The sequence below is a fragment of the Eublepharis macularius genome, chromosome 4 (assembly GCF_028583425.1).
Source record: "Eublepharis macularius isolate TG4126 chromosome 4, MPM_Emac_v1.0, whole genome shotgun sequence".
Lineage (NCBI taxonomy): Eukaryota > Metazoa > Chordata > Lepidosauria > Squamata > Eublepharidae > Eublepharis > Eublepharis macularius.
In genome coordinates, this window is record NC_072793.1 from 154,797,901 (window position 1) to 154,922,211 (window position 124,311).

The 124,311-nt window shown below is 44.2% G+C and overlaps 8 protein-coding genes and 4 non-coding genes across 17 annotated transcripts in view; 7 read left to right on the forward strand and 5 right to left on the reverse strand.

Moving 5' to 3' along the window:
• Nucleotides 1–1,785: 1,785 nt before the first annotated feature.
• Nucleotides 1,786–6,817, reverse strand: LOC129328798 (zinc finger protein 239-like). The gene is made up of 2 exons (XM_054978079.1): nt 6,640–6,817; nt 1,786–3,465 (listed from the first exon to the last, which is right to left on the reverse strand). Exons 1-2 carry the CDS (start codon nt 6,650–6,652, stop codon nt 2,294–2,296), a joined length of 1,185 nt encoding a protein of 394 aa, XP_054834054.1. The 5' UTR covers nt 6,653–6,817; the 3' UTR covers nt 1,786–2,293.
• A 9,914-nt stretch (nt 6,818–16,731) lies between these two features.
• On the forward strand, nt 16,732–27,920 carry LOC129328796 (zinc finger protein 271-like). Of its 2 annotated transcripts, XM_054978072.1 has the most exons (6): nt 16,732–17,071; nt 18,934–20,162; nt 20,676–20,789; nt 21,384–22,006; nt 23,061–23,129; nt 25,623–27,920. In XM_054978072.1, the coding sequence occupies exons 2-5, from the start codon at nt 19,631–19,633 to the stop codon at nt 23,124–23,126; spliced, it is 1,335 nt and encodes a 444-aa protein (XP_054834047.1). In that variant the 5' UTR covers nt 16,732–17,071; nt 18,934–19,630; the 3' UTR covers nt 23,127–23,129; nt 25,623–27,920. The 2 variants fall into 2 exon arrangements, with proteins under 2 accessions (XP_054834047.1, XP_054834048.1); XM_054978073.1 differs by lacking the exon at nt 23,061–23,129 and having other exon boundaries at nt 25,627–27,920.
• A 16,850-nt stretch (nt 27,921–44,770) lies between these two features.
• On the forward strand, nt 44,771–48,231 carry LOC129328804 (zinc finger protein 239-like). Of its 3 annotated transcripts, none has more exons than XM_054978087.1 (2): nt 44,771–45,374; nt 46,927–48,231. In XM_054978087.1, the coding sequence occupies exon 2, from the start codon at nt 46,941–46,943 to the stop codon at nt 47,862–47,864; it is 924 nt and encodes a 307-aa protein (XP_054834062.1). In that variant the 5' UTR covers nt 44,771–45,374; nt 46,927–46,940; the 3' UTR covers nt 47,865–48,231. The 3 variants fall into 3 exon arrangements, with proteins under 3 accessions (XP_054834062.1, XP_054834064.1, XP_054834065.1); XM_054978089.1 differs by having other exon boundaries at nt 44,771–45,271; XM_054978090.1 differs by having other exon boundaries at nt 44,771–45,271; nt 46,931–48,231.
• Nucleotides 48,232–51,436: 3,205 nt separating this feature from the next.
• Nucleotides 51,437–56,102, forward strand: LOC129328803 (zinc finger protein 239-like). The gene is made up of 2 exons (XM_054978086.1): nt 51,437–51,609; nt 54,313–56,102. The coding sequence occupies exon 2, from the start codon at nt 54,321–54,323 to the stop codon at nt 55,338–55,340; it is 1,020 nt and encodes a 339-aa protein (XP_054834061.1). The 5' UTR covers nt 51,437–51,609; nt 54,313–54,320; the 3' UTR covers nt 55,341–56,102.
• Nucleotides 56,103–61,423: 5,321 nt separating this feature from the next.
• TRNAA-AGC (transfer RNA alanine (anticodon AGC)) lies at nt 61,424–61,496 on the forward strand. The gene has a single exon. It is a non-coding gene; the product is annotated as a tRNA-Ala (tRNA).
• A 1,328-nt stretch (nt 61,497–62,824) lies between these two features.
• LOC129328805 (zinc finger protein 22-like) lies at nt 62,825–65,241 on the forward strand. Of its 2 annotated transcripts, none has more exons than XM_054978091.1 (2): nt 62,825–63,022; nt 64,147–65,241. In XM_054978091.1, the coding sequence occupies exon 2, from the start codon at nt 64,158–64,160 to the stop codon at nt 65,040–65,042; it is 885 nt and encodes a 294-aa protein (XP_054834066.1). In that variant the 5' UTR covers nt 62,825–63,022; nt 64,147–64,157; the 3' UTR covers nt 65,043–65,241. The 2 variants fall into 2 exon arrangements, with proteins under 2 accessions (XP_054834066.1, XP_054834067.1); XM_054978092.1 differs by having other exon boundaries at nt 62,825–63,011.
• Nucleotides 65,242–70,536: 5,295 nt separating this feature from the next.
• On the reverse strand, nt 70,537–70,608 carry TRNAE-CUC (transfer RNA glutamic acid (anticodon CUC)). Its single transcript has one exon. It is a non-coding gene; the product is annotated as a tRNA-Glu (tRNA).
• A 1,940-nt stretch (nt 70,609–72,548) lies between these two features.
• Nucleotides 72,549–72,974, reverse strand: LOC129327675 (uncharacterized). The gene has a single exon (XM_054976429.1). It carries the CDS (start codon nt 72,972–72,974, stop codon nt 72,549–72,551), a length of 426 nt encoding a protein of 141 aa, XP_054832404.1.
• A 5,727-nt stretch (nt 72,975–78,701) lies between these two features.
• On the reverse strand, nt 78,702–78,773 carry TRNAE-CUC (transfer RNA glutamic acid (anticodon CUC)). Its single transcript has one exon. It is a non-coding gene; the product is annotated as a tRNA-Glu (tRNA).
• A 526-nt stretch (nt 78,774–79,299) lies between these two features.
• Nucleotides 79,300–79,408, reverse strand: TRNAL-CAA (transfer RNA leucine (anticodon CAA)). Its single transcript has 2 exons — nt 79,371–79,408; nt 79,300–79,345 (listed from the first exon to the last, which is right to left on the reverse strand). It is a non-coding gene; the product is annotated as a tRNA-Leu (tRNA).
• A 3,457-nt stretch (nt 79,409–82,865) lies between these two features.
• ZNF692 (zinc finger protein 692) lies at nt 82,866–105,656 on the forward strand. Its single transcript, XM_054976430.1, has 12 exons — nt 82,866–82,926; nt 87,051–87,256; nt 87,952–87,983; nt 90,402–90,914; nt 91,888–91,939; nt 95,403–95,558; nt 96,606–96,734; nt 98,166–98,228; nt 99,651–99,729; nt 101,275–101,389; nt 103,440–103,539; nt 105,338–105,656. The coding sequence occupies exons 2-12, from the start codon at nt 87,069–87,071 to the stop codon at nt 105,654–105,656; spliced, it is 1,746 nt and encodes a 581-aa protein (XP_054832405.1). The 5' UTR covers nt 82,866–82,926; nt 87,051–87,068.
• A 10,006-nt stretch (nt 105,657–115,662) lies between these two features.
• LOC129328788 (zinc finger protein 483-like) overlaps nt 115,663–124,311 on the forward strand; it is an 8,878-nt gene continuing 229 nt past the window's right edge. The window contains exons 1-3 of one of the 2 annotated variants that reach the window (XM_054978059.1): nt 115,663–117,048; nt 121,427–121,553; nt 122,630–124,311. The exon at nt 122,630–124,311 is cut by the window's right edge and continues 229 nt beyond it. In XM_054978059.1, coding sequence (XP_054834034.1) covers nt 116,173–117,048; nt 121,427–121,553; nt 122,630–124,311 — 2,685 coding nt within the window. In that variant the 5' untranslated portion in view covers nt 115,663–116,172. The remainder of the gene's footprint in view (nt 117,049–121,426; nt 121,554–122,629) is intronic. The other variant, XM_054978060.1, reaches the window with a different exon arrangement.

Genomic DNA, 124,311 nt, shown 5'->3' on the forward strand with positions numbered 1-124,311 from the left:
TGCTGGAGTAAATTTCAGCTAACTCTCTCTTCAGAAAGCCAGTGTGGTATAATGGTTTGAATGTCCAGTTAGGATCTGGGAGACCCAGGTTCAAAAAGGGTGGAAGAATGAGCTCCCATGATCTTCTATGTATTAGTGCTGGTGACAAGACTTACCTTGTAGTTGACAACAAGGAAGGAAAACGTCTTATGATTACTTTCCAAAATTTTCAGGTGTGTGAGATTTTGAGTGTGTAAACCTATTGGCTTTTACCTGCCTACAGTATGATTTTGTGCCAGCCTCCTCCACAAGGCCCACGAAGTGCCATACTAATTAAGCAGAGTCAGTCTCACCCTGGCCCTTGATCCTTGTATCATCAGACAGGCAAAGAGCATAGCCTGAAAGGATATTATTACCGCACCCTTGCTAAAGCTAAGTAAATCTGGATCTGGCTGGAAACTGCATGGGAGCCTTCTGTATGTGGCCTGGAAGGAAGAGTGGCATATAAATGAAATGAATGGCCAGCACCAGTGGAGCATCAATGGGTCTAATTCTGACAGGGCTGCCTGTGAATTGCTGTGTCTGTGCCATGATTCATAGGACTGGGTCTTGAAGAGATGCACACACATACACACCTCCAAAGTATCAAGTGAGAATCCATGTTAAGTATTTGCAAATGGTTTTGCTTTATGATGGTTGGAAGGAAGTCTCTGTTTAGGGGTGGGAGGTTTTGTCCAGTAAGGCTCTTAGTTCCCTATCAGCTGTGTGACAATTAGAAATTAATCAGATGAAGCTTTTCTCAGTTCTGAAACTGCATACCATGGAAAGCTTCCCCTGTGAATTTTCTGCTCACTGTACAGCTGATTGAGATGCATAAACTTCCAGTCCTTACCCATGAACAATTCCAATTAGACAAACAAAGACTTTGGAGCTACAGTGGTGAAGGTAGGATGTCTCCTACCTTCACCACTGTATGTTATGTCTCCTCTCCGGGGCTTGCTTTTTTGTCTCTGAATTATTCAAAGATAAAGCAATCACTAAGTATATCTAAAATGGTTAACAAGGGAAACTGTAAATATTATACACATACCCATGTTTCACAAGTGCCGAATCAGGTATTCAATGCTAGAATTGGTATTCTGAGAATACGCACCCTTTGAGAAGAAAACAAATGTGTAGCCTTCATAGCAGCAGGGGCAAAAACACCCTGAAACCTGTGCTGGTCATATCTAACAAAGGAACTGGTATGAAACTCTGGTTTGGTCAGGGGAGGGTCCTTTTTTCTTTTCCATGCATGCCTCTCTCCCCACAGACATATGGCTCAGGCTGGCTCTATCTTGTCAGATCACAAAAGCTAAGCAGGTCAGCCTCGGTTAGTACTTGGGTGGGAGGCCACCTAGGAAATCCAAGGTCTCTATGCAGAGGCAAGTAATGGCAAACCATTGTTTGTCTCTTGTGCTGAAAACCCCATGTACCATCTTGCTCTAGGAGAGGCAGGGACATAGCCTGGATAGGAATTGTTCTAGTCCCTTAAAGATGTCTTGCTCCAATTTAGCTGTCATGGGCTGTTCCCATTTGATTTTGCCCAACTGTTAACAAGCTTTTACTGGTGGACATTTATTGATATGTGGCTTGATTTTTTAAAAAATCTCTTACCACCAATCCCTGCTGTACCCTGGCACTCCATATCTTTCTCCAATCTTCTCCTTTCCACTCCTCTCTTATTTTTCTTTTTGCCACAACAGTATTTTTAAAACCTTAGATAATAGAAAAGACAATACAAAGGAAACACACACACGCGTATACTTAATTTGCGTAACTTGTTTTGAGAACAAAACGTGTTTTTTTTCCTTTGCACAGAATTTGAACTTATTTGTATTTACCTGAAAGGAAGGAGATCCTGAATGTAGGACCATCTCCCCCTCCGGGTATAGTTATGTGAAGTACTGTACAATTATGTGTAGTAATACAAAAGGTGTTACTTGTACATGAATTTAAGACCCCCCCCCCACTTTTTTGATGGCACATGTGGGAATAAAAACTCTAGTCTTCCTTTCAGGTAAACAGGGTAGTACAGATCCACCCTCCTCAAAAAACAAACACACACTTGCATTCATCAGAATTTCCCAAAGCTAAATCTTTCTCTATTCGACTTTGTAGACATTGTTTGTTGCTCTATGTTCACATCTGTTTCAGCCATCCTCTCATGAAAATAAATTTTATATTCTACCAAGGCTTCCAAGAATGTGGAGTCTATTTCCTGTTGGTGACCATCTTGTGACTAATTACGGATTACCATCAATAGCTGCAATTCTTATTCAGAACTTGTAAATGAAGCATCTCTTTCATGGATTTTTCGATGCTTAATAAGGTTTGAACTCACACTGAAACTTCTTCCACATTCATGGCACTCATAAGGCTTCTCCCCTGTGTGGACTCTCTGGTGTGTAATGAGGTGTGAATTGTTACGGAAGGTTTTCCCACACTCTGCACATGCATAAGGTTTTTCACCTGTGTGGACTCGCTGGTGGCCAACAAGCACTGAGCTGTAAGAGAAGCTTTTCCCACACTCAGGACACTTGTAAGGTTTTTCTCCTGTGTGGATTCTCTGATGCGTAACCAAGTGTGAGTTTGTATTGAATTTCTTCCCACATTCACTGCATTTATATGGTTTTTCTCCTGTATGAATTCTCTGGTGAATAATGAGATCTGCACTCCGACAGAAGTTTTTGCCACACTCTAGGCACAGATAGGGCTTCTCAGTCATGTGGATTCTCTGATGACTTAAAAGACCTGATTTTACACTAAAGCTTTCAGGGCAGTCAGGGCATTTATAAGGCTTCTCCCCTGTGTGAATCCTCTGATGCATAATAAGAGTGGAACGCCTGCCAAAACTTTTCCAGCAATCCTGGCATTTGTAGGGTTTCTCACCTGTGTGGGTTCTCTGGTGTGTAACGAGAGTTGAACTCCTGCTGAAACTATTTCCACAGTCCAAGCATTTATAAGGCCGTTCTCCTGTGTGTGTCCTTTGGTGCATTATAAGGTTGGAGCTGCGACTGAAAGTCTTCCCACAGTCACTACATTTGAAGGGTGGCTCCTTTGAGTGAGTTCTCTGGTGCCTACTGAAATTTAATATCTGGTTGAAGCTTCTCCCACAGTGAGGACAAATGTAGGGCTTCTCTTTTGTATGGCTTTTTTGATGTGCAATGAGGTGGGTGCTCTGAACAAAACTTTTCCCACACTTAGTACAGGTAAAGGGTCGGTCTCCTGTGTGGAGTTTCTGGTGCCGAACAAGGTCAGAACGGCGGCAAAATGTCTTCCCACAATCACAGCATGTATGTTTTCTCTTTAGTATGTGTTCCCCTGATACCCCAGTTTTGCTTACTTCCACAAAGCCCCTCAAGCGGGGCGTATACTTGGCCCTGCCTTCCTCCAAGAGGACTTGCTGCTTATCTTCTTTGTCCGTGGCCAACATTTCATCTACAGCTGGAAGGAAAGGAGAATACAGACATTGGATATTATTTTATGTCAGCACCCTGCAGAATGTGGGGAGGGGGTGCAAGTCTGGTAGATTTTCATGTGCAATCCATAAGTGGTGTCCCAGCATGCTGGAGAGGAATTAGCTCAAACAGTACAACGTTTGGGATTAGATTATAATATGGCTAGATGTATGAGCATGTGGCTGTGAAATCATGGTGATGTTCTTGGGAGTAGGAAGATGGGGCTGTAGTTTATGAGGAGCCATGGCTCAGTAGAAGCCATGTTTTGCATGCAGAAGGTTTCTGGTTCAATCCTTGCCATCTCCAGTTAAAAAGACTAGGTAGAAGGTGATGTGAAAGACCTCACCCTGAGTCCCTGGAGATGACAGACCAGTTATCTGATAAGGCAGGTTAATGTGTTCATCTTCTGTTTGCTAACACCATAAGTTTTCCATTCAAAACTGCAATGCAAATTCACCTATAAGGTTGTACAAAGAGGGTAGAAAAAAGAGTCACTCTTTAAACTATCCTGATTGTGTAAAGGTTTAAAAGGTGTTAAGGGGAAACTAATTAGAGGTAACTGATCTTGAGTAAATGCACTTATTTTTTAAAAAATAATATAAAATATAATATAAAATATAATAAACTGTTTTTATTGCAAGCTTTTGCTGCTTGATCTGCACATTTAGAAAAGCACACAGTAGAGCTCTTCTTCATTACATGAAGAAAGCCAGTATGCCAGGGGAAAAGGTTGCTAGGCTAGAACCTTTTATCTTGCTGAGCTGCTTTTTAGGTACCTAGATCCAAAGAAAGCAGGTGGAGCATAAGGAACCCAATCACTCAGTTTTGCCAAAGCAATGGAATATGGCCTTAAGTTTTACACTTGATACTTCTACATATCTTAAGATGCAACTTATTCAGCAAAACATCATGTTTAGGGTACATTGGAAACCACAGCACCTTTTTAGTAAAGGGTTAGGTACAGTTTCTAAAATTGCTGGTGTTATAACTTACAGGACACATCTCTTAAGCATATGCTTTGCATGTGTCCAGTTATTTGGTCTTTTTGGTAAGAAGTCATTAATCATATTAATTTTGTATTAGAATACTCATTAATTTTTTGAAGATGTTTATGTACTTCTAAACTATATGGCCGTTTTTTGGACCCTAACCATAAGTCAATGAAAATGGATCCCCTGTGACTATACCGTAGCTAAAACAGCATGGGAAAGACAAATGCCCACCTCCCACCATCCATACAACCTTGGCATACAGATGACAGCCGCATATGGATTTATTTTTAGATATTAGGGGACCTTTCATAGATTATATATAGGCTTGCTACCATTGTTATACTTTTGTGTTGTTTATTTCTTCAGTATATAATAATAAAAACTTTTAAAAAAAGATCCAAAGAAAGAAAAAACTAGATGCATCCACGCAGACTGATGTCTCAGATAGCAAGCCATCATCCTCCACGGCAAACCACTTTTGAAACAGACACATTTCAACTGGCTGTTCAAGTAAGGAAGTATTTTTTAAAAGCCATTGGAAATTAGGGCTGCCAGCCTCCTGCCCTGCAGAGGGGGAAAGGTGGTGAGGAGGCTGGCCAGAGCAAGTGGTGAAATGGCACGTGCGCTCTCTGTGGGGCATCTGGTGACAATACTTTCAGTTTAAATGAGATGTGAAAATGCTACATTTCAGGGCAATTCCTAAAGAATTGGCTCCACTGAGACCTGTTGTTTCTGGTTGAACCAAAACTGACATCACTGGAAGCCCCGTTGAGTGCGCACATGCAAAAGTGCACCCAGGGGAGAAGAACCAGCACCCCCTTGCCCCTGGCAGCCCCCCCCTCCACGCCCCGAATTTCAAGACGGGGACCTGGCAACCCTGCTGGAAATATGTGGTTCGTTGAATTAGCAAAGTACCATTTGGGATACCAACAAACGAATTTGCTGCATGAGGAATAATTCAAACACCCCGTCTTCAACTAGTGTTCTGAAATATTAGAGGCCCAGGAAAGCTGAACCACAGGCCTTTTGCAAATAAGTTTTTAGGACATTTGCACACAAAATGCTAAAAGCTGTTTGCAAATGCACGGCAATGCTATGCTAGCCTGTCAAGATTTTGCATCTGAATGCCAACTGCAGGAAGCACAGGGAGCCACAACACCGCCAAGTTATATCAATAAGAGAATCATTCAGGGTGGTTCTTCATTCTAGTTGGTCTTTAAGGTGCTATTGGACCCAAATCTTACTCTTTGACTGCAGACCAACATGACTACCCACCAGAAAACTATGGAGACAGAGCAAGATGAGCCGTGTTAGTCTGTCTATAGCAGTAGAAAAGAAGTGAGCTGCCCTACCACAAATGTTGTTAGTCTTATAGGTGATACTGGACTCTTGCTCTTTTCTACTGCACCAGAAATTCTATTCAGATTAAATGTTCTTCATATGGTGGCCTTGGGGACAGTCGCTATAGCTAAACTTCACCTACCTCCCAGGGCTGTTGTAAAGAGAAAAATGGAAAGACATCAGCATATGCCATCCTGAGATCCAGAAGGGGTGGGATAGGTAGAAATGAGATAGGCTGCCTTCATAGTTAGCTACCCATGTTTTTACGTACACAGTGAGTGTGTAAACCAGAGAGCTGCATCTATCGTTTTAAACAGCCTGCTAAGCAGGGTCGGCCTTGGTTAGTAATTGGATGGGAGACCTCCAACGAAGACCAGTACTTCAGAGATAGGCAATGACAAACCACCTGTTAGTTCCTTGCCTTGATAGTACTGTTGGAGGTCGCCATGTCCGCTATGACTTGACGGCACTCTCTACCACCACCCCTGCAGCAGACTGCATGTAGCATAGGAACATGTAGCAAAGATTTGCTAACACGATCCACCTCTAGTTTTAAGAGGTTTCAGGCACGAGGGGGCTTCCCCACCTCCCTAAACCTTTAACTAAAACACAAGCAAAGCTTGCCTGCTCCCCGGAGCCGTGGCCCCTCCCTCTGGGGACGTGGCTCCCCCCCCCCCCCGACTATCATCGACCCCCTCCTCTTCACTGCGCAGTCGCTTCCTCTCCCGTTCTGAACCCCTCACCTAAAATGTTTCTCCAAGCTGCTTCGAAGTTAATGGCTGCCGCGGCGCGGGGGAAGGGAGGAAACAGCCTGCACCAGTTCTCACCTCGGTCGGGCATCGTGTGCGCCGCAGGAAGCCGGCCGCCTTTGTTCCTGCTTCTCTTTCAGACGGGCAGGCAGCAGATCCAGCTACCGTTTAGTGACCATTCCAGACTTTTGAGTGGGGTTCCTAATCTCTACCCAAGCTCAGTACCCGAACAGGGGAGAGAGGAACTGATCGGCCTTCCTTCCTTGGGAAATAGACGGAGCCCTCTGCTGGCCACAGGCTCGCTGTACAATCTTGAGATGCAAAAGTCTGATTTTACAGGAGAGAGTTGCCGAGCAAGACAGGGGTGCATTGGAAAGCTACGTCGGACTTTCGGCAGGTTTAGCTTCTTTCCCGCGTAACATTATGGCCCAGGTCTGGTGTACAGGTGTAGTAGAACGAGATGGGGAAATCCTGAGCAACTTGAAGAACTGGTACAGCATCATTTTGCAGGTGGAGCTTTTTTAAAAATACTGTATCATGTTTAATACGCACACCCACATTCTGTACACGATTTTTTTAAAGAGCTACATAGTGCCTTTTATTAAGGATAACTAAAACATTACTAGTGTGCAAGTTCTGAATTCCCTGAAACACTTATTAAGGCTAAAAGATTTTAAAAAATAAAGCAAGATGGGTAGCCGTGTTTGTCTGTAGCAGTGGAAAAGAGCAGGAGTCCAGTAGCACCTATAAGACTAACAAAATTAGTAGTGGGGTATGAGCTTCTGATACAGCATCTGAAGAAGTGATCTGTAACTCACGAAAGCTCATACCCTTCCACTTATTTTGTCAATCTGATAGGTGCTACTGGATTCCTGCTCTTTTCCACTCTTAAAAATTGATGGGAGTGAGGAAAAAAGAAGGTTCAGGAGATTATCTTAATCCTAGTTTATATTCTATGAAAAATGCTAGGTAGATTTGAACATAAGAGTACACAGTGTTGCTGCTGTTGGGTTGCCCCTTCTGGAGATAAAAAGGCAGTGTAGTTTAGTATTTAGAGCCTCAGGCTATGATCTGGGAGACCCAGGTTCAAATCCCCTCTTTGTCATGGAAGCTTGCTAAGTGACCTTGGGCCAGTCACACACTCACTCACTCTTGTTGTGAGGATAAAATGGAGGAAGAATGATATTGTGAGCCACTATGGGTCCCCATCGGAAAGAAAAGCATGATATAAATATTTAAAACAAGAAAGAGAGAAAGTGGTCCCCTCCAATTGCATCAGTATTTAATGTGAACAAGTATAAATCTAGTGAGTCTAGAAGAAAATTTCCAACCCAGGCCTCTTCCTAAGGGAACAGTTTTAGGGGTTTGCTGGTTTTTAATTGCATGGATTTTTTGTTTAGGCATGGGAGCACTGAAAATGGCATTCTCCCACCTGTATGAAGTATAGAGCACAGCATTTTATCACTTCATTCTGCTGTCTGCATAGAAACCTACAGATAGTAAACATGTATACAGTCAGACTGCACAGAAGTTGCATTTGGGCTCTGTTCCAACTCTGTGATGCCCACAGCAATAAGATACCCCCCACAACCATTGTCCTATGTTGAAGCACCACATCCTGAATTTAGGATCCCTCAGATTGCCCATAATACCAAATGTCTGTATGGGTGCAGGAGACAGAAAAAAAGCACTCAGTAAGGATTCAGTTCCCTAGATGATTAGAACTCATTACCAGCTGATTTATTGTGACATAAGCTTTTGTGGGCTAGAGCCGATTAAGTTATTCCTCAATCAGAGTATAACGTATACCATAATACTATTTTTTTATTTATAGCATTTATTATGGCAATAACTACAGATATGTTCATACCTAAACAGTTTCATAGAAAGGTCGTCAAACCCCGCTCCCACCACTCTCTCCTCACAAAAGAATTGAAAAGCGCTGTTCTTGAAATGTACTACCAGTGAAGCAGTCAGAGCAACATCTAACGAATTACTACTTTCATTTACTTCATATATACTCAACCTTCTTCCCCAATGGGGAGACAAAGCAGTTTATATCATCTCCACTCCTCCTGGAGATTTGGAGGGTGGCGTCTGGGGAGGGGCCCTCAGCGGGCTATAATGCCACAGTGTCCATGCTCCAAATCTGCCATCTTCCCCAGGTGGGTGGATCTCGGTTATCTGAAGATCAGTTGTACTTCCAGTTGCTCTCCAGACTGCCCTTGGAGGGTGGCAACTCTCCTATGAGGCTCTACAAAGGCTGTTTTATGTGCTTTAGCTATTGATAGGGATTGACCTGGAGGTGTTTTCTGGGGATTTAATTAATTTTATTTAATTACGACAACAACAACTGTGCTTATATACTGCTCTTCTAGACAGATTAGTGCCTCACCTAGAGCGGTGAACAAGTTAGTGTTATTATTATAACCACAATACAGCTTGGGAGCTGGGGCTGAGGGGAGAGACTTATTTATCCAAGGCCACCTACTGAGCTCATGACAGTAGTGGGATTCGAACCAGTAGTGATCCACAGCCAAACCACTTAACCGCTTTAATCGTTAGCCACAAAGGGGAACGCTTGATATAAATGCCAGTAAATCCATGAATAAATAAAAATGCAAGATGATGTGTGAAAGGAGCCCCTAAGGTGTTTGATCGTGTGAACCGCTCGTTCAAACATGCAAACCAGCCTTCTGATTAATCACAATAACAACGATCATACTGCACCCGCGTTCACACATATGCCCAGCATATGTTCACACATCACCCAGCATCCGCAGTCATGAACTAAACCAGGGGCTCGGCAGAACGTGGTTTCCTTCCAGTCCGCCCTCCTTTCCAGTTCTACGCAATTGGCTGTGGACTGTGCGAATTTCAGCTTCCGGTTTGCAGAAGGATGAAAGGCTGGGGGCCCCGGAGAAATCCTTTGTGCTTCCGGAGGGAAGGGCTCGGAGCGATGAGCCTTTCTCTTTCGAGCCTTGAGGGCTCTTTGTGCACCTAACCGGTGGGAATTCTTGCAAGGCTGAACGATTCGCTTTCAGCAGCGAGAAAGAAAACATTGTCGGTCTCTAACTTCTGCCTGATGACTGACTCGAGAAAAGGAGGGATGCGATCCTTTTACACGCTGCGTAATCCCGAGGCGTGGAAAGTGTGGAGCAGCAGCCGTCCAAAGGAGGGTCAAGTGGGGACAGACCGCTTAGAAGCGATGCCCCCTCGATGGAGATATTTGGCTCAGTGAGATCCGGTTCCTCTTTGGAACTGGACGTTCAGTACACCGAGAGCAATGTGTTGGGCTCCATAGGAGTTGTAGAATGGGCTTGTCCTTTGCAGTAAGTTTATGAGCCTCCATCCCTTAGAAATAAAGCTGGAAGGAACTGCAGAATTCTCTCCAGGCGTAACTGCCCTGCCATAAAATGTCATGCCTGTTGGAGATGTTATTAAATTAAGAGGACTACTACAGAAAGCCTGCACATGGCAATAATTAGCATTTATAACAAGTGCTTTCAGTAGCAAATGTAATCTACACAACACCTCTGGAAGGGAAGCTATGATTATTGAAATTGGTTTATTTACATAACAATAACATTCTATTTATATACTGCCCTTCAGGACAACTTAATGCCCACTTAGAGCAGTTTACAAAGTATGTTGTTATTCCCACAACAATCACCCTGTGAGGTGGATGGAACTGAGAGACACCCAAATGTCTTCAAGCAGAGGAGTGAGGAATCAAACCAGGTTCTCCAGATTAGAGTCCTACTGCTCTTAACCACTACACCAAACTGAAGAGGAACAGAGCTCCTATAATAGTACACGGTTCCCCCCTAATTTCCCTCCTAAATCCTCAAAGGACTTCACTTCAACAATCTCATCACAACAGCCACATACAGTAGGCCTGTTTTATTGTCCTAGTATTGTAGGTTTGGGGGCAGGCTGGCTCTGAGAGATGCTTGATGTAGGGCTGCTCAGTAGCTCAGTTGAATCTTTGGATAGACTGCGCTCCCTGCATTCTTTACCCAGTGTTACAGGTGATGTGATTCCCAGAGAAAGCCACACCAGGTCCCCACAGCCAGCACACTTGCCATGTGCTGGGCTCTGATCTCCCTAGAGGATTAGCAACCCTACTAACCTGGAATAGAACTCTTCCTTTTAAGTGAGGGCATATGCATCTTCTTCAAATAAGGGAAATAAGAGAAGCTCAGCAAGGTGGCTGCAGTATTTGAGAAATAGAGGGAAGAAAAGCTACTGTTGTACGTTGATGGGGCTCCATCTTTGGGTTGCTGCTTACATCCAGCTGCTTTGAAGAAGAGAGCTCTGTGACTCTAGACTTGGCCTACCTTTGTGAATATAAGTGAGCAGCAGTCCAAGCAGAGAGAGGAGTTTTATCAATAGTGCAAAGAGGAACTTGGAGATGCTGAGGAAAGAGAGATGGCAGGATGTGGGACAATGGCCCAGATATGAAAGGAGAATGAGAAGGTCCAGGACTGTTTTTTGCAGGGTTGTGTACCTGGGAGAAAGGTGACAGATTCAAAGGTGGAGGGCCTCAGTCTGACCATGCAGGCAGGTTTGGAAACTGAGGCTATAAACAGATGAATATACCTTGAGCACTGAGCTTGCTATGGGTGTGTGCTGCTCACCCATTGTTTGGATAGGTGTACAAGCTGATTGACTAAACCAAGCCCTTGCCAGCTGTGCAGACTGCGGATTGCTTAGCTCTCCTCACCTTCCTAGGGCCCCCTCCTTTCTGCACCAATGCACTTTCCTTGTGACAGTCTCAGTGCTCAGAAAAGCCCTGGGTGTTTGAAAAATGGGGGCCAGTTGAAGCAAAGTATTGGGTAATAGTGGGGGAGCAGAGCTTGCTCACAGCAGAGAGACCCTTACCCCCACCTATAAAGGTATACTTGTGCACTTCTCTAGAATCTCTTTTGCAGAGAAATTGGCTGGCTTTTTTGTAGAGGACTACTTGTGTTTAAATTGTCTTTTGTCTTGGCAGGAGAATGTGCAGGAGAAGTGATGGATTGTCCCATTTTTCTATGGGGTTTTTGGGGGGTGACCTGCAAATCTCCTTGTAGATAGAAAGAAGATTATTTATTTGAACAGGATGAAAATAATTATGGAACCACCAAAGAGATGTTCTGCCTAGGAAGACTCAGTAGTTTGGACACCATTTTATTACCATTTGGAGAGGGGTAATTAACTTCTAAATATTTTGACCATGGTGAAACTCCTTTGATCTTATCAAGGAACTGGCAAGACAGACAGGGAATCTTCATATGTTTTCAGGACATGAAAGCAAGTCACATTGGCAAGTAAACTTCCAAAGAGAAATCATGTGGGAGAGAAAGTCTTTAAATGTCGCAACCTTGGGGAAAGCATTGTGGCTAGTTCCAATCAAGGCTACACCACAGAGAAGCTATATACATGTTTGGAGTGTGGGAAATGTTTCAGTCATAGTAAAAACTTCAGCACTCACCAAAGAATCCACACAGGAGAAAAACCTTCCAAATGTCCTGAATGTGGGAAAAGGTATGGAGCCAGTTCAATCCTGAGTAGGCACCATTAATCCACATGGAAGAAAAGCCTTATAAATGCCTGGACTGTGAGAAGAGCTTCAGTTATAAAGCTGATTTTATTAAACACCATCAAGTTCATACGGGAGAGAAACGCTAAGTGTGTGGTGAGTGTGGGAAAAGCTTTAGTCAGTGCTCAAACTTCGTTACACATCAGAGAAGCCACACAGGACAGAAACCTTATGAACGTCCCGACTGTGGGAAAAGTTTCACACGGAGTTCCAGCCTCATTGAACACCAGAGAGTCCGCACCACAGAGAAGCCCTTCTTGTGCACAGAATGTGAGAAGAGATTCAATCGGAGCTCCCACGTCCATGCGCATCAGAGGATGCACACTGGGGAGAGACCTTTCCAGTTTCCTGTCTGTGGCAAAGGCTTCAGTTTACCATCCATCCTTAATAAACACCAACGGATTCACGCAGGAGAAAAACCTTACAAATGTCCCAGATGTGAACGAAGATTTAGAGTGAGCTCAGTTCTCACACAACATATTAGAACCCACACAGGAGAGAAACCATACATGTGTCTTAAATGTGGGAGAAGCTTCAGTCAAAAATCACCCCTCATTGCTCACCAGAGGCTCCGTGTATGGAAGAATCACTGTAGGTGACTGGTGTGAACTTTTTTGGCATGGTGATTAATAAGAATCGAGGATTTGGCCATACTTTGGTATATGGGGGAGAAGGAAATGAACAAGAAAGAAGCTGCAGAGTCCAGTAGCACCTATAAGACTAACAAAATTAGTGGTAGGGTATGAGCTTTCATGAGCCACAGCTCTTTTCTTCAAATACAGCTAGATTGTGAATCCATCTGTCCTTATATCCTGCAGAGTGGAGTGATTACAGAAGCCAAATGATAATAGCTGGTGAATGACAATAGCAGACATGATTGAATAGGGTGGGGTATGCAGAGGGGTTGTGAGTGTTGAGAAATCAGCATTGGTAATGAGACAGGGAGCCTTTGTCTCCATTAGTCTTGAGCTTTGTTATCAATTGCAATTCAGCTGTCTCTCTTTCTAATCTCCCTTTGAAATTCCTCTGCAGGAGAACTGCTACTTTTGGGTCAGCAGCAACTGAATGTCCTGGAAGGTTAAAATGTCCCCCCACTGGGTTTTGAATGTTTTGGTTCCTGATGTCAGACTAACGTCCATTAATTCTTTGTTGAAGGGACTGGCCAGTCAGTCCAGTGTAGAGAGTGGAGGAGCATTGCTGACATATGATGGCATAAATCATATTGGAGGATGAGCAGGAATATGAACCCGAGATGGTATGGCTGATGCTGTTGGGTCCACTGATGATGTTGCTCAGATTGATACGAGAGCAAATTTGGCATCTTGGTTTGTTGCAGGCCTGAGAGAAGCTGATTAGACTTTGCGTTCTTTATATGTAGAAATGAAATAAAGTTTTTTAAAATTGTTTTGTTTTTCTTTAAACTTATTTAACATATGAGGCTTATTTGGGGTTAAAGTAGTGGCCTATCTAGTTGGCTGTGGTCTAATAGGTTGTTGTCCAAGATCTGAGCCCATGAAAGGTCTTCCAGAACACCTGCTTCTGTAAATACTAGGAAAGGAATCCGGTGCCTTCTCCATCTGGGGCACACACTCGGCCACAAATAATAGTAACATTCAATTTATATAACCCCTGTCCTCCTTTCTAAGGGGGCTGCGGAAAGCATATTTTAAATGCAGTTGTTGTTGCCAATACTTTGGATACTATAAATTACATCACGGCATGTTGTACTATAGGTTTATTGTGAAGAGATCAGGATTAGGATCCATCTAGTGCATTTTTATCCCACACTTTCCCAAAGGAGTCAGGCCTTCCTCCTTTTTTTAAAAAAAAAATCTTTACCACAACCCTGTGAAGTTGTTCAGGCCTTATGAAAAGGGGGAGCCTGTTTTGAATAATGAAGAATAGGTATCATTTTAATATGTTCATTTGTTAAGTTTCAAGTGCTGGCAGCCAAATCTTGTTAGAAGCATATCAAATGACACACTAACATACACATAACACATCACATTACCTTTGAGGATTGTTTACTGGCCATGATAATTTTACCTTGTAGATATTTGCCACAAGATAACTGTTAGGAAAAATTTACCTTAAGTTAGATGTAGATAGTAGGTAAAATGGCTAAGCTACTTTCGTTCTTTGCTAAGAATTCTAAGTGAACCTTAACTGGCTCCTCTGACCTATCTATCCTTACATGACTTTATTTGAATGTTAATCATCTCTGACAACATAGACAGGAGATGCTCCTTGTTTTGTACTTTATGGCCAGACGTGTTCTTTACTACTATGAAAAAATCTTCCCCATTATAATTCCTGTGCTTGGAATGTAGACTGTTATGAATAGTGTTACAATTGACACCTTAATAAAAACAAAGCATTGATTATGCATGGGAAGAGCATAATTCACAGTTCTAATGACATCAAACAACTAAGGCCTCTTTCTATCTCTGTATACAAGCAATTGTCATAAGTGGATAAAGGAAGAAATTCCCTAACAATAACTATCCCCCCAAATCACACAAAGCTGGCTCATACAGATCAGGCTTGACCTTCAAATCTACACCATGAGGAACAACGAGGTGCCCCAAGCTCAATTAAGTTCAGCCTGTTGGCTTCCAAACTCGTCCAGAAGCTCAGCAATATCTTTTAATGAAATCATGTAATGAATTACTTCCATACTAATTTTTTGGTTATACGAAGTGATGTACCCAAATTGGTTTGGGGTCAAGATACTTGAAGGAGTGCCTCCTCCCATGCTATCCAGCCTACCAGATGAAATACTTCCTACAAGCCATTTGTGCCCCTGCCTGCAGAGATGAGGTGCGTAGTGAATTAGGATTCATCAAGTGATCCAGTACTATCTCTTCCCAAGACCTAAACAAAGACTTGGGTTCTCTGTCTCACTATAGGTATTAATCATTCATCATGACTCGCTTGTTATAGAATGTTAATTTATCACCATGTTTCCATGATTAGAGTTAATATTTGTTCTTTTCTGCCCATCTTTCTCTTTAACCCCTTATAACTCTTAAGTATAAATAATGGCTATGGGTATACATTTTATACATCTGAGGAAGTGAACTCTGATTCATGAAAATGTATGCAGAAATAAATTTTATTTTTCTTTATAGTGCCTCTTATATTTGATTTATATATTATTATTTATTATTTATGTCATTTATAGTCCATCTTTCTCATAGACTCAAGGCAGATTACACAGTGTGAGATTAGCAGTCAGTATCAAGGACATTTCCATAAACAGTGCTGTAGGATAAATAAATGCAAGTTTACAAAGACATAACATTAACAAAAATCCAATAAGGTTGAAGAAATTAGAGCAGCGGGACTCTAATCTGGAGAACAGAGTTTGATTCCCCACTCCTCCACTTGAAGCCAGCTGGGTGACCTTGGATCAGTCACAGCTTCTAGGTGCTCAGCCCCACCCATCTCTCACAAGCTGATTGTTGTGGGGATAATAACAACATACTTTGTAAACTGCTCTGAGTGCGTGTTAAGTTGTCCTGAAGGGCAGTATATAAATTGAATGTTATTATTATTAAGTATAAGTTTACAAAGACATAGCATTAGCAAGAACCCAATACAGAATTGAAGAAATGCTGAAACTGAGCATATACAATTCTAGGACTAACATTAGATAACGTTTTGTGGCAACAGACTAACATGGCTGCTCCTCTGAATTACTCCTTCCATTTCTGAATCTATTTGACTTAAAAGTAAAGAGTCCAGTAGCGCCTTTAAGACTAACCAACTTTACTGTAGCATAACCTTTCGAGAACCACAGTTCTCTTCATTAAATGCATCTGACGAAGAGAACTGTAGTTCTCAAAAGCTTATGCTATAGTAAAGTTGGTTAGTCTTAAAGCTGCTACTGGACTCTACTATTTCGTTACTACAGATTAACACGGCTAACTCCTCTGGATATTTGACTTAAACAATGGTCCCTCCCCCCTCAACCTACTGCAAGAGTCAAGCCCTACGATGCAGACCTCAGAAGAGTAGGCAGATGAATGGCTGAAGCTTGATCACAACGCTTGTTGACTGCATCCCCTGCTCTTCTAGTGTTCAGTCTCTAAAAGGGGTGTGCGTAGTACCTAACGCATCTACACAATTTACGCCCTGCATTTTTGCGAATACGTTTGCTCACTTGGAGGCTTCGCGCCTTGACACACACACATTGTTTCGGATTGTGCTTTTCCGCAGTGGGCTTTGTGGCAGCTTTACAGCAGTTTTGCAGCAACGTGTGTCCGCGGTAGGCGGGCTGCTTTCACAGGTCTGTTGCTGTTCGAAAAGCCATTTCCTGGGAGAAAACCCCGCATCTGGTAGTGGTTACTTCCGAAGAGCGTGCCTGAGAGCGGGTCCATAACCTGCAAACCTCGTCACCCAGATGTAGAGACGCAGTTGTGCAGGAAGGGTCGCAACTTTACCTTATATTGTTGGTTAGGACGGCAAACGCAAGAAAGGCTGCGACAACGCTGCAGTCCAGGGCGCGATGCGTTCGTGGGGCACTAGCAGCAAGCCCCATTGAAATGAATGGGGGTTTCTTCCGAGTAAACGTGGCCACAGAATGGCAAAGGGAGCGGATGCGTTCGCGTCTCTCCGATCGTGCCTGATTTCCCGGGCTCCTTTTTACAGGCTCGAGCTGCGGCCACTAGAGGAGGCCGCATGACATGAACAGCCGGCGGAGGCAAAGGAGCCCCCCTCTCTTTTATTTCCCTCGACCGGTTAGCGGGGAAGGAGGCGGCGCTTCTCGCGGAGACAATGCCAGCTGATCGGCTGCCGCCTCTCCCACGTGGTCGGGCGCTGGAGAGAGACCTTGAGCCTCGCTTCCTGTATGCCCGACCGAAGTGGAGATCGCCTCTCCGCTCCCTCTTCCTCTTGCGGGACCGAGTTCGGCATGGCATAGAGGTACCAAGCGCTGTTCGTCCCCCCGAAGATTTTAGGGAACGGGCTGAGGTTGGCAAGGGCGCGGGGTGGACTGCCGCGAAGTCAGGAACTCGAAAGTGCTCAACCCTCGCCAGTATCTGGCTCCAGGGAAGAGCCCCTTCCGGGTGCTTGCTGTATTTCGCCATTATTAATAACCCGATGTTGTGGGTCTGTGAGGGAGTCGTGTTTTGCCCGGCATGAAGCTGCCTGGGGAAATGCGGATTAGCACCAACGCTGGACAAGAGCATGCCACCATCCATCACCCCTGTGGTTTCTGACATTGGCCAACTAATAAGCAACCCCTTGACTTGAGCGCTAAATATTTGGGCTACAGAGAGGCAGACAGCGGGCAAGAGATGGTTAACTGGTGATGCTGCGGGTTGAACCTGGCTCATTCCGCATTCCTAGCAAATGCTCTACCGTTTAGCCACCGTCCCTCCTTAGCTTGCTCCACAAAGACCTTGTGAGTTTTTCATCTTAGTCACACTAGTAGTTTCCCCTTACATTACAGAAGCTGGACTGTCAAATTGCTTCAGCTTTTCTCCTCAAACAACTAGAATGTTTATGAAAGCTGTGTGCCATCACACCAGCTCAAATCGCCGGAGCGGTGCCAGAGGCTCTAACCCCAAAAGCGCAACAGAATAGATTCCTGTATACCACTGTACAATAAGAGGGACTGCAATAAAACAACAACAAACAAATAGTAGAAGGCCAAGATACAATGTACTCCTATTGTATCACTACAGTGCCAAGTGTTTGTACAAGATTTGTCCTTAACAATAATCACAAATGCCCCCATTTTACAGAGGGGGAACTAAAGAGTTATGACACTCAAAGGCTGCCTAAACATCAGGAGGCAGTAAGCCTTTGAATAACAGTGCTAGGACACAATGCGGGGAAGGCCTTAGCCGGTATGTGGAATTAGTTGGCTCTTCAGGGCAGCTGGTTGCCTACTGTGTGAAACAGTATGCTGGACTAGATGGAGCGTTAGTCTGATCCGGCAGGGCACATCTTGTGTTCTTAACAGGTCAGTAGCAGAACGGGGATTTGAACTTGGACTACATGTTTTCCATCTTTTTAAGCATAATAACGACTAAAATCTGTGCTAAGGAAAGCTGATGTAAAGTGGGGACGGTCAAAGGCCTGCTCCAGAAATGGGGTTTAGCCCGATCTCAGATGAAACTGGTCAATTGTACTTGGCAACCAAGTATGAACTGAGAGGACAGGATGGAATTTATGGAACATGGCTTATTTATGATGATACTTTAGTTGTTAATTCTGTTGACAATAGAAAGCACTTGACAGTCTTGTATCTATCTACTTATTTCAAATTGTGTGGGCGATATCCCAGACTCTGTGTGATATCCTGTTGAGGCTCTTTGGTACTAGTGATTCCCATTTTTGTTTGTTTCAAATTTGGAAAACGAATCAGGGAGAAAGCAATTTGTTCAGGACCACAGAGAAAGCAAGAATCTGAATGCAGGTTCTGCCTCCCCTCCTTACAATATTTCAGGAAAAAAAGTTTTTATTACACTTGTTACAAATAATTCTAATTTTTAGTCTGGTGCTATTGCATTATATATTACATGTATTATACTTTTATTGCATTTAAGAATATTTTGTAATTCGCCTTGAGTCTCAGGACAAAAGGTGGACCACAAATGAAGTAAATAAATATAATTTCTGTTATCCAAGAATTTGCACCTGGAGAAAAAACTTAGAGATGATTGCCCCTGTTGTTATTAGCCTGACACATATTATGAATATTTTCCTGTTTGGCCTATTTTCCCTTTCTGTGCCTGTATGTAGTATAATAATTCATGGTTTGATGTTTTTTCCCTCAGCTTGTGTTGAGAGACTGAACAAGAATCCTCAGTGGTCATCCAAGGCAAATAACCCATGAAAACATGGTGGCAGACAGGAGATTGGTGTGTGTGTGTGTCAGGAGTCAGAATACTGAAAGGAAATGAATAGGCTGCAACACCTGCAGGTCTGTTTGAAACTTCTTGTTGCAAGCAAGGATTTAGTACGAAAACGTCTGTGCCTCTCTTCTCTGCCTGTCCTAGTTGCCTGAGCTCCTGACACAGCTTTTGTGAGTCGAGAAGTGCTGAAATACCTACATGTACCCAATGCAAGCAAAAGTCTTCTGGTATAGACACAAACTAATCTGGGATGGCCTAGGTTTGCATGGGCCAGAGCCTGCTTTGACTGATGTGTGCACCCTGTGACCTTTAGTGTTAACAAACGCAGGAACTGCAGCCTAGTAATTGCATCTGTGTATCAGGTTTTTCCCCCTGATAAAAAGCTATTTGAGCCCAATATAGACTCTCTACTGTGCACTGAACCTTCTGTGTTTTTCCACTCCAGTTGTTGCTTTGAAGTCCCTACATTTAATTTTAGGAGGTTTAATACAGAAGACTACTGATAGGAGTGAAATACATTTTTGATAACTGTTTTGGAACCAGATGCTTTTTTTGATTGGGAAGAACGCTGGATAGTTCCTGTAAGATAAATATTGCTTATTCTGGGGAGGAAAGTTTCATGGAAGCGCAGTCACAACCAACAGTTGTTGGGATAAGGAAGCTGTATTCTTGCTCTGACTGTGGAAGAAATTTCAAGCGGAATTCTCACCTTGTTCGACATAAGAGGCTACACACAGGAGAGAAGCCCTATAAATGTCCTGACTGTGGGAAAAGCTTCAGACAGAGCACTGATGTGAATACACATCGGAGAATCCACACAGGGGAAACACCCTATCAGTGCAACCAGTGTGGAAAAAGTTTTCGATACCGACCAAGCCTCTTGAAACATTTGAGATGCCATGATGAAGAGAAACTCTACAATTGCCTAGAGTGTGGGAAAAGCTTCAGTTTTAGTTTGGTGTCCAGTACCTGCCAAAGTAGTTGTGTGCAGCGGAAACCGTATATATGCCCTGACTGTGATGAAAATGTCCAAGAGATTTCAAATCTTGTTGTACATGTTCCCATGACAAGCGACTCATATGCATGCCCTGACTGTGGCAAAAGTTTTAGCTGCAACTTCCAACTTATTAAACATCGGAGTCTCCATACCAGTAAGAAATGTCTTTATTGTCTCCCCCTGTTGGTCTAAGTGGAGGGATTCAGATATAGGCTGGAGGGAAGTGGGGGCATGTTCTCCAGAACATCTCAAGGCTGATGAAAAATTAACAATATAAGACAGTGTTGTATGTAGACTGAAAAGGAGTTCTAGCAATGAGAAGCTATAAGATAGGACTGGGGGAATAGTTTCCAGAGTACAAGATTAAGATGCTTAAGAATTACAGAGATGAGTGGAGGTTGTGAGATGTTTAGTTAGGGTAAATGGTATTGCCTCTGGGAGCAGGTTAAACTGCTTGACCTGTGACTCCTTCCAGCAGGGCTTGGATTTGCTGTTATGATTACACAGGTGGGATCGTAGTTTGTATTATTCCTATATGGATGCTCCCAAAGCACTCTTGCTGTCTGAGAATCATTTTATGCTGAATTTCCAGTAAAAAGAGGATAATCCAGTTAAGTCTAGGATTTGCTCATCTCAACTTGATTGTTCTTCTTTCCCCTCGAATCAGGATTTTTGATTCCTAATCCTAATAGTCTTTGCAGTCTGGACCAAAGCCCAGAATCTTTACCTTCAGATCACCAGGATGCAGAGGAAACGGACAGCCCAGGAAGCATCTGTGAAGGTGAGGCAATGAGAGGGACCAGCACACCTTGAGGAGACATTGCAGAGGCTTCTGCAGGCTTGAGCGGAGCTTCCACTGAAGTTTCTCTGCCCTGAATGCGCCTCCTTTTCTTTCTCCCAGTCCAATTTTTGTCAACCTATTACTAGTCTTTCTGGAGACATTCCAACCTTGTGATTTAAATTTATACAAATTCATGCCCTTTACAGAGTTTATTCAGTTTTTTACTCTTGTCTTTTCCTGGGTCAAGGTGGCTCACCCTTGCCTGTGACGCCATCTTTGGTTGCAGATAGGCGTGGAATGTCCTCAAGATGGCAGTGCCCCTATGCTTGGCACACCTGAGTATGCTGCAGTAAATATGTGCTGATTGTGCTCATGTGCAACTCATTTCGCTGACGTTGTGGCACTGAGGCGTCATCAGACTGTTACCATATTCTTCCTCCTCCCCTAAGAAAATGAAGGAAATGCTTTGTCAAGTTGACCAAAATCATAGGTGAGGTTTACCTCAAACTAACCCTCCGTATGATCCCAGCGACTCCCCTAGTTGAAAACGTGTCTTCCTTTGCTCCTTACGTGTGGCTTATGTTTCTTTTCCAGCACGTGATGACCTTGTGGCAGAGGGTGGCAAAGAAGGGCATCTCCAGCAGAGGGCAGTTTTGCCTGCCAGATCTTATAGGACATTATTGGGAAGGCTTCATGGACTTGGAGGCCAAAGGTCCAAAGCCCATAAAGACAGGCCCAAGTGTAGGAGCTGGCAATGGAAGCATCCTGAGATAGATGAAGATGAATCCACTGTTAAAGACGGAGCCGACGTCCCTGAGTATGAAAGACTCCTCAGTTCAAAAAGAAACCACCTCTGCTTTGTGTGTGGGAAACAGTTCCGTTATGAGTCCCAGCTGGTTGCGCATGAACGGATTCACACAGGAGAGAAACCGTTTGAATGCAGCATCTGTAAGAAAAGCTTCCGGGACAAATCAGACCTCTGTAAACACCAGAAAATCCACTCTGAAGACAGGCCCTACAAATGTCTCGATTGCGGCAGAACCTTTCACCACCAGTTGACCTTTGTGAGACATCAGAGGCTTCATCCGAGAAAGCAAGCCTGTGAAGACGGCCATGTATATGTTGCAGTCCTGCCCTCGTACCGTGTGGGTGTGGAAGCGAGTGTTGTGGGTGGAATTCAGCCTCCCGAGGCTCTTAGCTTTCATTTTAAGGAAGAAGTAAGTTTCTAGCCCTTCCAATTGAGTAGCTAGTCCATGGGATCACCCCATCTAGGAACCCCTGAGCTCCTTGGAGGAAGAGTGGGATTTCAATATGAGGACTACCCAGGTAATCTCTGGTACTTAGGAGTAGGTGGAAGGGCTAAGCCAGGATATCTTTTGGACGAGGAGTGATGCTTTGGTGCCCTGCAGAATGCTTGCATCTACATCAAGAACACAACCAGAATTAATTAAGCCCCCCAAAACAAATGTCTTCACCCCACTTAATTCAGATTACATGATTAAACTTGTGTTTGGGTCCCCACTGGAAAGAAAAGTAGGATACAAAGTAAATGGCATAGTTTGAGAGGACCCTTCCCATCCCCTTCCCAACATGCCCAGCATGAGCGATTGCTGCATAATGATCTGATCTGTCCCTGGGCTTACTCGAGTAAGCCAGTCATTTGGTCATCCGAGTGTGGTTTAATAATTCAATGGCCCCATAGTACCATCAGTTTACTGCTCTACAGCGCCAACAGTTGATTAACCAGTTGATCAGAACAACCAAGATTTCTGCTGTGCAAAAAAAAAAATGAGATCACTATTAATTTAAGTAATATTATAAATATTAACATTCAGATGTTCTCCATTTCTCAGAGGTATACTGTCCCTGTACTGCATATCTTCTCCTATAACAGCTTTGAGTAAAATTGGAGAACCTTCCTAGAGCAGGACAGGAGGTCCTGGAAGGCCACCTTCAGATTTTGGAAAGCAATGAAACCTCTTGCTTCTCCCCAACATTCGATGCAAGCAAGAGGAGATTTCCTTGCCCTTATCTCAAGCCGTACTAACTGGGGCTGTATATTTGATTGATCAGTTTGATTAAGACTCCTCACTAATAAGAAGGAAATGGGTAAGGCAGGAAGAGGTTAGGAGCCAGGATCCTTTAAAAATTTTCATAATTTCTTATCCTCCGGTCTCGGTGAGAGTCAAGACAGATTACAGACATCCATAGCGTAGCATCCATATCCTGTTTCTGCTGCTGTGCCCTGCTAACCACCCTTTCACACCACAGGACCCCAGTTCTCTCTGGACTTTGGAGCTGGCAGAAGGAACCAACGTATATCTTGCTCCCACTTAACAGGTAAGATGCTGGGGAGAAGTGACATTGCTGGGCAAACTCATTTGAGGTCTAGAAGGAGGATGGATTTTGTTTTACACCCTGCCTCCTATTTTGATAACAACCAAAACTTTAGCTGGTTAGTTAGTGGGGTCTGACTTTTGTCCCTGAGAGCCCCGCTGGATCAGACCAAGGGTCCCTCTAGTTCAATGACCAACTAGATTCCCTCAGAGAGCCACCATGCAGGGCCTTCCTCTAATGCTGCTTCCTGGTACTGGTATTCTGAACGTGGAGGTTCCCTTTAGTCACCGTGGCTAGTAGTCGTTGATGGACCCTCTCCTCAGTTAATTGGTCCAAACCCTCTTTAAAGCTATCATGACATCCTCTGGCAGTAAATCCTACAATTGATTACTTGTTGAGTAAAGAAGTACTTCATTTTGTCTGTCGTGATTGTATTGCCCATCAACTTCATTGATTGCCCCTGAGTTCTACTATTACGGGCCAGGGAGAAAAAACTCCTGTTCCTCCCGTGACCAGAACTGTCCACAGTATTCCAAACTACACTGTAGCATAGATCTAAGTAAGGGCATTACAATACTGGCCATCTTATTTTCCATCCTTTCCCAATAATCCCCAATATGGAGTTTGCTTTTTTCACCACTGACACCCACTGTGTCAACTGGGTATGCTTTTATTTCTTGAGGCCACTTTGTTCCAGTGTAGTGTCAGCATTAAAATGTTAAAGGTAATGTTGCCGTCTAATACTGAGTGTACAGTGAGTATTTCATGGTAGGTTTTCACGCTTGCTTCAGGGTGGGTACATGTTTTGGCAATATGATTTAAATGTGTTCACGGTGAGTGCACAGAGAGGAGATTTGCAGATTCTGAGGGCATGTTTTGAGTGAGTATTTGAAACAAGATTCTAACCCTTAAGAGTTTCGTTTCCTTATTTTATTGAAATACAGTGCAGCATTTCTGAAGCATTTATCTTTTGTCAGTTTTGAATTGATGGATGCAGAAACCATTTTAGAATAGGCATTCCATCACGCGCAAGACAAGAAGGCCTGTTCTGTTGTGCTGTTATCTTCTTTAAGGAGATCAAGGTGGCATATAAGGTTCTCTCCTCTATTTTATCCTGACAACTATCCCGTGAGGTAGCTTAGATTAAGAAGTAAGCCTAGCCTCAGATCGTCCAAGCTGGCTTCATAGATGAGAGGGGATTTAAACTTGAATCTCACCAGTCATAGTTAGATCCTCTGACCACTTCACCACCCTGACTTCATTATTCTAAGATGAGAGAGCCAGCTTAGTGTAGCGGTTATAGTCTTAACAACCTCTCAGGGTAGTTGGGAGGGTAAAATGGAGGAGGGGAGATGGGTGTATGCCATCCTGAGCTCCTGGGTAGAAAAGCAGGATAAAAATGTTTTAAATAAATAATCAGTGTCCTTATTTGAAAATCAAAGTAGTGTAGTCATTAAAGTGTCAGATTGGGATCTTGGGAGACCAGGACTTGAACCCCCACTCGACCATGAAAGCTTGCTGGGTGAGATTGGGCTAGTTGCTCTCTTTTAGCCTAGTCTCACAGGATGGTTGTAAAATGGAGATGTGGAGAACAATGTTGGAAGCCCTTTTGGGTCTCTATTAGGTAGAAAAAAGTAATATCATTATATGTAATTCTCAATATGGCCCCTTCTGTGGATATTTAAATCTAGAGATTGGGGCCATGAACAGACAAGACCGATCTCTCTACAGTCATGAGAAAAGCCACAAGATTGCAGAAAAATCTGAAATCTAAATAGATATATAAATAAAATTAAAAATTGGAGGTTAAAACCTCCCAAAATGATAGAAGCAGCACATTTAGCTTTAAGAAACCAGTGCTCTCAGAGGCAGTTGCTAGGCAACCATGATAGTATTGTCAGCCTTCAAACTTTGGTTTCTATCAGTTAAAGGCAGGGAACATGGGCCCCTTTCAAGACTGTTTTGGCCTTTGAGGGAGGACTCATTGGGTTAGATCAGGCAGCAGCCTCCTGACAACTTGCTATCATGTGGCTTGCATGATTTACCCAAGTCTGACAGCTTGCTATGGTTCAACAATGGCCATTTCACAAACCCACTGGGGTTGTAGTGAGTAGGGTTTCAAACTAGGATCTGGGAGACCCAGGTTCAAATCCCCACTCTGTTTAGGGAAGGGAAAGAGGAAAGAGTGCGGGGCGAGGGAAATGATATGTCCCCCACAAGTCCTTGTGGGTCCACCTCTTATATATATTTATTGCTAAATAAATAAAACTGCCCTCTGCAGATGTCAATGTTTAAAACATAATCATTTTATCATTTAAAAATATGCTTCCTGATTCATTGGGGCATATTTTTATTCCATTTGATCTATTCAAAATAATTAACTAAATGTCACAACACTGTTGGGTACTGGTAGGTCCCTTCTCAGCCTCCAGTGATAACATTTTTTTCCTTCCTGTGGTGGCTTGATGATTCTCTTGTGGTTCTCTTTGTCCACAGGCAGGTGGCCAAGTGGTGGGTGCAAAGCAGGACAAAGACCTTCATAAGGAACATACTGAGTTTGCAGAATCAGCTTGAATTCTGTTGGGAAGTCTGCAAGAAATCGTGTCTCAAGATCTGAGTCCTGGAGAAGGAGATGCAAGAGAGATTGCGGAGGCCACAGAAATTTCTAGTGAAAGATCTTCCTGAGAAGAGGAGTAAATCTTTGGCACTTTCCAGAGAATTCATTGAAATTATGTGCCAGCTTTGAAGCCGTGCAGTCAAGGAATGACAAACATGTTCCACATTTTTGGAAAGGTCTTAAAGCAATGCTCACACTTTGTTATTGAAGACACCAGTTTCTGAAGAACCCTAGCCAAAGCATAGAATGTGGGGAAGTCATTACTGGGTTAAACTAATAACTTGCAAACTGCCAGAGTGATAAGCTTCTCTGTAGAAATGCCACAAAATAACCTCTGTTCTGTTTTTGATATTTTACTTACTTTTTTCCTGTTGTTTCCATTATACAAGCCTTATTCTACATCAGATAATCTACATGACAGTGAACCCACAGATGGGAAAGCGATTATGAATGCCTTGAATAAAGGACAATGTTCTCTCTGTTAATTTCAAACAGCCCAGCTGGGAGAGCAATTATGGAGATGGTGTACAAAAATATACCCTAGAAAGAGCTTCTGTCTTAATGTTAGAGCCCTTGGGTACATGCAGTGGCTACCTCTGGATGACCTTGAGACAACTAAGGGTTAACCTGGAGAAATCGCCCTTATTGTCTATGGAAAGGCAACCAGGAGAAATTGCTTTTGACTGGAGAATGTGGTGGGATGGAGTGAGATGATGGAAGAGAGATCAAGAATTATGCATTAAAAATGGCTGAGTTCTATAATTGGAATAAGAATCCAATTCACCATGCTTGCAATACACTTACAGTGCAATTCTAAGCAGAGGTACATCCTTCTAAGTCTGTTGAAGTTAATGGGCTAAGAAGGTGAGGCTCTGCTTAGAATTGTACTGTTCACATGCCAAGCAACTTCAAGATGGGCACTTGTCCTTTTGAGAAGAAACAGCAAGATGCCATGTACATAAGAACAGAATGTTAGAAATCTGACAAGAATCAATTTAGCCCAGCATTCTTTTACCACTGTGGCTACTTCAATGGTTCGGGAAAGGTCCCAAAGAGGGCACAATAGCAACAGCCTCCCCTCTCCCATTGCTTGGCCCCCGGCAATTTGTGGGATATGTATGGAGGTTCTATTTGGCTATTATGCAGGGCTCATTTCGAGGGGGAACGCACAGGAACACATTTCCGGCAGTTCCCCAAAGAGATCACATGTCAGGTGGCCCCGCTCACCTGACTCTTGGCCATTTTGGGCCCATTTCTGCCTGGATTGGGGCCAAAATGGCCTGGCTCAGGCCTCTGACAGGTGGTGGATCACTCTCCTGCTCAGCAGCGGCCCAATCCTGACCATTTTGGGCCCATTTACAGCTATTTTCATCCCCTTTGCCATTTTGGGCCCAATTTTGGCCCTGAATGGCCAAGATTGGGTCCAAAACAGCCAGAAAAGGTGATGTCAGGGGGTGTGGCATATGCAAATCAGTTATACTAATGACACACTTCCAGTGATGGCAAGAGGTGTGACATATGCTAATGAGTTATGCTAATGAGTTCCTCCCGCTCTCTTTCCACGAAATGACCCCTGCTATTATGGCCAGTATCAATTGAAAGAGATCCACCATGAATTTGGCTAATCCCTGTTAGAGTGATCTAGGCAATCGTCACTTAAAGCATGAAGAGTAGGAACTCATCTGGTCTACTATAGATCTAAAAGAAATTGTTAATCCCAAACACATTTTTTGAGTTTGAGTTAGCAGCAGCCAATTTTAGCAAGCAATCTCCTTAACTACATTTTTAAAGATGACAGAGTTAAGATGCTGTCAGATGGTTGGGCAGGGTGCAAACTACGGAATTTGGCAAATTAAAGGGAAAGTCCTCTGAGATGCCAGAGAAAGGAGCATGAAATGATACGGCTAATGGTAGGGTTTTTTCCCCCTTTTGTGTTTTTTGAAACTTTGTAATGAGTGAATCTTTTGTATTATTAAATAATTTTTCTTTTTGTGTTTTTCCTGTTAACAATAAATTTTTTAAAAAAGTGACTCTAAAAAGCAGATCTTCTATTCAACCAGGCTTTCCCATGATATTTAGTAGCTTTCATTAACTGCGGTTAGGTGTCTTTGGCTGTGATGTGCATGATTTTAGTATTGATGATTTTGGGGAGTTACTTTTTATTGATAACATTTTAAAAAAATAAAATACGGTAATTTTTTTTGAGCTCGTGAGTCAAATTGTGAAACAGTCTCAATATCGAATATTGTGCAAAATAGCTGTTCAGCTCTATTCTTTCATGTGCTCCACTTGGGCCAACTGCTCAACCATTCTGAGATTTAAGAAGCACTTCCAGGACTGCTGACCTGGATAGCCCATGAGAACCAGATCTTAGAAGCTAAGGAAGGTCAGCCTTGGTTAATAATTGGATGGGAGACCTCCAACAAAGAGGAAGGCTGCACATGCAGGCAATGGCAAACGATCTCTTTTAGTCTCTTGCCTTGAAAACCCCACCAGGGATCGCCATAAGTCAACTATGGCATGAGGCTGTCCAGCCTCTACTAAGAAGACTTTTGGTGAGTGAGACACCCCCACCCCCCACACACACTTAGACAAGTGCTTCCATTCCCAAGACGATCATGCATGAAATGACCCCTGGGAGCGTGCTAGAAGCCACCCCTATTGATCTGCCTCTGGTACATGGCAGTGGAGCTAGCCGTTCTGAGGAACTGGGGTACTCCTCTTTCTCATGTTGATGCAGCTGCCCCCTCTTCCAGAGGCCTGCAGCAACCTTGTGTTCATTGTGGGAGTTGCTAGTGCTTCTGAGGTCTGGAGAAGTACAGTAGGTAAAGGTAGAGTCCCCTGTGCAAGCACTGCCCATTACTGACTCATGGAGGAACATCGCATCACGAAGTTTTCTTGGCAGACTTTTTATGGGGTGGTTTGCCATTGCCTTCCCCAGTCATCTACACTTTACCCCCAGGAAACTGGGTACTCATTTTACCCACCTCAGAAGGATGGAAGGCTGAGTCAACCTTGAGCCGGCTATCTGAACCCGGCTTCCACCAGGATCGAACTCAGGTTGTGAGCAGAGCTTGGGCTGCAGTACTGCTGCTTACCACTCTGCGCCATGGGACTCCTAGTCTAGAGGTACAGTGGGTCCATGTAAATGAGAGGTGGGAGGCCTTTGTGGTGTTAGGATTAGGCATGCCTGGCACAGTAACAGTGCAGCAGGAAGAAACTCCGGAGTAGAATTCCTATGAAGCGCACAAAGAAGTAAGAAGTCATGCCTTCTTTTGAAATGATAATTAGGCTTTCGGATCAACAAAGTGGCTGCTAGATGATACATATTCAAGGGGGTAATTTGTCTTTGAGGCTACACCCATATGTTGCTGAGTATTATGCTGTTGTTACACTGTGATAATCACTCACCCCCTGAATTGTCATGTATGCACAGAGCAACCTGGTTGTGCAGTGCACCAATAGTGCGATATCCAGTAATATTCTAATGCATCCTGAATGTAGAAATGCAGCTATCTAGACTCCTAGTACTCGGATCAAAACGATGCACCAACTTGTTTTACTTCTGTTCCATTTGCACGCTTCATTCTGAACACGTCTTATACAATTTTATATTTTTATGCAAGGAGCTATTGCAGAGCTGAAAGCTCAAAGGTCAGTGGCCTTGCAGAGCTTCCTGCCCCCCCCTTTTGTCACGGTTCACATTCTCGTCTGCCCACATCCTCCTTTCGCTTACCCATTTTTTATTTTAAAAACTACTCACACATTAAATATGTGCCATGTTAAGACAATAAGAAGTGCCTGCTGGATCCAACCAACGGTCCATCTAGGCCAGCAAATGGTTGGCCATTTCACAAAAGGGCTAATCAGTTGTTCTGGAGGGTCAATCAAAGGATAAAATGTGACAGGTATCCCCTGATGACTTATTAAGCAATCATTCAAGACCCTTCTCAGTCTGTCTTGTTGTGCTCCCTGTTACCTTTGGTTTTTATACAGGGCCCTTTGGCCCTGCATTTCAACAAAAGCATTATCTGGCTAACATGCTTCCTGGCATTTGCTTTCTTATTGCCAAAAACAAAGAGCCAGTCCTGACTTTCCTCCATTTCACTGGAGTAGAAGGTGCTTCCGAAGAGCCTGAGGAGTGGGGAATCGAACCCGGTTTTCCAGATTAGAGTCCCAAGCTCTTAACCACTACACCAAACTGGTTCTCAGCAATTTGGTTTTCAAGTAGGATATTTCATTTTAAAAACAGCCCTACTGTGTGGGCATTCTGGACTCCATACATGGTCCAAGGCACAAAGATGCGACTAGACACCAGCTCCAAGCCCATCCCATTCATTCAAATTTGGCAAGCATTCTGCACAGGACACAAGCAAGAGGCTTGCATTGTGTGTGTGTGTTTGTGTGTGTGTGTAATGTACCCTCCAGCGACAACCACTTTATGGCAACCCCAGCAAGGGGCTTTCAAGGTAAGCGAGAAGCAGAGGTGGTTTGCCATTGCCTTCCTCTGCAGAACGTCCTTGATGTCAGAACTGTGGCTAGATAAAATCCTTACTCCAGTCTGCCTTCTGCAATTAGACAAAAGTCCATTGTTTCCAAAAAGCATTTAATGAAGAAAAAGATTATTATAGTCCACTGGCCTGAATGCAATATCCAGGTTGGTACATATGCATTGTTACCAATGCCAGACAAAGTAAGAGATACATAGTTAATACCATAGCTGACCCATCCTCCCCCCATAGTTCTCAAAACATTCCCTTTGAAGCTGCGAAAGCGAAAGCTTCCCCAAGGCCGGTTCTTGATGGAACGTCGGTAGCCAAAACAATGCAGGTCTGTGAGATAGCTGCCTGGGAACCTCTGCACCTGGGGAAGAAAGCACTGAACACTGAAAGGATTAAATATGGAGTCGGTTAAGCAAAAGTATACAAGAGAGCATTCGGATCCTGACATTCTGCCCCCCCTAAAAAGACCCCCCCCCGGTTTGTGCGGGTAGCGAGAATGGAATGCCTTTACCAGTCTAGGGGCATGGACATGCACAGCACTGACCCATTCATCAAACCCAGAATCAAAGTCTTTCCATCTAATCAAATAAAACAGCTGGTTGCGCTTAATTTTTGAGTCCAGTATTTGTTGTACTTCATAATGGGTCTGGTCGTCGATTAACGTGGGAATTGGGGGGCCTTTGACATGCCATTGGTTGTCACTGGGAGCCTTTTTTAGGAGGCTGACATGGAAAGTATCATGTACATAACGGAGATTCTTTGGTAAATTTAAAGCAACAGTCACTTGGTTGATTACTTTGCGCACTGGGAAAGGTCCTAAAAATTTGAAAGCTAGCTTTCGACTAGTTTGGGATATTTTCAGATTTTTTGTAGACAGATAAACAAGATCGCCAGGTTGTAAATCCCACTCTGCCGCACGGTGGCGGTCGGCATATTTTTTGTAGTCTTGTTTGGCTTTGTCGAGATGCTTTTTGATCTGAGTCCATTGGTGAGCTGCTTCCCCCCACCATTTGGTGACGTCTGGTGAAGCTGTTGTTGGAGGGGGAAGCGCTTCAAATGGGAATGGTTTGAAGTGGAAGCCATAAACTACCTTGAAAGGGGATTCTCCTGTAGACGCGTGTACACTGTTATTATAGGAGAACTCTGCCAACGGAAGCAAGTCAACCCAATTGTCTTGCTGGAAGTTAATGTAACAGCGTAGAAATTGTTCTAATATCTGATTAGTTTTCTCGGACTGTCCGTCTGTTTCTGGGTGATGGCTTGAACTGAGCCCTTGTTCAATCCCCAGTAGGTGTAAAAGCTCCCGCCAGAAGTTGGCAACGAATTGCCCGCCGCGATCCGAAATCACCTTGGATGGAAAAGAATGTATTTTCACAATGTTTTTCATAAAAATATCAGCTAGCTTTCTAGCGGAGGGGATAGTGGTGCACGGTATGAAGTGCGCTTGTTTGGAAAACAGATCAACTACCACCAAAATACAGTTATGTCCCTTAGAGGGTGGCAAGTCGGTAATAAAGTCCATAGAAATGATCTCCCACGGTCGATTTGGCGTTTCTAGTGGTTGCAAGAGCCCTGGTGGCTTGCCCTTCCTGGATTTGGCGCTGAGACAGATGGGGCAAGATGCTACGTATTGGGAGATGTCTTTGCGCATGCCTGGCCACCAAAATTGGCGTTGCACTAGGTGGAGCGTTTTCAAGTAACCGTAGTGTCCCGCTGTGGGGGCATCATGACAACGTTATAAAACTTCCTTCCTCATACATTTAGGCACATAAAACCGGTCTCCCCAAAGCCATTCCCCATTTGCGGATAGTTGCAGTTTGTCTTTGGGCGCCCCCCCCTCCTTCTCTACTTCGGCTTTCAGCTTTTCTCTCCAGCCCTGATCGGGTGAAGGGGAGGTCTTAACGCGGCTGCGCGTAGTCACCACACCTCCTAACTGCGTAGGCGAAAACACTGTGTCAATGGTCTCCTCCCTTTTGCTCTTATGTTGAGGCATGCGCGAGAGAGCGTCAGCGAGGAAATTAGTCTTGCCAGGGAGGAAGTTTAAGGTAAAATCAAATTTGGACTTCCGGTTTGGGATTCATGGAGGTCTAACGCAGCTCCATTTGTGGAGCTGACCGGATTGCCGTTTTAACCGGCCGGAGGGGTGAAAATAACCCGCGGCCGACTGCTCTCAGGCGGGGAGCAGGCAAAGAACGCTCAAGACCCTAGGGTGAGTTAGATCTCGGACGAGGGGGGGCTCTACACAAGGAGTCTCCCCCCCGATCCTTGAGGTCCCACCTTGCGACGGGTCGGCTATAATCTCTGCGGCAATTTTGGGGCCAATTCGGCTGGCATAAGACCTACATACCCAAGCTTCGATCGGGGAGGGAAGTCGAGAGGAGAATTTAAGATCGAAACAGCGATTACAACCCGAGAAAGCTGGAGAGAAGGTAAAGATCGCTATCTCTTGAAACGGGACAGATTGACAAAAACAGAGAGGAAAGAAAGTAGACTTTTAAACTGCAACAGACTAGCGAAAAGGAGGTGAAGACTCGGCAGGAGTTGTATTTTAAAAGAGACTAAGTTTAAAGAAGTTATTACAAAAATCGGATTATTGTTTTGAATACCTGTGGTTTTGGAGCTGTGGGAAAAAGACACCATCGCGAGACCTGCTGTGGGAAGATTGGAGACAGGAAGTGCGTAACAACAATAGAGTGGCTGGAGGGAAGCGGCCCTTGCCAAAGGACAGGAAGTGGGGAATCGCCATCTTTGAAAGTGGAAGGGTCGTGGCTTCAGCGGAAGAGGAAGTAGGCCATCTTGGATTATAATAACATAGAGAAACCATAGAGAAAAGACGCCCGACATTTTGGATATAAAAAATTAATTTTGGTAAAGATTGGGACATTCAAAAAAAAGGAAAACGTTTAATTATACGCCACGGAGCTGAGGAAGAGAGCAGATTCGTGGGAGCGAGCTAAAGCAAGCCCCACGATGTCGAAAAAAGAGTGGCAATCGGCAATAGAAAACTTGGACAAAAAACTTATAGACATGATGAAAGAACTTAAGGACACGAAATTGGAGCTTATTAAAGAGGTCAAGGAAGTTACACAGACAGTAAAGTCGGAGCTGTCAGAAGTGAAAAAAGGTGTGGAAACGATTAGCAGTGAATTACAAGGAACGCAGCAGAGAGTTAAAACAGTAGAAGACGCGATGGAGAATTTAATAGACACGCAACAAACAGAGATGAGGCTGGTGAAGGGGAGGATGTCAGTTGCAGAAACTAAACACATGGAGAAGCAGCTTCGTTTTCGCGGTCTGCCAGAAGTGGAAGGGAAGTCAGCGCAAGAACAGATGACTGAGGTGTTGGCTGATTACCTGGGGAAGGAGGAGGAGGAAATTGTGGCTATCCTAGATGTGGCGTATCGTGTGAACTCGAGAATTGCAACCCAGAGGAAACTACCAAGGGATGTGATTGTGCAGTTTACAACTAGAAATATGAAAGAGAGGATTGTGACCAAACAATTTCAAGATCCATTGGAGATTGATGGCAAGACGATTATTATAATGAAGGAACTGCCCAGATCAGTGTTATTGGACAGGAAAAAATATAGAGTGCTAATTCAGACTTTGAAGGACATGAATATCAGATACAGATGGGAGTTACCGGAAGGAGTGTCCTTTGAGTTTGGAGGGGCAAAAAAACGCATCAGATCTGAGCGGGAGATGGAGAGATTTATCAAGGACAATGAAAAAGACTTACCAACAAAACCATGAATATGGAGTGTAAAGTATTATCTTGGAATGTAAATGGACTAAACTCACCGAATAAGAGAAAAAATATTTTTCATTGGCTACTAAAACAAAAATGTGATATTGTTTGTTTGCAGGAGACCCACATTAGAAAACAGGATGTAAAATATTTAAAATCTGGAAAATTGGGCAAAGAATTTGTAGCGGCTTCCAACAAGAAAAAAAGAGGAGTGGTGTTGTATATAAAAGAGGAGCTGCAGCCAAAATTTGTTATGAGAGATGTGGAAGCTAGATTTGTAGCAGTGGAATGTAATTGGAACTTAAAGAGAGTGTTGGTAGTCGGACTTTATGCACCTAACGGTGCAAAGGAAAGCTTCTTTGAGGACTTAAGGAAGCACCTAGACGATCTTGTATATGACCAGATAATTCTTGCTGGAGATTTCAATGGAGTGACAGATTTGGAATTAGACAAAAAGACTACAAAAGCACAAAAGAAAAGAGGACTATTGCCAAAGCTTTTTTTTGAGTTGATTCAACAAGAGACTCTCGAAGACGTATGGAGGAGAGAATATTCTAAAACCAAACAGTTTACTTTTTATTCAGCAAGGCATCTTACATTATCAAGAATTGATATGATCTGGGCCTCAAAGGACTTAGCGCTATGGACTAAGGAGGTAGAAATAATGCCGATGGTAGGCTCAGATCACAACTCAATTATGTGGAAATTTGGAAAAAGGAGAAAAAGGAAAGCCTGGAGAATAAATGAGGACCTGTTACAGGAAAGTGAGAATATGGAAACACTGAGAAGAGAGACTAAGTTTTTTATACAGTACAACGTGAATAAAGAAGTACCAACCAGTAAAGTTTGGGACGCGTACAAGGCGGTTGTAAGGGGCATACTAATAGACTTAAATGGTAGAGCAAGGAAAAAGAAAGAGGAGAAAAGACAAGAGATTGAGGAGAAAATAAAGGCCAAAGAAGTACAGTTAAAAAAGAGACCAGGGAAAAAGAAAATACATCAGGAAATCAAAATTCTTCAAGAACAGTTAACAGCAATGAGTAACAAAGAATTGGAGTGGAACCTTAAAAGACTGAATCAAAAACCTTTTGAGGGTGCTAATAAACCTGGGAAATATTTGGCATGGCAATTAAAGAAGAAAAGGGAAAAGAAAATAATAAATAAAATTTGTGAAGAAAACAAAACGTATTTGGAGCAGACTACCATTAGCAGAGCCTTTTATAAATTTTACGCTAAGCTGTATAATAAAAAAGAAGTAAACAAAGAATCAATAGCATCATATTTGGAAAAAACCAAACTTCCAGAGATCTCGGAAGCTTGGAGAAATAAGCTGAACAGTGAAGTAACTGATGAGGAAATAAATATGGCAATACAATCCGCAAATCTAGGAAAGGCGCCAGGGCCAGATGGACTTACGGCTAAATTTTATAAGACAATGGCCAATGAACTGGCACCATTCCTAAAAGAGGTGATGAACGGAGTTTTTAGGGATCAAAGAATTCCAGACACTTGGAGCGAAGCGAATATATCATTGATCCCAAAAGAGGGCCAAGATCTGACTAGCGTGAAAAATTATAGGCCTATATCACTACTCAATAATGACTATAAAATTTTTGCGAAGATATTGGCGGAGAGATTGAAGGGGTGGCTCTCGGAAGTCATAGAGGAGGAACAAGCAGGCTTTTTGCCAGACAGACAAATAAGAGACAATTTAAGGACAGTGATCAATGCTATTGAATACTACGACAAGCGCTGTGACAAAGAGGTTGGTTTCTTCTTTGTAGACGCTGAAAAAGCGTTTGACAATTTAAACTGGGACTTTATGTTTGCCACTATGGAAAAGCTACAATTGGGAGAAAGATTCGTCAGAGCAATCAAGGAAATCTATAGAGACCAGACTGCAGCAATTGTAGTGAATGATGAATTGACCAAAAAATTGACGATTAATAAAGGAACAAGACAAGGTTGCCCGTTATCTCCATTGTTGTTCATTTTAGTATTGGAGATTCTGATGATACAAATTCGACAAGATGAGGAAATACGAGGAATAAAAATAAAGGACTATTCATATAAGGTCAGAGCATTTGCAGACGACATAATGTTAATTGTAGAAGACCCACTGGAGAACATGTCAAAAGTGATAGACAAGATCAAGGAGTTTGGAGATTTGGCAGGTTTCTTCATTAACAAAAAGAAGTCAAAGATATTATGCAAAAACATGACTAAGCAGAAACAACAATTGTTAATGGAAACAACGGATTGTGAAGTAACTAGTAAGGTGAAATACTTGGGAATTGAGCTGACTGCAAAAAATATAGATTTGTTCAAGAATAATTATGAAAAATTATGGACTCAGATAGAGAGAGACTTGATCAAATGGAATAGATTGAACCTGTCATGGTTGGGCAGGATTGCAGCAGTTAAGATGAATGTGTTACCAAGAGTAATGTTTTTGTTACAGACAATACCAATCATCAGAGACTCTAAACAATTCGAAAAATGGCAGAGGAAAATATCAGATTTTGTTTGGGCAGGCAAGAAGCCTCGAGTGAAAGTAAAAGTTTTACAAGATGCAAAGGAGAGAGGCGGAATGCAACTGCCCAATCTGAGACTTTACCATGATGCAATCTGCCTAGTTTGGCTAAAAGAGTGGATGACATTAAAGAATAAGAAACTATTAGCCCTAGAGGGATATAAAAAAATTTTTGGATGGCACGCATACCTATGGCATGACAAAGTAAAGGTCAACTCGATGTTCCTGCATCATTTTGTAAGGAGAAGTCTATTTACAATCTGGAAGAAGTACAGAACTTACCTACAAGAAGGAACCCCCTTGTGGGTGGTTCCATATGAGGTGATAGATCCGAGAGCTGTGGATAATGAACAACAATGTTTAACGTACAAAGAAATAACTAAGATTGAAGTATCTAAACTTAGAATAAAGACGCAAGAGGAACTATCACCTAACTATGATTGGTTTCAGTATAGACAGATTAGAGACTTATACAACTCAGACTTTGCAAAAGGGGGCATACGAACAGAGAACTCGGAACTAGAGCAGACCCTTCTTAAAGAAGACAAGAAAAGAATATCCAAGGTATACCAAGTATTGCTGAAATGGTATACTGAGGATGAGATAGTTAAAACACAGATGGTGAAATGGGCTATAAATTTCAATAAAGAAATAACAATGGAGGCATGGGAATACTTGTGGAAAACTACAATGAAGACAACGACGTGTATCAATATTAAAGAGAACATTTTCAAAATGATCTATCGTTGGTACATGACACCAAAGAAGATTGCGCTAGGGAATTTGAATACTTCTAATAAATGCTGGAAATGTAAGAAACATGAGGGCTCCCTCTATCATATGTGGTGGTCGTGTGAGGTAGCTAGGCAGTTCTGGGGGGAAATAATAAGAGAAATGAGTGAAATTTTACAGTTTCAAATAAATAAGAACCCAGAACTCCTGCTGCTAAACTTGGGAATGGAGGGAATTCCAGCCCATCATAGGACGTTGATTTTTTATATGACTGCAGCAGCTAGACTTTTGTATGCGCAGAAATGGAAAGTACAAGAAGTGCCAACTATTGAAGATTGGATCTACAAATTGCTGTATATGGCTGAAATGGATAAGATGACAAGAAAACTGAGAGATCTGGACTCAGGGCAGTTTAACACAGACTGGGAGAAGCTGAAACAATATCTGGAGAAGAAATGGGAGGTGGGAGGAAAACTGTGGCAGTTTGAGAACTACTGAAGTATAATAAAAGTATAAAAGAGAGGGGTGACTTTACCGGGGGAGGAAGAGAAATGTGAATTTATAAGCAGTTAGATTAATTGATTGAGATATATATAGATATGTATAGGTTAACTGATAGAGAATAATTAATGATAAGGTTTAAACATGAGGATTGACTAACTAACAATATTTTCTTTCTTTGACAAGATTTATATGCACCAAACTGAATGTATAGAAGAGTTAAATTGATTGACTATCTGAGGAGTTATATAGAATTACCATAAAAAGATGAAATGAGTAATACATAGAGAACAAATCAAATTGTTTGATTTAAATGTGGGAAATTTTTATGGTTTATGATATATAGGTTTATATAGAAATATTCAAAACTGGAAAATGGGATAAATTGTTTATCTAAAGACGTATAGTTTGGGTGTATAATAAGTAAGGGAGTTAAAGATGTACTGCTTAATATAATGGAGAATGTATATCTGTTTTAGACAGAGGAATTTAATAGAAGTAAGGGAAAAGGGACAGAGGGTGGGAAAGCTGTTGGAAGTCAACAAAAGGGGGGAAAGGGAGGGGGTTAGAAACGAAAAATTAGGGGAAAATTGATTGTAATGTAAAAATAAAAATGTTCTAACCCAATAAAAAAAATTTTTCAAAAAAAAAAAAAAGGTAAAATCAAATTTGGAGAAGAACTCTGCCCACCGCAATTGCTTAGCGTTTAGTCTGCGAGGGCTGCGCAGGGCCTCCAAATTTTTGTGATCCGTCCAGACTTCGAACGGATGTCTAGCTCCTTCTAGCCAATGCCTCCAATTTGTGAGTGCCGCCTTAACAGCGAAAGCCTCCTTTTCCCACACATTCCAATTTCTCTCTGCCTCAGAAAACTTTCTGGAAAGGAAGGCGCAAGGTTTGAGATTTCCGTCCTCCCCTCGCTGCAATAACACACCCCCAATTGCTGTATCGCTGGCATCGACCTGTACTATGAATGGGCGGTTTTCATTGGGGTGTTGTAGAACGGGTTCTGAGACAAACTGTTCTTTTAGCTGGTTAAAAGCGGCCTCGCACTCGGGTGTCCACGATAGCTTCGCCCCGGGTTTCTTTGCTTGCTCCCCCTTGTCTTTTGTTTTTAACAGTTCTGTCAAGGGGAGTGTGGTCTGGGCAAAATTAGCAATGAATTCTCTATAGAAATTGGCAAACCCTAGAAACGATTGCAATTCTTTTCGAGTAGAGGGGACCTGCCAATTTAGCACCGCCTGTATTTTCGCTGGGTCCATTTTCAAACCCTCTGACGATATACAATAGCCCAGATAGGTGAGTTTAGGTTTGTGGAACTCACATTTCGAGAGTTTTATAGGCAGTTTGTTATTCATGAGTGTGGTCAGGACTTTTTTCACAAGTTCCACATGTTCCTCCTCCGTTTCTGAGTAAATTAACACATCATCAAGATACACCACTACCCCTTGGTATAAAAACTCATGCAGGACTTCATTGATCATGGACATGAACACCGAGGGGGCACCAGTCAAGCCGAAAGGCATAACTAAATATTCATATTGTCCGAGTGGGGTATTGAACGCGGTTTTCCATTCATCCCCTTCCCGAATACGAACATGGAAGTAAGCATCTTTTAAATCTAATTTTGTAAAGATCTTACCTTGGGCCACGACGTTGAGTAGATCTTTGATGAGTGGAATGGGGTAGGCATTGCTAGCGGACACCGCGTTTAGTCCCCGAAAATCGGTACACAGTCTCAAGCCCCCATCCTTCTTTTTCACAAATAACACTGGGGCTGCATGGGGACTATTGGCCGGGCGGATGAAACCTCTTTGTAAATTGAGATCGATGAACTTCCTAAGTTCATCTCTTTCGTTGGGGCTCATAGGGTATAATCGACCCTTGGGCAGCGTGGCCCCTGGCAAAATTTCCACAGCACAGTCCGTCCTCCTATGCGGAGGGAGGGTATTGACCTCTTCTTCTGTGAAGGCTTGGGTGAATGCCCTATATTGTTTAGGTATTTGGTTAATTTCTTCTTGGGTGAGTAGAGCTGACTCAGACATGGTGGGATTTTTTCCCCAGTTTTGATCCCAACGATGATTTTTGCAGGATTCATGGGTGAACGTAATACTTTCTTCTGCCCAGTTGATGTGGGGGTTGTGATCGCACAACCATCGGCTTCCCAGTATCAGGGGATATTTGGCCGTGGCACTAATGACAAAGGTTCTGGTTTCCCAATGTGACCCCATACCGGTAATGATCGGAACAGTCTCTGTGGTAACCGGATTCATGTTAGTGCCATCCATTTGTTCAATAATGACAGGTACATCCAAATCTTTTACTGGAAGCACCAGCCCATTGACTAAGGCAGGTGCAATAATGTCTCTCGAGCAGCCCGAATCAATCAGGGCTTGCACACAGACGTGCATCTTCTTGTCCGAATTCACTAACGTTACAGGAATGAATAGAATGGACCCCGGGGGTCGGTGTAACACCTGACCAGACTGACGTGCGATCTGCCGTTTGGGTCCTTTTACGACAGATCCATTTCGTTTCCCGATTCCGGGCTCTCGGGATTCCCTCCCCCGATCATGGCTATTTGATCATCTTCGGTGATCTCCTCCAACTCCAATCCTCTCTCTGGGAAACTTTTTCTTGGCGCCCCCTTACTTCTCGGGGCAGCTCTGGGTACAGGAGTAGGGCGCGGCAGCGCTGGGCTGGTTAGGGGAGCTGGGCGTCGTAATTGGAGCGGAGGTCTTTGCACAGGCCGATATGGGCATTGCGCTGCGAAATGGCCACTCTGACCGCACTGTAAGCACAATCCCTGTTGCCATCTAGCATCTCTCGCTCCACAGGTGGCATACCCAGTTCCCCTGCTCCCTCTCAAGGATAACGGTGTGGAGGAGCGTCTGTGGCTCGGGGCTTGTTGATGTTGTTCCGCTAGGCGCACTTCGAGGAGTCGGTTTTCGACTTCGCAAGTCAACTGTATCCAACCTAGCAGTGTAGGCGGGTTGTCTTGCATGAGCGCTCGATCTAGCAATTTCGGGTTTAACCCTTGTTTGTACAAAATGATCTTGGTGGACTCCTCGCACCTCGGGCATTTGGCCGCAAGCTGTCGGAATTGAGTGGCATAGTCTCTAGCCGACATACTGACTTGCCTAATCGCTTGCAACTCTGTTCTAGCCCTGGTTTCCTCTAAGGGATCCTCATATTGCGCCCGGATAGCATCCACTAACCCCTGGAGAGTTTCCAGCTCGGGGGCCCCCACATTATAAAGTCCCACATACCAGTCAGCCGCTTTCCCTTGGAGACGCGATCCCAGATGCTCTATCTGGCTGGCTTTGCTTCCAAACAGGTGTCCCCAACGATTAAAAAATTGCACCACCTGTACCAGGAAAAATCCCAACTTGGACGGGTCTCCATCAAAAGTGGCGTCCAGTTTGACCCATCCCATGGGTAGATCCTGTCTGGGGGTATGGACTGGCATGGGATAGGCGTCCAGGGGCCCCAGTTGCAACGGTGGCTGACGCGGATGAAAATGCGGTTGAGGTTGGGGGACAGGTTGTCTCGGCGTTGGTTGCGGGTGTAAAGGTTGCAGGGGTGGAGGGGCCACCGACCCCATGGACGGTATCGGCCCGGGAATTGGCAAGGGCCCCCTCGGCGTCGGCTGTCTCGGCGTTGGCCGGGTTGGCGCTGGTCGGGTGGGGCGAGGTCCCCTTGGTGAAGTCTGAGTTCCTTGAACCACCCGCGGCGTAGTTGGATGGTTCGCTTGGGTTGTCGGCGGTTGAATTATAGGGGAAGGAGGCCCCTGTGGTTGCGCTGGCAAAGTTCCTGGGACCACCGTCGGTGTGGTTGGCTGGCTCACCTGGGTGGTTGGCGGAGGCCTTATAGGGGAAGCTGGTTCGCGTGGTTGAACCGGCGGTTCTTCCTCCTCCTCCTCCGTTTCCTCGCTGCTGCTGCTGCTATCTGTGGTTGCGGGCTGGTCTGGATAGAGGTCATCCGGACACGGTCCTCCTCCTTCTCCCGCCATGAGGGATCCCCCTCCAGTGGCCCCAATCTCCTCGCCCGTTTCTGACGGTTGCTGTGGCCATATCTGGTCCTGCAAGTTAGCCAGGCTCTGGCTAATGCCGGGCAGGTCTGTTGGCGGGGCTCTGTCTTTGTCCCCCGCCACTAACACTGAAAGCAGATGTACTGCGTTGGCTAGACTCTCTTCCATGCTTTGTAGTCTATTCTCCAACCTTTGTACTCTATCTGTAGGCTGCTGCGGATCCCCCGTATCCCCGGTAGTTGGAGGGGTTGGCGGGTGTTCCGTACTCAGCGTCTGTTGCCACGGCAGGGGTGCTTCCACCCCTTGTTCTTCCTGCGATCGCACCGCAAGTACACCTTTAGTTAATCCAGTGATTGCTGAAATTCCAGAATCAATGGCAATTGTCCTGCTTTGGAGCTGTGCCCAATGATGTTCTCCGACATCGGGTTCCCCCACCCTTGGGGTGACTTCGGCATAGTCCCAGCTTAGAGCCCCTCGCTGAGAGGTGTCCCCTTCTGCTTGTTCGGCCGTCCGATTCCAGAACAGCCACGGACGGCCCTCAGCTTGCTCCGGTATAGACCCCAGGCTACGCCGGCTATCCAACTGTATTTGGGTAAACATCGCGCTGATCCTCCGCTCCCTCGTCTCTCTGGGCCGGGCCCCCCACTGCGTCGGGGTCGGCACACTGAATAGTGGAATGGTTAACGTGCTGGGCCTCGTTCTCTCCGAACTGGGAGCGAGGGTGAAAATGGTTGTAACCGTGGATCCTTGTTCCCTTGGTACAACTTGGGAAGATTCCGAGCCTCGAGGACCGGGAGAGGCATACGGGTCGAACAAAGTGTCCCGGGGTGGGACAGCTTTGGAGTCCGTTTGATCCGGTTGAGGCATGGGAGAGGTGATTGGTAACAAAATGTCAGAACTGTGGCTAGATAAAATCCTTACTCCAGTCTGCCTTCTGCAATTAGACAAAAGTCCATTGTTTCCAAAAAGCATTTAATGAAGAAAAAGATTATTATAGTCCACTGGCCTGAATGCAATATCCAGGTTGGTACATATGCATTGTTACCAATGCCAGACAAAGTAAGAGATACATAGTTAATACCATAGCTGACCCATCCTCCCCCCATAGTTCTCAAAACATTCCCTTTGAAGCTGCGAAAGCGAAAGCTTCCCCAAGGCCGGTTCTTGATGGAACATCGGTAGCCAAAACAATGCAGGTCTGTGAGATAGCTGCCTGGGAACCTCTGCACCTGGGGAAGAAAGCACTGAACACTGAAAGGATTAAATATGGAGTCGGTTAAGCAAAAGTATACAAGAGAGCATTCGGATCCTGACACTTGATGGTCTCCCATCAGGCTCTACCATGCCGCTTTCCCTTCTGAGGCCTGCAGGTCATGCCTGAAACTGCTCTCTCTTTTTAACCTCCAGGCTGTGTGTAACAATTCCCTTGCATGCTCTTTTGTGCTGTTTTAGTTGATCTTTGAAAAAAGCTTTTAACAAACAGCTATTGTGTTTTTCGCTTTTGGCTACTTGCAACTAAAAGAATCCCTTTTTTAAAAATGCAACCTGTGCCCAAATCATGGAGATGGGGCTGGCTGGTGAGAAGGGAAGATGTTTCAGTGTGATCATTTTAGGTGGGGAGCCGTGTTGGTCTGCAGCAGAACAGCAGGACTGGAGTCCAGTGGCAACCAACAAGATTTTCAGGGGGTTTGAGCTTTCAAGAGCCCCAGCTCCCTTCTTCAGTAGGTGCAGATATGGTTCCAAATCCATATGTGATGCAAGGTTTTGGTATTAACCTATAAAGACTTATATGGACTGGGACCAGCGTATCTGTGGGACTGCCTCTCCCCGTATGTGCCCCAGAGGACACTCCAATCAGGGGATAAATAATTACTGGTGGTCCCTGCCCCCTTTTTGGTCCTGGCTCCAACCTGGTGGAACTCTCTAATGAGACCAGGGCTTGGCGGACTTACTATCCTTCCCCTGGGCCTGTAAGACAGAGATGTTCTGCTAGGCATATGGCTGAATAACAACAACAACATTCGATGTATATACTGCCCTTCAGGACAATTTAATGCCCACTCAGAGCGGTTTACCAAGTATGTCATCATTATCCCCACAACAAACACCCTGTGAGGTGGGTGGGGCTGAGAGAGCTCCCAAGAGATGTGAAGGTTACCCAGCTGGCTTCAAGCAGAGGAGTGGGGAATCAAACCAGGCTCTCCAGATTAGAGTCCCGTGCTCTTACTGAGCAATCCTAAGCAGATCTACTCAGAAGTAAGTTCCATTATATTCAGTGAGGCTTACTCCTGGGAAAGTGTCCTGAGGATTGCAACCTTAGTCTTAACCACACCACCAAACTGGCTGGAGGCTATGTTAGGCCTCCACTAGCCTAAATACAGAAGATTGGATCCCTCCCACTTAGAGGCATCCACCACCCAGTTTTTAAATGACACTTTAAGTGGCAGTTTGAGTGCCTCCGTTTAGCTGAGTGCTGCAATCTTGTATATCTTACATTATACTGTTCCGCTGTTGTAGTTTTTAATAGTTTTAAGATGTAAAGTTTCATAGGAATGTTTTTACTTGATGTAATCCGCCCCGAGCCTGCCTATGGCAGAGGGCGGATTAAAAGTCGAAAGTAATAAATAAGTAATTTCCCCCCCTGTATCCCCTTTTATTATTATTTTGTTTTTCAAAATAAAAATGTATTATACTCAAAAAAAGAATCCAACTTCAGACACATTTCATTTCAGATCTGGAAAAGACCGATAAAAGCAAGTATAATATCCTGGAAATCTTTAAAGTGTTACTGCGCCCGAGGCCCGCGTTTCAGCGTGACTCGGGATCGCGGCGTCCCTCTCCACCAGAGGGTTAAAGCGAGAGTTCCGCTGCCGCCACCAGAGGCCCCTCGATTTCGCTGGGAAAGGCGAAGAGGAAGTGGCTTCCTCTCTCCCTCTCTGTCAAGGAACATCCTGGACGCCGACGACGTCCTGCGCGCTGTTTTCTTTCCCGACGAAGCCGCGCCAGGGCGATCGCTGCGCGCTGGGCTCGTTTTGAGCCACGCCGACGCGGGAACGGAGCCCCGCGGGGTGCTGCGGCGAAGGCGGCCTTCGTGCAGCCGCCGGGGGAGCCGTCCCAGGGGGAAGCCTTGGGCGCCGCCGACCGAGGCGAGTCCCTTTGGCGCTCCGAAGAAGCGGGCAGCGATCGCGGCGTGGGACGAGGAGGAGACGGAGAGATGTTTGGCTAGAGCACGTGGAGGAGGTCTCGGGGTGGAACCGAGGGCGACTGAGCGCGGGCTCGACTCAAACCCGGCGTCGTGGAGCACGTCAGAGGCCGGCGCGGCTTTATTCCGGCGCAGTATTCAATGGATCGGAGCGCCCCGCTACAGATCTTAACGACTAACACGAGTTTATTCCAGAATTCGTAGACCAGACTTAAAGATCTGAAGAAGCTTCGCTACAGAAGTGCTACAGAACTGTTACTTTTTGCTGCAGCGGATGACCAAGGTTACTCCTCTGGAATTATTTTGAGGATTTAGTGTGTGCGTGAGTTTTAAATAACGAAGATTCTTATGGCATGGGATGGAATGAACGCAGGGCCGAAATTCTGGTGAGTCTGAGAGCAGAACCACAAGTGACAAAAGGCACAGATTGGACACTTGTCAGCTTCCCTCAAGTTTTGATGGGAAATGTAGGCAGCTTGGCGGAATGTTGGAGAAGTGACAGTTGAAAAGTCCATTGGACAGCAGTCAGAGAGCCAAGCTGCGAGACCAGGATGCCTACCTTTCCCATCAAAACTTGAGGGAAGCTGACAAGTGTCCAATCTGTGCCTTTTGTCACTTGTGGTTCTGCTCTGAGATTCCGCACACGTTGGATAATGCACTTCCAATCCTCTTTATAGATCATTTGGAACGGATTTTTGTGTGTGCAGAACAAAAAATCCACCTCAAACGATTGATAAAGTGCATTGAAATTGCATTATCCAACGTGTGCGGAATCAGCCACTGTGACGTTTCTGCCAAGGTAAAATGTGTTAGTCTCTAAGACACCACAGAACTCTCAGATGAGGCGCGCCTCCTTTGGGTGTCTTGTTTCCATGCTTTAGAACCACAAAAGAAGGACCAGCTAGTTCAGCCCTGCAAGCTGCTCACAGCTAGAGAAGAAAATGCTTAGGAGTCTGTTCCATAATGCAGACCGAGAAGAACGAATATAAATATTATGGGATTTTTTTTTTGCCTTTTCAGATGCTCTTGTTTTCCTGCCCCTCTGTTCTTCCCCCAGTCCCCTACATAAATATTGATTGCATTGACTTACACTGTGTAATCAGCCTTGAGTCTCAGTGAGAAAGGCAGATGACAAATAACATAAATAAAATAATAAGTAAATAAACCCAGCCTGGAACCTGATGCAGGTTCTCATGTCTTTTCTTTTCAAAACAGCCCATCTGTTCACAGCCTTGATTCCCCTTTTCGGTTTTTCTGGTGTTAAAAGGGCATCTAAATGTGCAGATCTTTGTACCGTTGGCATCAAGCCATTCTTGGTGGCAGAGCACACCTTTTGCACCCAGACAGTCCCAGGACCAATCCGTGGCATTTCCAGTTTATTAAGAGTAGGGCTAGGAGAACAGAAACCGGAGAGCGGCTGTCAAGGTAGATAGCATTGGGCTAGATGGGCTATTCCCTGCCCCGCCCCCCAAAAGGGCGCTTTCATATGCACCATCTTGCTAATATTGATAATCCGGTGAGTGACTAGGACAGTTGACATGATTTGCCCATGATTTGCCACCAATTGTTCGTGTTAAGGAACACTTCTGGCTCATTCAGCATATGTGACGCCTAATACAGTGCTCACGAGTTACTTGCAAAGGGGCCAGACTCCATGTGGGTCCCTGCTGGTCTGGAATGGCAGACAGTGATGGGCTGGCAGGGTCAGTGCAGGTGATCCAATCTGAAACAGCTACTATCTTTCAGCCTTAGCTTGCTTATCTGTAATACAGCAATAACAAAGTTGGCCTGCCTTACAAGGTTGTTGTAAGAATTAATGAGAAAATGGGCGAGAGGTGCTTTGAGCATTCTGGAAAACGTGTTGCTAAATGCTATGTATTTGCTTTCCTAACGGGTTCCTAAAACAATCTCAGTTGGGATTCTGTCTTCTCTTTTCAGCCAGTGAGCAGACAATGGAGGTGATTCCTCAGGAGCAAAGTCCTGAGCAGGTGGAACTACACAGGACAACAGCAGGAATACCCCAAAGAAATAGCTCCCCCTGTTCACAGGTAGGAGAAGCTTCTGAAAATCAGAAAGACTCAAAAACATTAAAGGATAAACACTTGGAATCCAGAAGACAGAAATCTACTCGTTCTAAAGGAGGCTCTGAAGAAACAGAACACCCAGTTCGGCGAAGAAAATGTATGTCCAATAAGCAGCATCCGTGTCCTGAATGTGGGAAGATCTTCAACCGGACCTCCTCCCTCAATGCCCATCGGAGAGTCCACACAGGCGAGAAGCCCTATAAGTGTGCTGAGTGTGGGAAGAGTTTCAGTAAGAGTTCACACCTCATTGCTCATCAGAGAATCCATACAGGTGAAAGACCCTACACTTGTGTGACTTGTGGGAAAAGTTTTAATCATTCCTCACATCTTATTATCCACCAGAGAACCCACACAGGGGAGAAACTCTATAAATGTCTGGAGTGTGGGAAAAACTTTCGGTACAGCTCTGATCTCATCAGGCACCAGATTGAGCATGAGGGAGAAAAACCCTACAAATGCCCTGACTGTGGGAAGTGCTTCAATCGGAGTTCAAACCTCCTTATACACCAGAGAATCCACACGGGAGAGAGACCCTATAAGTGTCTTGATTGTGGGAGAAGCTTCAGCTACAGCTCAGTTCTTATCAGGCATCGAAGAGTGCACACAACTGAGAAACCTTATAAATGCCCAGAGTGTGGGGAAGGTTTCCATGTGAACGCCAGTCTCATGACGCATCACAGAGTTCACACGGGAGAGAAACACTATTCATGCCCAGAGTGTGGGAAAAGTTTCAGATGGATCTCGCACCTTGCTAGGCATCGGAAGATTCATGCGGCAGAGAAGCCTGCATAAAGGCTACAAAAGCAGCTGCCTTATACTGGTCAGTATTGTCTACTTGGACTGGCAGTGAATCTCCAGGATATCAGGCAGAGGTTCTTCATCCAGGACTTGATCCTTTCAGCTGGAGATGGCCAGGAGTGGACTTGGGACCTTCTGCATGCAAAGCAAGAGCTCCACCACTGAGCCACAGCCCTTCTTTCTTGTGTATATGCAGAGGTTATGTTCAAGTACGTTAGTTCAAGTATGTTTGTATTTCTCTCTCCATTTCCCATTTTTTAAAACCGTGTACCTATTTTTAAATTGTAAGCTGCTTTGGGCAAGGACCTAATCATTTTATTCTTTTGTAAAGCAAAATATTTTAGGTATTAAACCAATAATAAACAAGTACATCCAGCAGCTGCCTTCTGATTTGTTTGGCAGGTGCATGTTTTTAATGTTTTCTACTTTGTATCTTGTATTTGGTACCTGCTTAAACCTAAGGGCCAGGGTGTGATATAAATTTCCTTTGAGAATGGCGCCGCCATCCATGTCTCATCATGAATAACAGTGCAATCCTAAGAAGAGCTATGCTGTACTAAGTCTCCTGAAGTGAATGAGCTTAGAAGGGACTGTCTATGCTTAGGATTTCACTGCCCGTATAGTCCATTCAGGTGCCTTTTGCCTTACTAAGGGATGAAGAGAGAGGGAGGAGGTTGCTATGCAGAGGCAGGTGACAGCAAATCACTTGTGTACATCTCTTGCCTTGAAAACACTATTGGGGGGGGGGCACCAAAAATAGGCTGTGACTTGACAGCACTTGACAACCCTTAGAGATTGAGCTTGCAGTTTTAAGAAAAAGCCTTTTCCTTTCACACTGTCTTCTGTTCTATAGCTTTCTCATCAGATCCTTATTTATCTCTTCCATGATGGTAACACTATCAGTCATAACCATCTCTCTGGAACATTTTTATCCTGCCATTATTTTCCCTCCTTCATTCTATCCTTGCAAGAACTTTGTGAGGTAGGTTATTTATTTATTTATTTAGATATTTTATACTCCACTTTCCTCTCCAATGGGGACTCAATGCAGCTTACATCGTCATTCTTCCTTGTGAGTTTATCCTCACAACAACAACCTTGTAGGGTAGCTTAGGTTGAGAAAATGACTGGCCCAAGTAAGCTTCCATATCACAGTGGAGGATTTGAACCTGGATCTCCTAGCTCCTGGTCTGACACCACTAAAGCACTTCTGGTAGGTTGGGCTGAGAGAGAGTGACTAGCCGAAGGACACTGAGCAACTTCCACAGCAACTTTCATTTGAACCAAGGTCTCCAGATCCTAACTGAATACTAACTACCATACAGCACTGGTTCATCAGTATATAAGTGCTGTAGCATAGTGGTTATGTGGTTGGGTTGCACATTGGCACTCTGGTGGTTTGAATCCCACTACTGCCATGAGCTCAGCAGGTGGCCTTGGATAAACTACTCCTCTTAGCTGCAGCTCTCCAGCTGTACCGTGAAGATGATGATAATAATAACACAGATTTTGTCTACTGCTCTGAGTGGGACACTAATCTGCCTAGAAGAGCCGTATATAAACACTGCTGTTTTTGAATTATTAATTGCGCCTCCATGAATGGAAAGAATTTGTCCCAGACCTTTGATTCAGGATCAGAGATGGATTCTACTAAGGAATCATATAGAAAGAGTCTAAGCAGTTTTAAGCCTCCAAGGCAGGGCTGCAGCTGGTAGGACTCGTTAACATCCCAAATCCAGTCCCTGTTTCTGTCAGCTTTTAAAAAGGGCTTTTGGTAGCAATGCAGAAACCTTTGCCTAAGAACCTGAGGAGGAGCTGGCTGTTAGAACAGACAGTCTCGACTGAGATCGCGCAGTAAGGCAGCTTTATCCTGGCACAAGAAGAATCCTGAGTCTAGCCTGCACTGTAATGCTCAATAACTTTCCCACCACTATCTTTTCAAAGAAACTGAAATGTTTCAGGGACAAAATTGGGTGATAGAGTGGAAGAGAAAAACTGAATAATAGCATTACAGTAATATAGGAAGTAGCCTTACACCCCAATGATTGGTCCACGGATCTCAGTGTTGTCTCCTCTGACTGACAGCAGCTCTCCAGTATCTTTCCCAACATCTGCTAATAAAGATTGGTTAAGAGGAGATGCCAGGAAATGAACCCAGGACTTGTGCAGGCAAAGCAAGTGCTCTTCCACCGAGCCATGCCATTTTCCTAAGAACAAAGAGCTAGAATGTGTTATATATAGAATGTGCCATTGAAATTCACAAACATAAGCACAATTTCAGTAGGAAAGAAGAGACTTTAAGAATGAATAGAGCATGGTTGCCCGTCCTGAAAAACACCAGGCTAACAAAACACTCTATACCCGACAATAGCCCTGCAGAGAAGATTAGCACATCAAGCACCAATCCATATGCAAAAGAACCTCCTCAGGATACAGTGAAGCCTCCCTCCATTAGCATTCCACACCCTGGGAAACTTACAGGATGACTTAGCCCAACCCCACCCCTCCTGAGTAGATATAAATGACCTGCCAACATCTTTTCCACACTGTGACACTGAGAGATCTCTCTTTTGGTGCTACACCTCTGAAGATGCCAGCCACAGCTGCTGGCGAAACGTCAAGAACTACAATGCCAAGACCACGGCTATACAGCCTGGAAAATCCACAACAACCATAGAATGTGTTACTTCAAATGCGGGAATCACACTTTCCAAAACTTCCCAGGCCATATAAACTCCCCGCAAGTAGAAAATTAGCATTCCTGCCAACAAGCTAGAGGAGCCTTATCTCCTTGCTGTGCTAGTTTTAAAAAAAACCTCTCAAGTAGTCATTTTTATATGGGGGATCATAAGAAAATGCCTTTCCAATGTACAGGCTAAAGTGCGACAGGTACAGTTTACCCTGAGGATTTTATCATCTTGTTCTGCTGCATAGAGGAAGGGCTATGGCTCAGTGGGAGAACATCTGCCTGGCATGCAGAAAGTCCTAAATTCAGTCCTGTCATTTCCAGTTAACAGCTAGTTGGTGATGTGAAAGACCCCTGCCTGAGACCCGGGAGAGTGGCTGCTCCTCTGACCTTGATGGACCAACAGTCTTATTCAGTGTAAGATAGTAGTGATTCCGCACATGTTGGATAATGCACTTCCAATCCTCTTTATAGATCATTTGGAATGGATTTTTTTGTGTGCGGAACAAAAAATCCACCTCAAACTATTGATAAAGTGCACTGAAAGTGCATTATCCAATGTGTGCGGAATCAGCATCTTCTTACGTGTGGGCCTCTGCATTATTCCTAGCTTGATGGGCTGAGGATCAAGGACGGGGTTGGCAGCGGCGCAGAAATGCTTTAAAGGGACTTGCGGAGAGGGAGAGCAGGCAGCACTCCTAATGCATGCCTCCCTTTTAGTCCGCGCCGCTTTAATTCGGGTGCCTTCCTGTTTGGACGAGGTTTTCCTCGAGCCGCGCCAGTAGAGGGCTCTGCTCGCCGCGTGCAAGCTCCTCCTCGCTTTGCTGAAAAGAGCGAGAAGGGCGAACTTCCTGCAGTAACGTGGGGCTGCCGCCATCAAAACCGCGGCTTGCATCGGACAGACTTGGAGGTCAGCTGCCGCCGTGCCCGACCGGAGGGAAGACTACCCGAGGCGGAAGGCAGACTCTCAGCGAGAACTTCTCAGCCTTGCCAGGATCTGCGGCGAGAAGGCAGGAGAGACCCTTCTTGCAGCCCTACTGCAGTCGTTTCCAGGTGGGAGCTGCCCTCGGATGAATTTGTGCATTTGGCCAGGTTACCGTTGCCTGGGTTGGGATGTGCTTGTGCGGGAAAACTGCACTTGGATACAATTAATATCTCTTGTATGAAGCATGTAGAGGGGTTTTTAATGGCACAAAAATCAACTGGCATGCCAACTCCTTCCTCACCGGAGAGGCTTTGGATTTATTCTTTCAGCCCAAATAAGACTTCGGTCAGGCGTGTTGGATTGCTGGCCTTGGTATGATTTTTTTCAGGTCTGCATCAGGTACGAGGCAAAAGCACTCCAAATGCTAGCAGAGTTACAAGATACTGCCTGGTTTTCTCAGTGGTTTGCATTGAAATGAGAGCCACGGTCCGTGGTCCCATGGGTTCCCAGGTGTTTGCAAGAAACGTGGAGCAATTCACAGTGGGCACATGTTATAGCTTTCCTGGTGTATTCATTACTTGTTCCTGAACGTTTAGGGATGGGTACCTCTACTTTTCATGTGTCTCTCAGCAAATGCTGACCAAACATATTTGTAATGCTGCAAAACAGTTCCAAAGCTCAATCCAGATGTTGCAAACCAGAGTTTGTTTGCAACAAGGAACAAATTGGATTAATTGCTGGCCTTGCATAGCTCTTTGTTCTCCTTTTTAAAGTGCCAGGATTGAAGACAGGAATCTTTAACGAAATTGTCTAGTCTAAATTAACAAATCAGCCCCAGTGTAAGAACCAGTATGGTATAGTGATGACTAGGGAGACCTGAGTTCAAATCCTTACCCATGTTCCCCAAAAGGCTTGTGTCACTATGCCTTGTTTGAGGTAGTGGTTAAGAGCGGCAGGGCTCTAACCAGGTTTGATTCCCCGTTCCTCCACTTGTAGCCAGTTGGGTGACCTTGGGTCAGTCACAGCTTCTTGGAGCTCTCTCAGCCCCACCCACCTCACGGTGATTGTCGTGAGGATAATAACAGACTTTGTAAACTGCTTGGAGTGGCCGTTAAGTTTTCCTGAAGGGCGGTATATAAATCGAATGTTGTTGTTGGTGGTTGTGAGTTTATAGTAGCAGATAGAGAGGTATAGGAAGTGATAGTAAAGCTGTTGATCTGTTTTCCATATCATGCCCTTTAAAGGTAGAAAATCAAACTGGTCCATTTTTATTTTTCTGTCACCTCCAAGGATTAGTGGCTGCTTAATCCAAGGAATATGCTTCAAGAGAGGTTGATGGCGAGAAACCATTGAACCAGGACAACCAGATTTCTAAAACTGAAGACAACCCAAGCCCAGAATGTGTATGTAAGGAAATGGGTCATTCACAGCTTCTAGCTCTCTCAGCCCCACCCTCCTCACAGGGTGTTTGTTGTTGTGGGGATAATAATGGTATACTTTGTAAACCACTCTGAGTGGGTGTTAAGTCATCCTGAAGGGCAGTATATAAATCGAATGTTATTATTGTTATTATTAAATCTTCAGGCTTGTTTCCATCTGCTGCTTGTTGGGCTAACCACAGAAAGCCAGTTGGCTGCTGCTGCGGGGAACGCTCTGGGCTTTTCCTCTTTGCTCTAGCAGTAAACAAAGCTTATCAGCTAGAAAAGGCTGAATAATCTTGTCTCTTACTGTCCATCTTTTTTTCTTCTGTATGGTGTAGTGGTTAGAGTGTCCGAGTAGGAACTGAGAGACTTGAGTTCGAATGCCCACACTGCCAGGAGGCTCCTCAGGTAACCTTTGGACCAGTCAGATATTTTCAACCTGACCCACCTTGCGAAGGTTGTGAAAATAAATAGGGAAGGGAGAAACACATCTGCCACTCTGAGTTCTTTGGAAGAAAGGTGGGATTTAAAAAAAATTTACTTCATTTATACACAGCATTTCTTCCTAATGGGAAAACAAAGTAGCTTGCATCCTCCTCTTCTCCTCCATTTTATCCTCACAACAACCCTGTAAGGAGGGTTGTGAGGAAGGTGAGCTATAAATCATGTAAATAAATGTGACTGGCCCAAGGTCACCCAGCAAGTTTCCAGGGCAAACTGGAGATTTGAACCTGCATCTCCCAGATAGTCTGATCCTCTAACTACTACAACCACTATACAAATTTACCACCTAAGAAGATTCACAGAAAGGGCTGCGTTTCATGTGAACAACATTTCCAGTCTGAGAAAGCTCCCGCAGTGTCCACTGACTGCATTAAATGACAGAGACAAATCTGCAGGGATTAGAGCCACATAGTCTAGTGGTTAGAATGTCAGGGTAGGATCTGAGAGACCTGAGTTTGAGTCTCCACTGTGCCATGGAGGCTTGCTAGTTGACTTTGGGCCAAGCACACACTCTCCATTCTTGTGAGGATAAAATGCAAGAGGGGAGGTAGTAAGTCACGTTGGGTCCTCATCAGGGAGGAAAGCTCATTATGAATGACTGAATGAAGGCTAGAAGAATGGGACTTAATGGGATTTCATGATGCAATGCTCTTATATTTTATTCATTCATTTATTTGCATGATTTATAGCCCACCTTTCTGCTCTCAACAGGGCCACCAAGATGGCTATATATGTTCACACGTGTTAACCTGGCTTCAGTGATAACTCAAGACTTAGTCTGTATACGTTTACTCATGTTATTTGTTTCTCCCCTGCCTAACTGTTTGGCTCTATAGGGGCAGCCTGAGGAGGGGGAACTGAAAGACACAGAATGTTTCTAGTCCTGAGTTCTGTTTGTCTCAACAGGTGATGAGATGGCAACCAAAGAACAGACACCTACGAAAGGAGGTCCAGAGCAAGTTGAAACTGACCCATTGTCAGCAGGGAAGTCTGCAGAGAGAATTTCTCCCATCTTCAAACAGGAAAGCGATGACGAGATCCAGGATTTGTCAGAGAGGCAAAGAGCAGCCATCTCAGCCAAAATCCAAGGCAAAGGTACCCACTGCAAGGACGACCGGTTAAAAAATCTGGACCAGATTGTTATCCAGCAGCTGATCCACATTGGAGAAAGTGAGATTGTGCGCAGGAAGCAGGAGGAAGACTTCCATCAGGGTTCTGACCTCGTAAAGTTTCCGGTTGTCCATTTGGGAGAGAAACCTTACCTGTGTATTGTCTGTGAAAAAACCTTCCGCAACCATTCAGGCCTCATGGTGCATCAGAGGATCCACACAGGTGAGAAGCCCTACAAGTGCCCTGATTGTGAGAAGAGCTTCAACCAGCGATCGCACCTGACCTCTCACTGGGGGACCCATACAGGAGAAAAGCCCTTTAAATGTTTTGATTGTGGAAAAAGCTTCAGCTACAACTCCGGGCTCATAATACACCAGCGAATCCACACTGGAGAGAAACCATACAGCTGCTCCAACTGTGAGAAGAGCTTCAGTCAGAAATCACACCTGCTTTCTCATCAGCGGACCCATGTGGGAGAGAAATCCTTCAAATGCCCTGACTGTGGAAAGAGCTTCAGCTACAACTCAGGTCTTGTGATCCACCAGCGAATCCACACTGGGGAAAAGCCCTACATGTGCTCAGACTGTGGAAAGAGCTTCAATCAGAGGTCACACCTCATTTCACACCAAGGCATTCACACAGGACAGAAACCGTATTCATGTAAGGACTGTGGGAAGAGCTTTAGCTTCAACTCTGGGCTAGTTATACACCAGCGGCTTCACACTGGGGAGAAACCTTATAAGTGCCCCAACTGTGGGAAAAGTTTCAACCAGAAATCGCACCTCATTTCACACCAGAGAGTGCATGCTGGAAAGAAGCCTTGACTTGGGAAGGAACTGATTTCTATTAAAAGAAGCATTATTCTGCTTCTTGAGATGTAAAACATTGGTCTTGAGCTTGTTAGCTTAGAAGGAATAGTCCTTTGCTGGTGTTGCCACATCAGTGGTGCTTCATGGTAATGGGTTTATATTAGAACTGGAGTCTGGACTTGTTTGCATGTACATTCTGAACATTTCATGCATAAAGGAGGGCAACATGCAACAACATTGTACACCCCCCCCCAACAAAAACACATTTGGCTGGCAATCTGAGGATGAAACAAGAATGAGAACAAAATAACCCTCAGTGTTAAAGCAATGTACATTTTCTGTGTAAAAGGAACAAACACAAAGCTAATGATCAACAGCTATGAAAATTCAAACATCTCCTGTTAAAATATATTAAAATTTCAGGGTATCCTTCGGGGTATCTGCCCTGAGCCCATCTGTGGGGAGGACGGGGTATAAATCAAATAAATAAATAAGTTGGTACAGAATTTATGTAATTCAAGAAATACAGTCAGATGAGTATATTATAAGTTATTAATATATAGCAATCTGTTTTTACTGTTGTTGGTTTTTAAAGTTGTAGTCTTTCCAATGCATTTGTAGACAATTGGCATATATACAGCAGTACATATGTTAAAGTACTGTCATCCTGAAGTTAAATCCCTGGCAAATGAACATTGATCAGACAGACAGTGGTTCAATCAAAAGCCTTAAATATCTTGATCGATCAATACAAAAGAAAATAATTCTTTTATTCCATCCTTTTTGTCTGTTCAGCTTTGCCTTTGAGCGGTCATGTATTCATAATACCAAATAGTTGCTTTTCTGTGCCTCTTGCTGGCTAGAAGAGTTACAGGGATCAGTATTCTCATACTTGCCACATCCTTGGGTTTTCATCGTTTTTCCTTTCTACTGTTGCAAATTGGCTTGGATGCAAGCTGGTGGCAATATCCATGTGCAAATGAACTGTTGTTGATCCAGTAACATAAGCAGAGCTTTCACCATTGCCTCAGATATGGTCCCTTTCTTACAGGGGGCCTCTCATGTTGCCAGTGTCTTGCATCTTAAGTCATTGTGTGGTAAGATGCTTGTGTAAACCTGTGCAAAATCAGAAGTTGTGTGTCTGGTAAAGCACACAATTGCTTGTTGATGTTAAGCCAGGCAGGCCTTGGAGGATGTTCTCTGGCTCTTGTTGTATTGTCGAAGGCTTTCACGGCCGGAGAACGATGGTTGTTGTGGGTTTTCCGGGCTGTATTGCCGTGGTGTTGGCATTGTAGTTCCTGACGTTTCGCCAGCAGCTGTGGCTGGCATCTTCAGAGGTGTAGCACCAAAAGACAGAGATCTCTCAGTGTCACAGTCAACTTCTGTGGCTCTTCTCAATGACCGTTTAATGTTTAAGAGGTACCCTGCCAAACACATTCTGTGAATGGAAAGAAGCTGTGAGTGGACTTCTGAGCATCTTTATGTCAGTTTTAGGAGCCAATCCAATGGAAGTATGGGAAGAAAATGGCAAAACGCCTGGGTGACAGCTTTGGCGACTTTGGCCACACACGTGCCTGGAACGACTTAATCCATGATTATAACTAATGAAAGAAAGGATTTAAGCAAAGCCCTGTTTATGCGCAGGCAAAAATTCACATTCGAAAGATGTCAGAATAGACTCTCTCAGTGATTGCTCTTAAGTTCTCAACTTTGGCAAATTAACTTTGATTTAAACTGACCTGTTCCATAGAGATTGTGCCAGTGCCACACAACAGCCTCACTTAATAAATAAGTTAATTATTTTTATTCCACCTCTTGAGTCTGGTGGGCTCTTGTTTTTGTGATTTCATGGTATATTGTGCTATAAGCAAGGACTTGGAGGGTTGGCACAGAATGGAATCCTTAGAGTAATTTTAAACCAATATGCTTAATTTCTACATGCCTTTACAACGTGGAGTCTTTTAAGACAGCTGTCTTCTTTATATATACTGCACTTCTGCATAGCATACCAATCATTTGTGCACCTCTTCTGAAACTTGAAACTAACCGAGTGACTTGCTGAAGGCTACCGATGGAATCTCCCTGGATTAAATAAACTACATCATGGAGACCTTTAATATAAAGCAGAGTTTCACTCCTGAGGACCATCTTTAGGCATTTTTAAACCCATAGAAAAATGCTCTAAACGTGCCCTTCAGCAGTTTAAAAAAAGGTGGAAGTTTTGCATACGTATAAGGAAAATAACCGTTCATAGACAACGCCCCCCCCCCCATTCTTAAATACTATGTTTTGATTTTGGACTTTGTATTGAAGGTCTCCAGTCTGCATTGATGGTGCTCTATAACTGTGAAGTTCCTGTGACTAGATGGTCCCCACTTAATTACAGATCTAGAATCACCAGCATGGAAAACAAAATGTATATATTTATTTCACTTCTTTATATCTTGTTTTCTCTGGTCTGGACCCCCCATGTGGGTCCCCTGGTCTGGTCCCTAGGTGGACCCCCCTTGAGCCATCTGCTACACAGGCATGACTTGACTCAGCTTGTTCCAGGGTCTGTTCCTGGCAGTCCCTGAGATTACAGATGTTAGCCCATCTCTGTCCTTGATTATATAGTGGCCAATCAAATTTTAAACCAGAAGAAGGTAAAATAGTTTCCCATGGTTGAGAAACAGTTCACTAAGATGGTCCTCATCCAGTCTGTTCTCTTCCAGCACATCTGTTCATTGGCCCTATTGACCATCTCATTCTAATCTTAATTCTTAATCTTCCTTCATTTCCCCAGCATTCTTCTGGCACCCCAACTTTTGTAAAAAACCCACAAAACAAATCTAAATTCCCAGACAAAACATAGTATTCTTGGAAAGGCATAATGTTGGGAGCAGAGTGAATTGTATGATTGTTGTGGGTTTTCCGGGCTGTATTGCCGTGGTCTTGGCATTGTAGTTCCTGACGTTTCGCCAGCAGCTGTGGCTGGCATCTTCAGAGGTGCAGCACCAAAAGACAGAGATCTCTCAGTGTCACAGTGTGGAAAAGATGTTGGCAGGTCATTTATATCTACTCAGGAGGGGTGGGGTTGAGCTGAGTCATCCTGTAAGAGTTTCCCAGGGTGTGGAATGCTAATGGCGGGAGGCTTCACTGTATCCTGAGGAGGTTCTTTTGCATATGGATTGGTGCTTGATGTGCTAATCTTCTCTGCCGGGCTATTGTCGGGTATAGAGTGTTTTGTTAGCCTGGTGTTTTTCAGAACTGGAAACCATGCTCTGTTCATTCTTAAGGTTTCTGCTTTCCTGTTGAAGTTTTGCTTATGCTTGTGAATTTCAATGGCTTCCCTGTGCAGTCTGACAAAGTAGTTGGAAGTGTTATCCAGTATTTTGGTGTCCTGGAATAAGATACTGTGCCCTGTTTGAGTTAGGCTATGTTCAGCCACTGCTGATTTTTCAGGTTGTCCAAGTCTGCAGTGTCTTTCGTGTTCTTTTATTCTTGTCTGGATGCTACACTTTGTGGTCCCGATGTAAACTTGTCCACAGCTGCAGGGTATACGGTATACTCCTGCAGAGGTGAGGGGGTCTCTACTGTCTTTTGCTGATTGTAGCATCTGTTGTATTTTTCGGGTGGGTCTGAATACTGCTTGAAGGTTATGCTTTTTCATAAGCTTTCCCATCTGATCAGTAATTCCTTTGATATCCGAAGAGCAATCAAACCCAGGATGAATCAAACAACCAAGGAAAACTAGTCTCCTACAGGAAAAGTGTTTTTGCCATATATCAAAGGAATTACTCTTACAGGATGACTCAGCTCAACCCCACCCCTCCTGAGTAGATACAAATGACCTGCCAACATCTTTTCCACACTGTGACACTGAGAGATCTCTGTCTTTTGGTGCTACACCTCTGAAGACGCCAGCCACAGCTGCTGGCGAAACGTCAGGAACTACAATGCCAAGACCATGGCAATACAGCCCGGAAAACCCACAACAACCATCGTTCTCCAGCCGTGAAAACCTTCGACAATACATCAGAGTGAATTGTAGATCAGTGTTTTTGTGTACATTCATCTCCATGGATTATTTTTGGCCCTAAACCTGACACCCAACAGTTCCATGGCTTCTAATTAAGATAAAGTTGCAATGCTGTTGCTCCATAAACTGACCTCGATTAGTTTTATGGTGATAGCCTCACAAGAAACTTGTATCTTCTGACATCCAGGAAACACACACTATTTTTCATTTTACAAATGTCAATAACTAAGGATTAAAGATACAGACTTAACATTTTATGTCGCACTCGGCCTCCACGGAACACGGGGCAGACAAGAAAACTGGTTCCGATCAGGACATATAAAACAAATGATGGAGGGTTGCTTTTGGAATACACTGAGTATATGGCTAATGGAAGTGCAGGATGACCCGTAAGGACTCTGTCTAAAAAGGAGACTATCCAGATTTTTACCCAACATTAAAAGAAATTCCAGAGGGATTAAATTTCCATAATACCTAACACAAACACAGAACAGACTTTAAAAAGACAATGGCAAATATATATCATTTTATTTGTTTATTAAAACATTTTACCCCACCTTTACTTGTGGTTCATGGTGGCTTACAATAATAGATTAAAAACATTTACAGTTAAAATCGAAAGAAAATAACTTCCAAATCATTCCCTCCTCCGCCAAAACATGCCTGCCAGTCAAAACTCCTCAAGGCCCTGGCAAACAAGTGAGCTTCGCAGAGCCTCTTGAAAATCATCAGGAGGCTCATTCCACCGAGCAGAGCCATGATGGAAAAGGCCTGGACTCTGGTTGATGCTGGACAGGCCACCCTATGAGATGGGATCACTAGCAGATGGCTGCCTGAAGACCATAGTTGGGGGGCCAGATCATATTCTATTTTTTATTATATTATTGGTTTCCCTACAAAATTCACATTTTGTCATTTAAATACAGTATTTATGGGCCCTAGCATAGTATGGGCACTATGTTTATTTCCATAACTAGGGCCAAATCCAAGGCAGGGGACTTAGCCCAAGTGGTAGAGAGCTTTCTTAGCATACAAGAAGTAGTAGGATTGATGTCTACCTTTTCCAGCACTGGGCAGCTCTGCCTGCTGCCTCCTTTTGCTGGCAAAAGCCACAGAGAACACACTCTGCCTTTGCCCTTGGCCCTGGCAGCCACCTCTTCTCAGGATAATGAGAATCTATGTCCACTAGTAATGGGGAATTAGCTCAAATGGGAGAGCACTTGCTTAGCATGCAAGAGGTAGTGGGATCGATGCCCACATTCTCCAGCCCTACATGCCACCTCCTTTTGCTGGCCAGTGATGTGGTAAGAGAGAAGCCTGCCTTAGCACCACACCCTGGTAGCTGTCTTCAGAGTCTCTCTCCTTCTGAGCATGAGGTGAACCCTCTCCATTTGGCAGTAAGGAATTAAAGTGGTAGAGCACTAGACAGCTCTGCCTGCTGCCTCCTTTTGCTGGCCAGAGCAATGGAAAGCGAGATCTTCTCTGGCCCCATGACTCAGCAATCAGCACTTTTCAGGATGATGTGAACCGCTTCCCACCAGCAGTGGGGAATTTGCTTAAGTGGTAGAGTGCTTGCTTAGCATACAAGAGGTAACAGGATTGACATCTGTATTCTCCAGGCCCTTTTATCCCTTTTAATGCAGCAAGTTGTGTTGTCCAGAGTGAAGTGAAAGAAGAAATCCTCACGACTCTACCAGCGTACAGCCAGTGTAGGACTTGAACTCACAACTGCAGCTTATTAGCATCACGCTCTGACCTGGGGGCAAGTGTGTGTTGCAGGGGAATAAATGGTCTCTGGCATGGATTTCTTCTGCTGTTGGGAGTTTAGATTGAGGCTGCAGGGTCCGACAAGCCAATCTGGCAGGACAACTTCTGAAAACAATTTCTAAAGATGCAACCCTCTTACCTGGACTTGTTTGAAATGGGAACCCAAATGCAGGACCTTTTTATAGGTGAAATGAGAATCAGCACCTTAGACCATGAAGCCTGATGCTGAAAATCCTTGGAGGAAATGCAGTGCTGAAGATGGTGTTCCAGGTCTCTCCATCATCTTGAGCACCAAGCCCCTCAAAGGGGAGGGGAATTAGCTCAAATGGTAGAGCGCTTGCTTAGCATGCAAGAGGTAGTGGGATCGATGCCCACATTCTCCACTGGAAAGTTTTTTCTGCTGTCTCCCTTTGTTGGTAGCTGCCTCTACATCTCTCTTTTCCTTGAGCCCTCTCTCAGCAAGGGAATTAGGTTACTTTGCATGCATTGAAACGCTGATGTTCTATGGCAGCAATTGAATGAAATGTTGTTCAGAATGACTCTTGGAATTTCTGGAGGGCTACTAGAAAGTGTGGAAACAAAGAGGATTTGTATTAATGTATGACATTATGATCAGGATGCTAACGGCACAGTGTGGTCTTAGTTATTGGAACTTTACTCTGAAGCAATAGTTTGGGAGATATCAAGTTAATACAATTTACATCTTTCAAAACCACTTCATTTAAATAGCAAGGCGTTAATCTTGCCAGGAGTCTAATTAACTAAACTAGGTAATATGAACTGTATGATACACTTACATTATAGTCATATTGTAATTTTGAAGTTCTGTAATAGTGATGTCATTTATTATCTCTCTGGAATTGTTGCCAATCTTGGGAGAATAAAGAATTATGCTGGAAATAAAGAATTGTGCTAGGCCTCCAGATCACTTTGTAAGCCACCACCAATAGCCCTTGATTTAATGATTCCCTATGGCCATTCAGAAACTCAGAGGATTCCTAAATTGGTTTGGAAGGAAACAATAGATTCCAATAGCTATAACCTGTCATTTGTTTTAGTACATCCAGTTCTGGTCCCAGTAACAGATGCTTATTATGCTGAGATCTGTGGGTACAGCCAGTCTGGGCCTGCAGGATGAGATTCTTTCAGAGAAATGCCCCCCACATCAAACCACTCAGATCACATGTGTTAGATCACATAACTTAGCAGGAAGAGTTATTTATTTAAATATTTATCTCCCACCTCATCTCCTTGGACTCAAAGCTGTTATTTCTGTGTGCCCCATAGATCCCCCTCAACCCATTCCTCATGTTTATTCCCCCCCCCGTTCCTCCAATCAGCTCAGGGACAATCTACACAGCCCTTCCCATTTTTTATCCTCACAACAGCCCTATGAGGTAGGTTAGGCTAAAAGACTGTGACCTGGCCTCATACTTCCCCTTCAATTAAAGGGACAGTGTATCTGGTAGATTGCCACTGAAGGGGAGAAAAATTGCCCCCGCCTGGCCCTTGTGTGTCTTGAGGGCGAGGTAAGCACAGCTGAATTTTTAGGCAGAGCCTATTGAGAGGTTAAAGTCGGGGCTGGGTTGGCTGAGGCCACCAGAGGGCTCCGACAGTCGAAAGCCGGGAGAGAGGAGACTTCGGGCCACGCCGCTCCCGAGGCGGATGTTGTGCTTCCTGGGTCAGATGCGGTTGCATAATACAGCAGCGTGCGGTGCCTGCCCGCCGGGCTAGGAAGCGCCCTGCACCTTCGTTGTCTTCTCCCGCGCCTGGAGGAGCTGCATCTTCGCTGAGCTGCTCCCCATCATGCAGCAGCCTCGGGCGCCGCAATCGTTCGCTCCGGGAGAGCTGAAAAGCCCAGGAAGCGGAAGGTCTCCTCGAGCAGATCTCTCCCAAGAGTAGGGCACAGGTGACACTCTTCTTTTCTGGCAGGGCTTTGCAGCCTTCCCTTACGAACGTGACAGGCAGAAATCCAATAGGCCAAGCAATCACCAACCTGACAGTGGGACCTTCCAGAATTACAACTGATCTGAGATCAGTTCCTCTGGAGGAAATGGCAGTTGCTGCCAGCAAAACAGCTGTTAAATGCACAGACACCATGCCAAGGAGGAGAAAAGGCGGACTTAAAAAGCCAGTGAAGTTAGTGTGATGTAGTGGTTTGGGGAAATACTGGTTTAAATCTCCACTTGGGCCAAAAATTCACTGGTGCTACTAGACCAAGTGCTCTGCCTCCGTTTTATTTACCTCAGAGATTAGTTGTATGTGGGGGGAAGGGGGCAACCACATCTATGTATGTCACTGTGAGGGAAATGTATACATTGAAAGAATAAAAACAGAATTGAGGAAAATTAGCAACATTTTATCCTTTCCCCAGCCCTTTTGTGAATATTTTATCTCATTTTATTTTGAATTCCTTTTGAAGTTACAGGATTTGCAATTTAGAGATATTTCCTTAAATTCCTTCACTGTTAAGGAATTGGTAACTTATAGTCTTGCTCTAAGATCATATAACCTTAATTCTATAGGATGGGTCTGCAACCCATCCTATATGATTTTGTAGGCCAAAGTAGTTCTCAATCAAATACCGGCTAGAAAAGGAGTTTTATATCTCTTTGGAATCTCCTTCTTGGGGATGTTCTACCTTGGATTCATCACAGCATCTCCCTTCCTGCTGTAGCCCTAAATGCTGCTTCTGGGGAATAGGGGATCCTCTGGGGACAACATTTGGGGAGTATTCTGGGCTAAAGTGGGAGGACGGAGGCAAGAAATCCTTCTGTCTGTGGAAACACTATGGAGAATCCATCCCTCTGATATCTAAATCTTGACTAGGTTCTGAAAGTGATGTAAAACTCCTTTTTCTAGCAGGTATTTGATTGAGTACATGATCATACAGTTTTGGGAGGTTGTGTGTTCTTTATGTTTTGTTTTAATTGTTATGATTTTATTTTTAGATTAGTGTTTCACTGCTTTGAGCTGTTTGAAGAGTGGTCTGCAAATGTTTAAAATAAACAGAATTCTTGTCTCCCCCACCAGCAATTGCATGGATGATGAGTAGGAAGAGGGAGGAAAATGCTTGGAAAGCGGGTCCCAGAACGGCAACATCTCAGAGATCTAAGTGGGCAGAGACAATCAAGATTTGCTCTTCTCGTAAATCAACAAGGCAAAGGAAGGCACTGGGGAGGCCTGGCCGACGTTACGAGGGTTCTAAGGCTTGGAAAGACAAAGGCGGAGATGAAAATGCAGGCAGTCTTTGTGTGAAAAGCAACCAACAGCACCTGGGACATCAAACCCATGACAGAATCAATCTGGACCGGCAGCTTTTCAAGTGCCTGGACTGTGGGAAGGGACTTTTGAATCAATCAGCTTTCCGAAGGCATAAGAAATTCCATACGGGAGAGAAACCTTTTCAATGTGCTGAATGTGGGAAGCGTTTCATGGAAAGCAGCCATCTCATTCAGCATCAGAGGATCCACACTGGAGAGAAACCCTACACATGTTCAGACTGTGGGAAAGAGTTCACCCAGATCTCCCACCTAATCCACCACCGTAGGAGCCACACAGGAGAGAAGCCCTATGGCTGCCCCGAGTGTGAGAAAAGCTTCAGCTTTAAGTCGGCTCTGGTGCGGCATCATAGGATCCACACGGGAGAGAAGCCTTATGAATGCCCTGAGTGCCGGAAATGCTTCAATGTCAGCTCCCACCTGGCCCGCCACCAGAGGATGCACCTCAAGGAAGCGACACTGGCAGAAGTGGAAAGCTTCAAGGGTGACACTGTCCTTGTTAAACGCCACAGGGCACCAAGGGCACACCTTTGCACAGACTGTGGGAAAGGCTTTTTCTGCAGCAGAGATCTTGGGAGACATCAGAGAAGAATCCACCAAGGAGGAGGGAAATCTGGAAAAGCTTCAGCCACAAAGCCAGCTGTCTGAGGCACCAGGCAAAGCACATCCAGGCATGTGCCCTACAATGCTAAATACCCAGAACTGAGAAATGTTCTCCTCCTGCTCTGTAATGGACTTCCAAGGATGTCGCATGCAGCAATAACGGGATCCTTTCACACCCAGTCGAATTCTGCAGCTGGAAACCCTTCTGTTCTGCAATTGGAATAAATGATAAAATTTACTGTAATTTTCAGAAGTGCACTTAATTTGCATACCCTTGTTCTTTCTGCTTGGGAGGGATTGTATAGAATGTGTCTCATTATATAACCTGTCCTTGTGGTTTTCGAATTATTAGTTGGGTTAGAGGCCTGAAAAGGAAGTTAGGATTATGACAAAAGACCCACAGGTCTGAAGATAGCCAACGGCTGAAATAAGATAGCCAAAGGCTTTAAATAAGCGTTATTAAGGCTGCCATCTATTGAGCAGGACACAAACCAGGGAGAGTTTCTGCAGTTGTCCGCTTCCCTGACCCCAGAGACTTGGCTATTCTCCTGCCTCTTCTGTCTATTGCAAATCTTTGCATGTGGCAACAAACCAGGCACAGACAGTTCATCTGAAGCCAGATGCTGATCTCAGTTAGGGATTCGTAGGCCTGCTTCCTGTAAGGCCTTTACAGTGAAAAAGGAATTAGCCTGATCCTGCCCCACATTTCAGACAACAGGGCAGCATCGCTGGGCAGTTACTCTGCTTTCCTCACTGTTTATAGAGGAGCAATAGAGGAGCAAGTCTGTGGGGGAAGATGTAAAAAAGGTCTGTCTCATTTGAACTCAGTCTTTATAGTTCTGATCAGCAGCAACCCTAACACATCAAGGGGGATGGAGGAGGTCATTTGGGGAAGGCAGGCTGGATTCTCACTTGCCTAAGTGGTCACTTCATAGCTTGAGAGACCACCAGAGGGCTCGGTGACCCTTGAGTTAACTCCCTAGCACTCTCATGGATACCAGCTTGAAAGCATCTACATGCCATGGTACAAGTATGTTGTGATGAGGGATTTCTTCCTGTCACTCACTTATATTGAAACTTGATTGCGTCCTCAGGGAAAAGATGGGCAATTAATACTAGTAAGCACGCCTGCTCTCTGGTACTGTTAGTCCAGGACAGACTCTTCGGCAGAAACAGCCACTCCTTTTGACACTGTGGTCAGGAATTTCTATGAGCCTTCAATGTGTCACAGGGCCACTTGTGGCATGCTGCTTTACAGCAGAGGGACAGCATCTTCGCTTGCAACACACTTCTTGGGCCCATTAAGGCCAGGCCTTGCGTCCTCCAGGCATAAGAGTTTTGTGGGGTTTCTCTGGCAAGGCCAATTCTTTGCCAACTGTAGGATGCCAGAATTACTGTGGCTAATACAATTGGACAAGGGCATTATGATTTAAAAAATATTTTTACCCTGCCCTTTTGCTTACGGCCTTTATGATTGTCCCTTGTCCCAGAGAGAATCCATATTGCTTTAACAGAAGAGTAGTGAGTCATGAAATTCATGCCCCAAGACTCCAGTAATATATAGTGCAGTCTCAAATAGAGATGGGCTAAGAAGGGAGTAAGTGTGCAGTGTTAGAGAGAGCAACCCCAAGCAAGTTTGCTCAGAAAAGTACACAGAGCTATTCAATGGGGCGTACTTCCAGGAATGTTTTCAGCACTGTACTGTTAGTCCCCCATCTAGCTACAGCAGTTGATGAGAGGAAAGGGAAGGAGAAAGAAGTTCTGTGGTACCAGGATGGGGAAACACTGCTATCTCTCTGGCCGAGAAATGTCAATGCAACAGGGGCTTTGTCTGGGCCTCACACCGACAATCTTAAGTATACATGCTTATGAAGGAGTGTACCATGAGCTACATAACATGGGTACTACAATGATCTCACAAATGCACGGGAGGTAGATACTCCTGGACAAAACAGTAAGGTGGGATTTAAGAGAGTTTCCCCCAGCTATTAGCAGACTGTAATCTATTTTAGAGGTCTCTTGGGTAGAGGCATTACGAGAATCCAAACTGTTGTAGCAACTGCATTAACTTGCTTTTCTATCAGCAGCACTAGGGCCACTAGGCTCTTAACCAAGTCTGTAAAGGTCCCCTGAACCCCATCAAAGGTGGAAAGCAAAATGTCCTTCAATATCTCTGCCTTCTCAACCAGCGCCACTTTTGTCTTCTCTGGGTTCAATTCCACTTTGTTTCGTTTCAGCCATATGACCACAGCTGTCAGGCAATGACAAGATCTCTACTGCATCACCAGGAGATTTGAATTGAGAGATATAACACTAGGTGTCATCTGCATCTTGGTGGCATCCCATTCTATAGCTACCAATGATTTACATAAAGGTTGAATAACATGGGGGATAAGATCGCACCCTGTGGAACCCCACAAGATATTCCTACCCTGTAGGGAGCTGGTCTCCAACAGCAACCTTTTAAGTCCATCCCATGAGGAATGATTTAAAACCAGTCCAAGCCACATCCCCTGATGCCCACTTCTGTCTCCAAATGCCTCAACAGGATGGCATGATCTACTGAGTCAAAGGCTGGAGATAGATCCAGGAAGAGCAACAAAGAAGCATGGCTTTTGTCTACATTCAGTCGGAAGTCATCTTCTAAAGACCTCAGAGCCATCTTTGTCCCATAGCTTGGCCTGAAACCAGACTGAAAAAGGTCTGGAGCACCAGAGTTATCCAAAAAGACCTATAGTTGGTCTGCTATGGCTCTCTCAATTACTTTGCCCAGAAAGGGCAGAATAGAGACTGGCCATTAATTGGCCACATAAATTTTGTCCAGGGATGTTTTTTTTAAGTAGTGGACAGATAATGGCTTTTTTGAGTGGCTGGGATAAGGTGCCTTGAGTTAGTGATTGATTTATGATAGACATTAAGCACTAATTTATGTGAAGTTTACATTATTTTAATAACCAGGTTGAGCAAGGATCCAGTGCACAAGCAGTGTCCTTTACAGATCCCAGTATCCTTTCAATATCCATCACTGTAACAGGGTCAAACTGGTCCATAAGCTGACAAGACAGTGTATTAGGCATTTCTTCTGCTTCACCTAGATTACAACCAACTTCCAGATCAGCATGTATTTGTGCTATTTTGTCAGTGAAGAAGTTTGCAAAGGTGTTGCAGCAAATTGTGTGTTCCTGAGACAGTAATGATTCAGATTTAGAAGTCTGAAGGTGTTGAGATGCCTTAACACTTGGGACAGTTAGGAACCAGCTGATCCAATGGTTGCAAAGAAATGTTTCCTTGCTGCTACCACCGCCGCTTCATAGGTCCATGTGTGTTCTGTAGCACTGATTCAGTGTGAGTTTTCCATTAGTATCTTTCTAAGTCGTTCAACCCTCTTTAGCTCACTCAACATCATGGTAAACCACAGGGCTGGCTTCTGCCTCAAGGGTGGAAGAAGTCGCCGAGGAGCAATCTTATGTGCTTTTGACCTCTCCTTTTTACCGTCGAATATTTTCTTGCTGCAGTAGGGTTCGACAATGTGTCTCAAAGCAGACATTTCACTGGCAATGTAACACCCCTGCTCCATTTTTTCAAAGGTCCAGGCACTGGGTCTGTAAAGAAAACCTCGGAAACCCACTCAGATGGGCCTGGAAAAGCAACACGCAGCAAGGATGCATGTATCAGGAATTGTTGCTCCCAGAGTGGTTAGGCTCCTTTTACATTTGCACACACAAGTTGTTCTTTCCCATCAATGTCACTGCCCTTCCCATACAAATTCCCTGTAAGCAGGCAGTCCGAATGAGTTTCCTTTCTGATTCCAGATTATTTTGCTGGCTCCCTTGCCTTTGCGCAGCATTTTCCCCCTTAAAGATACAGCACTCCATGCTCCTCTGGCAACAGAGCCAGAACCCTCAGCCACTTCCTCTACCAGAAACAGCACGTGGCAGAGAGCCCCCCCCCATCCAGGGATGGGCCTTTCATAGGGTGGGCATCGCTCCCTCTGTGCCCTGGGCAAGCACCTGATTGGATGGTGGGAGAATCTGGGTGATAGGGGAATTTTTGTGATAGTACTCTGTTGCCAATTCATAAGTCCCCTTCTACCACTTACCCACATATATTTCAAGACACCAAACACAGTTAATATGGAAGAAAAATGAGTTTATTGTTTAACAGAATAAGCCCAGACACATAACACCTCTCTTTTGGATCATATGTGTAAAGACCAGTCGCATCAGAGAATCTTATATACCCTTAATGCTAATTGATAGCAGGATAATTGCTAATTGTTTACAGAATAAAAGATCAAAGATTAGTATGAACACCCTGTCAGAATGACACACATTGATGCATCTCCCCAGAATAGATGGCACCTGACAAGCTTGAGTGACAAATGAATTATACAAACATTTGAAAAGCTGGAGCCATATAGCTGATATTTTCTTGGGAAGGAATGCATTCAAGGTGAAAATCTTAATTATCTTAACCAAAACAAGAAAATGTTTATACTTTGCTCAGTGACCTTTCTCACCTATCTCACAAGCAGGATATTTCAGAGGAAGCTTTTTGACACCGGAGCAAGGCAATCTTATGTGCCTGTGTGTTGTTAGCTTGGATGAATGCTGACAAGATTTTATGAAAAGGGGGATAACATTCTTTTAACACTGGGACAAGCTCCTTCTCTCTCCTGCCTAGCCTAAGCCATTTCCAGATGTGCTGTTTATTCTTGCTCTATACAAAACTTCCAAAGACTCTGCATCATTTCATCAAATGCAGAGGAGCCCATAAATGCAGTTTTCACAGGGTTCTATAAAGTAGTAATTAAGTGAAGAGGAGCATTTTGCTGAAATTTCAAACATCCAAATAAAATTTGGCAAATCTGTCAAATTTCAAATATTTCCAGGCTTTACTTATTGTCTTCTGATTGGCAAGCAATGGACTGGAAGTGAAAGGAAGGCACTGCAGGTGGGAAAAGGTCCATTTCCCCAGCTGGAAGACAGCAGTAAGGAAATGGAACAAGAAAAGAAAATTGTTGAGGATTCTGACTGAAAAATAAAAATCTTGTGGCACTTTAAAAACTTATAAAGTTTATTTCAGTTGAAGTCACAACTCACTTCTTCAGATAGATAAGATAGATTTAAAAATGCAGTGAAAAACAGTCAAACTCCTTTAGTGCCACCATTTCATTAATCTATAGCACATTTACAATACATGAAGAATTTTTGCTTAAGTATCTTTCAGTTCCTTTCCCAGGAACCTCTATATTCTAAAATTCCATCCCAACCTTCCTTCATCCAAATTATTGGATCAATACATTTCTGGCATAATACTTTTGGGGAGCTTTTATTTTTTAAAGGGGTGTGTGATTTTTTAAAAAATCATATAATTAGACAAAGTAATAGCCAAAAATAACACATTTAACAGAAGGTTCTGTTTTTGTATAGCATTTGGAATAAACAATGGATATGCTAAATATATTGAAATATAAAACATATCTTGCAACATTCTTTAGCCATATTTAAGTTCTTTTTGTTGAGGGGAAAAAAATCTTTTCCCTGACCGGGAATCGAACCCGGGCCGCGGCGGTGAGAGCGCCGAATCCTAACCACTAGACCACCAGGGAAGTCATGTGATTTATTTGAAGACTGTTACCTATATCTAGTCCATAACTACTTCAGTAATAGACTAATATACAAATCTTAGGCACCATGAACGGAAGACCTGTATAGATTGTATTCGGTCGATCTCTGGCCAAACCTCCCCCCTCTAGAGCAACAGACATAAAACTAGATGCTTTCGTTATTTAGCTGGGTCAAATGTTGACAACAGTTGCAGTTCCAACATTTCAGGTGGATAGCAGACTAGCAGTGTTGGTCTACAGTAGAAAAGTAGGATTCGGATTCTTGAGTATGAGCTTTCGAGAGTCAAAGCTCTCTTCTAACTTCTCCTGGAAATCTACTTTGTGTTCAAGGTGCTACTGGACCCGAATCTTGCATTTCCGAAGCTGAACCTAAGAACATACATTTGCAGTTCGACATAACTTTCTTCGCCCCGGAAAGATAGAAGAAAAGGAAAACACGATATTCCAGTGAACAGACATTCTGAAATGTAATTTGGGAATGCCTTTTTTCTACTGTCCTTTTGTCCCCCTAGGGAGCAAATAAATATTATCTGTGCGTGCATGTGTGGAGGGAGAGGTTTCAAATATATACACATGTCCTTCCGAGGAGTAAAACTAAGGGCAGGGACAGGAAGCTGGTTCTATGCAGCATATTAGACCGCTCTGCCACGAACGCCGTTCTGTTCAGCAAAGCCAATAGATCATTGCTCTGGGTCAGGTGATTTCCCCTTCCAGACTGGGGATCTCAAAGGACAGCAGAGAGAGAATCGCGTAGTCGATCGCCTCTGTCCCCTGTCCAGTTTTGGGAAAACCCCAAGATCTCCCATGTGCCTGCCATTACCTTTCCCTTAACAGGGCAATGTATGAATTTTTTAAATCCATCCTACTCAAAGTAGTAACCACGAACTGAAGTCTGCAGCCATATCCTCATACCTCCAGCTGCTCTCCCTTGAGCTGTTTTTCTGACCTGTCTCATTGAGCTGGAACAAAGACCCATCGAACTACGTCACAAAGGACTTTTAAGCGTTCCACCTCATACAGAAGGCGGGGGGGGGGGAGATCCAGCAACTACCAGGCAGAGTAGATAAGGTGTCCCCTTGCTATGGGCTTGTGAAAAATCATTTTTCGCCTTTACAGTTCTGCAGCCAGGTGAACACTAAAAACTCCTTGGATATTTGGTAAATTCTCTGGGCAGTGACTGAATTCTGTATAGTACCTTGCCGAGAGCACTGGCAGCAATTCCCAGTGACAACGGCAGCTACTATTGGCAACTATTTTTTTTCTTCTGATTCTGAAGAAGGGGGTACGCTACATCAGAGGTTTCATAACAGAGTTGCAAATCTCTGGGGGAAATGCAATTTCAAGGTACACCTTGGAAAGTCAGTTTAACTGGTTCCAGTTTAAAATTATTCCACTGACATTCTTTGTTAGTCAACTTTTTGTATATCTATATTAGCAATCACTACACACACACATATACACGCACCATCCCATGAGAAAAAAACAACAGAAACATCCAGGAATAAAATCTGCCAACAACCCTGATTTATTAGAAGAGCAAGGTAACATCTGCCATTGTTTTTCCTTTAAGAAATCACCGCAGGAGCAATTTTTCATCTTTCTTCTCTCTTTCTCTGCTCAGCTTCTGCTGCCCGTGTACCGTGGAGGGATGTCCCTCAGCACATCCACTCTGGGTAGTCCAGCAGCTGCTTCCCTTCCACTGCCAGATGGTTCAGACTTGGCAGCATGGGGATGGGCCTTCAAGGCCCCCATAGATACATGACTATGCCTCAATAAGGGTTGCTGGGAGTGAGGTTGGAGGATTACAAAGGGCAGATTCCAGGGCTAAGAATATACTAAGGTGACAGAAATACTCTAAAAAGATCTTTCTCGGGGCCACGCTTGGTTCTCTCCCTTCTTGGGGAAAGGGGAGGGACATTCCTCTAGGCAGCAGTAGCAGTCTCACTGCTGTCTGGCTCGGCCGAATGTTTGGCCAACTCCTTGGCCATGGCCTCCTTTAAGACTGCTTGCACGTCAGTGGGGCTGACGGTGGATTCCTGATTATTTTGGCTCAGGCTCTCCATCTCCTTTGATATGTTGTCATACAAGTCTATCAGCAACGTCTTCATCAGCCCCCTGGCCTTGGTCTCCATGCGCACCTTTGGCATGTTCCTCAGGATCTTGGCAGCAAAGAGACGAGGAGAAGAGATGCTCAACACCGTCCTGCTCCCCACCTTATTGGCCTGCCGCCTCTTCTGCTTCTTAGGCTGGAGCCTCCTCCCCTTCTTTCTGGCCTGTTGACGCTTCTTCTGGGGCTTCTTCTTCTTCGGCCTCCTGGTTTTCTTTGTGCCTTGGTGCTTGGCAGCCATGTTGTTCTCTTCTCTCTCCAAGGCCCTGCCTTTGAATGTCACTGGAATTTTGCTGTCATGGGCAGTTATAGGTAGTTGCATGCAAATGAAGGCACTACAGCGAGCGTCCCTATTGGGTGGCTCCTGCCTTCATTGCAGCCAAGGAACCATTGTTACACTGGCCTGACTATGACCTGTTCCTGGCTATCATCAAGTTGTGAAGCTTGACTATGCTGTAGATATCTGGAAAAGTATTCCCTAAACAGGATTACAATCCTGGCAGGTGATGCCAAGTATTTTTTTCAATATATGGAGACTAATAGTTGAATACATTACCAACGAATTTGGAGCTTCCAAAACAGATTTTGATTAATTATATAAATAGAGTGTTTTGTGAGAAATGTAACCTGCTCTTAACATCATGTATTTATATTTATTGATTTACTTCATTAATACCATGCCTGTGTCTCCAGCGGTGACCCAAGTGGCTTACATCATTACCCTTTCTTCCATATTACCCACACAACAACATTGTGCAGTAGATTAGGTTGAGAGTCTGTGACAGACCCTTAAGTTTTATCTGACTGAATAATTCACAGGTCCCATATTATATACTGAACATGAAAAATCAAATGAACTATTAAAAACTCAGTTTAACTCCTTTTTCATTATTAACACTAGAAACAAAGCCCATTGTGGGGGAAAAATACAACAGGCTCTAGAAAGGGGAGAGTGGGCTGGCAGGCATTCCCTCCTCCTCCATTACTGATCCCAACCGGTGAAGGAAGGGGATGGGCATTGCCACCTGCTCCACATCTGATCTCAGCAACCTGAAGGGGTGGTGGGCTTTGCTACCTGCTGCACGCCTGATACAGGCCAGGTAAAGGGGGGGGCAGGCATTGCCACCTGCTCCACTCCTGATCCCAGCTGGGTGAAGGGAAAATGGGCATTGCCTTCTGCTCTGCGCCTGATTATGGCTGGATGAAGGGGGGGCAGGCATTGTTGCCTGCTCTAAGCCTGATCCCAGCAGGATGAAGGGGGTGGGTGGGCATTGCCACCTGTTCTCTGCTGGGTGAAGGGAGGAGCAGGCATTACTTCCTGCTCTTCACCTGATTCCGACAGGTGAAGGCGGACAGTGGGCTTTGCTACGTGCTCCACTCCTGATCCCAACTGGGTGAAGGGGGTGCAGGCATTGCCACTTTCTCTGCTCCTGTTTCTGGCAGGTTGAAGGGGAGGGTGGAGATTGCTGCCTGTTTGGCACCTGATTCCGACAGGTTGAAGATGGGGTGGGCATTGCCGCCTGCTCAGTGCCTTATTCCAGTAGGCTGAAGGGGTGGGCATTGCCACCTGCTCCACTTATTATCCCGGCTGGGTGAGGGGAAGAAGGGAATTGCCTCCTGCTCTGTGCCTGATCCCACCTAGGTGGGTGGGCAATGGCACCTGCTCCACTCCTGATCCCAGCTGAATGAAGTGGGTGGGCATTGCCATCTGCTCTGCTCCTGATCCCAGCTGGGTGAAGGGGGAGGGTGAGCATTGCCCCCTGCTCCGCTCCTCATCCCAGCTGGGTGAAGGGGGGTGGGCATTGGCACCTGCTTCATTCCTGATCCCAGCTGGCTTAAGGTGGGAGGTGGACATTGCCACCTTCTCTGTGCCTAATACCAGCTGTGTTAAGGCAGGGGGTGGGCATTGCCATCTGCTCTGCTCCTAATGCCAGCTGGGTTAAGGTGGGGGTGGGCATTGCCACCTGTTATGCTCCTAATATCCGCTGTGTTAAGGTGGGGGATGGGCATTGCCACCCGCTCCTGATTTCAGCTTGCTGAAGGGGGGTGGGCATTTCCACCTGCTCCACTCCTAATACCAGCTGGGTTAAGGTGGTGGTGGGCATAGCCACCTTCTCCGCTCCTATTACTGGCTGTGTTAAGGTGGGAGGTGGGCATTGCCACCTCCTCTGCTCCTAATACTGGCTGGGTTAAGGTAGAGAGTGAGCATAGCCACCTGCTCCTGATCCCAGATGGGTGAAGGGGGAGAGGGCATTGCCACCAGCTCCACTCCTAATATCAGCTGGGTTAATGCAGAGGGCTGGCATTGCCACTTGCTCCGCTCCTAATAATAGCTGGGTTAAGCCAGAGAGTGGGCATTGCCACCTGCTCCGCTCCTGATCCCAGCTGGCTGAAGGGGGGTGGGTATTGCCACCTGCTCCGCTATTAATACCAGCTGGGTTGAAGTGGTGGTGGGCATTGCCACAGTCAGACTATGGAATCCCAGTTATCTGAGTTCGTCTCCCCCCCTTCTGCAAGAAGCACATGGTCTCTCAATTCCAAAAGGTTTATTGAAAGACTATGCTCAGGATACAGGTGTCCATAATCCAAAGGCTGTAGAGGCCCTTGGCTGAACAAAAGCTTTGTCGAGAATGGCATGTAAAATGAAAGTTACAACACTTCAAACACTCAGTCCCAGCCTCCCCCCTAGTCCTGTCTGTGAAGGCATGAGAAGATGAGGACATCAAGGTCGTTGGCTGGACTGGATAGATAAGGCTCTTCGCTCCCATGGATATGAGCGGCCTGGACGACACCGGGGCCTAGAGGGAGGAAAACTAGACAACTACTGATTATAACACAAGTTAACATGGAGTTACTCTGGCTAGAGAATTGACATCCTGACATTCTGCCTCCCTTAAGACCCCCCTTCACCCTCCAGCCCCTACTTTCTCAGGGTATTTTTTATGAAACTTAGCAATCAGTTTTGGGGCGTTTACATGGGAGGCCTCCATCCACTCTCTGAACCCCTCCTCAAAGTCTCTCCACCTGTCCAGGTAAAAGATCTTGTTGTGTTTCCGTTTTGAGTCCAAAATCTCCTCTATTTCATAATGTATTTGGCTATCCACAAGGGTAGGGTGGGGCACCAGTTTTTCAGGATGCGAGTCATCTGGGAGAGGTGCTTTCTTGAGGAGACTGACATGAAAAGTAGTGTGAACCTGACGGAGATTTTTTGGCAAATCTAATTCCACAGTTACGTTGTTGATTACCGTTTTTATTGGGAAGGGCCCTAGGTACTTTAGTCCTAGTTTTTTCCTGGATTGCTCTGTCTTGAAGTTTTTGGTGAAAACATATACTTTGTCTCCGGGGTGCAATTCCCATTGCTCCACACGATGGCAATCAGCATACTTTTTGTAGTCTGCTTTAGCTTTGAGTAAAGTTTGTTGGATTACAGTCCATTGTTCAGTGAGGGAGGTCCACCACTCACCCAGATCTCCAGATTTCTTATATTCTGGGGCTGGTTTCAAAGGGGAAGGCTAAACCTTCGTATCCATGTACAATCTTGAATGGAGTCTCACCGGTTGAGCTGTGGACCGAGTTGTTCTAAGTGTATTTGGCAAAATGGAGAAATTGAGTCCAATTATCCTGTTGGAAATTAATATAACATCTGAGAAACTGTTCCAATATTTGATTAATTTTTTCCGACTGCCCGTCGCTCTCGGGATGATAGGCGGAGCTTAATCCTTGTTCAGTTCCTGCCACTTGTAAAAGCTCCCGCCAGAAGTTGGCAATGAACTGTACTCCCCGATCCAATACTACCTTAGCAGGGAAAGAGTGCAGCCTTACAATGTGTTTCATAAACAAATTAGCAAGTTTCTTTGCCGTCGGCACTGTTGTGCAGGGGATAAAGTGGGCTTGTTTGGAGAACAGGTCTACCACCACTAATATACATGTGCAACCTTTGAAGTTACAACACTTCAAACACCCATTCCCAGCCTCCCCACTAGTCCTGTCTGCGAAGGCATGAGAAGACGAGGACATCAAGGTCATTGGCTGGACTGGATAGATAAGGCTCTTCGCTCCCATGGATATGAGCGGACTGGACGACATCTGGGCCTAGAAGGAGGAAAACTAGACAACTACTGATTATAACACAAGTTAACATGGCGTTACTCTGGCTAGAGAATTGACATCCTGATAGCCACCTTCTCTACTCCTAATATCAGCTGGATTAAGGTAGGGGTGGGCATTGCCACCTGCTCCGCACCTAATACTAGCCAGGTTAAGACATGGGGTGGGCATTGCCACCTGCTCCGCTCCTGTTCCCAGCCTGGGCTTCCCACCACAGCATGTTTTCTGGAGCAATATGGTGAGTTACCTGGGCTTTCCTCTGTGGCAGCGCCCTCTGGTGGTGCACCAGGGTATAAAGTGAGTTGTCTGAAACACGCTTACTCAACTATACAGTAAAGTACACTTTTATCGTCTAAGAAACTAATATATCATAGTCATTACAGCAGGTTTAGTGGTGCAGCAAGGGCACTTTACAGTCTGGCCTTATGGGAAGGCCTTTTAAAGACTGCAACAGTAAATCTGAGCAATAAGTTTTCAGACCTTTTAGAAAGCTCCTTGTTTGGATGTTTATTTTCCTTTGCTTGAGTCCATCCTTTTAAAGCAGCCATGTCCTTAATGGTGTTTTGACAGAGCTGAAATCAAGGTCAGATGCTGGGACCTCCAAAGAGGCCGTGGTTGACCTGGTCAGGAGCAATGCCACTCCCTGACTGGTCAGCATGTACCACTCTGCCCCTTCTGCCAACCATCTCTCGATGGATCCAGCCCTCTTCCCACCCCCCCTCACAAAGGTTTGAGCACTCTTCCTTCCCTTGGTGTGTCTCTGGGTGTCTGGTTCCTCCCCCTCTCCCCTTTGCTCCTTTTCCAGAGAGCTGGAGGAGAAATTGGCAGCTGCCACTGGAAGAGAAGTGAGCAGTTATAGTTTCTCATGGGCACCATTGCTGCTCAGCTGTTTGACCAGAGCAGGTGAACAACATGGCAGAGGCCACCTGGAACAACCACGCCATGCTTGCTGGCCAACTTACTTGGAGCTAGGCCATCTTCTTAGGTGTCTGACACCTACTCACTGCGGGCAGAGAGGGGGAGAGGGAATGATGAGGAGGAATGCCCACCATGCCACTTCTTTAGTGACAAGAAGGAAAGAGCAGAGCCTCAGAAATGGCCTGCTGAGGACCAAAAATGCCCCCAGAGCAGAGAATGTTAAGAGCAGGTGTGAGTGCATTAAAGGGGGCATCCAAATTGCTCAACTTCCTTATAGGCTGGTTGCCACTAAATATTACACATTCGCAGCATTTTGAAATCTTTTTTTATTTGTGATAAGTAGATTTTATGGATATAATTAACTAAGAATTACACCAATGAATCATGGGTGGGAACATTTCAGTCACATTTTTGAATTTTGCCAAATTTAAGGTATCTGTGAAATTTCATTTCTTTTCTGATGGATCTCATTTTAAAGGAAGTAGTAGTATAAGGAAAGTGGGTTTTAAGAGAATTTAGCGGGAGACCTACAGCACACTACAAATGAGGAAACATCAGTTCTTTAAGTAATAAAAGTGGCTAATGGGGAATGTGAACTTTCGAAGTATAGAAAAAATGTCAGCACTACAATAATTGTAACAATTTCTATTGCATTTTAAATAACTTGAGTTTTTTTAACAATAACTAAACTCAAATAATTCAGACAAACTAATATTGAACAACAGCAAATGCTGCATCAAAGTTAAATAAACTCTGTTTAAACAAAAATGTCTTGTACCTCTTTAAACCATCATACAATTGTAATTCTTTATGCAGTATTATTTTACCAGTTTCCTTTCGTGGACTAGCATAGGAAGCTTCGGAAGCCAAAAGAGAGATCTGAAGTATATTTCAATCTGGAGCCAATTTTGTGAAGTCCATATAACAACATACTAAAAATATGTTCCCTGACCGGGAATCGAACCCGGGCCGCGGCGGTGAGAGCGCCGAATCCTAACCACTAGACCACCAGGGAAGCTATACAACTATTTTTCAAATAGAGCTATACAATCTATTCAATACAGTTCCCTTTCATAAATGTATACTATACTTACCTATATCCCCTTAAAAGGTCCAGTTTACCGCTAAACAAAACTCCCTACAAACGCATTACGCAAAACAGTAGATTAAAGTATGTTTTCCAGCAAGGAAGACATAAACACTGCGGAAGGAGAAGCTGCTTTTTGTTCGTAGGCCAAATTGTACCAGAAGCAAGTACAGACGCTTTTTTAAAACGAAAACTATCTCATCGCACTCTTGATGAAGTCTCAATTTTATAAAATGTTTTCAAAGAACTACTGGGAAATTTTAAAATGAGAGAAGGGAAGCAACATATGAATAGAAAGCATAAAAAGGCGGTGGAGGAAGTTAACATATTCATAACGCTGTTTTGCAGATACTGTTTTGCTGGGCTAGATTTCTATGTTGTTTACCTTTAATTTGATCTAAACGTTGGACTCGCGTTCAAAAAAAGAATCGGTAGAGGGGGCAAAATAGAGATGTGTCAGAAGTGGGATTTGAACCCACGCCTCCATACGGAGACCAGAACACCCAGAGCAGGGAAGGTATGAGCCTTGAGTCTGGCGCCTTAGACCACTCGGCCATCCTGACACTCACATTCAAAGAGCTCAGCGAAGCAACCTAATTATCGCAGGGCTTGCTACGTAGTTCCTTCTACTCAGCAAACTGTGCTAGCAAACATGAAGCCGCGTAGTATTTTCCTGCAGACATAAAACCGGCTCATAAAACAATCCCTTGAGATCGTCCGGCACCAGGAAGAACTGAGGCCGCTGACTGCCGCTGAACGAAAAGAATGGGCTTCCCCCATTAATTCCCAGCCTTTGCAGCCTAAATCGCCCGTCGGTGGTCCACCTGCTCGCCAAAAAGCAGAATAATGCCCCGAACCAAGCCACGAGACGGACGACGGAAGCGCCAGGGCTACGTGCCAGCCGTCCCAAATACTGTAGATTTCATGCGCTGCTCATTAGATCAGCTAACATATTACAAATGATCACTGCAATGTAGCTAAGTATATTGATTATTTTACAGATTTCTTTGTAAGCCCTATTTGTTTGGGTGTAATTATTACACGGACAGTAGAAACAATAAAAAAGTGGACTGGGCAAAACGATTTCAGTCCACTTTCAGCTCTAACATATTTCCCCCCTTCCCATCAATTGCCTGCCTCTCTCGACCGAGAAGTACAACAAGGGAAGTGGGAAGCAGGGGGGCAGCAGCAACTCTTCTGGCAGTTTCACCTAGTTTGCCTTTTATTTGGTTCCTCTGCAAATTACCTGGTGCAAATGGGAGAATGAGGCCATAATGTAAAGTTTTCAGTTCAGCATAACTTGCTTTCTGTGGTATAGAGCCCATTTTGTGCATCTGACAGGTAACTATGGGAGAACAAAAATTGGCTGGAGAGGATTTAAAACAGATACATGTGAATTCATATAACCTATACACTGAAACAATGCAAAAATTATGTCACTGGTCATATTGGTCACGGATGCCACCATAAAAATATGTTTCCAAGACATGAATCTTCATGGATCCTTCCTCACAGTTTTTACATGGAGTCCACTGAAATTCACTGTCAATAATTTGAAATGACTCTGTCCTCTGAACAAAGCCTAAGTATTAAATATGACATGTTAAACAATGCCAAACATGGTATTTCACCAGTAGTACAGTGCATTTTCCCGGACCAATCGGTTATGATGTAGCCCTGTTTTCTTTATGAAAAGGCCCTCTGACCAATTCTGTTTTACACAGAGTGTAGGAGGGTTCTTGACCTCTTTGGGCAGGTGGGCCATTCCACAAGGTGGAGGCCACAACAGAGAAGGCATCTGTACAATAGTTGTTGATTTTGCCCATCTCCTCTGCAATTTAAATAACCACCATTTAATTCTGCTTTAAGGCAATTGTGGTATTGCAGTGTTTTCTGAGCATGGATGTGGGCTATGTGCATATAAATTTGGGCCATCAGTCTAAAGAAATTAATGATCCAAGAACTTCCTTATCTTGAAAGTGAATTTTGAACTGCAGCACTGCAACGTGTTCCATGCATGATTTTTGCAATGGAATCTGGCTCAGATGTGAAGGTTGATTAAATGATGGGTTTGGAGTGTTTCCATGTATGTAAGAAAAAGGCATGACTGAAGTCTGTGGTTTTACATCATGTTTTTGAAGTAATGGATCCACGAAATTTTGAATGAAGACTGTAGGCACTGATGTGAACTGTAATTAGTTATGAGAATTGCTGTATCTTTGAAATGCGTGTAGATCTGTGCTTCAAGCAATGTTTTATTCAATGATAGCACATAAGATGCTACATCTATGGTATCTGAAGTGTAAATTTCATGCAAATGTGAGGTGTAATGAGACAGCTGGGCTGACGTGATTGCCAAACAAAAAGGAAGATTTTAAAGTAGCTGCGTAAAAATCAGGAGCAAAGATCTATATTCTTGTGCCATGGCAAGTCACAGAGTTTTACAGAGCAGCTTGTGTAGACAGATGGGTTATAAATTAGCTGATTTTGTGGGGTAAGAGTCCATGTTTTTGGTTGTTGTGGATTTTCCGGGCTGTATAGCCGTGGTCTTGGCATTGTAGTTCCTGACGTTTCGCCAGCAGCTGTGACTGGCATCTTCAGAGGTGTAGCACTAAAAGACAGAGGTGTAGCACTGAAAGACAGAGATCTCTCTGTGTCAAAACTGAGAGATCTCTGTCTTTCAGTGCTACACCTCTGAAGATGCCAGTCACAGCTGCTGGCGAAACGTCAGGAACTACAATGCCAAGACCACGGCTATACAGCCCGGAAAATCCACAACAACCATTGTCCATGTTTTTGTTTGCTGACAGCAGGACATGCTGGATGTGTTTTTATGGTTCAGCCTGTGGACATATATGTAATTTTTGATTTCAAAGTCAGTTTTGTGGGACTCTGTTAAATGCATGAGGATCTGTGCCGCAGAGCCATATTTTTGTGCCAGAAGCACCAGATCTACATGAAGCACCACATCTACATTTTTACAGTGCAGCACATGGTTATATATATGATTTAGAAAGGATTTCGGGTGATGCCATGTTAAAAACTGTGAGGATCCATGTCTTGGTCCATGTTTTTGCTCTGTGGTTATGCCATGAAGCACTGGATCCATGGTTTTTTACAACATAGTCCACGGACATACCCTGTGCATAGATGCTGGACTTTGAATGCCTGCATGTAAAAATCACAAGAATCTATGTTTTGAATTCATGTTTTTGCATCACAGTGGGACAATGGAGCGTTTGATCTATCATTTTTACAATATATTTATTTACTTATTTCTACCACTGATACTCAAGGTGAATTACAAAATTTAGCAATAATAAAATAAAGCATATGAGAAGCTGATCTGTGATATGACTATGAACCTGTATGTGTAAAAAAAACAACCCAGAATTGTTCAGAGGGCCTTCCTTTCATTTAATTTATATAAGAACACTGAAAAGGGGTTCAGTCTTTAGGAAAGACTAAGTTTTTCTCACCCAGATAAAGATGCTACTACAGACTTACATGCTTACCCATCTGGAATTATCACTCATGAGAAAGATGCTGTTCAATTTTTTTCATAACGGGATGAATACAGAGTTGGGAGAAAGGGATAAATAGATCCAGGAAAGATCTACTACTACCATCATACGCCAGGGAGAGAACTACGCTTCCCATCATTCCCTGGTCTTGAAGCCCCTACGAGGAGAGCATTAACAAGTTTCACCATATGTAAAGTTTATAGTCCTGAGAACGCCGCCGCCGCTTACCACGGCTGAACTATAATTCCCATGATACCCTGGGATTCAGCTGGTTATCGGCCGATGACAGCTGAATAGCGCATGCGCACAGATCAAAACGCTTTCTCGCTCCTCAACGGCCATATTCTGTCGCTCTTCCTCTCCTGTGTAAGCTAAGGGTGGGAGGAAGGGGGAGAAATCATCCCTCTTAAAGGGGCCACGGAGGCTGCGGTGTGGGCCCCACTTCTTGGATCAACAGGGCGCCCAGCAAATGTAAGACTGGCGCTTTCCGCACCAACGCAAATGGACTCACTGACGACGAGAAGTCTCGTGCTTCAGGGCGAAGCTTGAACGAAACGGTTGGTGGGGAGGAGGGGTGCGCGAGTAATGGAGGGAAGTGGCACGCCAATGGCTCCTGACACAGAGCGATGGCCTCTGATTGGCCAGAGCTCAGGAAGACAGGTCGTCATTGGCCCGAGTCGGGGGGCGGGTGGGAATATTGAAGGGAAGGTAGAGATTGGAACGGGGCACGGCTTTGAGGGATGGGGGTGTGGTTAGAAGCGTTGCGTTGAGGCGGGGCAATTATTTTGTAGAGCGGGAGAGTTGCGCGAATTGGGGGTTTGGAGTAGCTGCATTGAAGCGTAGTCCTTTGGTAGTGAGTTGGGGCACAACTATATTGCACCACCACCATCACTAGTAGCCGTTCCAAGTTAATTTAGTGCTAGTTGCTGTACAAAACGCATAAGTGACATGGTCAACTTCCAGCATGTATGTGGAAAATAACCAGAACAACAACAACAAAAAGCAACAATTGATGCAGTGAGAAGAATAATTTATTCAGCTTGAACACTGCCACACATTTTGGTTGCATAATCAGTATGCACCAGTTCCTCACTTTTGGGACATCAGTGTATCTACTATATTTCTTACATGCTCGACTACCACTGCCTTTTAAAGCTTGTTTTTAAATATGTCATTTAGAAGATTCATCTGTCTACTTTTCAGCTTTGTTTATGTCTGTATATTTTTTTACAGATCCCCCTGAGAAGCAGACAAAATGCCTAGGGATTGTCAAGCTGCATAAATTATTTTCCCTACTGCATCAGTTTGTTTCTTTGCTTTTTCATCTTGCAGCATGGCAATTTTAGGATCGAAGAGTTCCATTTCAGCTGTGGGAGTAGAGTGATACCATCAAGGTGGGCAGATAATAGCTGCCAAAATCCTACAGAGCATCGAGTGTATCTGCCCCATTTATGGCTTTATTTCCATCCCTTATTGAAGGTGGTTGTAGTAGGACTGCCAACCTCTAGGTGGGAGCTGGCAATCCCCTGGAATTACATTTTATCTCCAGATGACAGAGATCAGTTCCCCTGGAGAAAATGGCTACTTTAGAGGGTGGACTCTATGGCATTATAGCGGCTGAGGTCCTATCTTTCCCCCAAACCATGCCCTCTCCAAGCTGCACTCCCAAATCTCCAGGAATTTCCCGTCCCAGAGTTGTCAACACTAGGTTGTAGAAGCAAAGCCAATTGTCAATTTTTACATAGGATTGCCATCTTTTTGCTCATGTACCTTTAAGTTGTCATTAAGAAATGAGGCAAGTGGAGCTTTTCATGACCCCAGGGAGATGGCGGAAAGCTTCACTCGTGTGGCTTCTGCATGTCAGATTGCTATTAAAGGCAGGGCCAGTTAAAAAGATGACAACCAGCCTCCCTGGCCATGCTAGGTCCATGTGGTCCTGAATGTACTTTCCATCAGAGGTGCAGTATTGCAAGACTGTCATGTCTGAAACTGGCCCCAGTACGAAATGTGATACATTTTAATGATCAGATTTTTAAAGAGGGTTGCTGAGATGCACAACTACATTTTTTTGCCCTACACAATAAATAAAGCTTCACCAAATGGTGCAGCAGCTATTTGAGACCATGGAGATCGAATCTCTGTTCTACCAGGAACCTCCCCAGGTGACCATAGGCTACTCATTCTTTTACACCTTAACCTACTTCATGAGATTACTCTAAATTCCTTAGAGAAAATGTGGGGTAATTCTCTCATTCCGGTTTGTGAAGAAATTAGATTATGACCTATTGGTATCTATTACCTTTGTATTACACCCTTCCTGCAAGGAACTCTGGGTAGCGTGCATTATTCTCTCCTGCTCCATTTTTTCCTCACAACAGCCATGTGAATTAAGTTAGGTTGAGAGTGGTCCGAGGTGACTCTGTGAGCTTCATGAGGAGTGGGGATTGGAACCTGGGTTTCCTGAGCACAATCGCTAATCCTGCACCTCACTGGAATGTAGACTGCAGCCAGATCCTCTCAAGTTCCTGTGCTCTCTGACTTATATATAGCTCTCAGGATGAGTCTAGTCTTCTCCCCAAAAGCTCATATCCCGGAAGTTTCCACACCAGCAAAGGCCGCCTCTCATAGCTAAAACAGTTAGGTGTGCTGCATCCATTCCTACCTAGCAAAGTCAAAAATAGCACTGCTAACATATTATTGTTTATAAATGATGACTAAGGAGACATAATCCCTTCTCTCTCAGCAGTGCTAACCTATCAGATGGTTGCCTGTGACCTGTTTTTCAGAAATATGTCACAACTGAGATGCAAGTCAATACTTGCACAAGCAGATTCTCAGCGTATCATTTGGGGTGTGGCATTTTATAAAGGACTTTGTTTCCTGGGAGGAGTCCTTTATAAAATGCTGACTCCAGCTGGTAGATCCCAAACTTCAGCAGAAGATTAGAAAAGTAGATTTCTCACGCCCGAAATCTACCCACCTGGGTCAAATTGTTTCTATAAATAAATGAAACTGTTCAAGTGAGTAAAATGTTTACTAACTTGAATTGAAGGACCCAGAATGATTTGGTCAAATCACAAAGAATAACATTGTGAAATTCTGAGGCCTACGCTGTTACTCATTGGCCAGAACATAGGATATCCATCTTCAAAATCAGCACCTATGAAAGATCACTCTGTCCCATCTAAAATGGGAGTAATAGGGATCTAGCAGGATTCTCATGGTAATTAATTTATATTCTCTTTTTCTTGGGTTATTACATATTCAGCTGTGCCCAGTACCTCCATCTCTCCTTCCTACCAATAGCAGTCAGCTGGCCCTTCTAATTTTTGGGCCCTGTGTAAGCAAGTCATCTTTCCCTAATATCTATAAACCAATCAGGATGTTTGTGAATATCCCATAACATCACGTAGTTACTGCAATTGGCTCACTGTTTAGTTTTGGGTTTTTTTGTATAAAGTGTGTTGACTAATTGCTCGCAGATACAAAACATACTTGCAACTAGGGTTGCCAGGTCTCCTTATCCTCTGGGCAGGAGGTGAGAAACTTAGCACTTATCTTAGAGCCACCCTTGCATGCACGCAAAGCATGCATGCGCTTCTGGCCTGTGCAATGACATCACTTCCAGGACATCATCACGCAGGCCACATGCTGCCCCTGGGAGCACTCTCGTGGTCTGCAGCGGGCTAAATTGGACCTGTTTGGGGCCAAGATTGAAAGCAAACAATAGACCTACCACGGTCAAGTCTAGATGACCCACAATATTAACAAGACACCGTACAGCTGTTAAATAACACACATGTGCCAAAAATTTAAACAAAATATATCACATTTATCTAGAACAGCTAGGTGTTCGTGCATTCGATTTACAAGCAGCATATATATCAATACTAATCCACAATCAATGCAATGACTCAATGACAGATGAGAGCATCATTTTCCAAATGGCAAATGTCACAAATGTAAACTACACAGAAGGACAACCCCACAGAAAAGTCCAGGCAAACAAAAGTCCAAATGTAACAGAGACCAAGCTCTCTTCTCCTGTATATTCCTTTCCAGGAGCCCAAAGCTGAAAGCAAGCTGATGAAGTGATGCGCCCACAGCGGCGGTAATGGACATGCGGGGGAACAGTCACAACGATCAACCGCTCAACAGGGTCGTAAGCTGGATTCCTGTTTCAGTGTAGCTTTCTCAAGAGCATGGATAGACAGAATTCCAAAGACAGAAGTAATCTTACTTCTCTAAACCCAAATGGGGCCCCAGATACCAGGAGTATCTAGATAAATGTGATATATTTTGTTTAAATTTTTGGCACATGTGTGTTATTTAACAGCTGTACAGTGTCTTGTTACTATTGTGGGCCATCTAGACCTGACCATGGTAGGTCTATTGTTTGCTTTCTGTCATTTACTACATGGTGCCCTTCTCTTGTGTTGTAATGGGGCCGAAATTGGCCTACTGTGCTGCACAGGAGCACGCTGCACCACGCAGGAGCACACCCTGGGGGGCGCGTTCCCCTTTCCCCCCGCTGGCCAAGTAAGTGGGAGCAGAGGTTGGAGGGTGGGGGTGGGGGATCCCCAGTAGACAACCCTACTTGTAACTAACTGGTAGGTCACAGATCAGTACGATTCTTGGGGAGCGCAACGTGAGACTCTTTCTCCAATATGCCATTTCTCAGTAGGGCACCTTTAAAATCATGGAACATGGACGCCAAGGCCGCCAGCGGGCCTCTGAAACCATTCGCAAGCAGAAACGCAAGGAGCTGGATGCCAGGCGCAGCAAATGCCGCATCCGTATTGGCAGCCACCTGGAACAATGGTGCCAGCTCAAGGAGCAGCTGGGGTTTTCCTTGCACTCCCAACTTGCCAAGTACCTGCTTGACAGGTGAGAATGGGTATGTGTGTGTTTGTAGGATTGCTCCCCAAATATTTTTTTCTACCACTCTTCTAGTTTGGTCCGAACACTAGCTAAGTGGCAAACATTAGATTATTTAATGGAATGTTTTGTATGCTGAAAGCAGTGATCACAGTATTGAATATGTGTTGGCCCCTATGTAGTTACGCAAGCTGCATAATAAGGCCACCCACACATAATACCTGCTCAGGGGACTCTCCAGGTCTGCAGAAAAATGGGGCCTTATAAATTTACCAAAGGGAAAAGAACCTAAAAATAACACAACAATGATTAAAAATGCTGCAGAAGGGATGCTGTAGCCCAAGTCAAACAGTTATTTCAATCAGAAATAGACCTTTCCTAACCCATGCCATGTGAGATTCTTTAGCTGGAAATCCCAGGCATCGAACTGGGAATTTTTCTTATGCAAAGCAGGTGCTCCACCAGTGAGCCACAATTCCCCTACCAATGGAGAAATGGCTGTGGGGGGGGGGGGAGGAGAGCTGCTGTAGCATCTGAGCCCTTAGAAAATCTGGGAAAGGAGGGATTTTGGAATGTGGGGTGGAATCACATTGTTTCCCATTTCTTCCAATTCTTGGCAGGTCCCTAGTTTGTAAAAATTGTGATTAATTAAGAGCCTCTCTGTGAGTTTTTGACTCGCTCACCTTCTGCTCTTCTTTATGCAGGTACAGTTCACAAGGCTGTAGTCTAAAAACAGGTAAGAGTCCTTACTAGTTTTCTATAGAGGAAAGGGTCCTTTTATTAACTTTAATTTGTTAAATCTCATCACATCCTATCAGAAGGATACAACCAACCAATTGCCAGTTTGACAACTTGCTTTAAAGTACAATATAGTCGCTTGAGTGTTGTTACTTGTTTGTGGCAAATAGATAAAGGGATAGTTGCAAGTAGGTTCATAGGTTGTATTATTCCAGAGCTTTGGACAAGCTTTGCAAACATTTCTTGTGGCCTCTTACTTGCACAGGGTAAGGCCAAGCACCACTTTGAGGTCAGGAAGCAATTTTCCCCAGGCCAGTTTGGCTAGGGATCCTGATGGTGTTTTGCCATCTTTTGGGCATGGAGCAGAGGTCACTGGGGGTATGGGGGGGTTGTGAATTTCCTGCATTGTGCAGGGGGTTGGACTACGTGACCCTGGCGGTTCCTTCCAACTCTATGATTTACGGTGTTCTGTTCCAAATGGGAGAGAAGTTCAATCTCAGTCTGTTTAAAGCTCTCGTATAACTTTTCATCTGTACAAGAGAAAGGGATATATCTTTTTCTAGGAGAATCATGGATCCTAAGACTTGCTTCTGCTTGCGTTGTGCTTTGTCAGTTGCAGGGTTGCTCCTCCACCGCAGAGCGTGCTCCTCTGGCACTAGGTTTTTCAGTTCCTTGAAAAATTCTGAGTTTGCATAAGCAGAAGCACCTAGCACCAGAGGAATGTCCTTACCCTGAAAATGAAGCCTGTCCAGGCAGTGGGAAGGGGTGTTATGCATGTGGAAGGCATGCTCAGGATCCAAGCCTAGTACTGACCTATACAAAGCTGTTGTAAGATTTACAAGAAGAGAATGTTTAAAGTACTTTGAATACTGAAAACACTATGTATGTGCTAAACAGTGTGTGCGCGCTAGTGCCACCAAATCGCTTCTGACTCACAGCAACTCTAAGAATGAAAGACCTCCATAATGTCCTATAATTAACAGCCTTGCTCAGATCTTGAAAACTGAATGCTGTGGCTTCCTTTATTGAGTCAGGCCATTTCATTTTGGGTCTTCCTCTTTTCCTGCTGCCTAACACCTTTCCTAGTATTATTACCTTTTCCAGAGAATCGTGTCTTCTCATGATGTGACCAAAGTACGATAGCCTCAGCATTGTCATTTCAGCTTCTAGGGAGAATTCAGGCTTGATATGATCTACAACCCACGTATTTGTCTTTTTGGCAGCCCATGATATCTCTAAAACTCTACTCTGGCATCACATTTCAAATAAGTCAATTTGTCAGCTTCCTTCACTGTCTAACTTTCACATCCATGCATACTAATGAGGAATACCTTAGCACTGATCTCTTGATCTTGGTCTCCAGCAACACATCCTTATCCTTAAGGATCTTTTCTAGCTCCCCAAAACTGCAAAAAGAGCTAAATGTAACAGACAGTCACAAGTTCTCACAGATGGTTAAAAATACTATTTTAAAAGAGCCATTCTTTGTGTTCAGAAAAATCAAATACCCTAGTCTGGGTTCTGTATCACTTTAGAATAGTGTTTTTTAAACCTTTTTTCTGCGGAAGAACCCCTAAATTAATTTTTAAAATCCCAAGGAACCTATATCTCTACTTCTGAACACATTTACGAGCCAGAAAAAGTTGATGTGGGAAGCGCAATTCAATTACTGCTCAATTATTGTAGAGAAAATGTATTTGTAAAGAATTTTTCATGATTTCTTGCGGAATCCCTGACAATGTCCTCTGGAACTCTGGTTGTGAAAGGCTGTTTTAGAGTATATGCGGGAGATCTCATGACTGAATGCTCCACAAAATGTGAAGTCTCCATATGTAGAAAATTAGCACGTTAGTATTAGAAAGCTAATCTAGAACACTTAGCCAGCACTCTGAATTGGTGCAAATCTATGAGGACTTTTTGTGGCTGTATAGATCAGTCCCCTGTTTCTAATGACTTTTAAAAAAGACAAATACTGCATAACAAGTATGTTTATCCCTGTGGAAATGTCATGTAAATTGATATGCAATAAGATCTGCAGATAAGCTGAGAGCTTCTCTTTGACTTTTGACATGGCTCTCTTTGTTCACCAGGCGAATGGCCTTGTGCAACAGTGTTTGTACCTATCTTGTTTTAATTGTCCTCTTTGAGGGAAAATTAGTAAGAGACTTACTAGCAGTTCTAATAGTCTGGTTTGTCTTTTTCAAGGGGAATTGGTGGCGCTCTTCTACGTCCCAAACATCCCAGTAGCAAATCACTCTTCCAGATAGACGTAATATATGAATCCCATACTTAGGATTGTGATAGGTTATATCATGAGGTAGAATTCTTGTAACATGTGGATGAGAAATTTTGTATGGGGTGGGGGGGAATCAGGCAAGCAGATTTCGCTCTCGCTGACTCTCTTTTCCCCCTCCAGGCCAGGATAGTTCCGGTGTTACTGCCACCCCTCTTCCTGCTGAAGCATTGCAGAACCTTGTTGTCCTTTCTCACAACCATAGCCAAGAATGTGGCTTCATCCCTGACATGAAGTCTTCCTTGTTGTCACAGAAGGAAGCCTCCGGGGACATGGTCTGGGAGTGCCTAGCCGGCCACACCTTCTCTTGGAGTCCCCCTAGCCCTTTACCCTCCATGCCACCTCCACGCAAAGCAACCTCCAGATGCAGACAGGAGAAAGCCATGAGTTCCAAGCCCAGCCCTCCACCCTCCCCTATCATCCGACGTAGGCGCTCTCTCCGCAGGGCAGCTGCGGCCCATGCCTTTTCTTTAGCACTTGCTTCTGACTCACCGTGTCCAGTAGATGAGGCAGAGCCACCTTCTAAGGAGGATGAGGCCAGTGCAGACCAAGGACAAATGACCTGCTTGTCACCCAGCAGCGGAACAGGCCCATGGGAGGAGGCAGCATTGCTTGATAGCAACAATACTGAGACAGGTAAGAGAGTCGGCAGACTGTAGGAAGCCAGCATGAAGTTGTCCAATTTGGAATGGTGGGAACTGGAATGGTTCTTCTTTGGTGGAGGGCAGGAGGGAGTTGAAGGAATTGCTTGGTGTAGTGGTTAAGAGCAGTGGGACTCTAATCTGGGGAGCCGGGTTTGATTCCCCACTCCTCTGCTTGAAGTCAGCTGAGTGACCTCTCTCAGCCCCACCCATCTCACAGGGTGATTGTTGTGGGGATAATAATAACATACTTTGTCAACTGGTCTGAGTGGGTGTTAAGTTGTTCTGAAGTGCGGTATATAAATGGAATGTTGTTATTATAATTATATTATTATACTGGAGCTCCAAGCTCAGTTGAAAGATGAGCTCTTGAGCGCCAAGAGATCTGGAAAGTCTGGGCCGTGTATGCTTCCCTGAATTCTTTGGAGCAGGTGTGGGATAAAAATGTTTAAAATAAACCATGAACTTGCTATAACGATAGATAGATAGATAGATAGATAGATAGATAGATAGATAGATAGATAGATAGATAGATAGATAGATAGATAGATAGATAGATAGATAGATAGATAGATAGATAGATAGATAGATAGATAGATAGATAGATAGATAGATAGATTCTGTAAAGTATTGCTTCTAATTCTCATGCTCAGAACCTACTTGGGGTGGGGTGGGGTCTGCAGTATTTTCTACCATTACTAATCCCATACCTGCCATCTCACCACTGGGAACTTGGAGATGAGGAAACTGCCTTGTGTTGAGCCATATCCTCCATCTAACCTAGCACTGTCTGCTATAGTGCACTAGGAAGGAACTGAACGTCACATGATGCCCAGGACTGGATGTTGGTTGCAAAAGACAGCTTGATTGTTTTGCCTGGCTGAATTCCTGAGAATTTGCTGCTCTCTTGACTGTGTTTGGGGACTCCGTCTTCCCAGTCTTTGATTGTACTGTGTTTTCTCTTGCAGCGACTCCCTCTGAAGAAGTTCCAAGTAGCACAGAAGTCGCAGTGCCTGAAAGGTTAGTGCCTTCTTCTTGTTCCCCTCTGACCAACCACACCAGCCAGTGGCCCCATCAACACCTCAGAGGGTTTGGGGAGTGGAGGGAGTGGATCTTCATGTCTCCCAATCACCAGCTTCTGCCATTAAGCTGACATGCCATTCCTGTTCTCTGCATGAGCGATTCCATTCAGAACTACAAAGCAATCTCTGCAGAGAGAACAAAAATCATGGAATGATGGAAGATAATTTTCTGCCTTGGCTAAAGTCCATTACAAAGAATAATAGTGACCGGAAGACCATCTAATAGAAGAACCTTCAACCAGTGAGCCTAGACCATATCTGTTTCCCTCCTACAAGGGCAATGTCGTGGCTCTTCAATTGTCAATTTTATTTGTTTGTTTGTGTCATTTATAGTCCGCCTTTCTCACTGAGACTCAAGGTGGATTACATAGACTGAAATTAGCGCAGTCTATATTAAGGGCATTTCAATAAACAATGCTATAGGATAAATAAATGCATGTTTACAAAGACATAACATTAGCAAAAATCCAATACAGAGTTGAAGAAATGCTGCAGCAGAGCATCAGCAATTCTAAGACTGACATTAGACAACATAGAAATTTCCCAGTAGGATCATGCTTGAAGTCTGTGGTCCCTAACTCATTAGCAAAGCATCTGAGACCCCCTCCCTACAGTACAACCATCCTATCTGAGTAAAAAAACTCTTTTGAATAATTCAGTTTTGAATTGTTGGCGGAAAGTGAGGTCTCTCCTGACCTCCTCAGGCAGGCTGCTTCATCGGGTGGGTGCCACCACAGAGAATACGCATGTACGGGCAGCTGTTGATTTCACCCATGTGAGGGTAGCACCTGCAGGAGATCCTGTTCAGATGAGTGAAGCTGCCATGGAGGAGGAACATTAGGAAGAGAGGTGGTCCCATAGGTGTGCTAGACCAAGGCTGTGAATAGCATCCTGTGTGATAGCCAGTGCCTTGAACTGAGCACAATAACTGAAAGGTAGCCAATGGAGTGACTGCAAGATGAGAGTGGTATTCATGCTCCTCGCTCCTGATAACACCCGTGCCACAGCGTTTTGCACCACCCGGAGTCTCCTAGTTAGCTTAGACAGATCTATAGAGGTGAAGAAGGAGCAGGGACTTCGGGTGTTCTTTCTGCCAGCAGGCCAGCAGCAGACGGTGGAAGATGTCAGTTCATGTGTATGTGATTGTGTAGTAGCAGCACAGGTTATACAAAGTCTCTGATCAGCAACTATTGCTATCCAAAGGCCAGTTTAAGAAGGGATAGTGTGAGGGCACAATCTGTGTGTTTGACCAGCCATTTCTCCCCTCTCCCTTTTCAAAGTGGCCTTCCTGGAAGTTGTTTCACTGATCAGGATCTAGTCTAATCAGCTGCTTCACTGCATGAGCCTCTACACATTTATTCACACACATACATACCACATGCACCACTGAAAAAGCCACGTCTCCCCTGCTATTATCTATAACTCTAGAGTTTGGATGTTCCACTCCAGAATTGCCAACACAATTTTAGGAGGCTGAACAGACTTTCATTACTGCAAATTTAGGACTGTGGAATCGTGTTCTGCTAGATGATCGCATTTTCTACCTAACCTTGCCTGGCCACATCAGGACAATATCTCAACCTTCCTCCAGGGAGCTCTGATCATTAGAGGAATGATATGTTCAGAGTTCTCTACCCATCTTGTGATTGGCCTATGAACTGCCCCCACCAACCACTGCAATGAGATCTAAGATAAGCATACAAGTGAGAGTGTAATTGAGCGACAGGATATAAGAAGAGTTCTTCTGGATCAGAACAGTGATCTCATCCTAGTCCAGTTTACTGTTTCACATAGAGGGTAACCTCTAGATGTGCTCAGGTAGTGGACTCTGGAGAGCTCCAAATAGATCTCTCCAAACTGGTAGTGCCACTGGCAACAAGATGCCGATGAGGTTCACTGCAAGTAAGTGAAGTGGCTTTTGCCTTCATGTCCTGCTTGGGAATTCATGGGAGCATCTGGTTGGTGTGATTGATCAGTGCAGCTCTGATGTCCTGATAGAGAACACTGTCAAAGTGTCACAAACCTAGTGGTCCCTGGCAGGGCCGGATCTAGGGTTGCCAGTGCCAGAGGGCAACCCAATTCTGGCCCCATGTGTGTGCATGCAGTGTGCATGCACATGCGCTCCCGGAGCTGCGTGATGACATCTTTTCTATGACATCGTCATGTGGGGTGGAGCACGCCGCCCGCATGGCAAGCTGGCTGCCCCAGCACCGTGGAGCTGGTGGCAGCAGCGCAGGTGGCTGGGAGGCCACCTGTACCATTCGGTTCCCCCCTCAGCGGGGCAGGCGAATGGCGTGAGTGGCCTCCCAGCCACCTGTGCTGCCGCTGCCAGCTCCATGGCACGCTGGGGCAGCCGGCTTGCCGCACGGGCGGGCGGCACACTGATGGGACGACAGGCTTGCCATGCCCCCCCCTGCCCTCAGAGCAGGAGAATGGCACGGGTGGGCTCCCAGCCCTCTGCTCAGCTGCCTGCGTGCTCACGGTGGCTTGCAGCTGTGCCCAGCGCCCCCTCTTTGACAGCGCTGGGGGCAGACTACCCCCCCTGCCCTCCCCGTCGATTGGGCTGTGGTCCCTGGCCTCAAGGACCAGGGTCAGGGCTTTTTTGGTCCTGGCACCCCTCTGGTGGAACTCTCTATCACTGGAAACGAGGGCCTGGCAGGATTTACTATCTTTCTGCTGGGCTTGCAAGACAGAGATGTTCCACCGGGCATACAGTTGAGGTTGGGGCTGGGTGGGCTCCTTTTTTGCCAGTCTCTTGTTGAGTGGAGAATGCAGCCCCCTCCTCCCGATCACCTGCTGATACACCTAACAGGCATGCCATCACCCATACCATGAGACGTATTAGATCGGGTTTCAGCATATGGGTCACTGTTATATGTTTCTGCCTCTTGCACTGATCTTTATGGTTTTAATGTTTTATAATAATAATAACATTCGATTTATATACTGCCCTTCAGGACAACTTAATGCCCACTCAGAGTGGTTTACAAAGTGTTATTATTACCCCACAACAATCACCCTGTGAGGTGGGTGGGGCTGAGAGAGCTCCAGAGAACTGTGAGTTGCCCAAGGTCACCCAGCTGGCTTTCATGGAGGAGTGGGGAATCAAACCCGGCTCTCCAGATTGTAGTCCCGTGCTCTTAACCACTACACCAAACTGGCTTTAATGGAACTAATATATTTAATGGTTTTTAATGTGATTTTTATTGTTGTTACCCACTCTGAGCCTGCTTGCGGGGAGAGCAGGTTATAAATGTATTGAAATACAGTAAAATAGATACCAGTAATTTTCCTGCTTTTAAGGTTGGGAGTGGCTGAAGTACGTGAACTGGGGTCTGTTCCTGGCTGACAGATCTTAGAACGTTGCATACATTCCTTTCATTATTTCTCCCTTTCTGCAGCACTTTGCCTCTGCCAGACAGAAAGCTGGAGTCAGAGCCCAACCAACCGGAAGAAGTGGAGGAGGGAGAAGGAGGAGAAGAGGATTTGGCAGAGGAAGACCACTTGGCATACGCAGATGACCTGCGAGATGAAAATTATCATCCTTCCCTTGACAGGTAGACTGAAATTTAGGGGGCATTTTGGAAGCAGCTTCTAATTCAGTGTTGATGCTTGATACCTTGAACAAAGGGAACTTCTTTGCCATGTGACTCTTGCTGTGCACATGAAGGTTACTCTCCTCTCACCTTCACAGCCTGGTCTTTATGCACCCTTAGGGTCAAAATGCGTATGATGATAGACTGGAATTCCAGACATTTTATTAGGCCCTGAAAAGCAGCGGTGTGTTGGTGCAACTTGGATTGGGGTTTCAGCCCAGTTATCTCATTAGTTTAATTCCAGCAATAAAACTGGGGTTTGTCCATTCATCTGAACAAGTGTGTGTGGGGGGGACAGTTCACAGGGCAATCACAAGGTGGGTGAACTTTGAATGGCTCACTCTCATAGTGGTCCGAGCTCCTTGAAGGAAGGGTGAGATGAAAATGTACTAGATGGATAGATTAGCAGGGAAAGAGTGGAGACTGGTCTGAGATGAACCATGCATGCAAAGTGCAGGGAAGTTGACTTATTCCCCCTGCTGTGGATATACTCCTAGGGTAATGACAGACTTGTTCTAAGTGTAGAGGAAAAGGTTTGTTTCACTGTGCATTCTCTGTCCTAAACACAAAAGCCTTGGAGCAGTCTGCTTCTCCAACGCTTGGGAATGCCTCTTCACCCTGGCTGATTTTGACTGAATGTCATGCTGGCCACGTCAAGTCCAAAGCAGAAGAAAATGCCACTTTAGTTGCATTCTGATATGCGCCTGCATCTGGTTTCCTGAGTGGGAAGCAGTGCAACACAGGAGATGCAGGTATAAACTCTGTGCCGTGGTCAGGCCTGCACACATTCCCACTTCTTTCAAGGTGTGTTCCAAACTCCTGAGGCACATACCACTTGTGGTATGAATGCCAGAGGCTGACCGATTGTGAGGTAATGTACGTGGCAATTCCAATTGATCTGCAAATATTACTCTCTTTATTCTTTGTTAATAGCTCTTTGATGTCTCTAGCAGACCAAGCACTAGTCAGAAGCTGGAATTAAATTGTGTAAATTTTGCTTATCTGTAGGGACTTCAGGCTACAAAGACATCAAAACGTGACCAAGTGCTTCAAGGGGCCTGTGAAAGAGAACCAGCTGTCCAGCGAAATGTTCCCCCCTAGCCACAGCCCCTCAGAGGAGAAGGGTGGTGAAGCAGGGTGAGAGGACAAGTCCATCATAAGAAAGAGAAGAGGAGGAGGGTTTTTACCTCAGACAGAGAACCAGAAAGGTGGTGCCAAACACCTGAACTCATTACAAAAGATGGGCATAGCCAGAGGTGTGAGCTGAAGGACTCTTAGGCTTGGAATTTAGCTTATGGGTTGTTGTTTGTGGTTCTGAGTGAGCCACAAACAACAACCCATAGGGTTGCCAGGACCCCCCAACAACTAGCAGATATTGGGTAATGTTTGCTGGCGATGTTGACACATTGCTGGCAATGTGCTGAAATCACTCTTGGAAAAGACATCATCATGTCACTGGGGGCAGTGGAACCACTCTAGTATTTGGACAAAACTCTGTGCTTTTTCCCCAAGTACCAGGGCTTCACCCTGTAATGTGATGCCACTTGTGGGTGCGTGGGGAGTGATGTCATCATGTTGCTATGCTGCCCAGCCTTCCCCAGTTTCCTTTGCTCCCCCCACCCCTGCTGGCCAGCTGAGTGGCAGCAGGAAGTGGGAGATTCTGCTAGTTTATTTTTGTTCATTTCATTTATACCCCATCTTTCTCCCCAGTGGAGACCCAAAGTGGCTTACATTGTTCTCCTATCTTCCACTTTACCCTCACAGCAATCCTGCGAGGTAGGTTAGACTGAGAGAGTATGACTGGCCTAAAGTCAGCCAGTGAGCTGCCATGGCAGACTGGGGATTTGAACCATGGCCTCCCAGATCCTGTTATGACCCTTTAGCCACTACACCACACTGGCTATCCAAATGACGATAGGATTAAAAGCCACACTGACTTTAAATGGGGCTAATTCATTTCTGGTGTTAACTCTGTAGTAAATTCCAATCTAGACAAATTCATGGCTCTAAATGGGTTGTAACAAGCCAGATGGAGTCTCCATGATTAAAGCTGGGATCAAACAACAGAACATGGCAGTTATGTCAGGCCTGCCTGAGAGACTTTCAAGAGGCATCTGTTTGACTTCTGCTGGTGAAGGAATGCTGATCTAGGATCTATACAGCAAAGTAAACCTTTGGATCTATACAGCAAAGCAATCCATATAGTCACCTTTTATTGGTTCTATGTTACCTAAGATTTGATGACTCAAGAGTCCTGAGAATTATAGTTTGATGAGGGTATTGAGACAGAGATCCATAGCTTGTACCCTCCTGTGTGGAACTTACTGTTCCCAGAGTTCTCATTCCCATATGTTAGTTCACGACCTGCTGGAAATCTTTGAAAACTATAGAGTTGGCTTTGGCTCCCAAATAACCAGAGCAACTGGCCTGGGCTAATGGAACTGAACTCTGTTCCCCCTGCCCCCAATTTTTCACTTTGGGTGCTTCTTCCATATACTGGTTGCTTGACTGCTTTTCTGGAGAAGGAATTTTTTTTTGTTCCATTTGCTAAGCATCTCTCCCTTACAGCTGTAAGAAGCGGGCACAGCCTGGTGATGAAGATGTGGCCCAGATCGGTCCAAAGAGAATCAGGTGGGTAATTATGTGTTGCTTTATCAGAAGCCCTGGAAAATACATCCTTGGATCTCTTGCAGTGCCATCCTAAACAGAGTTACATCCTGTAATGGAATGCAATTTAAAAAGAAGTTTCCACAGGGCAGCACTCAAGAGGGTTGGAGGAGAAGGAGTTGAGAGTGGCCTGGAATAAGAACTTGATTAGCAGGCTTCCCCCTTCCCTCTGATTGGCTAGTCAGAATGACAGTTGGTGCTGACAGGATTTTTCATTTCAGTTAGGATTTTGAGTTCAGTGGAGACTGTGTTTAAGCATCTGACAGGGAAAGTCAGACAGGTTCTCCTCTGGCAGGAAGGAAAAGAGACCTGTTGCCCTAAGTGTAACTCCAGTGTTTTGAGGGAGAATTCTTCATAAGAATTATAAGTATTAAAGCCAGCACAAGCTGAAACCTATTTACATAGCCACAATGGTGGCAAAGAGGGTTTGGATAGTAAGTGGAAACTTCCATTTCAGCTAAGTGAAGAAGGATTAGTTGTTCTTTCGAAAAGAAGATTAATTCCTACCCACTGTCTAAAGGGAGTATGGCTCTTAGTAGGAACACGAGGGTGTTGTAAAAAGGAAAACGGTGATGAATGAATGTCTGGGAACTTAAACTGGAAAAAGGAACTCTGTAAAGAAACATTGTTATTGAAACCAAAGAATTAAACCAACCACCTCTCACTATTAAGAACTGAGCATAGAAACTAAGGTTAAAGGGAACTGTTTTGCCTGGAACTTAAAGAGTATTCTGTTCTACCTGCGAGTTTTACCTCAGCACTTTCATTTCCTGACTGTCCTTATACCTGCCTTTATTGTTTATTTTTGAACTTTACACCATCTCCAGTGCCATTTCCATACTGAAGAAGAGGGCTCCTGCTTTTCCCCTCATCAAGTGGGCTAAAAAGCCAAAAATATAACTGCTTCTAAAATATATATATATAAAATATATATAAAATATATATAAAATATATATATATAAAAACTTCTTCTCAGGGTAGGACAAAACGAACTTTAAACTATAAACAAAGACACACTACTTGAGGCTGCTCAGCCACAAGTAATCTTTGATTTTGGTGGGAAAATCTGCCTCAGAATAGGGGAGTGAAGGTGGGGTCCGTGATACACCTTTCTAAGCCCATTAACTCCAGTGGACTTAGAAAAGTGTAACTCGGTTTAGGATTGGACTATTTCAGGTGGGTCATGGGTATAAGGCCTAGGAAACTGCTGGGTGCTAAGAGGGTGGAATAAGTTATTTCATTCAATGATCTGATGGAGCAAGAAGGAACAGAGGAGCATCTATCCACTGTTCTGTAATGCTGTTTGATCTTTGGAGATGGTGTTTTTGAAGGGTTTCCTCTTCTTCCCTCCTTATCTCTCATGCTCATCCTTGCCTTTTTCCACAGGAAGGCAGCCAAGCGAGAGATCCTGCTCTGTGACTACGAAGGCTGTGGGAAGATTTTCTCCAACCGCCAGTACTTGAACGTAAGTGGCCAGAAACAATGTTAGGGAGGGGAGGCGACACACAAAGGCTTGTTCTGAGAGTAGGCCTCACTCCTGAAGGCATCAGTGCAGTGCTGCTTAGACATTACTTACTACTCCCAGTGGCTGCTGGGAAATATGATTGCTTGGCTTGGGCTGAGAGGACTATCAGGTATAGGCATAACATGCTGAGGTCAAAGTGAAACTAACTTTGATTGTTCCCTTTGTTACCCTCCTTGTGTAATGCCCCATAGTGATTATACAGTTAATTCCATTCTCCCCTTTCCTGAAGAAGGCAGATAATGCCTAAACCACACAATACAAAAATGTGACCCTAATGCGTATTCAGTTAACAGTGACAGCAAAGAAATGCACAAAGGGTAGAAAGAGGAACAATGATCTGGGCTGACATAATTGGCAGGTTTAGTGTGAGAACAAAACAAGCTCCTTTATACCAAGTCTGACTTTGGTCCCTCTAGTTCCATGCTGACTGACATCAGCTCTGCAGCATCTCAGGCAGAGAAAGTCTTTTACCGTCACCTGCTCCATGATATCAATAACAAGAGATGACAAGAACTTAACATGGGACCTTCCACATGTCAAACTGAGTCACAGGCACTGTTTGGCAGTATTGCATAGTAGTTCTCCTACTGAGAAAATGTATGACACACAACCTTTTGGTTACTACAGAACATTTCTATAGGAGTCCCACCCCACACTTTGGTGATTGTCAGCTCTGAGGACCTAAGCAGAGGGAATTATAGAGCAGAGTTATGTTCGCAAATACACATTTTGATAGAACCTCCATGTTTTGAAGCAATATGCTCTGAGCCACCATGGTGTACTGGTTAGGGTGTCAGACTAGGTTCTGGGAAGCTCAGGTTTGAATCTCCACTCTGCTATGGAATCTCACCGAGTGACCTTGGGCCCTGGCATTCTTTCTCAGCTCAATCATTGTGAAGATAAAATGGAGGAGCGGAGAATCATAGAATCATAGGGTTGGAAGGTACCTCAAGGGTCATCTAGTCCAACCCCCTGCACAATGCAGGAAATTCACAACTACCTCCCCACTAATGATGAAGTAAGCCTCTTGGGGCCCTACTGGGGACAAAGATGGAGTATAAATAAATAAATGTTGGGAACGAGAAGTCATGTGGAGCTTTCTTCATCATCTTGTGCTTGTGGGTATTGAGGCTGGACCAGAGTGTTTTTTTTATTGTAAAGTGATTTCTGATGCCCTGACATGTGTTTTGTGTCACAGGAAATTCTAGAAGGGCCATTTCTGATGTTACCATTTTTCTTTTTTTTTAATGATGTGGCTATTAATGTATCACTTAAAATCCCTAGGCACCACTCAAAAATGAATAATGAAGCACATACATGCAATATAAAGAGATAAATTATCCCTTTGTGTGATATATTATTCCCTCATGAAAAGTGTGTTTTCTTAACAGATTGAGACACACAGAGACCATTTTTTTCTAATCTAATTTTACCAGAGAAGTAATCCTTCTTGTTCTGTTTTGGCTATTTATTTATTTATTTTAGCACCACAAGAAATACCAGCATGTTCACCAAAAAACGTTCACCTGCTCTGATCCCAGCTGTGGCAAGTCTTTCAACTTCAAGAAACACCTCAAAGAGCATGAGAAACTGCACAGCGGTGAGCCCACCACCAACACTCTCTGAGGACTCTTTTCCATTCCGCCTTGCCGGATCCCTTTTCTCACTCCAGCTCTAAAAAGAGTTTTTGCCCTAACTTCACCTGGAACCCTCTCTAGTGGTTCCCGTTTACTTTCATACTGTGCATGATAACAGCAGTTTGTAGAGATCCCAGGTTTTTTTAGTCCACCCTCTTCACATCAGGCCCATGCAAAGTGGATTATAGCAAACACCCTGTGTTATCCCTTTTGATCTCTCCAAAAACATCCAGACATATATTTCTCTAGGCATATTCATTTTCCTCCTCAACCAAGCTGAGCTATCTGTCCCTTCAGCAAATGACCAAGGCTAGGTAGATAGCATTAGGTGCCAAGGGTACCTCTCCAGATAGTAGCAGAAGAAGAAGCCACAGGGCATCTGCTTTGCATACAGAAGGTCCATGGTTCATCCCCTGGTAGCTCCAGTTAAGAGGATCAGGTAGCAGGTGGTGATGCCTGAGACCCTGAAGAGCTGCTGCTAGTCACAGCAAGCAGTACTAATCTTGATAGGCTGATGTTCTGACTCAATGGAACATAGCTTAGTGTACGCGTTTGTAGTGATATTGGCCATTTCCACATACGTTGAATAATGCACTTTCAATGCACTTTTGCAATCCTTTTGAAATGGATTTTTTGTTCCACACATGGAAAATCAGTTTCAAATGTACACTAAAGAGTATTGAAAGTGGATTATCCAACATGTGTGGAAGCAGCCATTATCTCAAGGGACCTTTTTTTTTTAACACTGGGATTTTGAAGATCATTTGATTGCTTCAGAATGTGCATTGCCATTTCACACACACATTCCTGTTCATTTCTATTTTGCTTCCTCTGGGAAAGCACTACAAGAAAGGATGCCTTTCTTTCCTCTTATTTGGCTGCAGAATCAGCAGCCTCTGAATAAAGAAGGAAATTGCCTGAGCAAATCAGCATGAGAGCCTAGGGGATCAGCACATCTCTCAGCACTTGCAAAACAATTGTATGAATGTTCTGGCACATGTCCCAGTTGCAACTGAACCCACACGTACAGAAAGCTCCCAAAAGTGGGCTAAGTGGTTAGCTACGAGATGGACAAGCTTGCTTGAGTGTGCATAGGAGAAAGAATATTGGAAGATGAGATCTGTGAAGTTGCCTTACACTGTTTGAGGTCATAGGTTCACCTAACAGCAGCAGGAGCTGTCCAGGGTCTCAGCCAGAGACAGTTCTACCCTAGCATCTGTTACGTGAGATATTTCAGGTAGACATGCCAGGGATGGAACCTGGAACCTTCTGCATGTCAGGCATGTGATCTACCCCTGTAGCACAAAACATGCAAGCCTATACTACCATGTACATAGACACAAGAATTTAAAAATGTAGTCTGTACAGCAAAATAGGATTGCTCATGGTATGTGAATGGTATGTGAAAATCTAGGAAAAGCTGAAGGCAATAGGAAAAGAGGAAGACAAAGTGAGGTGGCTTGACTCAATAAAGGAAGCTACAAACTTCAGTATGCAAGATCTGAGCCAGGCTATTAATAATAGGACATTTTGGAGGTCATTAATTCAGAGGGTCACCATAAGTCAGAAGCATCTTGGTGGCACGTAACACACGCGTGAAGAGAGAAAATATTCTGTGTTGGATTTAATGGACAGCTGGATGTGAAATTTTGGATACATGTATATATGTTTTAATTATAGATACGAATATAAATGTATAGAGGTAGGGGTTGTTTTGCATATATGCATTGTAGGGGTTGTTTTGCATGCATGCATTGTTTAGAAATAAGTACAATGTTTGTTTGTTTGTCATTTATAGTCTGCCTTTCTCACTGAGACTCAAGGTGGATTACACAGTGTGAGATTAGGACAGTCAATTCCAAGGACATTTCCATAAACAATGCCATAGGGTAAATAAACACAATTTTACAAAGACATAGCATTAGTTTGAAAAAATGTGTTCCCCTCACCTGCCTTGCAGCCTGTTCCCTTTGCTCTGGAGTAGCCGCTGAGGTGCTTTTCTCTCTCTTGCAGACAAACGTGACTATATCTGTGAGTTCTGTGCCCGCTCCTTTCGCACTAGCAGTAACTTGATCATCCACAGGCGGATCCACACAGGAGAAAAGCCCTTACAGTGAGTAATCCCCCAGCTTGCATATTCTTATATCTTATCAGCCCCACTACTGCTCTTTGTTACGAAAAAATAATGTTAATATGCTGCAGTGCCTGTTTTGTGCACAGACAACTTTAGGGCCAGTGCTGGAAAACACCCTCTGCAGGCACAGGTAATCCTGGAATGCACATGTAAACCTTTGTTGGTTTACCAAGCTTGGAAAAGGTTTAACCGTTCATAGCAACATATAAAAGACAAATGAATCCTTATTCCTTAATTGTTTAAGCATTTACCATTTTACATCACTGTCTGCAATTAGATAGGTGGGCTGGTACTCCATGCTAAAATATCTTAAAGTTATTAGCCAAATTCTATGCCAAGAAAAACTGGGTTCTCTGCCCTTCATGAACCAAAGTTGACCATATTTGCATGGGTGCTCTTACCTGTGCATACCATCCTTTGAATTTTGCTGGTTTTGCTGGCTATGGAGAGAGGTCTTCAGAACACTGAAGCCTTGCCTCAGCCATTGGAAATCCATTTCAGCCATCTTAGTGACATTGTGCGTCTACTTATGTACAGTGCCTGCCTAGAAGTCTAATTTCAATATGACGGCACTTAGCAGCTTAAGATCTTCTATTGTGGCCCTATTCTGTCTGTTCATCTCACCTTCTGAGGCAGAGCCTTTTCTGTCGTGGCTCCCTGTTTATGGAGTTCCCTCTCCTAACTTTCAAATGAATACTTGCTTTAGATAGTTGGCATGCAGCATCAATTTCTACACAATTATTCTCTCCCTGTTAAAAACACAACCGATTGGAAACAGATTGGAGTTGGCATTATCTTAAATCCAAAATGTGTATTACCACATACAGTGCAAAGACTTTGGAAGAGTTGCCGCACTTCCATTCAAGCCGGAGCACAAGCAAGGCATGATTTTAAGAGTCTAGAAGCCTCATGTCTTTTCTTCTCACCCCACCCCCACCTCAGTCCTGTTGATCAGACATACTCCTGGAGTTCTGTGTTCAGAACCTAATTCTCAGGCATGCAGGAGCTCGATTCAGATTGGGACCATGCCATGTGGTAACAGGGGCTCAAGCCTTTCCCCAGTGCCATTTCTCAAACTTAAAGGGCCCTGGAGAGTCACTTCTTGCCCCAAGGGGAAGTTTGTATATACTGATATGCTACATGTATACTGATGAGCTACATGTAAACTTCCATAATAGTGGCTCTGCAGGGCCATTTTGGGTTGGGAAAATAGTGGGGGGGTGGGACAATTTAAGCCCCTCTCTCCTTGTGCTGCAATCCCAATAGCCAGGGTGGTCATGGGGAGGAAGTGATGCAAGAACAATGTAATGTATAAATAAACCCTCACTGATCTCCCTACCTTCCCCTTCTCTCCCCTTTGCATGTCTTGGCTTTTTAATCATGTGGGCAGAGTCTGCCTCTCTTTACGGTGTGAACCACTCTGGGAGAGAATTGTCTGAAAAGGGAGACATAAATAAATGCATATCCAGCATACAGGATAAATCATCTTCGGATGTTGCCATCACCATTGATATAAATTGCTTTTGGAAATTTAGATCATTTGTGGAGGCGTGCTTCTAGCAGAGGTAACTCAGATTGCACCCTCCATGTTCAAGGAGAGGGTTATCCTCTGACATGTTGAGGACAAACAGGAGAAGATGATGAGAGCCATCCCATCTTGCTTTGTACTTTGGGTGTCCTCTAATTGACTGTGCACTGATCCGAAAGGACCATTGGTCTCCTTTAACACAGCAGTGCTTGTGTGTTCCTTTGTCCCCTGTCCCTCCTCTTTGCACAGGTGTGAGATCTGTGGGTTTACCTGTCGCCAAAAGGCCTCCTTGAACTGGCACATGAAGAAACATGATGCTGATTCCTTCTACCAGTTTTCCTGTGACCTCTGTGGCAAGAAATTTGAGAAGAAAGACAATGTCACTGCTCACAAGAGCAAAAGCCACCCTGAAGCAGCCACTGGGCCTCCCCAGCTTGTGCCAGAGCCTCCAACCTTGTGTGTCCCACTAGCTATGGAGCATCTGGAACACCTCCCTCAAAGCCAGCCCATTAACACAGAAAAGAGGGTGGAGGAGTCTGCCCTCACTGCCACGGTGGTTATGCACTGAGGGAGCCAACAAAACAGCTAGTGCAGCGACAGAGAGGATTTCTATCTAATCCTTCTTGCAGCAAATAGGCTCTAGAAGTGTTTCTATTAAGTGACTGGCTCAAGGGGTCAAGTGCTGAGTGAGGTTACAGAGCACTACTAAAGGTGCACGGAAACCTTTGAGGCAATGGTCTTCGAACCACATTCCATGAGCACAGCTCCTTTTTCACTTAGTTCTGGCAACCAAAGACAGTCTTGGGCTTAGCCATCCCTGGTTACAGAGTGATCAAGCAGTCCAATAGGAACCTTCGATTTGTGGACCTCGGCTCCCATAGTTCTCTTTAGACCCAGTGGGCCCCATTCAGGAGGTCCAATTAGGAGCACCATCCATAATACATATCTTGAGAGGGGGGGATTGTCTCACAGCCGAAACAGTAACACTCATTCCCCTAGGAAGGTTACATCCATCTTCACCCTGGTTTTCCTTTTAATATAGTTGGGGAAAACTCCAGCTTAAAAATAATAAAGATTTGGACAGGTTTACTGTGATACAAATTGAAAACCCAGGATGCATCAGTCTTCTTCAGATGAAAAGAGAGCTTTTGCTTGCTTAATTAATAGGGCTGTTTGCCTAATTTTGTTTTGACATCGGGTTTTCCCCTTAAAGCAAGCTTTAGTCCCCCATAGTAGTGATGATAGTTTTTAAAATACCATGTGACAATTTAGTGCCCTGTTTAGCAAATGGGCACTTTGAGAGCGGCTTTTGGTACTGGTCTCTCTTGCTTTGCTGGCATTCGTGCGTGTTTTCTGATCATCACTGCTGTGCCTGCTGCACAACACACCTTGCCTTTACTGCTTATAAAGAAGGAAAACTCATCTCTGTTTCGACGTCTTCATAAGCTTGAAAGCTCAAACCGATTTCCCCATCATTCTCTCCCTTCTCTTTCATCTTGGAAAATGAGATCACAAAAACAGCTGCAAGATGCCTTCTTCAGGTGACAGGAGATATTCATATTCACTTAGAGTTGGAGTCCCCTGGAATTCCTTAATTATGTGAAAGAGGACCTAGCAACAAGAGAGGTCTTCTTAGGGAATCGTTCCAGGTGTTCTCAGACATTAACCTTCTTTCCAACCTGCTGTCAGGGATCATTTTGGTTGACAGCTGAGGAAGGAAGCTGCTTTTCAGGGATAACTTTGGACTTGCTAGTTGGGTGGTGACTGTACCTATACTTGCAGTGGTTTTCAAGCAGGAAAGAGTATTTCCTAACACTTGGCTATCCTTTGGCTGGGCTTGAACCAGGGACCTTGTGCATGCAAAGCATACTCTCTCACTGCATTGCAGTCTCTCCTGCTTTAAGGGCCTTCTATAAGCAAAGTTCAAGCTCCAGTGCCTAGCTGTGGCAAACATACCAGAATTCTGTACCCTGAAAAGCTGGATTTTGCAGCTTATGCATTTTAAACTTATTTTACATAATTTATTACTAATCATGGAGATTAACTATTGTAAAGACAGGGAAGGAGCTGTGATGAGCACAGAAACCTCAACCAACACTTCTGTTACTTTTGAGATTCATCAGGCATTGTCCATAAATGCTGAAGCCTAAAAAATAAGGTGTTTATTCCTCATGGATACAGAAAGGTAAGAATTTCCCCCAAAGGTGTGATTTTCAGGAAGCTAAATCCTCCAGCCAATAGCACACCTTCAGGTGGCATTCCGTAGTACAGAAGAACTCGGACTGTGGCCTCTTCTCTCTCCTGTCTATCAGTAGGCATCCTGTATAACTTTTAAATCTTTCATGTACCTATTAGATTGCCATTGCACCCTACTCCACTTCCTTCGTAAACTGACTAATGTACCAAAATCTGTAGTGGGTGTGTCCCTACAAGCAGAATTGGGTCAACCATCTTTGGAGGCTAGGGCATGGCAACTAGCATTTAATTTTCACCTTCAAGTGCTTAATAGTAACTCTGGATATCTATCCTTATTAAAAGCAGATTCTTACATTTCCTCTTGGTCCAAGATTCTAAATACAAAATTTCATTTTATTGGATTAAATCCTGATATTGTTCAGGGCTTAGAACTTGCAGTTATTAAGTCCAATATTAAGAAGAATATCTGAGAAAGGGATTATTTAAGCACATGGTCTCATACCCACAGGGTTTGTTCTTCTTTATTTTTTGGTATTCCCCCACCAAAATCATTGCCCTCTTATGCTTTTTATCTAACTACCCCAAATTTTAGAGCTTTCTTATTAACTCATTTGACTGCATAGTCCACTCCTGTTATGAAGGGAAGGTTAAGAAAGATTTCTTATCCAGACCGCCTTTGTGGTTGTTATCTGGGGAAAATCAGTACTTTAATACTTATTTTGCTGGAGTGTCCTCTTTTTATTAGCCTTAGAAATAGGTTTTTAACACACTATGTTGTTAATTTTTCATTCTTGTCTCATCATAATCTAGTTTTACTCCTTTTTATCTGACAGATCTCCAAATTTTATCCTTGCTGTTGTAAGATTCTTTCACTGGTTTAGTATTGTGTCTAGATGAGTTTTGACTGCTCAAGACTTTTAGTCAAAGAGCTTTAATCAGACTAAAGGGGAAAAAAGGATAGGATACAGTCACTTTCACTTAATGCAAGCAGACATCAAGGAGCAATTTTAGTGCTTCCATTGCACAATAATTATTGTGAAGACACAAGTCTTTCGTGAGATTCAATCTATAGGCAGCAGTCCAAAGGATGTCTACTCAGAAGTAAATCCCATTAAGTTCAAGTGGATTTATTCCTAGGTAAGCGTGCTTCAGATTGCAGCCTTAGGCAGCTACCCTCTTATATACTTACCTTGGAGTCAATTAGACTTGCTCTCCAACAAATCTCTCAACAACTATTAGCCATGGTAGTTAAATAAAACTTCCATGTTCAAAGGCAATATATCTCTGAATACCAGATTCTGAGGAAAAAGAACAGGGGAAGATTGATACATTCCTTCCTTGCTTGAGGGCTTTCTGGCAGAAACTATTTACAAGCATCTTTGGTCTGCTGCAAAATTTTGCCTAAGTACCACTGCATAAGTAAGTACTCCCACATAAACCTGTAAATGATTGTAAGCATGTTGGTAAATTTTTCTACCCCCCCCCCCCTCTGCTCGCAAGGTTTTCTGGAATCAATGGATAGAACTTCAAACTTAGAACACTTACTCATTTATTTACTTCACTTACAGTCTGCCTTTCTCATTGTTATGCTCAAGGGCGAATTATGAGCCTCCAGAATGTACATCCACAAATGATAAGCAATAAAATCAAATGTCATGCTCAGGGCAAAGCCAGAGTGGCTTCTAGGGCCGTGTCTGAGGCATCCATTTCCACAATGAAGGGGAGGTGTGGGTCAGGTATGCGAGCACCGGACCTGTCAAAAACCTAATCTTCAAGGCGTGAAATGTCTGCTGAGCCTCTGTAGAGCAGTTGAGGGGCGCCTGGGGCTGCAGCAGCCAGGTCAAGGGAACTGCCATTGCGGCAAAGTTGGGATGAACTGCCAGTAATAATTTGCAAACCCTAGGAACCATTGGACATCTTTCCAAGTTTGTGGGGCTCGTCAAGATAGCATGGGATCTACCTTGATGGGGTCCATCTGTATCCTCTGGGAGGAAATGTGATGACCTAGGAACTTAACCTCTGTTTGATCAAATTCACATTTCTACAACTTGAAGTATAGCCCTTGTCATCTAAGTCATGCCAGCACTGATCTGATATGTTCCTAGAATAAATCAGAATGTCATTAAGGTCCACAACGATGTACTGATCAAGCAGGTCACAGAGCAGGTAGTTTATAAATGGTTGGAAGACCACCGAAGCATTACAGACACCAAAAGGCATGACTAGATACTCAAATTGTCTATACCAGGTTCCAAAGGCAGTTTTCCATTCACCCCCTGGCCAGATCTGGACCAGGTTGTATGCTCCCTGCAGGTCCAGTTTGGTGAACTGGGTAGCTCCTTGGAGCCATTCCAGCAGTTCAGGGATTAAAGGCAGTGGGTAAAAATCCCGGATTGTAATCTTGTTGAGCGCCCAATTATCATTACATTGGTGCAATTCCCCCACCCTTTTTCACAAACAGTAAGGGGGCTGAAGTGGACAGGTGGATAAACCCATGCTCCAAATTCTTTGTTAGAAAGTCCCTGAGGGCTACCTGTTCTGATTCCAACAAGGGGTACAGTCACCCGGAAGGCAGTGGTTCCTTGGGAATGAAAATAATGGTGCAGTTGTAGGAATGGTGAGGAGGGAGCCAATTATCCCCTTTTCCCTCAAACACATCCCAGAAGTCTGCGTACTTGGTCAGGAGGCTAGGCATGCCTTGGCAGGCCCCACCCTATAGAGCATGATTCTCATTGGGTCCAGTTTGCCTGTTGGGAACTGGATGGTTTATTTCTCCTTCATTGTTTTGTATAATAGATACTCCTTCCTTTTCTCAAATCCATCTTTTTTTTCAGCCTTGGGCAAAACAAGGTGCTTGTAGACTTCATCAAGTTGTTTACATGTTTCGAGTTTTCAGTCACTGAAGTCTTGTCATTCCTGTTCCTGTAATGATTCTGCTTCAGGAGCTAGTGCTAATCACTGTTGTGCAATTAACTGGGCACTTCTTTCTCTCTCCCAAGCTGTCAAATGTTTCTGGTGGCTCCAGCACTCAGCTAGTTCAGGAGACGCTGGTGGTGACTGACATTCTGGTCTCTATTCCATTTCTTTCATGTCCAGCCAGAATGAGCAATCCTCGTTTCCTGATGCTTCTTTCTCTGGCTCCACTTCTAATTCCAACTGCTCAGGTGGGAATTCCCCCACTGCAAGGCCTGATTCTTCCATTTCCTCATCCTCAGAGGAGGCATAGGCTGGCTGGCTCACAACATGATTATCCTGCACTGGGCTCACACAGTATTATTATCCTGCACTGGGCAGGGGGTTGGACTAGCTGGTCTGTATGGCCCCTTCCAACTCTATGATTCTATGACTTATTGAGACTCCAGGGCCCCAATTCATCTGTTCCTTTCCTCTATTCCCAGTTCCTGATAAAAAGTGCTTTGCCTGTAGATGGTTAAAAGCATGAAGTACTACATAAAGTAAATGAGGTCCATTTATGCAACTTGGTGGAATTTGGGTTTGGTAGAAACAGAATTTGAGGCGGGGGGAGTTAAACATATTAAAAATTACTTTGGTAGCCAACGGAAAGTTCAGAGGTTCGAGCATTGTGTTGAGTATTGGAGACTGTTGCTCAGCCTGAAACCAAAATGTGGTTGGAAAAATGTCATTTCAGTTTCCACATAAGAATTGCCTTGCTGGATCAGACCAAAGGCCCATGTAGAACAGCATCCTTTTTTTCCACAGTGGATGACTGGATGCATCCAGAAAGCCCACAAGCCAGGCACAAAGGCAAGAGCTTTTCCTCTAACACCTCGTTTTCACAGCCATACTGCTGTTTAGCTAAGAATTTTCGATGGGGTCATCCTCCATGCATTTGCAAGCCATCTAAGCTAGCAGCCATCACTGTGTCTTGTGGCAGTGGATTTCATCCGTTAAATTATGTGATCTGTGAAGGAGTACATTCATTCTGTTGTCTGTTCTGAATGTACTGCTGATAAATCTCCATTGGGTGCCCTGAGTTCTAGTATTATTGGAGGGGGTGGTTCCTATCCACTTTCTCCATGTCGTGCATCACAGCCCATTTTCTCCCCATCCTTTGGGAGTTTTTTTCCAGACCTACACCCTACTCATTTTTAGTCTTTTTTCATAGGGAGGGTGCTCCTTGCAGAGGGCAAGAGGGGCCATTCAACAGATTGTGATGGGTTGGATCCAACCATCTTTTCTGCTGATTAAAAGGAGAGTAGGTGATGGTCCCCTTTGATCATGGAAAAGGCTTTGCTTGGTATCATGGGATCCGCCTGAACAAAAGCCATGTGGGATAGCTAGCAAGAAGGGGAATTATGAGATTAAGTGTAAAAGCTGACTGGATCCAACCCCATGTTAATGCCTTGCCTAACTGTAAAACTTTTCTGAAATACATGTAAAATATTTTCATAGCAGAAGTGAAGGTTTAAATCTTGGCCCTTGCCTATGTAAACAAAATGTGTTTCTTTTCCTATGGGAGATGGAGTTTGTAGTGCCAAAACTATAGTTGGGTAGTTTTTAACTTCCTCACTGGGGTTCATGTGCTGTGAAAAAAACCTCTATTTTATAGTTGGGATATATTATGTATGATGTGTTTTTCCTCACAATAAATATATTAAAAAGTGATTAAAAACTGGGGTAAATATTTGTAAAATAAACTAGTGTTAAAAGCAGATTGTCTTTTTCATTTGGAAAAAAAGTTGGTTGTGTTTTCAAACCTGGGATTCAGAGCTGTGCTGTGTGCCTGCAGCCCACTGCAGTGCGTGCTTCTGTGGTCGGCTACTGCCCTCAGATCGCAGCATCTCTTGAGGAGCGATCTCTGCTCACAAGTTGCAAGGATCCAAGCAGCTACAGCACATCCCTTTCGTTTTCTTTGAGCCCCAGAGAGCTGAGCCCCAGGAACTGAGGGCTTACAGGGAGAAAGTGGAGGAAAGCTGGGGAAGTGCAAGAGGAAGTGGTTGGGAAGTGAGCTCCACCTTGTTGCCTGCCCTGGAGTCTTAGTTTTATTGGGACTAGCAATTCCCCATTCATGCTGGTAGAGTTTGCTTCTGAGTAAGCTTACTTAGTGACCTTAGTTTCAGGTGTATAGCTATGTTGGGCTGCAGTAGAAGATGAACCGTTGAGTACCATATTGTAATGACGTCCTCTGGCAAGCCCAGTGACTTTGGTTTGGAGGAAGAGCCCAAGGAACCAAGGCCAGGGAACCAAGAGGACCAGCAGGATCAAGGAGGGCCTGATGCTGCAGAGGCACCTGCTGATCATGCTCCAGCAGCACCAGACACCACCTTGCCAGAGCCTGCCACGGACCTTTCCCGCTGACTATTAGAGAGCCAGTTTGGTGTAGTGGTTAAGAGCATAGGACTCCAATCTAGAGAGCCGGGTTTGATTCCCCACTCCTCCACTTGAAGCTAGCTGGGTGATCTTGGGCTAGTCACAGCTTCTAGGAGCGCTCTCAGCCCCACCCACCTCCCAGGGTGATTATTGTTGTGGGGATAATAATAACATACTTTGTAAACCACTCTGAGTGGATGTTAAGTCATCCTGAAGGGTGGTATATAAATCGAATGTTGTTTGTTGTTACTTGGTCAAATTGAACACGTTAAGCTGCTTTATACAGAGTGAGACCAATGGACACATCTAAGTCAATACCTTTTCTCTTGGGAAGCAGGGTCCTGGCTAAGGACAGAAATATCCAGCCAGCATTTTCCTACAAGGCTAAACTGCGCACAGTTTTAGAATGGAGAGGTTAAATTGACAGAGCCTTGGAGGTGAAGATGAAATTAACAAAACCTCCGAAGAACAATCTCCATGGGCTCTGTCCCGTCATGTTCTTCAGGTATCACGTCTCATGTAGAGAGACTGTATTGAACTTTATAAACACCATGTTTATAAGAGGTATATGCAACCTTTTGAATAGAGCTGCCCCTTGGAATACCCCAGGGCGACCTAGTCCAAAAATCTGGCAGTGGCATGCTGGTATTTCTCTTCTGTGGCCGCCATCCATCAGACAGGGAAAGGAGAGGGGGGTTTGAGATCCCACCGCTATGCCTCCACTTGTTATGACCTGTACTTTCTTTGGGGTAGATTTTTCTTTTAATCTTCCCTTTACACCCTCTGGGTAGTTTGCTGCCACCAGGAATATATTATTCTAAAATATTTTATTCAAATTTCCCCTTTGGTAACGTGTTTAAGCGTCAGGATCCTTCGTGGTTCTATGTGGCCCCGAGGATCTGAATGGGATATAGCAATGACAGCTACACTGGGATATAACAAAACAAAATAAATGTTTATTTTTCAAGAAGCGTATTGGTTTCATAAAAGTAGTTCTTAAAGTTACTTCCTATAAACTCATTCATACCCATCTCTTCTAAGGCTTCACACACAGATAGCCTCTTTCACTAGACTCAATAGTTCTCTCACAAATACTTCAAATATACTCAGGCAGCACACAGCTAGCCTGCTTTCTTCGGACTCTCATTCACAGAAATATTAAACCTGCTCAGGCAGCACACAGCTGGCCTCTCTTTCCCTGACTGAGTGTCCTTTCACAAACATGCTCAGTTCAGGTTCCACACAGGTTATATTTCTGTCATAAATACTTCAGTATACTCAGGCAGCATACAGCTAGCCTGCTCTGTTCTGGCTGAAACCTTTCTCTCTGCACTGTCAGTCTCAAACTGCATTCACTCCGCCCACACTCTCAGTCATCAACCAATCACATCACTCACTCTTCCCTCTCTCAAACCAAGCATTTAAAGACACATGCACCCATTTACTTGAAATCATTACAGATGGAGTTGCTTGTGGACTCTAAATGTCTAGCTTAGTACTGGAGTCTAAGGTAGAATTTCCACACATTAAGGCACCCCTCTTCCATGCCATGTTTTCCTGAAGTCCCAATCCAGCTAAAGAGAGCTCTTTTGGAAGCACTGGGACTTAAATTAGTCACAGCAAACTAGTTCTGTTGGTTTCAGCGGGACTTAGTCATGACTAACTAGCCAGAGTGGGGCTGGGATAGGCAGAGGTTAAACAAACGAAACAGTATCCTTGCACATCCATACTGTCAAAACATGCACTTGTAGATTTTTAACCTATTCTGTGTCTTAAAGATGGAGAAGATCTGTGGGGGTGGCAATCATTTAAGCCCCATCAATTTAATCTTGCCTGCATATTCTGCAACCAGTCACATTGCATGAAGCCCTATCCTTTTAGGTGCTCAACTGTGCAATCCTAAATGGAGTTAGTCTGTTTAGAATTGCACTGTAAGAAGTCCAGATTTTTCCTGCTGGGTTAAGACCACCGAATCAGGAACATTATTAAGCTCCCCAAATTCAGAATTATAGCTAATGGATTCTGATCTGATCAGCTGGTGAAAATAAAAAGAATGCTGAAACATGTTAAAAATATTAATTTCTTGACAATAAAGATGCAACATTTGGATGTCATAAATATGGTCTTTGTCGTCAGCCAACAGCCCTCCAAAAACCAGGCAATGCACAAATTCAGTGCATGCAACCTCATTTGAAGGGTTTGTGTGTGTTATGCGTTATCAAGTTGTCTCCTACCTACGGCGACCCTATGAATGGAAGCCCTCCAAAACTCCCCCTCATTAACAGATTTGCTCAGATCTTGCAAACTGGCGGACGTGGCTTTTATTGAGTCAAGTGTTTTTAATGAACCAAATAAGGAGGGCCTGGTTGTTAAACTTTATTATTAACTACAAAAGGAGGATGGGACAGAACCTGGGGGTGGGACCCGATGTCCGCCTGCCTCGCAGCGTCTCTTCCGCCGCCTGCTTCCCTCTTCCGACTCCCAGCCTTCTGGCTCCTGCTCCATTTACTGTGCCTTTGCTCTGCCCGCCTCCCAATCGCCCCTCACTCGTCGGGTTTCTGCATTTTGTTGCGGTCTCTCTGCTGGTTTTGCCCTCCGCGTTTTTAATTTTCTAATTTAAAAAAAAGACTTTTTAACGTTTTTCTGAAAGGTTTGCAGAAGCAAGTGCTCTTCTCCTTTGCAGAGGGTGAGTCTGGTATCTGACGAAGTGAGCTGTGGCTTAGGAAAGCTTATACCCTACCACAAATTTTGTTAGTCTTATATGTGCTGCTGGACTCTTGCTCTTTTCTACTGCTACAGACGGACTAACACGGCTACCCATCTTTAAAAAAACGATTCAGCTAGTTTCATTTTCCCCGGGCTGGCTGTCTTTGATTCTCCCACTAGATGGCTTTACGCCGGAAGAGGCGGCGGTTCTCCCTCCCCTGCCTTTTCTGCCCGCTTTCTAAAGGCAAATGGCAATCGAAGCCGGATCTGCTGAAGCGGCGGCTCCTCCTTATCCTTCCGATGCGTGCCCAAGCAGGCGTAGTTGGGAGGAGCAGATCGGCTTCCGCGTCGCCGCTTGCGCAAGAAGCTGACCGGAGTGAGAAATGCCCCGCAGGCTCTTGACAGCTTCCCACCTTCCTGTTGCCGGGCTCCGGATGCTCTTTCGATCGATTGAAAGCCGGAGCCGCTGTTAAGCGACGCCCCGCAAGGGGGATCAGGAGACGGGCCTGGCATTTAACAAGGAAAGGACTCCACCCGGCATCCTCTTGGAGGCAAGTATTACCTAACAGGTTTGACCGGATCCCCTAAACAGGAGTCAAGAAAAAAATGTTTGCAGATGATTGACACGTGGGTGCAACCCTCGGGAAACTCGAGCCCTTTCCCTCTCCTGTAATTTGTAAGCAACTCTTCCTGGCTCCTCGGATATGGCTCAGAGAAAGAACTATTTTGCGTAGCATCTCAGTGAGTGACTTTTTTCCGGATTCTTCATTGCAACTCTTTTTGGGGGGGTTCCCTTTGATTCTTTTTTATATACACCCTAATTCTGCCCCCTCCCCCGTTTCTTTTGAAAAATGTCATTGAAATATGTGAAGAGTAAGCAAGGGCGGGATCAGCTGTCTTATAAAGGGTACCTGTATACAAAGGAGCGTGTATTTGGGAACAAAACTGTATGGAAATGCGCAATCTACCACAGAGACCGTTGCCCAGGGAGGGCCCACACGTGTGACAACCGAGTCATTAAGTACTTGCCACATCATCACCCTCCCAGCAAGACAGCTGGAGAAGACAAGATAATGGAGTGCCACGCAAAGGCCACAACCTCCTCTAGCCCTCAACTGACCCGCAAAGTGGTCCCGTCAAATTCTGATGGGTTGCTGGAAGCAGTTCCCACTAAGAAGCTGTGTATCCAAAATGTGAAACAGACATTCCAGCGCTTGAAAGCACGCCTGAATGCAACCCGCCAGGGGACTTGTGACTCACAAACGCCATCTGCCACTGTCACCAAGCCCATTCCTGAGGAATCCTCGTCGCTCTCCTTAATGCTTCCAGACTTGCATGGGTCTTCAGAGAGAGTCACGGGTGGTAGTTCCATGGACATCCCTAGATTCTGCGAGAAACCCCAAACATCCCATTCAACCCTTCTCCAGGCCAGCCAGGAAGCTGGGCGGCAGAGGTTTCGCTCGGGAACCGTACCACCAGGATCAAATCCACAGGAGATCCTATCCTGGATCAGTGAGGCAGCTCGACAGTGGCTGTGTCCTCTGGAGCACAACAAAGATCAGATTGTGGACACGGTCATCTTGGAACAGTTCTTGGCTGTGCTGCCGGTTGATATGCAGGCTTGGGTGAGAGCCAGGGAGCCGAGCAGCAGCACGGAGGCAGTTCAGCTGGCCGAGATCTATTTGGGGGACCAGGAATTGGCCAGGGCTGGCCAGGAGCTGGGGAAGGTTAGTGCTTCGAGAGCATTTGTGACTCTGCTTGTAGAATGAGTCCTTTAGAACTGTTGTGTGTCCTGTTCTAAATAAGGGCTTGGTAGGTCTTGAGTGCTTCTAAACAGGGAGTATGCAGAAAGTTCAGTTAGCCAGAAGCAAGGGCCTCAGGTCATTCATTCTGGGGGGCAAGGATGTCTGTTGAAAGCATGCTGCAAATGCTCTTGATGTCAGGAGGGTTAAAGATTTCTTTGGGCCAGTTGTGGAAGGAGTCTGGTACCAGAGGCTGTGGCACCTCATCTCCAGTCAAAGTGAACCAGTTTTTTTTCTCATGGAACTCCTGAGCTTTCTTATGAGATAGAGGTAAAGCTTTGTGGGATGGGCAGAGCTTCACTTGCTTGTCACACATCTCGGAGGCACTCGAGAGATCTGCCTGAACAAGATGCATTGCACTGAGTGTGGCGCCCTGCCAAGGTTGGTTCATGCTGGCCAATTTTTCCAGCTTCATACACAGACTCTGCACTCTTATTTATGGTCCACTTGTGTCATTGGCCAGAATGCTGTTCATTTGGCATCACTCCCACACATTTAGTATGACATTTATTTACCTTATAGCCTTCCTGTCTGCCATTGCGGAACTAAAGGCATGCTCTGACCAGAAGCATCCCAGCTGACCTTCAGCATGGGTTGCCTTCCAACCCTGCTGTTAGCAAGAGCAAGATATGAGATGCATCTCTTCAGTTCACCAAGGTTCAGCGTAGCCCTGTCCTGTTATATCTAGTGGAGATTTTCAGCAGATGCTGCTTTTCTCAGCTCCCTACTAAAAGGACAGAAGCAACATTGTTTGGGGTAACCTTCTCTTCTTTCAAATGCTTAAAGGCATGGAAATTATCAAGATTCTGAAAGGGTAACCCTAAAGAGCAGCAGGAAGATACATTCGCCTTTCAGAGATCTACAGTGATTTTCTTAGGTTTTACTGTAACTTGTATTTGCTCTGAGGGCAGCAATAAATGGTACCTATAAAAGGTCCAGAGGAGCATCAGAAAAACCCTGCTGAATCAGACCACAGGTCCATTTCGCCCAGCATCCTGTTTCTGTGGCCAATCAGATGCCTCTAGGAAGCCCACAAATAGAGCATGGTGTTTGAGTCCTGCCCTGTTGCTTGCCTCCAAATATACACTCAAAACACAAAGTGTCCATTCACCTTCATGGCTAATAGTATTAATAGACAGGAATTTGTCCAATCCCTTCTTCTTCTTTTTAATTTTTTAAAATTATTACTTGCCTTTAACAAAATTACAGAGAGAAAAGGTAAATCATAGATGTAACAAAACTCACTTATAAAGCGTTAAATACAAAAACGTATGAACTACATCGTAACAATACAACATATAAAGAATTATATTACAAAAAGTTCTTGAATGTTATTATAAATTGAAAAATCTTGATCTTAGGTTGAAGGTCCAATCCCTTCTTAAAGCCATCTGAATTAGTGGCCCTCACCTAATCTTCCTTTTTTAAAAAATTAAAAATTAAACCTTGTACAAAATAGAATTAAAACACGACAACAGTAGTGGCAGGTCTACACATAAGCATCTATAAAAGGTTTTCAAATATCTAAAAATAATTCCATATGCAACTGTTGTCTATCTGCCATACATTCAAATATAGATAAGGTTGTAAGGTTCACAATTCATTGAATTGCAGAAGGTGGATGTTGTTTATCTCTTAAGTGTTGTAATATAAGACTTTTGACTTGTATAAGTACTATTAGGGTACAGAGGGTCCATTATCTTTGACCATCAGTTATCCTAAAAACAAACCAACCAGGCAAATAGTTTAAAAGTACTTAAGCTTCCTCAAAAATCAGTGAATATTCTAATAGAAAGTTCATATGAGTAATGACTCCCTCCCCAAAAGACCAAATAACTGGACACTCCCAAAGCATATGCTTAAGAGAAGCGGCTTGTAAGTTTCAATGCCAGCAAGTTGATATCCTAACAATTTTTTGCTGAACAAGTCACAACTTGAGATGCACAGAAATAATAGGTATAAAGTTTAAGGCATGTCCCATTGCTTTGGCAAAACTGGGCAATCTAGCTTCTTATTCCATTAATTCCTAAGACTCTGCATATCATATTTATTGATATCAAATATTTATTTTTTTAATTTATATTTTATTCAATATTTTTTCAGTTTTACAGTCATTAATAATTAATAAACAAATAAACAATCATTAAACAGAGTTAAAATGTTTTAATATGTAATTCTCGTCTCCTTAACATTAATATAGCAATGTAGACAAAATAGTATACAGTACTTACAAACTATTTACAGATGTACAGTTATACAGTATTCCAAGAAAAAATTTAAATATATGCCAGCCTTTGATAGTATTCCATTCTTGGGGATGTTTGGTTTGTGGATTCATTATTAGTTAGATATTCCAAAATACCTACCAGGTCAACTTAAATACCTGATTTGATTTTGCTTTGAGGTGGGTTTCTTGTAGTATCAATCAGGGTGTTGCTAAATTAGAACCATTGTTGAAATTCTTTTGTTCTTAACTAAATTGTTCAGTCCCCTGCAATTTATTTTAAGAGACATACAAAAAAAGTTGCTGTCTTGTATGACCACCGTATTGCTGCTGCTATAATTGTATATTTAGGTGACTTTATTTTAACAGGACTATTTTTTGTTAAGTATTCAGCTGCCCTAGTCAAACAATCTGGCTTTCTTCCCGTAAGTGGACTGGTCTTACTTTCCATCCAGTCTGTTGATAGTTTGCCAGGTAAATATTGGCTCTAGTTAAAGAGAACAAGAAGTTCTCTTTAGAAATAGAAGTAGAATGTTATATCAAACAATAACAACATAAACCAAGCCTTATATTCAGGCTATCTTTAAAACTCCCTCTCAAACAGGAGATCCACCAGAGTATAAACTCCTTAAAATAAAATAAAATTTAACAACGGGCTGTAGATCCCAGTATCTGGGGGTTACCATTTGTCTAGGAGGTTCTGAGGTCCTCAGATTTCCTCCCCTTCTTCCACCCTGACCTTATGCATTACATAATGAAATGGAATGAATTTTTTCCTTGCTCAGAGGGTTGGAGAAAAACAAAACTTAAATGCTGCACCTATCTGACATCAAATGTTTATAAACAAACGGGTCATTTCGTTGAAAAGAGCTGCAGGAACTCATTAGCATAACTCATTAGCACAACTCATTTGCATATGCCACGTCCCTTGCCATCACCAGAAGTGTGTCATTAGCATAACTGATTTACTTATGCCACACCCCCTGACATCACCTATCCTGGCTGTTTTGGACCCAATCCTGGCCATTCAGGGCCGAAATTGGTCCCAAAATGGCAAAAAGGGGCTGAAAATGGCTGAAAAGGGGCCCAAAATTATCAGGATTGGGCTGCTGCTGAGCAGGAGAGTGATCCACCACCCGTCAGAGGCCCAATCCTGGCCATTTTGGGACCAATCCTGGCTGTTTGAGCCTGATCCTGGCCATTTTGGGCCCAAACTGGGCTGTTTCGGCCCCGAAACAGGCCCCAAATGGCTGAAAATCCGGTGGGGAGGAGGTGGGAACAGGGGAATTGGCAGCCCTAATTCATCATAGCCTATCAATGGTGCAAAGTAAGAATTCCCCTATCTGTCCCAGCCTTGCATAAAAATGATTGTCTCCCAATTTTTAGATTTGGATTGGCCCATAATGTTAATTTAGGATGTAAAAATGGGTCAAATTAATATTGTTGTGATATTATTTGTCATAATTCTCTAACTGCTGAAATGGCAGGAGGAACAGGGTACATTTTAGCATAAATAGGCCATAATGCATTTCATTTAAAGAAGGGCATCAGACAAGAAACCTCCAGAAGAGCCCAAGATGGATGAGAGCAGCAATCCCAATAATTAATATAAGTTAACATGTAAACCAGATGATAGAACCTGAGATCAGGAAAGTAAACCTTCTTCCTCCGTGTCTTGTAGCAATGTTTCATCTCTTCTCTGTCACTGATATCAGTGGGACATAATGTGTTAAGTTTTGTCCAGTTCTGTTGTCTAGATGGCAATACAATTAAATTGTGGGGTTGGAGGGGTTTGCAGTTTTCTTTCTGTTAAAACTTGCAGTGTTATGTTTAGCATCTTTTTTTTTGGTCAGGCTAAGAAGGGCAACCACTATTTTCATCTGCCTCTACAGGGGACTGTGCGTGGTACCTCAATGATACCCATTTTTCAGGTTGGAAACTGAGGCTGAAGTACAGTGGATTTGCCCAAGATTGTACAAGCAATTCACCACTTATCTGAGATTGGCTTGGCAAAACCGTCTCCAAGTCTCTGTAAAATAGTCTCATGTAATTAATTTAACTTCCCTCTGATTGTTTCAGGACCTGGTCACCTTTGAAGACATAGCTGTGCATTTCTCTGAGGAGGAATGGGCTCTGCTGGACCAGGGAGAAAAAACCCTATATTGGAATGTCATGCATCAGAATTATGATAACGTGGCTTGGCTGAGTAAGTCCTCTTAGAAAATCCAGCTATGGGGTCTAAGGCATTAAAAATAATGTATGTTTCATATGATCAGTATTCTATGCGAACAGGACAAGAGATGCTGTCGCCATCTTTGAAAGCCTATCAAGCCCCTTCAGGTTGCAAGCTGCCCAATCTAACCACCTCAGAACATTGATTAATTGATAGGTGTGGTAGTAGGGTGATGTGTTACTCCAGTATTTTTCTGTGTGCTTGTTCTAATACCATTATGCATCAACCTACCCACTGCCCCTTAACCTTAAAGCTATAACTTACTGGTAATAGCCAATTCAGTAATAGGGTTGACAAGAGGCCTGGAGAAAAATGTCCTGTCCCAGGCTTAATGTGTGGAAATAGGCAGCTTAAGTTTTTCATGGCATGGAGGTAAATGACATCATGTGGTAAATAACATCCTATTAAGCCTCTTTTAAAGGGGTAGGGCATTTTTATCTCCAGGCATTTGGCAACCCTACAGAGATCAGTGCCACTCTGTGCCTTCTCTGAGTGGCATTAAGACAGGTACTGTTGCTCGGCCTGGCTGGAACCCTTCATATACTGCCCAGAGCTCCTTGAAGGTCTGAAAGCCCAGGAGATATAGCAACTCTGCTTACGCTAAACAGGTCTGAGTTTGGCCAGTGCCTGGATGAGAAGGTGAAAGGGACCTCTATGTATACCACTTTGAGTTCCATAAAAGAAAATCTCTCTGCTTGCCCAGCTGTGGAGCTCATTGGTTGTCCATTGGCCAGTCAGTCTTTCAGCTTAGGCTACCTCACAGCCTTATTGTGAGGATAAAATTCAAAAATGCCTACACAACCAGAGTGGAATTACAAAAATAAAAGATAAATCCCAATAGAGTGAAACACATTCAAAATTGGTGATAGATTTTGTTCTTACAAACATATTGTACTTCGCCTGCTGATGGAGGCATTCAGTTAATGATATATTTCCAATTAATAAATAGCGTTAAATGGGCTTATCAGTAAACGAGAGGCTTTATTGCATATGTGCAAAGTTATCCTTGTTAACTGAGGGAATTACTTGATTTTTTCCCTTTGTTTCAGCAGGTGGGACAGAGAGCAAGAGGGAGGAGGACCCCTGGCAGCAAACTTCTGAACCTGTAGTGGAGTTGTTGAAAAAATCCAACAAGGAAGATTCCTGGGGCTCTGAGGAAGATTTGATTAGAGGAAACCATCTGGAAAGGAAGCCAAAAAGCAGTGCAGGGGAAGAAGATGACATTCCTTTCATCAGTAATTTGAAGGAAATAACCAGAGATGCTGAACGAGGCCTGGAGACCAGGTGTGCATATTGCGGGAAAAGAGATGTATCATCAGAGGAAGATGCTAAATATGCAGTATTATCTGAGGAAATACAGGAAACCTCAGAGAAGAAAATCTCTCAGAATCCTGAGGAAAATTTAATCAAAGAGGACGAGAAGGGTATAGAGAGGCAGCAGTCAAACAACCCTAGAATAGAAGAGAAATTAATTCTTTTTAGAAATAACTCGATGGACCACCAAGATAGTGGGCTAGGTTGGGAGACTCCCTGCATGGGTATTAATAGTGGCAACCAAGAGGAATCCTTAATACTTCCCCATGATCAGAGCATCTATATAGGGGATGATTTTGAATGTGTGGCACTGACTGGGGGGTTATTGTTAATATCTGAAGAAGAAATTTCCCAAAGTCCTGAGGTAGACTCACAGCCTGAGCCTATGCATGTTTATTCACTCACTGAACTGAATAAGGCTTACTCCCAAGAAAGTGTGAATGGGACTGTAGATATAACTAGTAAGAAGAACATTCTGGAAAGGGAACAGATCTGCAGTCCACGGAAGGAAGGAGAAGGGAAACCTACTACTCCTGGAAATGGTTTGCTTGAACAAACCAAAGCCCTGCTTCTCTTACATGCTCAGCCATCATTGGAGTCCCAGCCTACATGCCCCAATCTGGAAGAATATTCAAAACACAACAGTAGTCAAAAAGGCAGCCCAGGAGAAGATCTGTCTGAAGGCTCCAGTCATAAGAGACAGCTTATCCAGAGTATAGCTTCTACCCAGCAGCCCCACTGCTCTGATTCTGGGGCAAATTCTGACTGTGTCTCAGTTTTGAAAAAACACAGATTTGACAAAAATGGAAAACCTTGTAGTGGGAATAATATACCTGTCAAATCTGTCCTTGGGACGCAGCGGAGGCTCTACCTGGGAAGGAAGCCGCAGAAACGACAGAAATTGAAGAACTGGTGGGGCTTCAGAAAACGCGGATGCAGGTTTCCTGAGCTTCAAATGGGCCAGAGGGCTCCCTGGAAACGCAGCCCTGTGCATGTTAATGCCCAGCCCCATGAAATGCTCCAGATGACAACAGATACAAACAGAACAACCTCAGACGATGGAGCATCGTCCTCAGACTCCAGGGAAGCGAAATGTTGGCAAAAAGCTTCCTCCCTTTCCCTTCTTGATAAAATGGTTGCTGAGCCTGTTACGACACAGTTAATGGCAGTACTGGAGCAGGTGGCTGCAGACACGGCTGAAATTAAGTCCACAGTTTCCAGGCTGCACCCAACAGTTATCGGCATCCAGAACGCCCTGGGGAACCTCTGTGGCACCACCAATGATGCCGAACACCGGATCTCAGATTTGGAATTCACCTCCCGGAATACTAAGGCCCAGCTGGTGCAGCACTGCAATGATATTAAAGCTATCGAGGCTAAGCTGGTTGGGAAAGCTGTGCAGACCAATGTTATAGCA

Bases quoted from the DNA above. Each gene is read 5' to 3' on its own strand.
- LOC129328796 (XM_054978073.1), top strand. From the start codon at position 19,631: ATGGAAGCGCAGTCACAACCAACAGTTGTTGGGATAAGGAAGCTGTAT. The intron at 20,163-20,675 runs GTAAGAAATGTC...CCCTCGAATCAG, and splicing joins ACATCGGAGTCTCCATACCA to GATTTTTGATTCCTAATCCT. The intron at 22,007-25,626 runs GTAAGTTTCTAG...GTCCACAGGCAG, and splicing joins GCTTTCATTTTAAGGAAGAA to GTGGCCAAGTGGTGGGTGCA.
- LOC129328804 (XM_054978087.1), top strand. From the start codon at position 46,941: ATGGAGGTGATTCCTCAGGAGCAAAGTCCTGAGCAGGTGGAACTACAC.
- LOC129328803 (XM_054978086.1), top strand. From the start codon at position 54,321: ATGGCAACCAAAGAACAGACACCTACGAAAGGAGGTCCAGAGCAAGTT.
- LOC129328805 (XM_054978091.1), top strand. From the start codon at position 64,158: ATGATGAGTAGGAAGAGGGAGGAAAATGCTTGGAAAGCGGGTCCCAGA.
- LOC129327675 (XM_054976429.1), bottom strand. From the start codon at position 72,974: ATGGCTGCCAAGCACCAAGGCACAAAGAAAACCAGGAGGCCGAAGAAG.
- ZNF692 (XM_054976430.1), top strand. From the start codon at position 87,069: ATGGAACATGGACGCCAAGGCCGCCAGCGGGCCTCTGAAACCATTCGC. The intron at 87,984-90,401 runs GTAAGAGTCCTT...TTCCCCCTCCAG, and splicing joins AGGCTGTAGTCTAAAAACAG to GCCAGGATAGTTCCGGTGTT. The intron at 98,229-99,650 runs GTGGGTAATTAT...CTTTTTCCACAG, and splicing joins ATCGGTCCAAAGAGAATCAG to GAAGGCAGCCAAGCGAGAGA.